Source organism: Pithys albifrons, chromosome Z (genome assembly GCF_047495875.1).
Source record: "Pithys albifrons albifrons isolate INPA30051 chromosome Z, PitAlb_v1, whole genome shotgun sequence".
In the NCBI taxonomy this organism is placed as follows: Eukaryota; Metazoa; Chordata; class Aves; order Passeriformes; family Thamnophilidae; genus Pithys; species Pithys albifrons.
Window position 1 is genome coordinate 55,553,834 of NC_092497.1, and position 144,179 is coordinate 55,698,012.

The following is a 144,179-nucleotide window of genomic DNA, read 5'->3' on the forward strand; positions in this document are numbered from 1 at the left end:
GCTCATTCAGTGTGATGAGCCCTACTCCTGGAATTTTCTGTCCCTGCCTTTACATGGTAGAGTCAGAAGGACAATTTCTGGAAACAAAAGTCAGATGAACAAAAGTTTGAGGAATATCAAACTTGGCCTGTTGGAGCACACATGTCACTAGATTAAGCAACATCTTGGGGTGTGTCACTAGTTTTTTGTCTGTTTATACGTGTTACCTATTAACAACTGTTCTATAGTACCTTTTTCATGACACTGCTTTAAACTTGCTGCAGTAGAAGAAAGTTAAAAGCATTGTAATTTTCATATTGGGAAACTGAGGCATAGAGTGATAACAGATGTTTCCTGAGTAGTATGGAATGACAGCAGCAGAACTGGAGGAATACAGTCCTCAAGTCTCTCAGTGAAGCTTTTTACCCCTACATTTGCCTCTACATGTGTGTGGATGCTAGTGTGCGTATTTAGAACACAAAGTCCTGCAGTCCCAATAGAAAGAAATGACTTTCTAATGTGGTTGGAGCTTGTTAACACATCATAGAATCTGAAACAAGACTTGAGATTCCCAGTTTCCACCTTCAAAGAGTTGTAACGCAAAGCTTAGATGAATGACTGTTTTTTAAAGAGACAAAAGGACCATATATATACACAGAGGAAATGAAATTATAACAACAAAATTCCAATCAAAAAAATAGACTTCAGTCTCCAAATCTAGCAACATTCTTGAACTTTCAGCAGTTGCAAACTCAGAACTCAGTTCAAGAATTATTACTCACTAAGAGAATAAAAGTCACCTCTAAATTGAAGCCAGTGTGCATTTTTGCAGATATTAGCACAGCCCATCTAGTGCAGCTGTTAATTCACTCTCCCACTATATCTCCTTTTATATATAAAAAAGTGTATATATGTATATATATATATATATATATATATATATATATATGTATGTATGTATGTCTGTGGAAAATGAAGGCAGTCAGCTCTATTCAGACAGAAGGTCTGTCTGGCAGAGGAGATGCTCTTCATGATGCAATCTTTGATGGTCTATCTGTGACAGACATCAATAACTCTTCTATAGATGTCCCTCCAGAAGAAAGTGAAATGAAAACTCACCATCCCTGCCATGTGTTCTGGGGGCCACTGTCAACAGAAGAATGAATAAAACCTGAATTCCTCCTTAAAATTCCCCCCTAACTGAAGGCAAAAAAAAAGCCTTTCACAAAGGGAATCATCTTGCTGTGTGCTTTTGTTGCAAGCAGTCATGAAGAACCTATGGGTTTCCATCTCAGCAAAACTTTGCAGTTCACAGGTCTCCATCTCACTAGCTCACTGTTTACAACACAACACTGTCCAAATCCATGTTGAAAACAAATTTTTACCTTGCTGTTCTTGTGTGGTGGTTAAATTGTGCATTTCTGATGTGGTGAAAGACAAAGGAGAACATGTTTAAGTCAGCAGAAGGAAACTTCATTATTTATAGCCTTTTTTATAGTGCCCATCAGCCTTTGTCTCTGAACATTTCCCAGAGGTCAGTCGCGAGTAATGTCCTCATTGCTGAGACCCTGAGCAAAGGCCACAGGGCCAAACCTCAGCTGGAAATAGGAACAGATCCCCAGACCTTTGGAACTCCTCTCCCTTGTACTATGCAGCCGACTGGTCTTCTTTACCCTCCCACTCCCACCCCTGCTTCTCCAAGTGTCTTACATGTCAATCCCACAAAAACTGACAACATCCTCAATTTTAACAAGCATGTGCCATCAAGCACAATAAGATCATTCACAGTGCTTGGAGCGAAGCAGGTGGGTGAGCCTTTCTGGGTTGACTATGTCATTTGGCATGAGCTCTTTGTTGCTTCATAGAGCTGAAACAAGATGTGTGAGGAAGGGTGACTTGTTTACAGCACCTCAATAATTAATAACCACACTGGAAATTGTTTCTAGATGTACACATACCGAGTCCCAAAGCATGACATGCACTTTGATTCATGTGCGACATGCGCTCTCTGATACATAAAATTCTCAGTGGCCTGGAGTTTGTCAGCCTGTTGATTCTGCTGAAACATATGTTGGTCTATTGAGGGAGCTGCATGATGAGCAATTTCAAAAATGTCCCAATTTGGAAATGTAGCTGCAGACAGTGTTTTAGAGGAAGTGCTGTGTGATTGAAAGCTGAAGCTGCACCATGCAGTTCAAATTAGACTTGGACATTGTGTGCACTGTCAGTTTGGAGAACTCTTCAAATCCTTGCCAGAGATTTATAGAAAATATGGGTATGAGCCACAGGCAACATCTAGTCCTCCAGTTTCTGTTTAGTTTTAATCAGGCAAACCCCTTCAAACACAAAAGAGAAGGAACCTTAAATTTCAACAAGAAGACGGAAAAGAGCAGGGCTGGAAGGGATGAGAGAACAACTTATTCCTGCATAATCCTTGCTCTTCACATGATCCTCAGCCTGCTGATCTCAGTTCTAGGGAAAGCAGAAACCAAAGCTAGCAGCCTGCAGGTTGTTTGGAGGAGAGAAATAAAACAATCAGTTTGGAATCAGCTACTTTCTCATAACCTCATTTGTTTCATTCACCAGCTGTTTTTCTGAAAGGTGGTGAAGCAATAAAACACACCCTTGATTACCCTCTCTCTCCTACTCAAATCTTTTCAATCCTTTTTTTTGAAGTTGCAGAAGTGTGAGAAAACCCAGTTGCATTCAGGGTCTGGTCCAGCACCCACCGTCCTCAGCAGGCTTTGAACAGCATCCATGGGCCTGGGTTTGCAGAAGTCTGGATTCCAAAGAGCACTTAATCACATTAGCTGAAATCCTGCTGATTTCACTGCAAACTTTTTCCACCATGCTTGTTAAAGATGAGGGTGCTGTAAGCAATTTTCCCTTCACTGCGTACATTTGAGTTCAGCACAGCAAAGAAAGCTCAAGCTGAGCTGGGGCCCAGTTGATTCCAATGGGATTAAGCATTTATTTACAGGCAGGCATGTGTGTAAGCACTTTCCTGGATTACAGCCTCACATTGACTCAGGTTGAAATGACTGTGCTTGTGCTGTGCTGAAACAGGACTTTATTGTCCTTTGAACTGAAGGCTGTATGTCTTGGTGTCTTACTCCCTCTGCTTTGGTGGTTGCACTGAAGGACATTGTGGGTTCCTGCAGTAAAAGTGGCTCCATGAAAGTCACAACTAATTTTTCCCATGGAGTTAAAGTTCACCTTCTCCTCCACAGGACCATGGAAGAATTTAGGGTTGACTAGCATGATTGTGACAAATTATATATATTACTTAAAAAACCACAGATCATTGAGATCCAAATCTCCATTTGATATAAAGGAGAACAGATCCTTTCACCTTTTTTGTTTTCTCTCTCTGTGTGTGTGTGTGTGTGTGTGTGTGTGTGTGTGCGTGTGTGTGTGTGTGTGTGAGCAACTACTTTTTGATAAGGGAATTCTAATCAGAAGTATGTATCAATTGTATTCATGACTACATTGGCCTACTAATTATATGTAAATTATGAAATTACATATAAGTCATGGAATATAGTAGCATTTATCATGATGCAAACATGTTCCACAGCCCACTGTTCTGGCAGAGCACAGTGGTGCTAAAGCAAATCAAAAAAAGACAAAGCAAAGAAAAAACCTCAAAGGTTGTAATAATAATCATAAAAATAACAATGAAATTTAACACCAGAATAAGAAGTATTTATTTGTAGACTGACACAATGCAGACTGGGTTCAGCGAGATTCCATCTGCTGATTTCAGGGGGAAGAGGATTAGGTTGTTCTTTCCTATGCATGGAAACCAGACAACTGAGGCTGTTCTCAGAAACAGCCTGTTTTGTTTGTTCTCAGAAACTTAATCTAATTTACTAAAATCAAAATTTTACATCTTTTTTGTAAGACTTGGACTAGCAGACACTAAAAAAGTTTAGTCCTTCCTCAGCCTCTCAGTCTCAAATTAGCAGTAGCAAATGCAAACAGCTGGGTCAAAGTAGATAACTATTTCCCAAAGGAAAAAACAAGCAAAATAGTTACTCATGTATGTGAACACATCCTTCTGAGTGGAGAATACATATGACCAAAACACAGTGTCCAGTGAGGAAATCTGAGTGAAGCCGAGATCCTTTGACTGTCTGATAGTGGGAAGACTCTTGAGAGATGCCACAGAATGCATCTCCTCCAGGATTCTCCATGCAGGCAATGGGACAGCTGTCTCTTTTCTTCCTTGGGGCTCTCTGACCCCATCCCTTCATGGAGAGACCTTTGGGACAGGCATGGGGTCAGTTAAGAGCAGCACTATCTTCTGCAGCAATGTGATACCTCAACTAAGACGAGATGGGTACTGCATGAGAGTCTGGACATACACCCAGAAGAAAACAGGCCCACTGCTCAGTGTTTCAAGAAAAATGAAAGACAAGTGCAAAGCAGGTGGGCAGTAGAAACACATAGATTTAGGGCTGTGACTCATGCCTGAAGATGGATTTAGCTAAGGCAGCCGCTGCCTCAGCTGTTTGCCACAGCCCTCTGCCAAAGGTTATTCTGGGCCATCTGAAGGCATTGAGGACCCCCTTGTGTCATGTGTGGACTGAAGACATGCTGCAGGAGCTGATGCAGCTCAGGGGAAGGCTGATCTCCTGCTCAGTCTCTCGGTCCTCCCCACCTACCAAAGGAGAGTCAGGACCTCAAGTGACAGCACTACAGGAGGGCTGATGCCCAGAGTTGCAGATGTAAACCCTTGTAAAAGTTCTGTCAGGATAATCACATATGTCTGAAGAGAGATGGTGTTCAACAAGCACTTTATTCCTTTATTTAGAAGTCAGTAGCAAAATTTCTCTGAGGATTTTTGAAAGTAATGACTTTGGGAGATCATAGGTTTTGGTATCTTTCTCACAACACTCGAAGTGCTTCTATAAAATCAGTCAGATACTCAATAGCTTATGAAAATAAGGCATTGTAAGCTCAAAAAAGAGTATCAATATTTCCCTCAGCAGTAAGTGATGCTCCTGAACCTACAGACTGCTGCTTCTACATAATAACTGCATGGTCTACAAAAGAGTGGCACCAAAATGTGCCTCCCTGTGTATAAATTTTCACACTGTCTGTACCTAAGGGGTCGAAAGTGGTGGAGGAGGTTGGCCATTCTCTGTGCTCTGCCTCTGCCCCCTCATGTTTTGAGGTGATGCAGCATTTCCTTTTAGTAGGGCTTCCCGCTGGAGACACAGGTGAGGAGAGGTCTCCAGCTCATGTTGAGCAGTCCTGTTGGTGTCCAGCCATCCTCTGGAAAAGATGCTCTATGAAAACCAGCTGGTGCTCTGATTTTGTACTTCTGTGATGGCTCAGGTATTGCACTCAGGCTGGCCCCCAGGCTCCTGCACACCCTGTAGGCTCCCCAACAGACTCTCATGCTGGTTTTGGGTGTGCAGAGTTAGCAGCCTGCCAGCAGATAGCTTTAAAGCAAACATGTGTACATCTGTATCAGCCTGGAAACCGAGTGGTGGGTGACAGCAGGGTGGAGATACCTTGTAGCTGGCTAATTCAAATGCTTCATTATCTCAGGCCTTGGCAAGACTTTATTTAGAGCTTCCACTGCATTTTCCCTACCTAATCAAGCTGAAGGCTAGGCATAGACCTCACTGCCAAGGCAGAGTACCGAGTGTCCCAGACAATGGCTCCTTCTGGGCAACCCAGCCAGCTTTGCTAACAGGGACAGTCCGTTTTGGAGTGATGAATGCCATGTTATTGGCTGAAACTTGTCAGACACGCTGAATTCTCTCAACATGATCTCCTGACAGAAGAGAACAGAAAACAAGAAGGCTTGTATTTTCCCTGCTAAAGCATTTACGAAGAAACACAAAGCCCAAGAAAGTATGCCTGCTGGTTCCTCGCCTGTTTTGCCCACATTGAGCTCAGTGCTGACAGAGTTTGCTGAGATGTTGGGAAATAATGTGTTTTTGGAACACTAAAACTATCATTGCCTCTGATTAAAACAATCCAGCTCCCAGTTTGGTATAGTCATGATCACACACTGTTCTAAACATACATTCCAGCCTCTCTACTTACGTTCCCAGTTTCATATCTGAAACCCATGATTTCACAGAGGTCACTTATGCACCTTGAGTGAAGCAACATAAAATTACCTCCAATGTGGGTCTGGAAATAGCCTTCCCTGCTCTTTGCCTTTGCATCTTTGTGCAAGTGTGTGTTCACACGTGTGTATGTTCTTGAATTGACATTTATTAAAGACTGATCTCATTTGTGTCAAACATGCCACCTACAGGGAGCATTTTGGAGCAGTCAAGTTACAGGAGATAGATAAAAAAGAAGAAGAGGTAATGAATATGGAGTGTAAATGCCTTAGCAAAGTAATGGAGACATGTACTAACAGCAAGTGAAATTTGACCTTCTGGCTGAAAACCTGATAGCGAACCAATTGGAGAACTTTAGAAAATTGGATCAGCCTCAATGGGCACAGAGTAAACATTGGGAGTGCAATACAGTCTTATTAAACATAATGCACATTTAATGCATAATTTTATTGCAACCAATTTCATGCTACTGCCTTAAATGAGTCTGGGTCTACTTCCACTGTAGCAGTCCACTACCATTAGTGCCTCTTAAAAGAATTGCAAGGCCAGTAAACTATCACTGGTCTGATCTCTCCCTTAGCCCATACTTTCTGCTTCATAAACTCTCCCAGCTCCCACAGCTTGTAGCAAGATCTTGTCTTCGTCCAGTACGCGGCTTTTGAAACACTAAACTGTTTTGGCAAGTCTTCACAGATGGGAATGTTACAACATTTCCATTTTATGCTGGTGCAGTAAAGCAGTGAACCTTTGCAGCTATAGATCAGTCGACTGAATTCCAGCCTTACAACAGGAGTTCCTGGAACCTATACAATCAGACTGGTGCTGAAGATTTCTCAAGCACAGCAGGCAAAATCCTATTTTTCTAAGTGACAGCAATAGTGTTTGCCCTCTTATAGGAACAAGGAATAAGGAAAACAAATGATGCTGACTGCAAGAAAGTGAGTAGTCCCCTTACAGACTGATAGAGTATAGCTGGATTAGCACATAAGGAACTGCAAAGAAGGAACACAAAGTGTTTAATTTATACCATCAGAGTACAAAAAACCACACCCTGAGTTTACAGGTGCTGCTTTCTGAGGTCTTCACAGGCAGCAGAATTGTTACCTGCACCTTGTAGAAACACCAGCAAGTGAAGAGATGCTTCAACATCAGCCTGGGATTTTACAGTTGTAAAAGACATTCTGTGTATAGTCAAGCTTGGATTTTCAACACCCTTGAGTTCCACGGGTGTTTGAGCCCAGAAACCTGAGCTAAGCCTATCCCTAGATGGGAGATCAGTCCTTTATGTTTTGCCACAGTAAGCTGCCTAATAACATCTGCAGAACAGTGCTGCTGGAGCTCTCTGCAGGGGTCCTGTTTGCTAGGCACCGCACACGTGTACACAAGAGATATCTGTTGCCCTGACAAACTTTAGGATTTCAGCTAGTAGCAAGATGCAGTGCAGAGGTGATACACACAGAAGAGTGGAAGAGGCCATCACTGTTGTCATCAAGTGGTACAATGTTATGAATCAAGCCTTCAGTGATAGTGAAATAACACACTGGTTGCCTTTGATTCATATCCTGAATTTTCAAGCCCTTCCCTCCTGTGATCACAACAGCTAGGGCTCATTTCAACATCTTTAGCCACATGCAGCTATGGAGCTGGAGGTTTTCTGGAAGGAAAAAAAGGCCCAAACATTATGAAATTCTTCATTCATATTCTGAGTATGGTAACTGAAGAGCACCAGAAACTCACATGGAGTCCTGATACCAGGATCTCCTGGACCATACAGGCATGCATGAGTTCAGACCCAACATGTAGCATGCTTCTGTTGATGTTACACCACAAAGTGTAATCTCTGCTGTCCTGCTAACTTGGACAGTGAAATGGTCTTCTGGACCTAATATTTTGTGTTCCCATAGATTAGTCAGGCTGTCTTGTGGTTTTGTAGCACATTGAACTTGACTGCCCTGGCTGGACAGAGTAAACTGGGTGCCTTTTCTAAAACTCCATGCATATGTGAATTTGGAAGTTTATCTGGCCAGCCAGGTGGAACTGCAAACCTATGTGTGTAGCCTCAACAGTGGATGCACACTTTTAAGCATATATATGATCCAAATAAAAGGACACAAATTATATCACTAAACATAGGAGATGGTTTTCCACATTTATGAAATGATGAATTATTCAAAAATACTCTATAGATAATTCCCTTGCTGCCATTTCCTCTGAATCAGATTCTGAAGATATCTATCTGATTGTGAACATACTTGAAAACTGTTGGTGTTTAAAACAAGAAATGATACAAAAACTCTTATTAATCTCTAGCTCTAAATAGCATTTAATTAGCAACCCAGCAGTATTTACAGTGGTAACACATGAATAATTCTGGAGAGGAAAAATAAGAAAATAAAATACTTCAGCATCAGTCTCACCGGGATTTATAGACTGGGAGGAAAAATAAGCTGAAACAACTGAAAAGCCTTTTGATGCTGTCATGTCAGGTTGTGGGATTTACAGCTAGTGTGCTGGATGGAGCCTGTAACCTCATGTCACATGTCCATGCACATATTATTTTGAGGGGAGGAACAGGCAGGAGGTGGAAAGTATAACTCCAGACTTCTGTTGGGGGATGTGCAAATGGGAAGCCTACCAACAGCAGGACCAAAAAGATAGTTTGGCCTCCAGTGAAGGAAGGATTTCACTATTCCCGCTTGAAGTCAGCCTAAGTTTCAAGAAGATGAAAGGTGCACAGCTAGTCAAAGGCTGTCCTGTTTACACACTGCACATGTAAATGCATATACCCAAATTTACATGGATTTCCCCATAACATTCACACAGACAGATGCAGAGATGTAGGGAGACAGGCAAAGACAGGGCTCTGAACTTCTTGCCTTTCCTACATAGAAATGTTGGGAGTAAGGATGCTTGAAAGCTCTCCAAGGCTTCTCACAGGAAGAGAGGGTTCTACAGAACATGGGAAGTGCTACAAGGAAGTACAGACCTCTGGCTTTTAACTGTGGAGACTCAGCCAAAAATGAGGCTTGCTCAGGCACCTTCCCTGCTAGAGAGACTTACAACTGTTTGAGGCTGAACTACAGCACCTATGCCTGGATAATCTTGTCTATCTTTGTGGAAGATCTGGTGGAAAGCTGGAGCTAAGAAATGCTAATGGGCTTGATGTTACCCATCTCCAGTTGAAATGAAGTCTGGAAATTACCTAAGAAATGAAGTTTTTTTAAATAATGTTCCAGAAATATCAAACTGACCTTGCTGTAGAAAACATCTGCCAGTTGTAGTCATATGTTTAAATAGACAAGCCAGGTGCAGTTGGAAAAAAGTAGAAAATATTTCCACTCCTAAAACTTTTCTTTATGTTTGAAATACTTCAAAGCTTAGAATGACTTTTCTGAGCCAAATCAGATATGTCTTTGTTAGACCATCTCTGACAGAAAGTTAATTAGAAACTGTAAACTCTCTTTTGCTTATGTCCTGACACTACCAGAGCCCCAGGAAAGCTACCCCTCCTTATGGGAATGCTTTCTTGGTCTTATACCTTTGACCACTACAAAACCAGCTCATTTTTAAAAAAAATTTAATGACATCCTTCTAGTTGGTCACAGCAAAGTCTTCCCAATTGAAAACAATTCTAATGCAAAATCATCAACAGAACTTGTTGGTTTTGAAATTAAAGTTTAAATTATTATGTCAATATTCTATTGCTAATCTATTTCTTTTAACAATGGGTGGTTAAATCAGCTTCTACTAGTCCGTCCCATACTTGTAATTTAGTATATTCATTGTTATTTCTGTTACAGCTGTAGCTGGGGGCAGACATCTCCATTGGTTCAAAAAACTAAAAATAATAATAAAAAATTAAAAAACCCAAGCAAACAAAAACCCAAACCAAAACCAACAACACCACAAACAAACAACAACAAAAACAAAATAACAAACCCCAAAAACAAACAGAAAAAAAAAGGGGGAAAAAGTGTTTGTATACTTTTGTATTCTGTAATAGTGAGTTGCTGTGGCTTGCTTTATCCTGTAAACACAAATAAACACAAATCAATAGAAATCAGTGTTTCTCAAAGGAGAACACAGAGCAAACAGTCAAATGGCTGTATACTGTTTAAATCTTATGAAACTTGCCCATAGGATGTTAAAGAGGGAGGCATCTTTTCAAGGAAGACCTGCCTTCCATCCTTAGGGCAGAAGGGCATGGTGAGGATGATTACACCTCAGGCTTTCAGCCATGGTCCAGGTCTTTCTTTCCATGTTGTGGTTTCTCATGTGCAGGCAGTGATAATTCAGTATCACAAAAAAAACATAAATTGTCAGATAGACAATGATGAGATGAAAGGAACATTATCTTTTACAGCAGGCCAAGACTCTGAACTTTTATGACTTTCTACAAGGAGTAACCAGAAATGACATAACTGCTCTTGCACTTTTCTAATTTCTATTCCAATTTACTGTAAGCCTGGTGTGATAAGACCAAAAATGTATTTTAGCTGTGGGCAGGTTTTAAGACCTCATTGTTCTAAACCCCTGAAATTCGGGATTCTTGATAGAAACTGATAAACCACAAAGTCTGACTGTATTAGTAGGAGAAGCTATCATATAGAAAATTTAATAAAGATTTCAAATGTTCCTTCTGTGTCCTAAAGCCATTATTCACTGCTAAAGGACTGTAAATCATGAAAAGTCTCAGAAGGCTTTAATTTTAAATATATATATATATAAAATATATAGCTCCAAACCAATCAAGAAACTTAATACCAGAAACCAAATTCAGCTCTGTCTTTATCCCGTCCATTGCTTTAAAACACAAAACCCACTTAAATAAGAAAGGTAAATGCCCAAACACATCTGGCAGACTGGAGCAGTACATCAAGTTCTCTATGCAAAGGAAACTAGAGGGGCTGTCCATTAGAGAAGATATGGTCCAGTGACTCAATAAATAGATGCAGGAGGAGGAGGGCCTGTTCCCAGTCTCACAGCAAGCTCATGGAATAGTGCAGTGCACTAGCAAATTAATTTCTCTATTTTAAGCTCGTTTTTCTCCTTTCACTGTGCTGTGAACTCCTTTGGACAAGGATGTGCCTGGGCTCATCTGTGCAGGAAGATATTTAGCAGCTCTGTGGAACTGCTGGACTAGAAATGGGATATGTCTGCACTCACCTGCACCAGCCACTTCGATGCTTCTCTCCCATTGTGCATTTCCCCCCTCCTGCTCTGTTGGCTTCCTTGGAGCACCACAGTAAGCTGGTGGTGGTTTGGACATGAGGTATAACCACCTCTGGCTTGGAGACAGAAATTTCCAAGAGCAAAAGCCCCCAAAACTGGTGAATGGGATTCCTAGAGATTCATACTTAATGCTCTGAGATTTAAACTATAGGAACTGCCCTTGCTTGGGAAAAAGCCCTGCATGAAGTACGAGTCCTGCGGTGTCTGCAAAGGACAAAAGAGGAGGGGATTTCATCCTGGGAAATCTCCAGTGATGGATTGCAACCACATCACTGTGAAAACATGTGAAAATAACATGGGCACAAAGAAAATCAGGTGATATTAGCAGTCAGTCCTCAGGATAAGCACAGGACTATCCAAGTTCTCAGACTGTTTTCCTTCTTAGTGCAGAGGCAGCAGAAGCTGCCATCACCCAGGCAGTTGTGACAGCCTTGCCTGATGCTTCTCACACTGAACTGCACAAATAGCATCTGGGAAGGGGAAATGACCTCCAGCAGAGGTGAAACCCTCTGGCTCCAAGGACATGGCACTCTTTTCCACCCCAAAAGGATTTGGCTCACCCTACCCTGCGTGGAAGGAGAAACCAAAAACACGCATCTCTTGGATGGCTGGAGCTCAAGTCACCATTTGCCTGTCTGGAGTGGGATAATTTGTCAGACACCAGCTGCTACAAGCTCTGTCCTCTTGGGCACACTTGTTATTGTGTTACAGCCTGCCTGAAGAATGTGGGATGTTGCAGAAGGGAAAGCAATTGCAACCTTCCTTGCTCAAATAATCTGAGGACTTTTGTTTCTGTGAGAGCCTCTGCCATGCACAGGGTGCTCATAAGGCGATACCCACTGTTGGAAAGGGAAAGGGGGGTTGGGGGAAAGAAAAGGAGAGGGAGAAGAAGGAGAAGAAGAGGAAAAAGCCAGTCTGGCAATGCTGGGGAAGTGCTTTTGTGACCACACAAAGAGATTTAAGACCGGATGGAAGTGGTCCCCCCGCTCACTCGCTCCCTTGCCGCGTCTCCTCTGTCTCTGAAAGAGTTACTCAGGAGGATTTCAAGGGTAGGTTTCTAGAGCGACACCATGTCTAATTATGTACGAGACGGAATGAAAAGGTGTAGGCCTGTCTTTCCAGCTCAGAAAAAAATGTGGTGTCCTGCGAATAAGAAATGAACAGACTGACCTTTTCAGAGCTGCTGAAAGAGAAAACCAGATGTATTCCTCAAGAGTCACTATGACTGAAGGGTGATAAAGGCTTGCATTGTGCACTTGAATAAAAGGAAAGCTAACCAGAAAACAGCAGCTGATAATAGTCAGGCCAGGCTGTGCTATTGTCCAAGGCACAAATGTTCAGCATTGGCCTAGACCACACTGCTGGTATATACAGCACAGACTTGGGGGAGAAATTAAAAAGAGAGGGGGGAGGCAGCTTTTTTTATTCCTGCTACCTACAAGAGATTGTGTGAAACTGCTAGCAGTTATAAGGCCACAGAGGAAGAAAATGATCTGGGATCTTTCCCCCACCACAGACAAACACAAACATACGTACACCTAATTCTAGCATTATGTTCCTGTAAGATCTGAATCTAACCATCTGCCAGATGAATAGACAAAACCCAGCTTGTCTTCTAGGGTTCAGATGTAAGGGGGTGGATAAAGAGGAAGCATCATGCTGGTGAAGAGGCTGAAGCTTTCTGCAAAACAGGGGTCTCCAGAGCTCAGGTCCACCAGCTAGAAACAACAGTGGTTTTAATTAAGGACCAGAGGCTGGGTGGGGAGCACTTGGAAGGTATGATTATCCCCCACACCAGGCAAGTGTCTGACACCACCATAAAACCCAGACAAAAGGCAGTGATGGGGCGACAGAGAAGGGATTGGAAATGAGTGATTTGGGGCTGGGTCAGGGAAGAAAAGAAAAACCAGCATCCTTCAGCATCTCCTGGACTTGGGGAACAAACTGGTTTCTCTCTGGGCAGGAGCCACTTGCTTCAAGCCCTTCTGCCATGACCTCTCTGGATTATTCAGCATCAGAGACCTGCCAAAAAGTCTCTCAAACACTTTTGAATGTCATGCCACTGTTTGAGAACCAAGGCTGGGTCTGAGAGAACAGATCTTGCCCACTGGAGATTGTTATTTTTAGAGTGGGCATGATAAGCTTCTGCCAGACACCATCCACAGCCAGCCACTTCCATGCAGAAGTGTAAAGCAACCTCAGTGCTTGCTGGAAGAGCTTGCCTTTTCTTATTTAAATATGTTCTCTGAAATAACACTTTGAGCTATAATCTGTGAACGTGGTGGGAGAGGGGTTCCCTGCTCCTCTTTGCCCTTCCTGAAACAACAGACATGCAAAGGGCCTTTTTTTTTTTTCCCCACAGTGTTGGTTTTGTCCTTTATAAAATTAGTTCAAGGAGATTTATTGCTGGCAACAGGCACTGAGGGCTGGCCTGGTGCTTCTCTGCAGATGATGAGACAGGGCGTTCCCACCTCAAAGTGCCGCAGCTTGGCCATCAGAAGATGAGGTGGAGTTTGCTTCCTGGCTACTGCAGTGTGACCTTGGGTGCATCCCTTCACCTCTCCCTGCCTGCCCCCATTGTCTCCAGACAGTGCACTCCTAGGAAAGTCCTCCAGAGCTGGAGCTGGCTGTCATAGTGCTCACAGCTCCTAACACAGCAAAACACATTATTTAAATAGGATGGAGCAGCTGTTTGTATAAGGAATTAATTATACCCATTGCTACCAGATAGAAGTCCTCCACACATCAGCAAGGTAGAGAAACATGGGCTTAAAGAAGAAGCACCAGAGAGAAGACAGGTATTTGCCAGCTGTGAAGTCAAACAGGAGAGGGTCTGTCTCCTTCCACTCTGCCTTCCTGGTGTGTTTCAGCCCAAATTTGGGAAAACAACCCCAGGGAACAGGCTATTTTAAGGCTTCTGGGCTGTGACTTTTCTGATGTGATTACCCTGGAGGCATCTAATTAGTAGCAGTAGGGCTGCTTTTTCTTTCTGATCTCTGCAAGGAACCATACTGAGAAGCTACCAACTCATCTCACACTGTACCCACAAGACCTGTACAAGCTCCCTAGCCAGCTAGCTTTATTTCTCCCATGTCAATGAAAGTAGGAGAGATTTGGGGGGTGGAGTAGATGGACAAGAGGAGAGAGAAAGTGATTCACAGGGAAATAATGTATTCCTGCCATACATTCAGAGAATTAAACAGCACATGTATACACACATGCACACACTCATGAGGCTGAGGAAACAGTCTGAATAACTTTCAAAAGGCTTGCTGCATCTTACTCCATGACTGGGTAATGCTTGGATATTTCTAAGAGACAGACATTAAAATCCGCAGCACAGTCATTTAGAATTTCAAAGGATTCTTCTTCAGGGGGTGGAATACAAAAGACACCACAGTTATTCACATAATACAAGAAAGGTTGGGGAAACAGCAGTATGGCATTAGGTAAGACAGAGCAGAAAACCTTTCTGGAGAAACCTAAAATCTATTTATTCAAAGTAAAGAAGTGACCCTAAAAATTTCTTATATCATTTATCTGTGTAGATATGTGTAAATGTATGTGTACATATTTAGAGATATCTTTGTGTGGCTGTGTTTTATACCCCACTTGGAGAAGAGCTTGAGAGAGGATCTGAAATGTGTACTGTGGTGCAGACAAGAAAAGGAGGGGAAAAAATATATATTCAAAATACATCACACATCATCCACGCATCTACACAAACATGCTCATATTTCTTTCACTGTGAGCTTTGGGTGTCAATCAGCAGAGAACAAACAGCAAAATGAAAACCAGGAGCTCCTTCTGTTGAGGTTTTATGATAACGTCCTCCAACATTTCCCTGTTTTTGTTTTCAATGTGCTAAACTAACTGCATGGCTGGGGCGGCGAAGAATGCAAAGCTCACACATGTAAAGCATTGTGTCCTCTGACATACTATTACACAGAAGGCTCACAGTTCCCCCCTCTCCCTCCCCTTCCTGGTGTTGATGAATTACATGAGATGAATATCACAGATCTGGGTTTTTTAAACCGTGAGCTTAGGCAGAAACAACGACTGCAAAGCAGACACCGTTGTCTGAACCTCTATTGTTTCTATTTTGGGAGCACATTGAGTGATTAGTTTGGGTAACAGTAACATCACATTACCTTCTACAGGCTGGAAATGTCTTTTAAAACTGAGGCAATGCCGAAGCCATGTGATACAATACTGTAGACAGAGCCAAGTGGAATACATCAAAGAGTGCCTTGATGCAGATGTTTCATGCAGAAGAAAATTAGGTCAGAGACCACTTCAATTTCAGCTTCTGCCAGGCTTGTTTGAGAGCTTCCAGTGAATTCCTAATGAATAGCTTCTAGGGCACTTTTCTCTCATTCAGTCACAAACTGCCACAGCCAGATGAGCTTTCCATGTGGAATTTTTTCTCATTATTTAAAATACTAATACTTTGTGTTCACAGATTCCAGAATCTTCCTCACAACAATAGCAACAACTCCCCCTCCTTCATCACCCCCCACACCCCCAGTAAAATATGAGGGAAAAGGAAAAGGTGAGAAGAATAACCAATTGATACACAATATCTGCTACAGGGAGTGAGGGGGGGGAGTGGGGTGGGGAGTGGGGAAAAAAAAAAGCAGCCTTTTAGCTGTTTTACATGGTAAATAAATACTTGGTAAGTGTCCTTCATGAATGGATGCTTTTTTGTATATATATTTTGTATATATATATTTTTTTTTTTAAATGGCAAAGAGTGAGGAGCCTTAAAGATGTTTTTACAGCCTGTGCACATCTCAGCTGGCACTGTCTGCTGTAGCCATTGGCTGGTTGCACTTCCAAAGGGAGAGCAGAGGCTGCCTCAGACCTGCACACAATGAGCCTACACAAAGCCTTCTGAACTTCTGTTGAGCCACAACAGCCATCCTTCTCTCTCTTGAGCTCATCCCTCTTTCCTGAGTAGCTCTGTGTGCTACCTTTGAATGTCTCAACCAAAAAAGCAAGTGCTCACTAAGCAGTTTAGATCCAGCTCTTCTTTAAAGCTGACTATAAGCTGAGCAGAGCATCTCCTGATTCCATATTTGGCATTCACCAGAGACTGCAAGCTTATGGCCCTCAGAAATATAAACACTGGCCCAGCACCTTCCTCATTGGGAAGAAGACTCCAGAACTTGTCATGTGGGTGTTTTTAGTGTGGTTCCCCTTCACACTGGATTATAAAAGTAGTTTAGCAAGCTGTGAGCAAGTATCCAAGATTCCAGTCCAGGCTCCAGCCCTGCCAAATGTGACTTGTTGGATCTCTCATATGTCATTCCATCCATGCTATGCCTGAAATTTTCTTTGCCCTCCTATGGTGATCAGGGGGCCAAATCTGAAGGTGGATTGAAACCTGTAAGCACAGGGGTTATCTAAGGACCTAAGCAGGTGCTGGGCCATGACATATTCATAAGGCAAAGACATAAATCTGGCTGTTGAAATGAGAAAAATGTTCTTAAAATTGACACCCAGACATGCAGAGAGGAAAGACTTCACAAAGGAGTAAGGTCCTCTCTGAGGCAGAATAAGGATCATCTATGAATAGTTTTACCTTGAAGTCCTGTATCCTGTACTCCACCCACAGGGTGCACAGGATCATTCTGAGACCAGTGACTCAGACTGTCAACGGAGAGGATCCAGAAACTGACATCAGCCTCAACATGTCCAGCTGTTGTTGTTCACAGAGTCGCAGACTCATGACAGAACAGTGTGAACTCCCTTGTGTTCCCAGGGGCTTAGGTGGAATGAAAGCATAATATGAAATTGCAGCAGAACAGCCTCTGTTCTGCATCTCCCCTTTCCTGTGCAGAACTCAGTCCTCCAGAAGTTCACAGATGCCCTTTTGTCCACTCCAAACAGAACAGCTGAGATCTTTACCCATCAAAGCCAGCATTTCAGAAGTGACTTCTTGTTTACTCATATCACCATAATAAATCTCTGGGACCTGATTGTTTAGACATGGAGTCCTCAGCTGAATGACTCATGACAGGAACAGGACATTCCTGCTCATGTATATCCACCAATCTGGACACAGCATGACAATTTTGTGTTCCAGTGGTCACACCACAACCCACTCCATATATCTCTTTGGTGAACCCCTTAGCAAGGTCATAGTTAATGGTACTTCTCCAAAGGGACCAGCTGCCCACAAAATGCTCCACCTGGAAGCTTTCCTGCTCTGTTTGCTGACCCTGTAGCAGACCTGTGCTTCTCTTCAGAGGTTCCCACCTCTTCTGGTCCCAACATTAAGGGACTTTCAGGGGGGAACTCTCCTACAGTCAAATCCACCCAAGGAATTCTCAGACAGAGAAAATACAAGCAAGGACCATCTTCCCCTCACTCCAAAGTCTGTGTTCTTAATCCCTTCTATAACTGCATGATCTCTGCTTATCTGGAATGTCTGTGCTCTTCTCCATGAGATCATTCTCCCCACACCTGAATTCTTAGAGTCTGCTGCAAAGACACAATGGTTCATCTGAATGCAGCTAAATGCATTTCTCTTCCACCTTAAGTTCTCAGCCCTTGTAGCTCAATACTTCTTCAAGGCCTTCAAGATCTCACATGCTTTTTTAACCTTCAGCTTGTCTTAAAAGCGCCAGCAATCAAACACCACCACACAATTCTTACAGAAGGGAAAGCTTCATTAAATACATTGGAATTCAATTAATCATGTACAATTTTTTATTCATTCATCAGTAGCTGCTAATGTTCTTGGGGTACTGAGATGGAAAACTGTTCAAAAAATTTAAACACACCAAAATAATCGGCCTACAGAAGTTTAGTTTTCACCATAAACAATAAAAGCTGTCATACCTACCCTCTGTTTCACACAGGAGACCAAAGCAGGTGATCATTCTGGCAAAAAACAATGAAGTCCTTTCTTTTCTGACTACTAACCATGGAGATGAAAGCTTCCTTTCACAGCAGAGCAGATGCAGCTTGGCAGCAACCATGACCACTTTTCATCATCCTGCCTGCAGTTCCAGACATGGTTGCTCTCCTTACCCATGGAGACACTGGTATCTTTAGGGATGCTGTTAGCTTCTGGAAAGTGGGACTCTGTTGTGAATGGTGTTTGATCCAGACCTGGCCATCACATATATATTTTACACAGATAACTACACATCATAACAGATTTTTGTTATGCAGAAACAAAAATGTCTGCTGTTTCCTCAGCAGTTGCTTTTCTGTTCTTGGAGAAACTCAGTCTCTTGCCTGTATAACACCCTTGTTGCTCTGGGTACTCCTGGCCATCCACCAGCATCCTTGTATACCCTTGTATACAAAAGCAATAGCCAGACCATCTCTCACTACAGGCCTGGATGGATTAGGAGTGAGGGGAAGACCTTTCTTCCTTGTGATATTATCCATGCAGAAAGAAAACTAGAGCGAAAATGTTACTGACAAAGTTGTGGTCCTATAGCATCATAGAGTTCCATGGGGTTTAGCCCTCCATCACTCTGAGTGAAGATAAAGGAATCTGATATTTTTTAAACATTCAATGTTCAAAGTTTGTTTTGATCCACCTAATTGCCAAACAATCCCCTCTTTTCTATGAATGCTTACCCATACAATCTGATTCTCAGTACCAGAGCTCAGTTGACAAAAAAAGACTGTCTACCATGCCAGTTATTTCTAGGCATGGTTAAGTCAGTTTACACAAAAAAGGGAAGAATCTCAAAGATGGGAGGACGCATCATCCATCCCACCAGCAGCATGAATGGCAAAAGTTACATAGAATGAACTAATTCATCTGCACAACCCATCAAATTGGGAATGTTTTAAAATAGCCTCTTGACTGAGAGTTGATGTCTCATTATTCTAAAGTATATCACAGTGAGAGCCCTAGTAATGCCAGATAGGATAACTCTCCAAATTGCAGAGACTGAAGCAGAGATTTCACAATAAAGGACTTTACATTTAAGACTGCAACAGCTTCTGCTGTAAGAGTCTGAAGGGCTGGTGGACATGGTAACTCACCAGATTCACAAGGCATGGGCGTGCTGTGTAGGACTGGAATATCCTTTCTCAGAGGGATGTCACAGGAGCTGTGCACCTATGGATGAAATGTGGCCAGTGGTCAGAGATTGTTCCATATCTGACTGCAGATGTATTGTGGTTTGAGAAGGGGCTTTTCTCCCATTTTCAGCAGTGAGATGAACAGACGTAATACCAGTTCCCCTCCAAAGGCAGATGGGCATGGAAAAACAGAAGCTGTACTCAGAGGGTCCTAAGCAAAAACTGCCCATAAAGAAAAACAGCCATTCTCAGGCAGAGGTACACTAGAGCCTGGCAATAATTTGCAACTCTTACCTTTCTTTCTAATAATCATGCTCAGATGCTTTGTTTTTTCTAATAACCTACCTCCCCCACTTTCCTCTACACACACTAGCCTTGGTTGTCTGCAGAATTTCACTTGAGATCAGATGTTTTAAGTTAGGGGTAAGGTGGAGTTTCTGCCTCAGAAACTCACATTTAATTACACGCTGAAGCAGAACATTACCCCAAAATGCTTCATTATAGAAGAGTTGAATGAAAATATTTGGAGTTTTTCTCAGCTCTCTATTCCTTTTCTTGTCTTTGAAATAGCAGTGGGCTGGAGACATGAATCTGCTGATAATTTGAAGCTGCAATTTGACAAATAAATGAACTTACAAATGTTCCTGTAGCTTAAGGCTGTCTGAGTGGTGCTGGTTTCAAGGCCTGGTCATGAAATGTTTGGAGATTTAAGGCATCACAAGGGCTAACAGAACTAACTGAAATGCTGTGGGAAGAAGGAATAGTGGCAACAGCACAACTTCAAGAAACACAACAAACTCAGAGAAACATCTTTGCCAGCCAAGAACACTGCAGAAATGTCCCAGTGGCTGTGCAGGAGCCTGCTGACCATCATATGTGCTGTTTTGGAGCATTAGGCTTCTTACCCTCACAGCATGCTTAACCCTGCCTCCTTCTGCCACTCTTTCCCACCACCTGACAGGTGTTGGCAGCTCTTCCAGTCCCCCTTTCCAAACCACAGTGTCCTGGTCTTTCACATCCAGAAGGCCTCCCACCCACTCTGATTATGGAAAGGCCCCTTGGCATCAATCCCATTGTCATGGGAGACTGTCTCTGTGGCTTGTGAAAGGCATTGAAGACCTTGCTTGGAGCAGGGCTGGGAGTGGGCACTTATCAAGTCTAGGGACTAACTGTTTTTAAACAAAGTCCTTGATGGAGAATGCTATAGGAACTCCCAGTGTTGTGTGATACCAACACAAGGGAGAACTAACGCAGTTTCAATTAAGGTCTCAATGAGGCTTTTACCTGGTTTTTGCTCTAATCTTTTCTTCCCCTTTGTTTTCACAGGGACAGAGGCTACTCTTTAGTGTCTTTTTGTCCAGTGTCCAAGAGGTACTATTTTCATTATTTTCTACAAGTTTTAGCCCTTGTGGTGCTGGGATATGATCAAGTTTTCCAGGCACAGCTTGCTTGGGTGTTGCTGAAGGACATCTTGGCAGTCAGGTCTGAGTTTGAGTAATCTTTTGAGGACCTGGAAAAACTCAGATCAAAAGACATATCCTATATGGTCTGGAAGTCAGTGATCAAGAAAAATAGTACTAAGTCCTGCACCTGGGATGGGGCTACCCTGGATTTACAGACTGGGAAATGAGACACTGAAGAGCAGTGCTGTGGAAAGGGACGTGGGGATTCTGGTCAGTGGCCAGTTGGCCATGAATCATCAGTGCCCTGGCAGCCCGGAGGTCCAGTTGTGACCTTAGAGACATCAGGCACAGTATCACATCAGGGAGGGGATTGTCCCACTCTACTCTGCACTGGGATGGCCTTACCTGCAATATTGGGGCAGTTTTGGACACCACAATATAGGAAAGATATTAACGTCTTAGAGAGTGTCCAAAGGAGGGCAACAAAGATGGTGAAGGGCTTGAGGGGAAATGCGTGAGGAGCACTGAGGGCACCTGGTGTGTTCAGGTGGAGGAGACTGAGGGGAAACCTCACTGCAGTTCCAACTTCCTCGGGAGGGGCAGAGAAGTGACAGGCACTGATCTCTGCTCTATGAGGACCAGGGACAGGACAACAGGCAATGGCCTGGAGTTGTGCCAGGGGAGTTTTAGGTTGGATATTAGAAAAGGTTCTTCCCCCAGACAGTGGTTGGAACAGGATCCCCAGGGCAGTGGTCACAGCACTAAGGCTGACAGAGCTCAAGAGGCATTTGAGCAACACTCTCAAAAACAAGGTGAGACTCTTGGGGCTGTCCTGTACAGACCCAGGAGCTAGACTGGATGATCTTTGTAGATCCCTTCCAACTCAGGCCGTTCTACAACTTGATGTTTCTATGTCATGTCATTCGTAGGTAACTGTGCTCTGTTCACTGACATTTTAATATTGAGAAGGAACTGTTGAGTTCCTTGCCATTATCACAACTGAGAAGAACAACATAAAAATGTCAGAAGAAGAATTTTGACATTTCCCAAGGATGTAAAGGGGAGAAACATGTGTTCATCATCACAAAACATCTGATGTTATAACTTTTGAGACATAACTTTTGGAGAGTCAGAGAGGAAGACCTTTTCCTCTTACCAAGCAGCAATGGCTGAAGTGATTTCTTGGTCACTGACTATAGGTGAAAATCAAATCTTTGGCTGAAATTAGGAAGAGCAGTGAGGGGGACCAAACCAGCATTTTCAGAGGTTAATGAGCTTCCTATAGAGTTCAACAATCTTACCATCCTTTCCACAGAAAGCTTCTTCATACGCTGGTGAATTACCTTCCATAACTATTGACTGCCCTGTTTTATCTCTACAGACCCCTCATAGAGTGAAGTTTAAAAAGTCTACATAGCACATATAAAAGTCATGAGGGATGCCAACAATTTCATCATACTGTCAGTGCCAAGTACCCAAGGTCTAGCTGTAATGCAGATAACACTGTTTAAAACTCCCAATTAAATCATCTGTTCCAAAGACAGGACACATTCCCTCCAAGCCCTAACTCGTTGCTAGGAACTGCAAGTCAACAACTGACTTCCTGCCTTCCTCTTAAGCCATCTACCATCAAAACATGTCAGAATGGAGGAATATCAATTGTTGTCTGCTAAAGAGAAGGAGATTTTTCCTTATCCTTTGCTGCTGGTCATCTCCTTTGTGTCGGTTCCTCACTGTACTGTTATCAAACACACGTTGGATGACACTTTATAAGGGGAGGAATCCTAAATCAAAAAGTGGAGCTTAATCAGTTTTGAAAAAAACCTGTCAGACTAAAACAGGGATTCCAGAAATTCCTGCCTGATCTTGTTTTGAAATGGACAAAACCTGCTCCACATGTGCCCAGTGTTGATCCTTCAAGTACATGTGAAAAGAGCAGTAGCTTTAGTGTATAACCAAATTATTGTTACTAATTTGTCATCATCCTCTTGACAGCAATAAAGAGGCTGGAGCAATATTCTCTATGGTACAAGTCTAGTCTGTGCATAAGATCTTCCTTGCTGTTAGTGGGTCACTGAGAAGCAGGACATCATTGTCCTGGAAATTCAGGAACAATCTCACAGGAGAGAGTAGTTGAGTGAGGAAAGAGATGCAAATTTAGCAAGGACCCTTTTTTCTCTATGCATTTCATATTTAAAATATATCATTCCCTGGTTCTAAGCACTGCAGGTACTTTGGAGATAGTTTTATCAATGTCCTTATTATTGCAAGAAAAAAATGACCTTTTTTTCTTTATTCCCTTGAAGAAGATGCCAGCTGGGACCAAGAAATAGTTAAGAACTGTCTAAGTAGATGCTTCCAATTGACTTTAGAAGTCTATAAATAATCAGATCCTACAGATAGTTGGAAATAATTTTGTCATTATTGATAATCCAAGGCTTACAAAATGAACAATAGGACCTATGGGCAGTAATAGCAAGGACTGACCTGACAAAAATAACCAGCAGAAATTGATAAAAGTAACATTCAATCTCAGATGATACTATATGCCATCTGATTCAACTTAAGACTCCATTTGTCAGCCAGAATTTATTCTGTAGAAGGTAAATTGGCTGAGAGAGACCAACAAGTTGAGTTCTAGCAGTTTCTATGAGAACTTCTGCAGAAATGGAGCTAGGTGCAGCAGGACTGGGAAAAGGCTTACTTACAGTATTGGTAACATAATGCAAATGTCCATTAAAGACCTTAAAAGAACTAAAAACACAGACAGTCTAAGTTCCAGTTCTGTCTTCTGTATGTATTGGGGACCAGACACGTTTTTACAGTGCCCACAGAGAAGGAAGCTGAATAATATAGTGACAGTAAGCAGTTTGGTACAAACACCAAATTCTAGTTCCAGGTGTACACTTTTGAACTTGTACAAGCCTCTCAAAGGGTCTTAAAACTGTACCTTTTTTTAAAAATAATTTGATTTGTCCTTTGGAATATGAAGGTTTTGTTACTGAGGATTTCACATTCACCCAAGAAATCTGGCTTTCAGCTAATTTTGAAAGGGGCTAGTCAGGCTTGGTAGAATAAAAGTGAGAAATAACTCAGTCAGCCTCTGTGATTACCTGTGTGGATTGGTCCTGCTATGCTGGAGATGAAATGCCTGTTCACTTTGTTGCTTTGACACAGGTCTTGGTCGCAAAGTACCTTGTGAATCCAGGTTAACAAATGAGCCCTAGCACTGAAATAAGTCCAGCAGTAGCAATGCAGTAGCTTCAGGGTGTAGCCATGAACAGTGGCAGAACAATGTACAAAATATATTCTTTGATGACATTACAGTTAGAGGAAGTTGTGGGAGAAAGGTATCAAAAGCACTACTGAACATCCTTGGCCCACTCAACCACACAGCTGAAGAAGGTTTTTGAGTCCCACTGCCCAAGGGACTGATATGATGACAGTCATGTTTGCCTGCTTTTGACTCGAAAGGTGGAATTAGAGTGTTTGTATTGCAATTCAGAAAACTTCTCAGCATGAGACTGTAGCAAGGCTCAGTTTTGTGCCTCTGGACCCACACAAACATAGCCTTACTTGCACAACAAAATCGCTTATTAATTTTAAGCATTTAGATTCTTTCTTGGCATCTTTGCAGTCTGGAAGTCAGAAGGGATCTGAAGACCTCTCCCCTTGAAAGACACCAGGCTGACTTGCAAATCCCGCACCATATTGCCATCCTCTCTGCCAGAAGAGGTGAAATAAAAGGCCAAGTAGTGCTTCAACAAAGGGCTGCTTGGTAAGATCCCACAATAGGAAATGGTCAGATGTCTCATTTCATGGGATGCATGAAGTGTTGCCCTATAACACAGGGTAGCTTTCCTCTGCTCAACTCTAGACTCAGACTCTTCTGGTCTTTGAAAGCAGTGACTGTAGAGGGAAAAATACAGTTCGCCCCAACCAGCGTGTTCAAAGCAGCATGAGGCTGAAGAACCACAATAGGATTCTACAAAGACATTCATCTGAAGGTCTGAAGGAAATGAGTTTAAATCACTGCTCATTTATGGAAGTGTATTTGAAAGGAGATGTTATATATTTTTTATTATTATTTTGTAATTTTTTTATCCAAAGGGGCTTCCCTAAAATTTTATTTTCCTTTATATGTGTTCAGTTCTCAACAAAGCTGGTTCTTTCCCTGATACAGCCATTATTCCTCTTACACCTCAGGCTAGTGAGAATCTCATTTACTGTTTCCTTCACTCTTCCCCTGCAGTAATTGGTGGTATCATAAAGGGTTATTATATTGTTTGCTCTTACCTCTTTCTTCTCGGCTACCTAAATACATACCCTTCACTATGCAGGCCCCTCTCAGAGGTGAGCCAACTTTCTCCACTGCCACAGTTTTCAGATTCTATGACCTTATTCTTGACAATCTTCATATTGTAAACCACAACCTCCATGTGGATTATTCCCAGATTAACCACATTGATTGCTCTCTTCTCTCCAACCTTAAAAATGTGTCTCAGAACATTTCCTGAATATTCTGATATCATGTACAGTGCAGCCTCTCCAAACCCACTGCTGACAACACCCTGCCTTTTGAGGCCATAAGAAATATCCATCCTTGGATTCTACTTCTGCCTTACAAACCTATCCACTTACTTATTGTTTCATAGCTTTTCCCCCACCTGGCATAAGAGGCAGAACAACATCCATAAGAATTTAACTGTTTGCCTCTGTGTAGCTTTCCTGAAAGGAGCTAATGATGAAGTGATCCCAGCTTGCAAATAGTATTGGTGTCCCCAATGCGTATTCTATTGGCATTTGACCCAATTTGGAGTTGCAGCAGAGGTCTTGAAGCCCAAACACAAGGCAGATATAACACAGACCACTTGCACCTCTTCCAGTCCATGTTTTTTCTGGCAGTCTGTGACACCCCTGTACAGATGAGTACTCAGTTTAGGAGTCTGACAGCTTTATGGCTGTCTGTCTGGGCTGCTCCAGAGGTTGAAGTAGTTTAGCAGTGCGATGGAACTCCATCCTGACTGTCCTATCTTTCTTTTCCATTTTTCACTTTATTGTTTAAGTTTTCAAGTGATCCTTTGTACTTGGAATTTTCCTTTTGGTGGATCTAGAGCTTGTGAAACTGTTTCACATGTATCAAACTATTCATGGTTTGCAAAACATGACTTACTATTAGGTAGTCAAACATATCTAAAATTCCTGCACACATTTCAGTCTAGGATAATGGTGAATTGTGGCCTTCTACAACACATATGGACGATAAATATTCAACTCTTGCTATCTGTTCAAAAGCACTTGCAAGTTCAAAGCCCTGGGAAAAACAAACATCCCCTGCCAAGAGATGAAAAGCACATGTAAACCTATGGAGAACAGGCCATCCTACCAGCAAAGGAAGTGGAGACCATATTTTCCATAAGGCAGCTAAATAGCATCCCTGTGCCGTAGGTGCAATGAAGTTCTATAATTGGGCCTACAGTTAATGAAATTCCTGTAGGAGACTGTCAGAAGATTTAATTTCGCTGTTTACTGAATTATCAGCACGATAGTGAATCCCGTATGCCAGCTCTTTGTGCCAAAGAAGGAAAATTGCCAATCCAGAGAACTGGATTCATCCAGAGGGAGGACTACTGAAACATGGAGGATTCGGCTGTCGTCATACCCACAGCTTGTTGGAGCAAATATATCCCTGGTGGAACACCTTTAAGTTGCATGAAATCATCGTTCTCATCTCTAAATAGAGACAATAAGCAAAGCTGGGGATAATAGTCAGCCACAATATCAAGGGATGCTCTGTGGACCAGGCAAATCAGACTGTTCAGAGGAAAAAGCCACCATGTGCGTTTGAGGCCACAAGTTGTCTGCACTGCAAGGGGAATATGGAAAATTAAAATGTAGGCAGTGGGGGAGAGACATGAAATAACTGTTTGCATTTTATGAGGCTGATAAAGCAGCATCCTTCTGGAATGTGATAATGGCAGGACTGGGGCTCATGATAGAAGCAAATTTAATCTAATCATGTATTGTGTTTTATTTTAACATGTCTGTCCACTCTGATACCTCAGTAAAACACATGTACGTAAAGAAACTGTGCAACTACTATTCCCATTTGCTGTGCACCCACTGTTATCTACGCCTTTGCAAAATGAGTGCAAAAATGCCAGTGTGTCAGGATGGCAGTTTTCCACCTAATTTGTAAAGGCAGCTGATGAAAGGACCAAAAGAAATGCAGGTTACCTTTAAGCTCAAAGGTAAGAGAAATTAGACTACTGGGTTTTATTCATCAGCTTGCTTTATCTCATATTAAAATGTGCAGATGTCTTGCTTATTGACATTCTATTGAATAACTCTATGGAAAACAGAACTATTTGTGGAGGGAAAGTCAAAATTTTGTTTAGGAAGAAACATATAGTTGGCTATGTAAAGTAAAATTTCATGCAAAATTTCATCTGCATTTTTTCCCCCACAGTATTCTTTCTTTTTTAATTAAAAATAGGAAAATGTTTTACATCTTTGTTATTAATATTGCAGTTACTTGTATGTAGCTGTCATAAAAAAAGAGAAGAGAAAGGAAGAGAAGAGAAAGGAAGAGAAGAGAAGAGAGAGAAGAGAAGAGAAGAGAAGAGAAGAGAAGAGAAGAGAAGAGAAGAGAAGAGAAGAGAAGAGAAGAGAAGAGAAGAGAAGAGAAGAGAAGAGAAGAGAAGAGAAGAGAAGAGAAGAGAAGAGAAGAGAAGAGAAGAGAAGAGAAGAGAAGAGAAGAGAAGAAAAAAGAAAAGAAAAAAAATGAAAAGAAAAGGAAAAAATGAAAAGAAAAGAAAAGAAAAGAAAAGAAAAGAAAAGAAAAGAAAAGAAAAGAAAAGAAAAGAAAAGAAAAGAAAAGAAAAGAAAAGAAAAGAAAAGAAAAGAAAAGAAAAGAAAAGAAAAGAAAAGAAAAGAAAAAAAAAGAAAAGAAAAGAAAAGAAAAGAAAAGAAAAGAAAAGAAAAGAAAAGAAAAGAAAAGAAAAGAAAAGAAAAGAAAAGAAAAGGAAAGAAAAGAAAAGAAAAAAGAAAAGAAAAGAAAGAATAAAAGGAAAGAAGAAAAGGAAGGAAAGAAAGAAGAAAAGGAAAGGAAAGAAAAGAAAGAAAAGAGTATTTTCCCTAGGGGAAAAATAAAAAAGAACAAAACAATTCAAAGTGATAAATAGTCTTTGTTTTACTGGAACCTTTTATTTGCAAGCAAAAATACCAAATGCTAGATATAGTAATAAAAAAGGACATCTAGAAGATCTAGAAGACAGGATAAAATGTAAAATATTCCATTTTCTCCAGTCAATATACTGTCCCCACTGTTATTTTTAGCAAATATGCATTTTGAGCCAGTAACAGTTAACACAGAGAGAGATGATCCATGAACCCAGCAAAGGGTGGACTAGCACAGATGAGAAGTGGGCAGCATCCTCGTGGTGGGTTGAGTACCTCTAAGGAATGAAAATGGTGTGTTATGTTCCCCAGACTTCCGTTGTTCTGGCTAAGAAAGCTTGTCTTGGCTTTTATACAGCAGTGAGAGGCAAGACAAGCCCTCCCATATGGATTCCAAATGTTTTAGGTCAGATCTGAAAGCACATTGCTCAATTATGATCTCAAATTAGTGATGATAATATGTAATAAGAAATGATGTAATTCAGGTTTCAGAGGGCCACGGGAATTGTTAACCTGTGAAAGAGCATTAATGGGAAAATCAGAATCTTCCCTACTCCTTTCAAAGCAGAAAGAAAAATACCATATTTTCTGTAGTATAGTAAGAGCTCTGCCACCTGCTTCAATATATTTCAACCACTGAGCTTTTGCAACAGGGTATTTAATGTCAATCTGACATGTCCCCTATCTCAGAGGACATCTATATATATTCTTTCAAGAATTCTGAGTAGATAAGACATATGGAAATATTCAGTGATAACAATATTTTTAAAAATTGATAGACTATCTTCAGTAGAAAGCTCACTATGGATCGGTTTCACTGTTCAGTCCCTCTATGAGACTGTGTAGTACATAGCAGAGTAAAATTTTACCAAATTGTTAAACCTATTGTAAGCCATCACTGCTTACAGGTCTGCAGGTAATTGTGTTTTTATGGCTTTCATTCTCAGTATTTTTAAGGAAAAATATAAAGTAAAAATAAAGTCACATGAGCAGAAGAGCACTGCTTTTGTGCCTAATATTGCCTAGCTTTGAGACAAGGATGCTACAATGCTCTATAGTTACAGTTTTATTCCATATTTTCTCATTTCAGTGATGGTTTTTTCTCTAGTCCAAACTCCACGTACCATCTTCCACTATAAAATGATTTCCCCAAAGATAATAAGATAATGAATGCAAAGAAATTCTAAACAAAAAATAATGAAGAAAATTGCACTGAAACTGACAATCAAGAGGAAAATCAGCTTGGTTTAGGGGTGAAAGAATGAAGAACTGGCCTTCCAGCTGCAAGTGTTATTCAAGATACTTCCAGTTTCTAGAAAATAAGACCATCTTTTGGAATCAAAATATAATGAAATCATTATACAGTGCCAATATCAATAGAGTATCACAGCACTTAATAGGAAAATAAATTATGGAAGTCTTCTGTTCTGCTTTAGAAGGTCTAATTTCACTGCATCCAAAACCCTTTCAGGAGCTGGAACCCTGGATACAATGTCTAGAGCCTGGAAAATCTAACATTTTGACCACTAGACTTTAATGTAAACTAATACAGGTTTCCCCCTTCGTCTCTTTTCCCCTTCTACTTCTTTACACTTGGTAAAGCAAATCCATGAAAGTTGAGAGCATCCAGTGCAAACACTTTCCATAGCTGGCTTACAAAATAATCCAGGAATTTCATCAGTAACACCATCAGGAAGAACAGAACTTAAACAATTGAACATGCTTATTGCACAGTGATCTTGGCAACTGCATGTGAAGTGGCAAACCATGGGGCACATTTTCAGATGCAGAATACTTGGGGGTTTCTTTGATGGTTTGTGTGGGGGGGTTTTGTTTGTTTTTTTTTTTGGGGGGGGGTGTTGGTTTGTTTGTTTGTTTGATTGATTTTAACTCAGGATGCAGACTGTTTGGGGTATAAAGCATGAATAAATATGTCAATTTTTTTCCACACCGAAGATGAACTTGCAGTTGAGATGCAGGCATATTTCTTAACACACTTCTCTTCATCTGACTTAGATAACCCAGTGAGAAAAACACTAAAATTTAATGTCACAATTCTTTTGCTTGAGCAAATCTTGCAGTTACAGTTGTGCCTTCCATACCAAAGTGCTGTGCCCAAACTCTTAGAACATTTTACCCTGTGTAATTCACCTAAATAATATGTAGAAGTGAATTTTTTGGAAGGGAAAATTCCTAATAATTAATCAGAAGAAAAACCCATGAAAACTGGGCTCAGTTCTTTACCCATAGGACTAACTTTTGAAAGAGAACTGATTTTGGACAGCTGAACGTAAACAGTGAGAAATGAGACAGTAAGAATGTGGCTATCAATATACATTCAAAGATCAAATGAGCATAAATGAAAGCAGGGAAACACATTTTATATACACACAGATGCAAGTTCTTTGATAAACAGGCATTGAAGAAACTGAAAAACATTCAAATAATTGTGAAAGTGGGCTATCTCTTCCCATGGCTAAAAGAGAAAATAGGACTGGGCAGAATCCTGAGAGACTATTTAGTCCTCCTGCCTAACCTAAATCAGTCCTTTAACCACAACTAAATAATTTCCAAGAAGTTCCATTCAACCTCCAGTGAGAGACAACCTAGATACACATTTTAGGAAGTTAACAACTAGTCTTTTGGAAGTTCTCCCTGCCCCAAGGAGTGTTGGAACCAGATGATCTCTATGATCCCTTTCTAACCAAACCATTCTATGATTCTATAAGGAACACGATCATAAGTGGATCTGCCTGGATCCCACAATTTTGAAGAAAGACAGCATTATTTTAAACCTAACAAACCTGTTGGAGATAAAGCTGCTCAAATGTCAGCTGACATGCCTCAGTCTTGACAGGTTAGCTTAGACAGCAAGTTACTTGTGCTGAGCACTTTAAACACCCAGTGGGAAAAATTCAAATTCCATGGCTTAACTCTTGGAATCACAGCCTGCTAGGGAATTGTTTCAGCTGAAAAATGGTGCTTTTTTCAGTCTTAGCAGGTGTCCACAGCATTACAGACAGTATGATAATAGAGGCATAGACTCAGCAGGGACATGATCAGAAGCTAGGAGAGGTCAGAAAATGAACATAAGCAGAAAACATCAAGTTTAATCAAGAGAGAAAATGCAATCCAAGACAAAAGAGAAAAAAAAACAGGAAAAGGAAAAAGAGGATGAAGAAGAGAAGAAGGAGTTGTGGCACATTCTTTAATATCAAAGAATCAGGACTGTCAAGATAACTGTATGAGGACTACTGAATACAGCTTTTGTTTAAAACACAGAACACAATGATTGTTAAGAGCTTTACAGCAGACCCTGAAAGTGGCAGGGTAGGAACTGACTGAAGTCTACATTGCTATCTAGACCTTTCTGAGTAGCCCAAATTTACAACAACAAAAAAATCCTCATGGAGGTCAACAAAACAAACCTCATGTTTTACCATGTCCTTATGGTAAGATATCAATCCAGCAAGCAATCACCTTGCAATCAGATATACTGATGAGCAGCACACTGGGGCATACCATGTAAGACAGTATGTCTATTTGCATTCATAAAGCATGGCTTCACTGTGCTAATATACTTGAAAGAGACAATCCTCGCTCTAATGAACTTTCAAGATCAGCAGAAGCAAAAAACCCATCCAAGAGTAAAATCCAAATTATGTACATATGCCAGAGAAATTCCTTGCTGTCTTAATCAAGGGAGTTTCATCATGGTCTTCTTGAGTGAGGTATTTGTATGGAAAATGACTGTTAGTTCTCCATCTATATGCTTTGGAAGAACAGCTGAAGTAGTGCAAAGAAGTCAACCATATACCTTTATGGAACCTCTCTGGAGCAGACCACAGTCAGCTCAGTACAGAGACACTGTGATAACACGAGTTTCTGAAAGCACTAAAGCAAGGAGTGGGTGGCATGAAGATCCAGATTAACTTAATTTAGTATTTAATAGCAGAGAATTGTAGCAGTGAAATTTCTTTGCAGTGGGCAGTGTGAAGAAAAATGTCTAAAGTACAGTGGTATTCTAAAAATGAGTTAGATACTTATTTATCTAGATATATAATGAGTGGTGACGTATCATGAAAATAGGTGGACTGGAAAATCCTTTAAACTAGATGATTCTATAAACTTCAGATTCATCTGTAGAGCACCAAACTGCCTTCCTGTACTTAGAAAAGTGGGCTTAGACTCTCTGATCAAGTGTCTGGGACATCAGAGCAGGAGATTGCACTAGATGACCTCTTGAGATCCCTTTCAGCCCTTGATCCTGTGATCATCACAGAGTCCAAACTCCTCTATAACTGAAAGCAATCACTCTCTCAACAGCAAAACCAAGGGCAGATGATTTCTGTGAAATCCACATCAGACACCAACAGACCTGCTAGGCTGTTCCCAGAGTGCTCCCTTGAGCACCTCCTTGATCCAGCTGAACCACTGCCAAGGACATAGAGCTGACACCTCACCTGATGATCAGCCTCACCTCTGGTCAGCCAGACATTATGCCCTGACACTCTTTCCCTCACCTTTTAGCAGCCAGGAAAGCTGAAGGAGCTCCACAGACACAGTCTCAGAAATGCTGTTCCTGAGACCACCAAGCTATGTTTGTAGGGCCCTGCTGTGTTCACGAGAGAAGTCATTCTGGGAGGTAGAAGTGATTCAGACTAAGTCTGGCCAGCTTTTACTCCTCTTATTTGGGATGGTTTCCTTATGAAAGTATTAATCTTCTATTCATTTCTGCTGGTCCACTTTCAACATGTAAGATCAGCAGCACTGTAGTCAAATAAACAAAAATAATCTGTGAGCACAAATAGGAAAGTCCAGATGCTCTGCTGATAAATACAGTGTATATCTCAGTTAACTGTGCCTACCTACAACTAAGCAAGATTGAGTCACTAAGTTATTTTTTGGCTTCATTGACACTATTTTTTCTCATTCTGGTCACTTTAGTGCATCCAATTCACTTGTTTATGTATGTCCCTACAGAGTCCCCAAGTTCCAGTGATATTGTCTTGTAGATACAGTCCCTGGGGAAACATAAGAACATTGGAGAGTACAAGTTGTCTGACCTGAACACATTGTCCCTCTTATGCTGACAGTCTGCAGTGTGGACAGGATGCAGCAAATGTAGATATGAGGATTGTGCTGTCCCAGCCCAGCACAACATAATATCCCTTTACCTACATTTCAGTACCTGGTGTTCAAGTGATGCAGAGATTATTCATTGCTTTCCAGGTATTCTTCTGCTTAGCTTGGATTTGTTGTTTAGGGTTGGGGTTTATTTACCCTAAATCAGTGCATTCTGCCAAGTTTAGCCCAGGAGTAGGACAGGCAAGGAGAAAAATGAAGCAAAACCTGAAGCTGTGTTGTAAGAGTAGTTAAGTCAACAACAGCAGCAACACAAGTGGAGGAAAGAAGGTTTCTGTGACACAACATACTTCTGTAATGAGGCATTAGAAAGCACAGCACTCTGCTCTGCCCATTCCCAGACTTGGAAGAACTAACAAAATGGCCTGTTTCTAAAATAATACTGGAGTTCAAGCATTAATTCATCGCAGGAATTTCAAAATTGTGGGTTTGAGATTTTTTTCACATGCCTTCATTCCCAGATTACTGAGATACGGCAAAGGTTCTGTATCTTCTTCGGACTCTGGCACCAGGACAATCACACCAGCAAAATTCCCTGCAAAATTGGAGCCCCACTGAGGTACAAGTTTAGCATGGTGTATCTCCAAGAAAAATCAGTGCTAAGTTAGACAACTTTAAGCCAACACTATATCCTCAAAAATGGTGGTAGCAACACTGAGGTGGATGCAATTGTCCAAGTGGCTCTCATCAAGAGAAGCCTGCAAGTACAAACTCATGTATATCATCCCTTGCACCACAGATACAAGTTCCTTCAGTCAGACTGGTTAGAAGAGGAAACACATTCTGCGAGGTCCCACTGAAGCCCCTGAGAATTTCATCTTTGTTCCACAGAAGGGAAAAGGAAGGCAAGTGATGAGCACTTTGGAAAGTTCCCTCTTCTACAAAGACCTCAAATCTCCCTATATTTGGAAGCAATGCCTGGGAATGCACAGGTTTCAAAAATTCACAGAAGAAATTTAGTTTGTGTAGTAGATGTTCTTGAGAGCAATAATCATTGTTCGTAGTACCTACAAAGTAGGTGTTAGACCCATAAAATGTGGAAGGAAAAAAAAGATGTTTTTTCCCCAAAAGTGCTTACTGTTTCCATACAAGAAGAATGCACGACCTTTTAAATGATCTATTCTACATGGATCTCAGTGAACAACCCAAATAAAGCTGGAGATTTAACACCAATGTAATTCCATTGAAAATCAGAAGAATTACACCAGCATGAGATCAGAAAGGGGACATAGGCCCAGATTCTGCAGACACTCACAGAATGTAGGAAGAGGTATAGAAATCAATTTGTATGGGCAGTAACTGACTTCAGTGGAGGAAATGTGTGCTCAAACCAGTGAAAGGGAGCATACCAATGTGGTAACTGTAGCAGGCATCTATTTAATTATGTCTTATGTTTAACCATTCCCTTTTTAATTAAAATCACTGAATTTATCAGTAGAAGAGAAACCACGAAATCCTCATACTTTGAACACAAAGAAATAAATTATAATTTATTTAAGGGATTAGTGCTGTCTGTTTTGATTATAATAAAGATAACAAAGGAAAAACAAAGACATGGATCCATACAAACCCAGAAAATGAAGCACATGGTTTTTCTCTACTCAAACAATGGAAGAAATATATTAAACATACAGTAGGTGTTTAACAAATCAACATTTGTGTGTTTTGTAAAGGTTTTAAAAGGGATTTGAAGATTCATCTCACTACAGAATCCATACTTTACCTGCAAATTTTGAAGCGACTTCTGAATTACCTTTGATGGATTTTGCTGCATCATCTCCAAAGGAGACTCTTGACATATCAGACCATCAAACTTCCCTTTCAGTCTGTGGACTGCCTGCTTTTGGGTGATTGTTCAGGGAATTGGCAACTTCCTTCAAATGCAGGGAAGCCTACATTCTTCTAAGTGACAAAATGTAATTTAGAGAGCTATGATAGATGAATCCATGGTTCTGACACTGCAGCAGGCCACAGGGATTTGGTTCTACTGCTGGCTCTGCTGCATGTTTCTTGTGAAACAACCAGAAAATACCTGTGTAAACTTGTCACAAACAGAGTTTTAAAGGTGAAGATGAACCATCAAATATTTTCTACATTTGGTCTAAATCACTCCATTAAACCCTCTTTTGAAAAAGATGGAAATTACTGTTTTAATTTCTGAATTAGTCTCACTGTTAAAACCAGTACCCTTCGTTCTTCATTAAGAAGGGAAGGATGGGAATTGTATCCCAGAGAAAGAGTACAGAGAACACCAAACAAACCCCACAGAAATTCATGAAGACAACTACCAGCCAAGGCAAGGGGTGGGTAATATCCCATGGGTGAAAAGGTCACAGAAAAAAAGGAGACCAGACAATATTAACACCACAAGACAACCTTATTCCAAATTGAGGAGGAATAGAAAAAGCAAGAGAGGCAAACCTGCTTATATCACAACTGCTGCATTTTGCTGAAGAATAAGGGAAAAATTATGCTGCAGGCAAAGTAGGTCTAGTTGCAAAGACAAATACGAAAGAATATCATGAACACCCAGGACAAAAAAAATGCAAAAAAAAAGAAAAAAAGAGTGATGCAAATCAAGCAGAAGAATAACTAAAGTTTCACTGTAAAGAAAAAAAAACCTCAAACAAGACTCCTCCAAAATACCAACAAAGGGAGGTCTTGGTCTGCTGCTCAATGGGCAGAGAAAGACACTGGCAGATGATGCCAAAAAGGTAGAGCTATTTGATGTCATTTTACTTCACCCTTCTGTGAAGAGGTCAACTGCAACCAGGTGGCAAATCCAGTGAATGCCAACAACAAAGAGGTAGTGTCAGGCTCAGAAAGAAGAGTGTTAGAGAACCATCCAATAAGTTAGTCTTATCAGATCATCTCCACCTGATGAACTTTAGGCCCCAGTACTTAAAAGAACAGGATGAAAGAAATTTCAGAGCTGTTAGTGGTTTTCTCAGAGAAGTCAGAAGAAAGGGTTATGTCCTAGAAAACTGAGATAGAGCAAATACCGCATGTAGCTGTAAAAATGGGAAGAGGGAGCTGGAGCTGTAGGCCAGTCAGTTTAACCTCCATTCATGCTAGGTGTTGTGCCAGTATTTTGAGCACTTGTCTCAGATAAAATTATCCTTAAGCACTGCAGGGATAACAGATGAGCAGCAGGCAACATGGGTTTATTAAGACAAAATCATGACAAAACAACCTTATTTCTTTCTCTGGCAGAGAAACAGACCTTGTGAGAATGGAGATAGTAGGTATCATCTAACAAAAATTTAGTAAGGTTGTGACTTTATTTCAGAGGTCATTCTAATAAATAATCTAAGAATATCTAAATAAAACTGAATTACTCTAGGCAAAAAGTCATTGGAAGTTATACCTAAATAATAATTATCAATTACTTTTAAAATCTAAAGATTTTTTCAAGAGGATTCTGCTGTGTTCTGTCTCCAGAGGAATCTTTTTGTGCTAAGTCAAGTCCATTGTGTTGTCTCAGTAAAGGCAGGGGATGGAGAACCATGTGGTAGCAAAGGGAGAGAGTTATTGACATGTTAGAAACCATGGCAGTCCCTGGAAATGCTCATATGGGAATTAAGGATGTCCCTAGCAAAGAGTTGGCAGGATCAGTAGGTCAGCTGAATTGCACCTACACCAGTTCATGCAACAAACAAAAGGACCTGGAAGCCAACAGGTTTGACACTATATGCACAGAAATTAGGGAGAAAGCCAGCAAGATGGATGTCATTGTGAGAGTCTATTACAGACTGCCCAGCCAGGATGGAGAAGCAGATGAAATATCCATTAGCAGCTGGGAGCAGTCATTAGCCCTTGGGGGATTTCAACTGACCAGATGACTGCTGGAAATACAGCACAGCAGAGAGCAAACAGCCTAGGAGCTTCCTGGAGCGTGTGGCAGAAAAGTTTCTGTCACGGTGAGGCAATGAGGGAAAGTGCCTGCTGGGCAGGTTGTCTGGGGACATAGATGGACTGGTGGGTGGTGGAATGGTTGGAGGCCAATGGGTCTTGGGCTCAGTGATCATGAAAGATCAGTTTTGATTCCTAGAGAAGTAAAGATGGAGTTGAGCAGAACTGCTACCTTGGACTTCCAGGCTCTGGCCTGTTTAGGAGACTGGTTGAGAGAGTTCCTTAGGAGACCATCCTGAAGAACAAATGAATCTAGGAAAACCTGACTTCTTCGAGAGGGAAATTCCAAAGGTTCAAGTATAGGCTGTCCCCATGTACAAAAAGATGAGCCACTGGGAAAGACAGGCATGGATGAAAAGAGAGCTGTGTCTGAGACTAAGGAAATTAAAAAGAGAATATGTGACCTTTGGAAGAAGGGTCAGCCACTCAGAAGGACAACATGGATGTTAAGAGGTTATACAAGGAGAAATTAGAAGGACCAAAGCCCAAGTTCAACTTAATCCGGCTACTGGTGTAAAAGACAATAAAAATGTTTCTAAAAATACACCATCAGCAAAAGGTGGACTATGGAGAATCCCCATCCTTTATTGGATGCAGGGGGAAACAGTGACACAGGGTGAGGTAAAGGCTGAGGCACTTCATGCCTTCTTTGCATCAGTCTTTAGTAGCAAATTCAGCTGTTTTCCATGAGCTGGAATACAGGTGCCTGGAGCAGAATGAAGCCACCATAATCCAAGGGGAAGTGGTTATTGACCTGCTACCAGTTGGACACACACAAGCCTATGGGGCCAGATGGCAGCCAGCCAAAGGATTCCACTGAAGGAGCTGTTGGAAGAGCTTATGAAGACACTTTCAGTCATTTACCAACAGTCCTGGCAACACAAGAAGGTCCCAGGACTGGCAGCTGGTAAATGTGATACACATCTACAAGATGATCCAAAAGAAGGAATTGGGGAACTACAGAACTACAGAAATTGCAGGACTACCCTCAGTGCCAGGGAAGGTCATGGAGAAGATCATCTTGAATGCCATCACATGGCACATGTAGGACAACTGGGGGATCAGGCCAAGGTAGCCTGGGTTCAGGAAAGGCAGGTCCTGCTTGACTTCCCTGTCTTCTATGACAAGGTGACCTGCTTAGTGGATGAGGGAGTGGAAGTGTCTACCTGGACTTCAGAAAAGGCTTTGACACCATTTCCCACCACCTTGTCCTGGAGAAACTGGCTGCTCATGGCTTGGAAGAGTGCCCCATTCAGTGGGTAAAAAACTGCCTGGATGGCCCAGAGAGTGGTGGGGAATGGAGTGACATCCAGCTGGGGCTGCTCACCAGGGTGTGCACCAGGACTCAGAGTTGGGGCCAGTCCTGTTTAACACCTTTATCAGCAGCTGGGATGAGGAGATCAAGGGCACCCTCAGTCTGTTTGCTGATGACACCAAGCTGGGCAGGAGTGTTGATCTGCTGCAGAGCAGGAATGGTCTGCAGAAGGATCAGGACAGGCTGGATTGATGTGCTAAGGCCACTGTATGAGGTACAAGTTCAAGTGGTAGGTTCTGCCCTTGAGTCACAACAACCTTCTGCACCACTACAGGATGAGGGGAAAGTGGCTGAAAAGTACTCAGCAGAAAAGGACCTGGGAATGCTGGTCAGTAGCAGCTGAATATGAGCCCAGTGTGCCCAGGTGGACAAGAAGACCACTGCCACCCTGGCCTGTATCAGAAATGATGTGTCTGGCTTTGGACATTACACTTGCAGAGAGACATAAATCCCCTTGGAGAAATAGCAGCACAATTGAAAATCTTAAAAACATGTTTAAGACAGAAATAACAAATTAAGTAGATTGTTCTGAAAAGAGAAAACTTTGGAGACTCATGAAGGTAATCCTTCTATACAGCTGACTTGCTGCAGAAAGAAAAGATACAAATGCTTCTCCACACCCAAGGATTTAAAATACAGAAGGAAGATTTAGGTCAGGCAGACATCAAGGGAAGCTTTCTCATGGTAAGAACAGCTAAGGACTGGGGAGGATTGTCCATGGAGGTTGTGGATCTCCATCTGGCCAGTTTTTGATAAAACAGGTTAATGCAAATAAAGGTAGATACAAAGATAAAAGATTTCTTTTAAAATGTGTCCTTTTGTCTTTCATATCACCGTGATTCAAATGCAAAGTGAGAGCCATATTGCTTACCAACCTCATGGGGGCTTTCCAAGGACATTAATGAGTATTTTACAAGACACTGAATGTTGCACAGATACATACTCCAATGTAACAGATAAATCACAATCTTATGTCCAATGGTGAGAGAGAAAAAGTAATCAATGCCGTGTTCTTTCTAGTTTCATTGTCATGGATAATTGATTTAAAACTGTTACACGTTAGATGTGGAAACTGAGGCAGGGGACATAACATGTCCAAAGTTACACGGCAAATCACTGGCAAAGCTGGAGCAGACCCATGTATTTTGTGGACACTGAATCACAGCAGCAAATGCCTGGAGCATCAGAGGCCCTGCATCGTGACCCATAATGTGTGTTCTGGCACAAAGACAAGCCATGGTTAGATGTGTAAAATACTGTTGTCCTCTCTGGTTTCTGAATAAGAACATACCAGCCAGCCATCATTAAGGTCATAACGATGGTGCTTGCTGTGCTAAAATTTCTAAGAAATTCAGGTATATTCTTTAAACTTTATACTTCTACAAGGTAGCCAGATAGGTAGTCAGATTGATACAACTTTATTATGACTTTTCACTGCATGTCAGTGGGTTTCCCCTGAAGAAATGACTAATAACATCAGTTCACATTTCCCCAATTTTCAGCCAAATCACAAGGGCTTGGAGCAATATACATTCAACAGAGCAGTAATTAGAAGGACCCTTGGTTATCCTGGAAATGAGATTCAGATGGTAGAGATAAAGCTGGTAGATGCTAAAACACAGACCCCCTCTCTAAAGTTCTGGGAGATGAAATGGCCCTGCTGTATATCACATCGCACTGCAGTAAATTGTGGCTGATGAAGTATCGGACATGGGAACTCTGAACTACCGAGGTGCCTCTAAATGAGCTCCCTACCTCAGAGAGCAGAGCCCCCTCTTGCATGAAGGGTAGGCAGGAAAATGCATGCAAGCCTTTGTTCTGCCTCTTGCCACAGGAAAAACATGCTCTCCACAGCGAGGAAGCCTGTGAGGAAGCAAGACTCCATCCTGCAGGGTGCTGGAGACTCCCAAGTTGCTTTGCCCCTTCCCCTCCACAGATGGATTTTATTAGGAGGGCAGGACTCTCAGTGTCTGGAGAACTAGCAGCACAGCTCTGCTTTTCAGGCATGGTAAGTGCATGCAAAGAGATGGCCCCTCAAGGAGAAGGGACATTTCCAGTACAGCAGCTCAAGTTTTCCTCGTGACAGCAGGAGATGCTGTCGAGTCCTTATTTGCTGAATTTACTAGCTTCCATGCAGGCATGCTGCTGGGAGACCGCTTGCTGTTTGATGGGGGTCTGAAGTTTAAAACGGCTTCCACAGTTTTGTTGAGACAGACAGAATTCTGTCAACAGCACACCAGACAGAGAATTGTTAATAAGAACACACTTTGGGATGCTGCTGAGTGCATGCTCTCTTCCTGGTGGTTGCAGTTCTAAACTAATTAATTTCTGTGATCTGAACCGTTCTCTTTTATTAGTAGTACCAGCATGTGCAGTGCTGCATAGTTATAGATGATGTGCTCTCTCTGGGGATCCTATCAGCATGCTACTGTAGGTCTTCAGAACATGGAGGGAAATGTCTCCCATGCTTCTTCAGCAGTGTTAATTTTTTCCATGTTTTTATTTATTTCCCTTGAACTCTTACTGCTTTCTACCTCCTTGTGAGCTCTGTGTCTGCTTCTTATGGGTTTCAGTTTGGTCCTTGACTCTGACTGCTCAGAGTGACCTTTCTGATAATTCTTCTTTCATCCCTGGGGCTGAGATTTGTGGGTAAGGCAAACTCACAGTTTCCTTGGATAACCTGACTTCATTATTTTCATTGTCAGGGGAGTGTGAGGTTCTTTTGCTCCTTGGTGCACAGCCTTCAGGATGAGTGATACATGGGTTTCTTCTAGCTCATGATAGATAATCTTGACAAGGCTCTTCTTTCCTATTGCTTGTCTCACTAGATACAGCACACAAACACAAAACCACACACACACACACACACACTTATTCACACAATTCTGCTCTGTGTATGGGCCCGAATCAGCTGCATTGCAGTCTTGTGGGATTCTCACCCCTTACAGCTGAGGCAGGAATGTGTCAACCAAGGTTCCCCAAAGCTTCTGCTGAATTTGGATGCCCTCGCCATGCAACTTTCAAAGTGTCCTGATTTGCAGAAGGTGAAGGACAATTCAGTCACTAATCACTGGCCTCTTTTTGAAACCTAATATAGGTCGTAGGCACTGCTTCCAGAGAGTGCTCTACTAAGAGTTTTTGTAATTTCCTTCTTGGTTTGTTTTACTCCCAGCTCTGTTTTTTTCTTTTTTTACCTTCAGAAATGCATGAATTTCCATGTTTCACCTGCCCTTGGATGGAAGCTGGAGTGTGTTTTCCACTGAAGCACAGTGTTTGCTTGGCTGCAGGAGACACATAGTTGTGCATCAATATTGTGAACTCAAGTATCACCAGGATCTTCCTGTTTTCAAGCAAGGAAAAATGTCTTGATGTAGATTTTTGCTATTGCAATTGGAGTCCACTTCTACTTTGCTTACTCCTCATATACAACACCTCTGAATAAAGTCCTCTTCATCAGTGCTGGAGTGAAAAGCTCAGCTTACTGTTGGCCAGCTCTGGCCTCCCACACCTGGAGCACATCTGCTTAGCACATCACCTAGCCCTTGTATTGTCTTCCATTGGCATTTGCAACCTTTTTTATGTATTTTACTTGTTCTTTTCAACAACATTCATCTTTGTCACAACAGACTGGTATATTCTGAGTATAGATTTATCTGTGCAAATCCCATTCCAAATAACTATCTAAATAAAATGTAATATTTCTTCTCCACAGCCATGTCATTTGTTTTTCGCCTGGAAGCCTGAACATTTATTGATAAATCCATATTTGTGCTACAGCAGTCTCTCTAATAATTTCTTTAGTCATGTTCTGTGTGGTTTGTAATAGCGCATGAAAGTGGAAAGGGAAGTTATGCAAATATCAATAATAATTACATTCTCTGTATGCAGATTTCCTCAATATTTCTTGAAATTCATCTTCTAAATTACTTTTGCACAATTTAGGCAAATGTAAACATGCATTTTAATAATTGTTGGACCATTTAGAGTGCAATCTCTACTCGGTTAATCCTCTCAATTAAGGAAGTACTGTAAATAAAGATAATGTATATACCTAGAAATATGGTTGCCTTAATATTTACATGTTTTACAAGTAAATGGGTTGCTCTTCTAATTCAAAGTGACAGTTTCATTGTTAGGTTGGATTTAACTGTTTTAATAAAGTGCAGTATTGCCATAATCAATTTAAGAGAAGTTTCCAGAACTAAAGCCTAATGCTTTTGAATATGTAGAGCTCCTCAGTCACTGGCATTTGCCTACTGTCATCACATATTTTATATAATCATAACAGTAATGCAGTCCTAGATTTCCACCATTAGAAGCAGTATCTTACCACAGACTCTGCATTCAGGAGAGAAATGTGTTATCCATGCAGGTTCCTCCTTCCATTATTGAGTTTACAAAGGCTTCTGGTAGTCTTTGTGGCACCAAACCTGACCAGTGTGTCTTCCACTGCTTTGAAGTCACCAACACAGCCAACAGATGGTGCTCGAAACCCTGTCAGTGTTCTGGAGCTAAAATTCTGTCCATGGAGCCACCATTCCCAGTCCCTCAGCCTTTGGTACCACCGCTGGCCGTTCAACTCACCAAGGCATTTTTCTGCCCTCCCTTGCCTGGTGTTTCAAAAGACCACAGCTCTCAGAGAACATCTGAGATGTATCATGCTCCTTCCAGCCATCTGAGGGTACTACTGGGGATCCTTTACTCTGAGATGTTGGCGCTTTAAAGTGATTCACAGCAGCTGCAGGAATCTTCTGCTCTGCATGTGACCTCCTTGGAAGCAAATGAAACAACAGGCTGAAGACAAGTCTTGTAAGAGCTGTTGACACATCATCTGTTTCACTAAGGTTCAAACAGTCCACAGCAGGATGCAACAACAAAACTCACACCACCAAACAAAGATGCTTTCATATATGAGTCGATCCATGAGCCAGGAGAGAAAAGATGGATCTCACTCACTTTGGCCTCATCCCTAAGCAGTCTTACTGGGGAGGTATCTATAAATCACCCACAAAGTCATCTCCAGAAAGGGTCAATCCTTATGGTAAAACAACACTTGCAGAAAGCTGTAAATTTATAATGTGTAGAAAGAGATTGGCAAGTACTCTCCACCCAAAAAGAGCTGACAGCTGCCTGTACCCCACCGAGCTACAGGGACCCTTTCAAAAAACAGTTGCTTACTCAGAAACAAGCTGCTTGTAGCTAGCATTCAATAAATCACCACTTTCAACTTTGGTTGCACATTCTCAGATGTGTAATCAGAACATAGATTCATAGATTTTGACACCAGAAGCAACTACTCTGATCATCCAGTCTGACTTCCTGCAAAACACAGGTCAGGGAACGTCACCCAGAGACTGCTGTCGTGGAGGGAATTACTGTGGCCCTCTCTTTCAGATGCTGCTCCTGCAATTGCTGTCAACCAGTGAAACATGCTTATCCCAAACAGAGCAGTGCACATCACCTTATTCTGGAAACCTTCCAAGACAGCAAGCTAGGCTCAGGTTATTCTTGTTTATAAGAAGAAGAAAGAGAGGAAATGATCCCCCCAGAGAAAAGCCAGTGCTGCCCACCACTGTGTGGGAAATATAGTGCTGTTGATGAGGCTCAGAATAACAAATAGCACATGGCATATCCCTGGTTGTTCCAGCACTTATGGCAGCAAGGTACTTCACTGAAACTAAAGAAAACCAGGGCAAAATAAAACCTCTGTTACAGAAAATAGGGATACACACACCATAAATACTCTCAGGGGACAAGAGATTTTGTATTCCCCATTTTATATAGAGAGGAAAGGTTTGTCAGAAGAGGCAATATCTTTTATTAGACCACTTGATAGATTTAGGGGATAAAAAGGGCAAGATATCATACATGCAAGCCCTTCTTCACATGTGAAATATAATTTTATTGATACTGGCCTTAGGATATCTCAAAGGGCCATGGAGTTTTTGCCTCATTTCTTCCAGAAGAAAACTTGTGTGCTGTCTGTCTTTCAGCCCCACCTAATTGCTTTTGAATCAGTCAATCGATTTCAATCACATTGTCAGGGGGAGGGGTAAAGGTTTTGCAGATATTACATTCTCTCACGTTTAAAGAAAATAGGTCACAAGGCAAAAGACAGACCCAGATGTGTGCCCCTACAAGTTAAAATTGCAGGTTGATCATAAGACAATCCACACAGATGAGAAAAATAGAAAAGCAGTTTTCATCAGTTTTATAGAATGTGGGACTATTTGTTTAAAAATCAAATTACCTCAAAAAATAATTCAGGTATTAAACCCAGCCTCTCTTAATTACCTTTCCCAGTTCACTGTCCAAATGGGCAAAGTCTGCTGTTTTCCACACAGTAATTGCAAGTACTTTTTTCTTACTCTGTATTGCAATGATGATAGCTCATGACTGTGGTTACTGAGAGCCCCAGACAAATTCCCTTCTCCAAACATCTAGCTGCTGACGGGTGAGCTTTGCACTGGAGCACAGATAGGAGCTATGAATCAACATCTGTGATGTTGCATAAGGTGTGGCAATGACAATCTCTATCTCATGAGACCCTTGCTGTTTACTGAGGAATGGGTTGAGATCTAGGTCTGGAGTTCCCTTGGGTAACAATCTGCAACTGGGGAAGCTCCTCAGGCTATGATTTGCTCTGAAAACCCTTTTTTTTCCACTCTGTCAGCCAAACCTTGACGAGAAGAGAAAAAGAGCACAAAAGGTGTTGAAGAGACAGAAGGTGTCAGAAAACAATGATCTGACAGCTCTTGCCTTGTGGGCAACTGTGCTGACACAGGGCTTTCTTCTCTTATCAAGGTGTTTTGTAGTTTTGTCTCATTCTGTGTGTCCAGTAGCCTTCCCTATTTAACTCCCCTAAAGACTGATTAAAATGCAATTTTTGTTCAGTTTCTCCTGTGGCTCCTTTTCCAACTTCCATCCTTCTCTCAACATGCAGAAGTCTTGGATTTCTTATGGCTCTTAACAATTCTCACTGCCAGTGTCTGCCCCCAAATTTGGAGTAATTCCTGATGAAAACAATGAGCTCATGCTCCTAGCTACAGACTGGGAATCACAATAGCTTGGTTCCACTCCCTGAAGAGCACAGGTCTTGGACAGGATCTCAAGGTGATCCCAGGAATACTGGGGCAGCACAAGAGCAAGGGAAACACAAGGTGTGCTGGTGGGACACGTTGCGAGGAGCTCTGGGGAGGACTGTTGTGAACATGGAGTTTAAGGCATCAGACCCAAAGAATAGCTTGGATATGCTTTCAGAAGTGCTGCTGTTGCATGTTCCTCCTCCACAGTCATTGAAACTAGAGCTTCCCCCACCTCCCTGCAGTCTGACTTCCTCTATATTTAGCTACTCTACCTACTTCTTTAAAAAGGAACAATAATTTCTCATTTATTAAAATTCAGGCATGTTAGACACAAAGAAACACATAGCACAATTAGTCCTTGGAAAGGTAATGCTATCTCCCAGAGTTCTGTTACACAATCATCTCACAACCCAAGTCTAGCCTTTAGCAAGCTCTCCAATGGAGCTACAAGTGCAAACTTCTGTGTTTGACCCATCAGGAGTGTGAAAAGATAATCCAGATTATCACCTCCATAAGAAGACAAATTAATACATATAACCAACACTCAAGTCCCAATACAGAGCTCTCAGACATACATATTAAAACAATTGGTTAATTAGGAATATGGATTTTCTGTCACATGCACAATCTCAGGCACCTTCAAAGTGTAGTAATAAAATGTTAGCAACTAAAGAACCTACTAGACTCATTTCAGCAAGCATTTTTTAAAAAGAGAACCTGTATTATAATCAAAAGAAGTGATACATTTATTTGATCTATTTTAAGAACTAAGTCAGCTCAAGGTCAATCGCTGATCAAGAACAATGGAGGAAAACTAGGTGAGATAATTTTAAAGCCATTTGAATTAAGACAGAGATACAACCTGTTTGAAAGGTAATTTATAAGAAATTATCTCCATTTACATAATTCAAGTGTTTTTACCCTGGTGCCTCAAAGAGTTGATCTACATATGAATTAGAAGATATTGTTACAGGTGATTTCTCCACAAAACTCCCCAAATCAGAACTCACACATGGAAAATACATGCTGTAGAAGAATGACCTAGCAGATAGGAAACTTCTGTTTCCAAGGGATTAGTTTCAGGCAATGCACAGTGTAGTCTTCAAAATGGCACCAGTTATCCCAAGCAAAAACTGAGATTCCTTTAGAGTGGAATTAGGCAGCCCAACACATTCTGGACTAGCTGAGCTCCTCTGGTTAATAACCAAAAGCCACCTGCAGAACCTCAGTAAGCACCCTTTTGTCCTCCTTTAACAAGCACACTCTCTCACGTATAGAACAGCAAGTTACTCTGAAGACAGCCACAGCTGTCTTCCCTTTCCCTGCAAATGAAAGGGTCTGCACTCCTGCTACAAAATGGTTATCAAATGCAGTGTCAAAGCAAGTGTTTCCCCTCCATTGTAAGAGGCAAGCTGAATACTTTGAGCACAGCTTTCAGTGTCTTCAGACACAACTGCAGCTGCACACACTCCAAACATTCTGCTGGCGGCTTCCTGTTTGCATTCCTGAGCTGGGGAGAAGGAGGACATTTCTTTCCAAGTCTGCTGCCTGCTCCTGGTTTTCCAGCTCTCTATGTCTTTCTGCCTCTCTCTTTGTTCTTCCTTTAGGAAATCTTTGAGATTCATAAGCATAACAAGAATCCCTTCCCTCTGAACTGTGCTCTTAAACTGGCTGGTTGTTTTAGAAAGGGGAGGGGGGTGACGGGGACATTGGTGGTGGTGGGTGTAGGGGGAGGGGAACCCCAACAAAACCCCCAGCCACTCTGGCAGTGTCAGTCTTCATTTGCACTAGCAGCATTCTGGTGCTAGAGTGAACTCTCTGTGCGTGTGTGTGTGCCTTGCACTGACACCAGCGAGTCCCGTCACATCCAAGGGTACAGATGCCACTGTGCCATTGCCTCCTGTCCATGCCAGTGAGGCAGGTTTTGCATTCACCACCACAGAGCTCACTCTTTCTGGGGCTTTGTACCCTCACCCACCTGTATCATTCAGGAGACCACACTCTGCCCTCCAGGAGGGCTTACTGGGAGTCAGACATGCACATCTGAGGTCCAAATTAATATCTGAATCAGTGCATGTGAATCAAGGATGTGGTATTGGGACTGACAGGCCCTGACCATCATTTCAACTCTCACTGCAGCTATGAATACTGATGCTTCTTCCTTGTGGTAATTTTCCTTGCCCATTTCTGCAACCACGAGGGAGCACCTCCTTTTCTCCCATCTCTTGTTCTTTCTTATCCAGGGAGTCCTTTTTTTGCTCTTCCACCAGCATTATCCTTCAATGTTTAAACCTTGTTATCTGCTTTAAAATGAGAAAATACCTTCAATCATTTTCTGAAAAGCTCAAGTTTCATGTTTGCCAATGATGCTGCAGGCAAATCTCCACCGGTGGGTTAATGTTTCTTTTATAAAGTGAAGACACCTGATTTCTGTCAGTCCTTGGGTTAAAAATGCACCATCAGCCACGGCTTCTTAAACAACCATATCAAATAGACAGAGAAAAGCAACCAAAACGGTAATCAGATTCCACTGAAGGGACACCAGCACAACACCTGCTGTCCCTGTCCTGCTTTCAGGAAAAGGACTTCTGCTGTGCAAAGAACTCTCTGGAGTATGTGAGGCAGATAGAATTACAGCAACTAGAGGGTTTTGTTTCAGCTGATGCTTGGGAAAAGGGTTGACCCAGGGAAGCTCTTTCAGGAGGTATGGAGGCTGGGGGTGAAGGCTAACTTGTGTGACTGGCACTTATTTCAGTGTGTGTTGCAGAATTGCACTTCAACAACAGAAGTGGTAGTATCTGACTACAACATAAATGGATGCACAAGTTCTCAGAGGTGGTCCTGCATGTGAAGGACTGTGGAGCACAAGTGTACAGACTCTGGCAGCTCCAAATGCTCTTCGTTGCTGCTCTGTAACAGAGGTTGTTGTGTCCTCTGCACCTTGGGAAAATGAGGGGAAAATAACATATTTGTGTAACTGCTGGCAGGCTTTGCCAAAGCAGCTGCCATAGTCTCTGTGTCAAAGCACCAGGGGAGCGCCTAATCCCCTTAGAAATTCAAAGGCATGTGAAACATTCTGTCATTACACTGTCTCTCTTCTACTCATCTCCTGCTCTTTGACTCTTCTGCATCCAGCTCCAGCTTCAGACAAGGGGAGTGCAGTTCAGTGGCAGCGTGATAAAATCACATTGTCGCCAAAAAAAGAAAAAAAAGGCCACTGTCAACAACTGGCTTTAATTGGATGGATGGGTCAAAGAGACAGTCTTTTCCCACTGCAGAAGGCTGGGACATGGGGCAAAGGAACACAAGGGTAGTCAGACGGTCCCTTACCCCTACCATGAACAAGCCGTGCTGTACATGTGCCACGTGTTACAAAGGAGGTCAGCTGTAAGAATTGCAGCAAGATCTCACTTTGAAAGTGTGTGGCCAGAACTCCAGGATATTCATGTAGTTGTCCAGCCACCACTGGATTCACCAGACACACTGGTTTATGCTAAGTTGCTTCAGTCTGCAGAGTTTTTCTACATTTCAGTGAATTACAAATAATAGAATCCAAGTAAACAAACACAACAGTTTTTACACATGGGAAAAAAAAATCTCCCATGATGTCAGAATGACGCAGCATCCGAATTTTCTCCTTTTTTGTCAAGACAAACCATTGGCAAGACAAATAATCTCCTTTAGTGAAAACTTTGAGTTCTCTTTAGGAGTATCCTGCTAATCCAAAAACTGTGTTAAACCCCATTTTTTCATCATCAGCATTGCACGTGAACATTTTTTGATAAGCCAGAAGAAAGCTAAACTCAATTCAATGAGTTGAGAGTAAGGTGCACACTGATCTGCTTCTGTAATCATGGTTCAGAGACAGCAATCTGATTTCCTGATGCTTTTGCATTTTGGAGGCAGTGAAGTGAGGCCCTCTGACAAAAATATCACCCAGTGTGTTTTTATTACCACAAAATCCATGCCTTTGCCACTTGTCCACATACCACTCTTTAATGCAAACCTCATGTCATCCTGCTCCTTTCAGGTCCTGATTAACTCTAAAATGCCCAGATTTATATAGCCAGTGGAGAAACAGATCTGTTCTAGTCAAGAATGTAGAAAGGGAGGGGAGAGGGGGGAGAGAAAGAGAGAGGAAGAAAGACCTCAAATTGCTTACTGCTTGGAACTCATAAAATTAAAAGCAAAAATATGGAAAAAATTGTGCTTCATTTGATGTCTTCTGTGCATGCAGATGGAACATCATTTGATATTATAAAGTACATCATATGAAAAGATATGAAGTACAGAATCAATCTGACAGTTTCCTATTGTTCTGGGCAGCCAATGGTGTCAGTAGTAAGTTTTTAAAAAATATTTTTCTACTATCTGGAGGATGGACAAGCAAGGGTTCTGCTGCCCCTTGTGTTTACTAGGCGAACACTGACAAATGCAGTTGACTTGTATTATCTTTAAATCACTGCTCGATCATGTAACTTCCTAGGAAACAGTCTGGTTTTTTTAATAAAAAAAAAACAAACACAGTAATCAGACAAGTGTTATTTCAGCTCATTCCAAAGTCACATAAAACAAAGCCCCTTCTTAACAAAAGATCATGAGACTAAGAATTGAGAAAGTTTATTTCATGGGACTCAATTGAATCACATTTTTATCTTGTTTATGGTAATAAACTTAGCAGAGAAAATTTTTCCTGAAAAATTTGTTTAGACCTATCTATTAGAAAATGCTTGGCATGACAAAAATCTGGAAGTTTGCCATTAAGTTGCAATACGTTTAGCAAGTAATGCTGATAGGATTTGAACATTAATTCACCAATGGAGAATGCCAGTGCATTTGTAGGATCATCAGTGTAATGGATTCTGGCATTCCCCTCTTACCATCTTTACAAATGTCACTTTCATTCTATTGTAAACTAACCCCAGTTTCTTCCAAAGCTCCAAAATGAGACTTCTTTGCAAGAAACCATCCCCATCTACCTTGCTACTGAGTATATTACAGCAGGAAAGATGTACAAACAATATATATACAAATCATTAAAGACAAATGTTGGAAATTCTCAAATGAATTCACAGACTTGATGAAGTATTACCTTAGATTTAATTTTCTGCCAGTGAGAAAGAGCAGCAGAAATCAAAAAGTATCCCAGTAAAAGGCAGCAGACATCTTCAGTTACTGATCTGGTTAACACAATATGTTGGATCTCGATTTGATGTAGATCAGCAAAGGGTCCTTAACGTGAAAGATGCAAAACCAGTGCACACCACTCATGGATCTGCCCTTAGCCCTGCCCATTTAATATTAGAGGATTTTATTGCTTACCAGAGTGTAGTCTCCCATCTCTTTATCAATTATTCATTCTGGAGAGCAACCTTCTCTATGCAGTAGCAAGAAAATCTGTAAGTTAGATCTAATTTACTCTTTTAACCAGTTTACTCCAGTATCAAGTATTTAAATTGGCCTCACTGTGCCTTCATACGTTACAGCCATATATCAAAGCAATTTGTGCAAATGCCAACTGAGCAGCCAGTTACATGTATCATGTATTCTGAGATTACACAGTTCCAAATGCCTTTGTAAAGCAAACCTTTCATGAATAAATCAGGAAATACCCTGATGCATGCTTTATGTAGAGCAAGGTATTCTATTTAGGTCACAGGAAGGTTCTGCCAGGTTTGCTAAAATGAACAAATCCCCAGTGTGTACTCTCACTCCAACACATTTCATAACACAAGCAAACATCTCCCACTCAGTCATGCTGTACATTTGTGACTGCTGATGACCCTGCACTTGCTGAGGATTGGCTTGATCACTTGAAGCCCCAATCACTTGAAAGTCAGAAGGCAAACTTCTCTGGTGGCTATGGCTGATCTGTCCCATGCAAGGATTGACAGCTGTAAAAAGAACATTTCCAAATTAAAGCTGTGCATTTTTCCTGCAGGAAAAAACCTAGAACATGCACTTTTCCCAGAGGTCTTAAAGAGGAGTAGGCAGCACATAAGTCAGAGAGCATAACACGTGACGCAAACTTCTCAGTGCAGTTTGTGGTTCTTGTCCAAGGACATGACAGATAGATGAGAATCAGCACACTGAGTGCTGAATACCTAAACAGCAAAACCAAGCTATGCAGTCATCCATTTCCTCTGCCTTGAATTCAAGATGCTGTTGTTGGTCTGATCACTCTTCCTGCAGTGGAAATGTCTATGATAAAGTTCCAAGCATAACGATTTCCAAATTTCCAGACAGGCTGAAATGATAAGTTATCTAGAGCAGAGGAACAAGAAACTAAATGCAGTGCTTACTCTTCCTTTGAAAGGTCTGGCAGTAGACAGGGCAAACAGTTAAGAAAAACGTAAAAAGAAATACAGAAAGAAGAAGAAACAAAAAGAAACCAACCCCAACTAGCTCAGTTAAGGGGAAACAAATCACATCCTACCAAAACTACCAAACACAGAGGTTTTGTTTCTTCAAAGACATGGTTTGAGAGTAAGAAAACAAACTCTCATGGCAATAGATTGAAGGTTTTCCACAGAACATTTCCATCAGTGTTTGCTGAAACTTTTGCAACCACCAATGAAACTTGCTCAGATGAGGACAAAGACTGGACCTTTTGCATGATGTTGCACCCACTATCCCTCCTACTTCAGTTACTGCCCAGTTGGCTCATGAAAAAACCCCGACATATTTCAACATGTCACACCCCTCTTCTGGGCATCCTTTGTGAGGGTTTGCTCTCCTCTTTTTCCCTTCCCCTTCCTTCCCTCTCCTCTCTACCATATTTCTGTTTGCACAATATTCTGGGAGTCCATCCAACTACTCTCACCCTTTCACACTGTGGTGCAGCAGACATCAGCAGGATGGGACTGCAATGACCTTCAGCAAAGTGAGATACTTCTCTGTGCCTCAGTTTCCTCCCTGTGGAAAAAAAAACCAAACAAACCTGGTCATGTTCACTTTCTGTAAAGCAAATCAAAAATCTGCTGATGAAAGAGGCCACTCTGTCCAAGCATCACAATAAGCCCCCAGCCCCCTTTGAGGACTTTCCCTTCTTCAAGTTCCCATGAGGCCTCTTCTCTCCCCCCAGAAAGGATTTTGCTCTTTGGCAAGCAGCTGTCTTACTACAGTCAGTCGACCTTATTATTAGAGTCCAGCCCTGAAAGAAGGTACTGGAGTAACACAGGCTGCTTTGTGTAAGTTCAGTACTCTGCTTTCAGCATTATTTGCCAAAGCTTTCTGGTTGTTTGGAAATTTGTTGGCCTGTCTATGTAAGAAGTATTGAAATAGATTAGTTACTAAAACAGCGTGGTGGCCTGGGGAACATCTCCCTTCAACTAATGGGAAATCTTCAACCAGTGACACTTACAGCAGAGCATAAATAAGTCCAGGACACTTCCTTAACTATTCCAGGCTCTTTTTGAATCACAGTGGAAAACAGCAACAGAAATCTCCTCTCTGTACTACTGATGTCTGTTTCATGCCTTTCATGCTTTTCCTTGATGTAAATTCAACCTGTACCAAGTCTGAAGACATCACCAAGACTGAAGAAAAATTAAAAGCAAGTGAGAGCAGAAACAATGTGAAGAAAAAGTAAACACCAACAATATTAAGAAAGAGGTGCAAGTATGAAATTTGAGGCTGTTAAAAATAAACCAGGGCAAAAAGTTTAACAAAACAGATACAACTAGAGGGACAGTACCAGCCTAGCCATACCTATGATGTTAAAATCTGTTTACTTTTATCTTTTTTCCCTCAGAACCACCAGGGAGTTCCTACCGTGGAGTTCCTATCCCACTCCAAGACATAGTTTTGTTCAATGCAAGACATGCAAATCATGGGGAGGAAGGAAAAAAAAATCTTGCAGAATCCTTGTTTTTCTTCTTAATTAACTTGTTTTAAGGTCTTTTTCTTTGCCTTTCTATGTCTCCAGAGCATACTTGGGGAATGTTTCCCAGCCTCACTGTTACAGTAGATGCTAAAATCTTGCCTGTTTCAAAACACAAGCCAAGATGCTCGGGTTTCCAGGAAGTGGATCTTGACAAGAAACACCAAATATCAGGAGACTCATGATAAAATCACTAGTGCCAACAATGCTGCACATTAAGATTTTTTAAAATTAATATTACCTCAGGGATTAGCAAACGGTCCCAAACTATGCACACTGCAACTGAAGAACACTCTTAACACATTAATCTTCTCACTAATGATTAGCAATCTGTATTCTAATGGGGCCTGGAGGACCCAGACAACATTGAGGTCCCGTTGTTCCAGGGCAGCGTGGGCACACAGTGGGGACATCCAGCAGGCTTATGGATAAACAAGGCAGACTGGGAGTCAGAAGGGAAACCAAGGCACACACAGCTGAACTGCTTGCCAGAGCTCACACAGCAGGCCTATATTCCAGTCTCATGGAGACCAAAAATAAATACATACAGCTCTTCAGGCTCACTGAAGATTTTTAATTACTATAAAACTAAACCAAGATAAAAAGAAATATAGGCTGAGTGTGTATATTTTTCACAGATAAGTTGAACACCAGCTGAGATGAGGAACAAAATTCTCTCGGGAATAATTTCTTGTTAATTGTACAACTTCAGGCACTTTCTTGGAAGCCCTTATAAATTGCAGACACGGAGGGCCACAGCTTCCTCTGAAGCATCAAGCACTGGTCAGTGGTGGAGGGTACAACAGGGGGGTATTGTCTATCCATTGGCACTCCAGAAAGATGTCAAAATGCCAATGGGAAGCTGCGTGGTGCTGCTGCAAGATCTGTCTCCTGCAGCAAGAGGCAAGTTGTGTTTGGGTAACAGGCTAAGTAACTGTGTTTTAGATCTTGCTCTTATTTTACACAGATGTAATCCCACTTTTGTAGTCCTGCCTGTGACCTACATGGGAGCGGGTGAAGGCCATACAGATGATGTTAATCAAGGAATAGTTGAATAATATATCAGCAGGTGATGCCACATACATTTTAAATAAATATATATCTGAATGTTTAAATAGCACATGCTCTGACATTCTCACAGTGATACACCTTTTTAGCAGGGCTTATAACACAGTCCCTGTTTCTAAGAAAGAGGATAAATTTCAGTGTATTTGAAAACACTGTTCTGCAATTTATATTCAGTCCTGCTCAAACCTTTGGAAAATTATATGGGACCAGTCATATAATCATAATTCTGAGACAGTTTTTAAGGAGTTTCTGGGAATTGCATCTTTCAATTTGTTCAAGTCTTTTCAAGGATTCTTCTGCCTACAGCTTACCTGGCCACTTATTTGCAGCGTGCATTCCTAGTTGTGCAATTCCAGTTTAACAGTGGAAATGAAAATCTCTCCTTGTTCCTAAGCACTCATCTTGAACAACTCTACCAGAAAAGTCATGCTCCCTGGCCTGGCTGGACAGAAATAAGTGAAGCATACCCCAGCTGGGAGTCACTCTTTGTTGACACAGGAGCATTCAGCCAGTAGTCCAGTCTGATTCTTGAAGGACATAAATCCTCCTCAGCTGTCCTGAAGTCAGCACTGCACCAGTTAAGGCTGGTTGAGACCTTTGCCTGTTTCCTTCATATGCACTGTCCTGATATGGTCCAGGCTGCTGTGGAGGGTGGGTGAGCCAGAGGACTGTCCTTTGCTTCATCTTTCATATGGTAGAAAACAGTATATGCATTCTTGTCCCACAGCAAGGCCAAAACTACCATCAGGTGCAAACTGGACAAGAAACTGCTGGCTTGGGTTGTTAGATCTTTAGCAGATGTAAAAAGTCTTCACCAGCTTCTATAGAGTTATTTTGATTTAGGGCATAAAGTATAGAATTTCTCCTGCTAGATACATGTCACTTTATTACTACTAGCTCAAATTCAAATAAAATTCTGTGTCCCCATAATCTTTGTGGTCCAAATCCATACCACTACAATTGAAATAAGAGTTTTTCTGTGGTCTTTCTGAAGGAATTGTTGAGTTCTATGTAAATTACAATCTATCTTGCCCTGGGTGATTTGCCTTTCAAGGACGGGGCAAAATGTTTGGAATAGGCACCATCTGCAGAATGAAGAGGGACAGAGGCATGTAAAACAACTCACTGCAGGTACAAACAAACAGCAGCATTTCCCATGTGTTTTTAATGTGCTTTTTAAAGACACTTGTCCTTAAATACATGATTATTCTCCTTTAATATATGCACAAGCTACTTATTTTTACAAAACTGATGGATGCCCAGTAGGTGCAAAATTATGCCTTAGCCTTGTATGTTTGTCTTGTGACTACTGAAGTGAGGTGGAGTTTGGGACTGCAGTCCCTGTACCTGCTCTGTCCTATCACAGGTGTTGGGTGGCACCTTATTTATAGATGGGATATTTAATAATTGCAGATGCTAATGTTAGATAAACACAAGAATGCTATAGGAATGGCAAAGGAGCTTTAAGGTTTTTCTGAAATGGGGACCTCCTGTGAAGAACCTTGTCTGCCAAATCTTCCTTCACTTTGATGTTGAACTACCACACTGCATGGACAGGAGAGAGGTCCTGAGTGCCACGGGGAGCAAACACACTTTCATCCCACATGGACTGGTTTTCTGGTGAGCTAAGGGCTGGTTTCTCAAGCGAAAATGCAGTAGCTGGACACAGGTATTTTCAACAGCTTGGGCTGGACTGAGCTTCGTGAGAGGCAGGTGGGCTCTGACTCTGCCTGCCCGTGTGCATGTGAGTAAATCCCCCCTTACACTCCTGTCCCTTTCATCTAAAACAAAACCACTGGCTCCAGTGGGCACTGATCAGGCCCTGCATGAGCCAAACGTCAGCTTTCCTGCTTTCATTCCTTCCTGTGCCACAGGCAGGAGTGCGGAGCAGAGCTCAGAACAATCCCCGCAGGGCTCCTGCTGTGCCTTTCTGCTTTAAAACAGGAGATCTAGATGTTTTGGGCAGATTGTTTCACCTCACGTAGGAGAGCAGCAGAAGGACTTTCAATGAAAAAAGAAGAACTTTGGCTTGTTCTAACTGGTACCTCAAATTTTATTTTTCCTTCGGCTGACAGTAGCTGCAGTGGAAAGTGTCAAGTACCCCTAACAAGCGATTAAGATGGGCAATCCTGAACTTCACAAAGAGACTGCCTAACAAGTCTTTCCCATCAACACAGACTACAGAATCAGCATTCAAATGACCAGGGAAGCTGACTCTATTGACATCTGGCTCCTGTTTCAGCACATTAATTATCCTCTTGGGTTCTCCCATCTTCATCTGCTTCCACACAGATGCCATCTCATCATTTATCTGCTCCAACATTTTCTCCCCATTCTGAACAACTGAACTCCTTTCTTCTTGCATGGCATTCCTGCTTCAGCAGGTGCGTTAACACTGCAAAGCAAGCCTCCCCTATCAGTGTCTGTCTCAGCAATGTCTTGAGAGTTCACCGAGCTGATAATGAACAACACACTGTTTTGTTAACACGTGGATTTCAGGGTGCAGCTGCATCACAGTAGGTTCTATCCAGAATGATAAAGGAATCACTAAGAAAGAATGCCCATCATCAGCAACTTCAAAAGAATAATGGGGCATAGCTTACCCTGTCGGATAGAAAGCTCTTTATGGCTTTAGGACAGACAGAGGCTGTGAGAAGACTTGCAAATGCAACATATCCCGAGAGGCATTTGGGTCCAGCAGGGCTTAAAAGAGGATCTGACACTCACCAAGGTAGAGTGCGTGAAAGAAACTAGGGATTTTACATGAAAATATCCTGAGAAATCACAAACAAGAAGGTGAGGCAGGATGGTGGGAATGAAATATAAATCGGGATCCCTAGTACCCTGTGGTGTCTGACCTGGCCTGGCTCTGCTGTCTCATTAGAGCAGGGAGCTGCAGAAAACTCCAAAAAAACATTTTAGAGTGTTGTTGCTGTGACTTTGGAAACCTAAGTGGTGTCTCCTTCACTGATAGTGGACTCTTTTGGATTTTGATGGAAGAGGGATAATGGCTGGAGTCTTTTATGGAGCTCAGGCATTCAAGTAAGTTGCTTGTGCCAACAAGCTCTCTACACCTCAGGATGAATAAGCCTAGTGAAATTCCTGGGCTTGGCAACAGCTCCATTATAATTGCAAAACGAACAGCTTTCATCAATAAATCAACCAAACAAGTAACATGTCTAGGACATCCCATCAAAGGTGCTTCTGATGATGCAGCAAGTTGTTTTCTTCACTGCACAGCTATTGAGCACACAACATAATACTACTGTTACATTGCATTAGCCATGTCCAAATGTCTTGGACACCAAAACATGCAGAACAATTCACAAGTGCTTAAGGAAATCACCAGTGGTAAATTGTTTCTCTTTATCATATTCACAAGATTTACTAGGTTAGCAGCCTGCAACACCTTTGCAAGGAAAAAAATGTTAGCCATATACTTCTTATTCTTTGAAGTGTCTAAATGTGGTGAAATGTTGACATAGGTCTCTCAGGCCCAAGATCAGAATTAAGATGAATTCAGGAAAATGCTTTGCAAAAGAAGCAACAAAGAAAAAGCTTCAACCTGTAGGCATCAACCTTCTGTATACCAGAACGGTCAAGGGACCAGAACTCCACTAACCTGAATCACTACTGATGCATCAGTCAGGCAACCTAGCATACAGACTTCATAATCATAAAGTAGCCTCTTATTTTATTGCTATATTACTTACAGCCTAGTTGTGGAATATTTAGCTGGTTATGTCCCATTTTCATGACGTTGATTCACAAATTCAATCTTGAAAAAAAAAGACTAATAACTAAGAGTTAACATTAGGCTTCTTGGATTACAAGTGGGAGGACATTCAGTCAGAGTGATTTTCAGAAATTCTGTCCATCAGTAGCTATCCATCAAAGCCTTCTTAATCTTCTTCTGCTACTTTAGATATTGCTCTTTTGGGGAGCTATTTTTAACCCAAAGAAGCCGAAAGTGTGACCATAACAGATACTCACTGCAACATTCTTGCCATTTCTTGCCATTAAAGTCTGGGAAGCCCTAAACCACTATACAATTATCTTAAAGCAAGACATTGGAGGAAATCTTTCCATTTCTATGAAAAAAAATATATCCACTCCTTCCTTTCACCTGTGATGTCTTTGCTGGAGAGAGCTCATTTAAACCGCCATACTTGATTTTTCCAGTGAGAAACTCTGGAAAAGTCAAGTCTTGCCCTCAGGGGAGGAGGATCAGGCTGGAGAATGTTTAAACAGTGAAAAATGTGGAACCTGGTGGCATGATACCCACAAGTACTGATGGAATAGACCAATGTAATTGTGAGGTCATCCATGATTATCTCTGAAAGGTGATGGAGATCAAGGGAAATTTCCAGGGGTGGTAAATAAGCAAATGTCACTGCTGTCTACACTAAGGGCAAGGTGGAGGATACATGGATTGGCAGATCAATCAGCCTTGGCTTAAACCCTGGGAAAACAATGGAGGAACTCCTAGTGGAAATTGTTTCCAAACACATTAAGGACATGAAGGAAGATGAGTAGCAGGCAGCAAGGATTTGTGAAGGGGAAACCAGGCCTGACCAACATCCAAAGAAGTGAATGGCTCAGCAGATGAAGGGAGAGCAGTTGATGTTGTTTATCTTGACTTTTATACGGCTTCCAGCTCTGTCTCCCATAATGTTGACATGGACAAACTCATGAAGTACAGGCTAGAAAACTGGCCAGGGAGATGAACCAAATGCTGGCTGAGCTGCTGTGCTGAGACGGATTTATTCAGGGGCACAAAATCCATCTGGAGGCCAGACACCAGTAGTTTATGCTGCAGACAATACTGTGTAGCATCTTAATTAATAATGAGTGGTGGAGCAGAGTGGGCTCTCAGCACGTTCACAAAGGGTACTAAACTGAGAGGAGTGGATGACACCCCAGAGAGAACTAGAACTGTTCCACCTGAAGAGAAGGTTCAGTGAGGATCTTGTCAATACACATAAATAACTCATCAGAGTCTGTCAAGAAGACAGAGCCTGTCTGTTCTCATGGCACCTCACAATTGGGCAAGAGGCAACAGGTCCAAATTGAAACACAAGAAATTCCATTTAAATGTCATAAAACCCCCTTTTTACTGGAAGAGCAGTGGTTTGCTCTACTTGGGCCTGCTCTGAGAAGGGGGTTGGCTAAACAGTGCCCACAGATGCCTTCAAATTCAGGTCTGCTGAGATTCAGTGGTTCTGACTATTACACATACTGTTCTTCTCACCTAGTTTTCCATTTGGGTAGGTGATGACATGAAGGGTTTCACAACAATTGCCAAAGACTGATTTCATTCTTTCCAGGGCTAGTTTATATAACAGAAGGAAATTATACATATTCTAAATTGCCAAAGATCTCAAAGGCTCAGCATTAAGATGGAGAAAGTGAGAAGGGAGAAGCCTGCTTTTAGGATATATCATTTCATGCATTTTACCACACAATTAAATATTACAATAAATATGAATGCTGAATACAAAGAGTTGCTCTACTCTGCAAAACACACAGTACTGCAAGTCCATCCCAACTCAGTCAAAGTTCAAGTGTATCAGGGTTCCTGAAGAATGCCAGCTTCAATTCATTATCTGCAGTCATCACCACAGGTTCAAAAGCTATTCCAGCTCATATCATAGCCATCATCCCCCTAGATCTGAGATGTCTTCCCAAGACCCAGGCACTTGCCCCCATTCAGCTAGATCATAAGAAAAAGACTTTTGTTCATTTGAGTCTTCTAGGAGCTGGGTTCTGTCACAGCCTTAAGGAGATTTCTGGGAGAAAACACTGGCAATCCTACATCCCATCTCAGCTGAGAATGAGAGGTGGGACCTCTCATGGCCCATGAGTTAAATAAGTTCAGATGAACACGGCTGTTCACTGCCTTCACATATGTCAGTAAAACTTTTGCAATGTTAGCAATACTAGTAACATTCCCCCGCACCCCCTAACTCTTGGACATTCAGTGGTTGACAGATTGGTCCCTCTGCCATTGTATTTGTTCATGTGGCCTTTGTTAACCTCAGCAATATCTTAAGGGTGTTCATGATGGATAATAGGCATCTTTTTTGTCCTTTCTTTTCCTTTCTTTTTAATTATTTACAACTGAAATATAATGTAAAATAGGCTATGCAATGGCTGTCCAGAAGTCATCATGTGGCTTCACGTTATGCTGTCTACAATTGCTACTTTCTTTGCATTTGTTTTTGTTCCATTTACAGGTTTATTTTGCCTTCATATATGGACATTCAGATTGCTGAAGATTTATTGAGCTCATCTACCATTATTCTTTCAGCTGAAGTACATTTATTTTGCAGTACATCTGAAGTTGCTTCCATATATTGATTAAGTTACAAGGCAGTGTAGCACATGTAGATCTGGAAAAAGCCCACTCACTTGTCTTGAGGTAGCACTTGTTCTCCTCTGGAGTTAGAGACAATGACAGAAGTCAGAGCCTAAAAATAATGAGTTATAAATTATCTAGTTATCCTCCCTGAACTCTTCTCTGCAATTTTAACAGTGAAATTCCCAGATTCACTTTCCTTTAGGCACTGTAATTGCAGCTGATGTAGCATGACCCATGTACATGTTATGATCCTGTCGAGGTCACAGTGTTTTTCAAAAGAAAGCAGTTATCTTCAGTATCTATAGTCTATTTTTGGAAGTATTCAGTGGCACCATGCATCAGTGCCTGCTTGCCCTGAATAGCTACAAAGAAGTGTATAGTAAGCATGCTTTACACAAAAATGGAGCATCCATATCACCTATCACAAACTCTGAAGTGCTACTACATGGAATAGATTGTAGTGGGAACAAAATTGATTGTTCTTGGTTGGATTTGTTGCTATAATTGTAGTCTTGAGGTTGAGGAATCAGCATTTTTCATCAGTAGCTCAGCACTCTCTTGTTTTATGCTTTAGAAGGTTACTCTGGAAACAGTCTGGATGAAAAGTAGGCTTCATCACCTATATATGTGCATACATATATTTACTTATTTTGAGTTTGAACAACTAAATCAACAAGGGTGACATCTCAAGTTGATGGAAATATGGGAACACTTTCATGGAAGCTTCCTACATCAAAGCAACAGGCATATTGGAAAGTGAAAAAACTCTGGTTTTGCTTCCTGACTTGCCCAGGTGTAGTAACACTCTCTGTGCAAGTCCTGTGGGGGCCAGGCACTATGCAATCACAATCCACAGACAGCTGGAATCAAGATGCTCTCTCATGCCAGCATGGGGAGCCCTGGCAGCTGTTGGGTGCTCCTGGAGCCTGTGCTCCTACCTGGTTAGGTAGGGCCCTCCCTGGGGACCTCCAAGACAGAATTCTCCTTGTAGGTACAATGGGGGAGCAATTTCAGCTGTACAGTGTTCAATGCAATGGCAAATCTCTATTGGGGCACCTGAGGCAGCCACTGAGCTGATGGGTTTTCTCCTCAGACTTTAAAGCCAAATGACTCTGCATGTTTCTGATGAAATTTGATCCCTTTTGAGCAGAGCTGTGCATATGGACTGATACTACTATGTTTTGCACAAAGAAATAGCTTGAACCACAGTTTTGGAAGTCAGTGAGAAAAAAAAAATGCTGTGAACACAGGCATTCAAGTTGATGATGGTTAGAGACCCTTAGCATCTCCTTGGTTATGTGATATAAGCTCAGGTCCTCCTTTCGCTTCCTACAAATCTCTCTGCTTTTTTGATTCCTTCCTTCCTTCCTTCTGTTTATTTGTGCATTCCCTTGCCACCTTCCTACAGTGCTCCAGCTTTTACTCATTAAGCTCCTCCTAATTCTGTGTAAGGGCCAATTTAGAAATGCAGGAAGGTCAAACAAATGGGTTTGCTCTTCCAGACAATGGGATCTGTTTCTCTCAGTTTCACATTTATCCAAACTGGTTTCCTCTATAAGCCATTCTGAAGCTCCTCTGTGGGTGCAGAGACAGCAACTTGTCTCATCTTCAAGAATTTTCTCCCTTCCAATGGCACAAGCTTCTTTGCATTTCTGGACAAATGTATGGATCTGTGGATTTGTGATAAAATCATATAAAACGGCCTCTTGTAAAAATAAACTTAATTGTATTTAAGGTTCTGAGCAAGATGAAAGCCTTACTTGACTTAGAGGTCAAGGTGCCCTGTGCTTCTGCCATTTATCCGATTAATTTACATTACATAAAAAATGTCAAACAACAAAGATCACGAGGACAGAGACGAAGTGTGATTTTCAGTCAAGCCCTTCACTCCACCTAATTTTCCCTCTTGTAAAAATAGTACTTCTGGATATCTTTGCAATCTCCAAAGAAAAAGTCTATGTGTTTTTTCTCCAGCTGCCGTGTGTTTCAGCGTCATGTTGTTGCATTCCGTGTCCTTTATCAGACTCCTTTGGGATGTGTAATGCACATCACAATAAGAAGATGAGGATGATACAAATAATTATAACATGTGATATGAACCCATTGTTATAAAGTCAATCTCTCAGCAAATTCATCAACTTGACACATGATGTACAGTACCAATTTTATGTAAATGACTTGTTTAATCCTGCTGGGCAAAATTATTCCCTGATGTAAACTAACTCTGTTAAATTCTGTGAAGTTACACTAAGAATTCATTCTTTTGCTCCTAAGATCTGAAAACACACTTTGTATATCTTGTTCCTCTGGAAACCATGGTAATAAGAAAATGAGTAAAATCATTTGATTCTGAGATTCAGAGGTATTAGCTTCTCTTTTGTTTAAAACAAAGGACTACCTTAAATATTACACATTATTATCATTTTATGAACATGAAATACTAACTTACAAAATTATATTGATTTATAAAATTCTAAAATGGCAATGAAACCTACAAAAGACAATGGATATTTTTCATTGACTCCTGCAACCTTTGGATCAAGAATTAAGAGAGGTTTAATAATTAGAACATAAAAGCTATTGGCATTATACATAGTTGTAGAAAAGACATTCAAATGGGACTGAAACAAGCACAAAAGGCACTTATAGTGACTTTTGTTAGGGTCACTTTTTAAAAGAGATGTAAAAGAAAACCCAAACCAAATCAACGTTCCACTTCCCCCACCAAAAAAAAAAAAATCCCTAAACAGTTAAAACCCTGTAACTCAACTAGATTACTCTAAGGTGGTAAAAAACCATGTCAGTTATCCTGAAGTTTAAAACCAAACATAAATAGTGCCACTCAGCTTTTATTTGCACAAATTATCTATTTTTAACACACTATAGTGCTACTATGTATGGAGTCTAAATTAAACCTGGACAAAAAATACTGTTTGGGAGGGTTCCAGATATATCCAAACCTTATAGCACAGGTCAGCCAGGATGCTAAATCGGAATGTCCTGGACTTTGGAGGTACTATACTTTTATGATATAGCAACTTGAGATGTTAGCAGTGATAGGTCCTACAAATTCCACACTTAGTTTTGTGTTGTCAAATCAAAGCCTGTCACCACCCATTTTCCTTTTTTATTATTTGTCAGAGTAAGAGAGGACTTACTTTTTACTTCACAGAGCGTATTCTGTCATGTGTCCCACTTGTTTGATGTTAGATTTCTGTCTATAGGGGGAAAAATGCCCTAAAACCCAATAAAAAACAAACCAATGCAAAACAAAACAACCCAACCCTTCCAAAATTTGAGCATCTAAATTCAGATTTCCTGATATAATGTTGAAGAACCATTCAAAATTGAAATCTCCTTATCAGAAAACAGATGCCATTGCTTTGATTCAGCTCACAGAGGTAAATGGGATAACCAGAATATTTTCAACAGCTTTCTCTGTCCATTCCCAATAATCAAAGTTCACATGAGTGGTGGGTGATGTTTCAGAAGGTCTCTTCAGCATGGCTACTACCCTGTCAACTACTGCTTTATGTGTAACAGCTAATTTTGGGGCACCCAGCTCCCCACTGCTGAGATTAATGGAAAGAGTATAAAACAATGAACCCTAATGCAATCTTTGCATTTTTTGGTATAGGTTTTAATCAAGTTTAAAGGTAGACCACTGAAAAAACAATAGCAGAATCAGGTTCAGCAAAACATGTGTAATGGCTTCTTTCATTTTAGGTAATGGTATTGAAAGGTACTTGCATGAAAGAAAGCAAAAAAACCAGCCATCGTATGCTAGGGCTTGGTAGAAAAAGTCATCCAAAAGCTTTGTGTACTGGAAACATACCTTTATTTCTTCTTCTCTTTTTTTTTTTTTTTTAATATCTTCTGCCCTCCAGATGGTCTACTGTGATGACATACACCTGTTCAGCGTCAGCTATTACCCACAGCGACATATGGCAACTCACATATTGCCTAGGCTGAGGGGATCTGGGATTCAGGTCACCTGGGGTCTGTTTTCAAGTGGTGTGATGGCAGCTGTGGGAAACATGATGACTGACAGAAAATTGCTGTTCGTCTCACCAGCAGGAAAAATTTAGATGTCTTTTAAAAAACCCCAGCAGCTGCATCTTAACTTCACCATGTAGGTGCAGACAACACAATGATCAGCTTCTTCAGCAAATAGCACAATGGAGATGCAGTGCTGTCACTTTACATATTTTTGGTGGTGGGAGTTGCTAAATGTGGAGAAACTGGGCTGTTACAATAACAAGTCTTGAAGGGTGCCTGGTTAGGTAGGGATGAACTGCCTCACAGCATAATGAATCTGTGGACCTCTGACCACTCCTAGAACAACATCTGAAATGAAGTCTCTGTAGGTACTGAAATGTGCGAGTGATTTATTTGTTGCTCTGGTATATCTCATTTGTGTGGGCTGCTGCAATACTTAGCACGAGGATACAACATAAGGTAGCTTAAGAGAGAAAGCATTTGGTGCTCTCTGGAAGCTGTACTGCTAGAACGGGGAGATATAGGAAGAAAAAAGAATTCATGGAATTTTTCATCTGGATTTTTCTATGTTTTTGTTTAAATAATTCGTCTACCTCTGGAAAATAGACTGTTTTCATAATCTCTCCAGGAGAAACAATGGAGGAAACTCATGGGTGATGCTGTGGTTTTGAGATGTTCTGCTAAATGTTGTTGAGTAAGAGTTTTAGATATGTTTCTGATGAGTAGCTGAATTTCTTGGAACTTCTCCAAGTCAAACAGAAAATGAGAACTTTTTAGAGGTCCAGCATACCTCCTGCATTTCTCAAGGAGATGAGACATGTCTATTTCATCCTTGCTGATTTTTTATTCTGCATTTGTGGCTGAGGAGGGAAACTGCAATGCAGCTGAAGAAAAATCTGAAACAGAACAGATTACTTTTGTAAAACCTTACTTTGGGCATGTCTAGCTCTGAATCCAGCCAGCCACTACATTTAATGAATTGTGGAGGAAATGCTTTGAAGTTTGAAAAGAGAAGGCCTGATTTTTTTCTGTCTTCCAATTTTCAGTGTCTTGTCACTATCTCAGGTCAACTTTGGCTCTTATAAAATAGGACTAATGTGGCTGTGGAACACATTTTTTGTTTTGGTTATGGTGGCCAAGATCTTTCCATTACAACAACAAACTCTGAAAAATTCTAAGAAAAACTTGCCCTGTGCTTCAGCTTTAATAAGCTATTTCCACATATACCGCACTTTAATAAAGAGGTTACTGTAAAGAAAGCAATAATATTATTCAAACAAATATAGTATTTTGTAACAGGGTACTCTCCTTTTATTTTGGAGGTCTATTTGTCCTAAATTCCTACTACTGTCTGCTAATGTCCTGCTACTTCTTACCTAAAAAAATAATTTGACAACCAACGCATCAGACTTATTCAAGTGATAGCTCATTGGAGTGAGAATAGTAAGACAGAACTAATCAAAGTTCTCAATCAAAAATTCGTTCTAAATGGCAAAGGATTGTTCTTTTTCAGTGGTGATTTTCATATTTTGTGGCTTTTAATGAGAAGAATCACCTTGCTGGACCCAGTAATGCAAAGGTTTCACCAGCAAGATCCCATATGTACTCTACATTCCCTTTGGGCTTTTTTGTGTGACTTAATGGTTCTGAAAGGAGGAAACAATGAGGAAGGCAGAGAAGAAAAAAAGCTGTGAAAATTGTGTCATTGAACTCACTTAGAAAGCACAAAGTGCATGTATATGATACTTAAACCATGCTCCTCCAACACCATGGCATTCTGGTCCCATCAGGATTATGTAAGATTTTGTTATTTGCTGTATTCAAACTAAACCCGCTGAAATTTGTAGAATTGATGTTTACCTGTAGTATGAAGAGAAAAACATAGGCCTGAAGATGAGAAAAATGAAAGTCATTTAAACTATCAGTGAACTATCTTCTAACACTCCATGTATTTTACCTTTTAATGGTGCTGAAAGAGTAAATTCAAAATGGGAGAAGAAAACCAATGGAACATCTTTGTAGCACCAGACAACTGAATAATTTCAGTTCTGGGTCATCCATTCAGTATCTTGAGGAGTACAGATGTTTTATTTTCCAGTGCTGGACAATAACCATGTGGTGAACGTCAATCGCTCCATGTTTATGAAATGGTATCTGGGTTTAATTTCTGCTGTCTGTCAATTGGAGCCTTTGATCTTGGCCTGGAATTATTTTTTCCACTTCACTCTAAGTGACTAGAGGCTACTGCTGTCACTGACTCTTCAATTTCTGATTTCACTTTGCCAAGATGTAAAAGATTTATTTACAGGAATTCTTCCAAATATGATCCTTAACTGCATTTTTTTCCTTCTTCCCTCAAGGTATTTTGTAGTGAGTTGTTGTAGGATTAACCTGAAGTAAAATACGCAGCACAAGGCAGAATGGAACAGAATCTATGTGAACAAACAGACGTATTTAAGTAAAGCAGTTCAGTTTTAATAACTAATTGCAGATGGGACTTTCATATACTCTTCTTTTTTGAATAAAACTGAAATTCTTGGCGATATGTGTTAAAAATTATGGTTTAAATTTCTGATGATCAAGTTACATAGATTAAAGTAATGGATACCAGACTCTGCATCAATGCAGTTGTAAATATGGATGAAATGAATGTACATTACACACTGTTATAAATCTGTATGTTCAAGGAAAAGCATAAATCTCCATCATCTTTTCCTCCTTGGGATATGAAGGGTATGGCTATTTTTACAATGTTTTCAATGAAATTACAAGTTAGAGTAATTTGCTTCTTCTTAAAGACTTCTGCATTTTTACAAGCACTCGAGTGGCATTTTATTTACACAGGCATATCATTTAAACACACAAGTAATGTGCACTGGGAAGAGCCATGTGACTTTCCAGACATGAACACAAGCAGGATGGTGCATTCAGAGACATTTATAAGTGTGCATGACATTTGTAGAAGTTTCTGCCCCTGTAGACATTTGCCAGGTGTGGCATAACCACATCTCTTTACACTGTTTCCTTTCAGTGCTTGTCAGTGTGCAGCCAAACAGTGGCAAATAAGAGGATGTGGTGAAGGCTTATGGTTAGAGAGAGAGGTCTGATTCTAATCTGTGATAAACCACTTGCTGGCTGTGTGATGCCGGGGAAAGCCCCAGAGCTCTTTCTTTTGGTTTGGTGCAGCCACAGGGACTTCAATGAATGTTGGGTTCCAGCTCTTTATCTCTGATCTTCAGCTGGTTTCTGGTGCTTTAGGAGATAGAGTTCTGTGTTTCTCCTACAAGTCACAGCACTCATCCTTCAGCCAGAAGGAATATGCCACCCTTCTCACTGGCTTTGAAGTACTCCCCTGTGAAGCACACATGGAGAATCTCCAGTCTATCTCCTCTCTTTGGGAAGGGTGTTCCTTGCCCTGCCACAGGCCCACTGACAGTCTCCTGTGGTCAGAGGAGGTGGCCTCAGGAGTGGCAGAAGTAGCATTTTCCTGCTATAATATACAATGAGTCCTTATCATGGTCTACCTTTCAGTCCCCATGTGGGGAGTCTAAATTCTGCAAGACACTCCAGGGAAGAGGCTTACAGGCTATTTCCATAATATGTCCTGGCTTTTGGATGACCTATTACTCATTGAGAGAGACAGCAATCTAGGATAATTGGAAACATCATGGGAAAAGGAGATGGTTTTGTTTTCTTTGTGAGTGATTTTGATCCTTCAACACAAGTAGGACTGCTTAAAGATAACAAGAACTCTCTCTAGTCAGGAGATTCTATGGAGAGCAATTAAGGAGCTTTTCTGATGCCTGGCAGCCAGCATGAAGCTCTCTTTCTCAACAAAGATGTATAAAATCATGCTCCAGCCATGAAAGCAATAACTGGCTAAAAACTGACCATGAGCTTGAGCCAAACTCCTATGAGGCAGTGAGATCCATGTGGCAGGCAAAATGAGATCTGTTGCCAGGAAGATGCCCATGCATTTCATTACATAAATCTTAATGGTGGACCTAATGCAAAGCTACATTGCAAAGTTAATTTGCTTTATATGTTCAGTGGGGTTTAATATGTTGTATTAGCTCAATGTCACATGTTTCAAGAAGTTTTCCTCACTGAGATGGATGCTAATCAAATGCATTTTTGCCCAAACTTGGATTTCTCTCTCAAAAACCTTCCTTCTGCTATTTTGCACTTCAGAAAAGTGAGGCTGCTTCACTGACAAACACCACACTTTCAAATACATGACAAAGTAATTTTTGGAGCTCAATGAACCCCTGTGTTCAGACTGCTCTGAGTGCAGCTCTTGCAGCAATACTCCAGCCTTCTTGGAAGTCTGAGCTGGTGTAGTAGTGGCCTGAATTTTGCTAACATCTACTGGGAACTAGCAATACACTCTGCAGTCAATGCACAGGTGAAATCAACTGAATATGCAGCCTTTAAATATGTTCCTGTAGCTGCAGAAATTAATGTAACACCATGAACTCAATGGGTGCATTACAAAATTCATAAATAAAAACTGAGAAAGTGCAGAAAGTAATTTTTACATTGGAAAACCTCTAACTTGGACACAGCTTCATCTTATGTGGCCTGTCTACTTGCTAGGCAAAAGGATGGTCCACAGCCAGAGGAAACACCAAGACTCAGAACAGGGGAAGTCAATAAAGATGAAAGCCATACCCAAAGTGTTAAACCAGCACTCTGCCTCAGTGGTTTGTGCCAGCTGAGGCAGACAGAAAGAAGCAAGGAGGTCCTGGAAGCTGGTGTACAGCAGGGCTGGACCAGACAAGTTGCCCATATGCTGGGTCCTGAGGGTACTTTTTCTAGGGCAGCTATAGCAAGGAGCCACACAGCAGCAGAACAGCTGCAGTCTCTGCCTCTTCATCATGATGGAGCCCTGCAAAACTTAAATCTGTGCTATTTATGCATGACCTTTCTTCTCCACAGAGATCTGAACTTCCCATGTCTCCTGTGGGATGGAACTGCATGGGTTTTGAGACCCAGGTTTGGACTGTCTGCCATTTCCCATCTTTAGTTGCCCTAGTGCTTTGTAGAAATCCTTGTCCCCTCCCATTCACTCTGAAATCTGTAGCCTCTCTCACACATCCCTGTCCTAAGTAATGCTTCCTTTGTCTCAGGCTAGTCCCCCACCCAGCCCTCACTAAATCAATGGGCAACCTTACAGTTCATTCCAGCAGGACTGGGTCAGCCCTAAGGCAGTGGGCTGAACCTCCTGCTGCACAGAACAGTCACCTGGCAGCCTTCCTAGTTCTCCAGCCATCAGGGGCTTGCCTCTTGTGGTTTGCATAGCTTTTGGAGACTGTCAGCCTTCAGTGCCCAGCCATAATAGCAGCTGAGGAGCAGAGACTTCTGCCTGAAGCCCAGATCACAGGTTCAGCCTAGGGTATTAAAGGAGATTAATAGAGGGCATGTATGCTAAACAATACACAAAAAAGACTGAAGTGTAGCTAGGCATCACTTTTCAGTCCCAGCGCTTAAACATCTAGTGGCATCCTCCTGCTTTACACCACAGCAGAACAGGAGTACAGCTTTTCCACATGCATCCAAGAATTTAATGGGCAATGTTCCTCAGAGCAGCAGTTTTGGCTTAAGAAGTTCTGTGTTGAAAATAAGGGAACCAACCCAGTCTTTTGGCAAAGTTTTTCACCTCGGTGGACCATCTAGAGAGAACAAGAGCCTGACTCATGTTGAAAGGCCAGTACTGCCTAGAAACCCAAACTGCCCATTAAGGTAGAGCTGGACTCTAGGCTCTGCAGATTCCCATCCTGCCCAAGGTGTTTCCAGACAGCCATAGGCTCAGGTGCAGTTGGAACTCAGAGGTTGCATGCAGTGGCAGCCCAGCTCTGAGAGACAGAACACCCAGAATGTTGGATTCTGGGAGAAATATCAGGTATGGTTGCCAGCAAAAGGAGTTATTTGTTGCATTATTTCAGTGCATTTAAAATGGAGTTATATATTGTAGCCACAGAAAGATGAAACCTTCTCAAATTATGTCTTATAAGGTACCAAAATCACAAGCAACATCTGTGCCACTTCTCCACGGGCTGACTTGCACAGCTGAAACACAAAGCAGCAGCTGTCCCTAACATGGATGTCAGAGTCTTATAGGATATCTGACTAGTCTTTGGACATGCCAGACTTTTTTCAAATGAGTATGGTGTCAGCCACCAGCCATAAAGAGAAATTTCATCACTGTTATTACTCTTCAGACTGATTCCTCAAAAGCAAGTAAGCTTTTCACTCTGAGAATCATGGTCAAACACTACGGCTATGCTGAAAGCAACTGCACAAGAAAAAATGAACAAAAAAATAGTTGTATATTCTTAGCTATTTTCTGGGGACTATGATGAACTTTTCCACTGAAAGGTGTGTGATCAGTCCTTTATCCTGTTGACAAGTTCTGTTTGGTCCTCAGTAAATAAAATCAGGAGGGTACATATGATTTTTACATCCATGCACTTTGTGCCTGAGTAGGAAGAAGACAGGTGACCCAGTACATGGTAATGCTGTACATGTGGCTGCCTTGCAATGTTCTGAGATCAATTTTTCAATGTGTCAGTGATTCCTCTTGCACCTCAAGTCTATTTCCTCAGCATAAGTTGTATTCACATGACGGCCAACAGATTGTATGACGTATCAGCAGGGCAGCAATGAAAGAATTCATGTCTTGAAAATGTTTTCATCAGAAAGACATGGTTTTTACCAAACTCTGATAAGATCTCCCATTCTTTGCAGAAACTGCCTCAGCTATGACAGTCTTATCTCAGACTTCTGCCACATGCCTGCAAGGCAGCAGAAGACATTGCTGCCCCTCTGCAGAGTTGCTGTCCAGTAAATCCCCAAAACTACAGAAGAGCTGATCTCTAGCACTGACCCTCCAGCCATCCTGTCCTTCCCTGTAATAGAGGACTTGTCGAAAAGCTAGGAAATTCTGAGTTAGCAAGTACTGCACCAGAAGCTGAGGCATGGCATGTTATCCATCCCAGCTATTTGCTTGGAGGAATTCAGCTCCATGGAGTCACAATCTAGTTCATTGTCTGCTGTTGGTGCAAGGAGGAATTCTGGCAAACCCCCATGGAGACAGCAGGTTTTAACATCCAATGGCCCAGAAAAAGTTCAGTCTGCTCTTATTCTGCACATATAATTTTCTATTCCTATTTTCTTGTTAAATATAAACCACTCTGTGTGATCACTTATGTATTAATGCATACTATAAAATATGCCTGAGTTAAGGGCTATGGGAGAAATCTTGTAACAACACTGCACAAGTGATAATTTTCTTCTTCAGTGTTTAAAAATAGTGAATCTAAATTCTTTATGTCAAGGGATATTTAAGTTGGCTGGAAGGATTAATTTATTTTTACTAGTATCCCAGGATATTTTGCACTGGAGGGACCCCTGTGGTCAACATTTTGATGTTGCCCAACAGAGTTTTTGTTTCTCTTCTAGCTGCTTTAAATCTACTCTGCAGCCAGTCTGCAGCCTAAGTTCTGTCAGAATTGTTGTATGAGATGCTTATTAATTGAGATTCCTTTAAAAAAATACTTGGCAATTCTATCACTACTTTCTCTTGTCTGTGAAGTCAGGCTATAACCAAGCAGACATTCACTCACTGCTGAGGAGGTTTGATTCAGACTGCCCACACCATGTCATCAGGGGAAAGCACAACTGGAACATAGTTATTTGGAGCATCTTTTCATCCTCTTTCCTGGGTCTGTGTTTCTTGGTCTGGCTAAGGCCAACCAAATTGCTTTCGTGAATACAGATTAGATTTTTGGATGAAAACATGGAAAGGGGTGGCATAAATTCTGTTCCCTTACTCTGTATGTGGTTTTCTACCCCATGCACATGTTACAAGTTTAGAAGCAATCAATTATCAAACAAAAATTAAGAGCCAAATATCCTGGATCAGCACCACTTTAAACCACCATATCTGACATACAGCCACCACCTTATCTCAGTTTGCAAGCTCTTCTGAACATTTGAGTAACATATGGACATCCACCCCTTCCTCCATAAGGATGTCCACGGTGATCCTTCCATGCCAGGATAGATAATGTTAAAGCAGCTGAGTTAGAAATCTGAATATTTTGAGTATCTGAAGGTTAAGGAGAGTTTGCAGGATGTCATCAAAAAATGTTAAGAGCCAGAAACTGGGAACAAGCCATTTCAGGCTGGATGCCCAGATAAAATTAGCCTTGCCTGGTCTTGCAGTCTGGTGAACACAAATATATAAGTACATGTCAGAAAGGTCTCAACAACAGGATGCCACCAAACAAGACAGCGTGATTTAACTTCTGCTCCTTTACTGTTTGCTGGGCCTGGTTCAAGATATCCTAGGAAATCTGCTATGCAGTAGCTCTCTGACCATCAGTTCCTCATTCAGAATTTATGTCTCAGAATGGAGAAAATCTGGTTTCGAATTTTCCTGTGCCTCAGTTTCTCATCTGTAAGATGGAAATCTCTGTGCTCAACAGTTTTTCAAAGCGGTTTTATACACAGAAAGCAAAGCACAGTTCCTAAGTAGCTGATGTGGTTATACAAACACACAGACACATTCACACATGCAGAGACAGCTGCTGATAGGAAAAAGGGGGGAAAATTCACATCAGACCCACCTTTCTATTTCAATCAGAGGTAAGTTGAGTGAACTCTGTTACATAGCAGTAATGAAACATCTTTTCAGCATGCCTAACAGGGCATATATTTTTGGACATGAAGTCACAATGATCTGTGCCAGCAGCAAGACTGAACCTATCAGAATGTAAAAGCATTGGTGGTGACCCGGGAGAGAAGAGCACTTACCATTGTAAGAGAACCAACAAAATTATTCTGCACAGTAATGTATAAAATAAGTAAGATTGTATCCAGCAAAATGGAAATTTAAACTAGAGTTGCATTCTAGGGACTAACAATAAAGGCATTAATCAAAGTATACCTGCATAAACATGAACCCATATTGAAGATCACAATGAATACAAGGGTTTCTTGCACTTACAAAGAAAGAAAAGGTTGTCATAAACACAAGAGACAGGGTTGTTAGGTAGTACATTACTGTTTATGTGGGGGGGGTTTATTGCATCCTTTCAAGTCCTTTACATGAAGCTCTTTTTCTACAAAGAATTCATAGCTCTCATGTATATGAAAATATCAGCAGGCCTGGGAGTCTGCAGCTGGATCCTGGAGAGCAGTCAAGACTTCCTGTTTTTTAAAAGTAAAGTCTACAGACATCCCACACTTATTCCTCACTATTGGTGGCATCTGGGTGAGAAACTACAGGGTCTTCTGCCAACTTAGTCAGCTGAGTCCTTCCTACAAAAAGATCTATCACCTGCTTTGAAAACTGCAAGAGAACAAGCATCACTTAAAAGGCATTTCCATGATCTGACCTCCTGTTGTTTTGCTACCCATGCCATAAACCCAAGTTCATTTCCTCTCCTGGATGCCAGACACTCAGAACAAGATGTTTTTCATCTTCTACTCCAGGCCTCTCAGGTGACTCCCAAAAGGCCAGCCCCACCACTCCTGGTCGATAACTGGAAGGTTATGAGCTGCTTCTGTAGGCTCTGCTGCCACTCAGAGGCAGCCACTTAATCTCTCTAAATGACCTGTTGACTTATTTGGTGACCACACATGAACAAAAAGTAGGTTGCGTCATGATCTGGTTGTCAGCAAGAGCAAGTGAGGCACGCAACCAGGAGGAAAACATGCTTGAAAGACTGGATGCAACCAAACAGGAAGGGGATGAACTGACAGCTGTCATTGTAAGAGGGCTGACAGAGGTGGGGACCAAGCTGTGACTTGAGCAGAAACACAAAAAAACAGTCTGGCAGGACACACTGTGTAAGTGTTCCCTCTCCTTGCTCCGTCAGTTACTGCCAGTCATCAACTCTTGGGTACTGGACTGTTCACTGCTAAGGATTCAGGATCTGTAGTCTCCCAGATGTAAATGATGTCCACTGCACTATTTGATATTTACTTATATTTAGTGTGTGAAATTTTCTTTTGTGTTCAGATACAACTTTCATTGCCCTCTATTAATACTTGGCATCTGAAGTTAAACCACTACCTAAATTCCCCGCTGTTAATTCAAATTCTACTATTAAGGACAGAAATATCTCAAGTAGTTTGGGGTTAGTGAATCCGTTCTCTTTTGAACCACGAAAACAGGGGAATCTCCTCCATTCTGACTCTGGCCAGAAAAGTCCTTTCAAAGACCATACAAGGCATTTTAGTGGCTTCTAGTAAGTGCTGACTGTCCAAGTCCAGCATCAATAACAGGAAATAGCAGGAAACAGAAGAACCACGTCAGCAGCACCAGCTAACCACATTTTGATAGTACATGCAGAAATAAAGGCCTCATACTGACTTAGATCACAGAGAACTAAATCTTTACCTTCACCTGAATATTTTGTGTGTATTTAACATCATGAGCATCATGCTTGGATTCCTTTAGACACACTGATTCATTAGATGGCCCATGACCTTAATAAATTTAAATTACCAGGAAGGGGTAGTTTATACCTGTCTCTTAGTCATAGAAATGACTCATGATATCCACCCACACTAACCTTTGTTTGGTCTCTCCAAGTATGCCAGGGCTTGTCAGCCTTTCACGAATGGAGTTCTTTGATTCCCTCAATGAGAGAAGGGCATCAAGGAAGTCTGATTGCAGGAACAAGCTCCCTCTGCAAGACACAGAACAATACCAGTGACCTTGAGAAGCTGAGGACTTGTTTTCTCCAAGAACATGATGTGCTGCTGGAGGGAAGTGCCTCATGTGACTTGAAGTGAGGTAAGAGTGCAGGAGGGAGGGAGAAGGGCTTGCTCTCTTCTCACAGGCTGCCAGACTGCCTCTTTGGGAAAATACTCTTAGAGGAGTTTCCACACACAGCAAGGGTCAGAGAGAATGTAGGGATTTTGTTCTAGTTCTGAGCATTTGCCCACATTCAAAGGGGAACAAAAGCACTGAAGCAAACATTAAAAGATGAATCCCAACCCACTACAAATTTTCTTTCCTGCCTACCCTAAGAACTCCTACCACGATTTAAAGCCATGGCAAGAGATATTTCAAACTTCCTTGGTAACTATTTCTGGAGACAAATGCTTAAGAGATACATAAAAAGCTATTTTAGTGGTGCATCCCTTCAGGCAGATAGACAAAAACACTCCAACCAGCCGTACCTTGAGTCTGACAAGAGCCTTGGAAACTGCATCCTGACACTCTTTCCAGATGACCAGGAAAGTCTGTGAAGGACTTTCCAAATTGTGATGTAGACCACGGACATACTGAAGCTCCGAGACATTAGTGAACAAGATAATCCCAAGTGAAAAAAACCTCAATTCCAGCTCCCTCTGCAAGACACAGAACAATGCCAGTGACCTTGAGTAACCGAGGACTTTTTTTCTTCAAGAACATGATGTGCTGCTGGAGGGAAGTGTCTCACTTGACCTGAAGTGAGGTAAGAGCGCAGGAGGGGGAAGCAGGGCTTGTTCTCAGAAGTACCTCTTTTCCTCTGCCCCTCTTATTATGTGCATATTTACTGCTTCAGATAATTTGCTGAAACCACTGTTAGCATCCCTGAATGCAGCCTTGGCAAGAGCTTTCCAGGTAGAAGAGTTTGCCTTGACATGTTATTCAGTCTCATTCTTTATCATATATATCCCAACCCAGCAAACAGCCAAGTCCTCTCCACAAGTTCCTTTTTTCAGGTAGGTCATGAAAGATTTGGGGTTTGGACAGCCTTAGAACAGTTCCTCTCTAAATCTGCAAACTGGGCAGAAGAAGGTGTAGCAAGAGCGTTAGAGGAAGATCTCAAACTTGACTTTAGAATCCTTGACTTTGGGATCAGTCAGTGTGAGCAGCTGGTCCTCCAAGGCTCCCCAAAATTCTGAAGGCACTGGCAAAGTTGTAATCTGAGCAGGGCTGTTGGAAGATGTTCTTTGGGAAAATCTGCATCTGAAAATATGCAAATATATTAATGTTTTAGTGTTCTGATTTTTTCAATTAAATCATTCATGCTAAAAAGTATTTCTCATCAATTGGAATCAATATTCACTTCCTTTCAAATCAGAAAAAATTAAAGTAAATATAATTTGTTTCCTTGTTTATCTCAGTCAAGAAGGGAGAAAAAGGAGTAGAAGAAAGGAGAGGAGAAAGCAACAAAAGTTAACTGTTTTCTATGCAGCTCTATTTTGTTTTGAATCAAGAAATATTTTTAAATTTCAAATAATTTCATTAAGTATCAGAAAATTACATGAAGTATTCTCAGCAAAATGAAAGCCTGGCATTTTGATCAAAAATTGGGAGAGGCACTACTATTTGTATGTTCTCAAAATCTTAATTTTGGAATTTTAACATATTTCAAGTTAAGATCTTTGTCATAAGGTGATCTAGTTCTTCACTTTCACCCAAATCATTACAAACTTCATCCTCCCTCATAGTCTCTGTATGAAAAGCTTTACCAAATCAAAAATAAGGTCTTTTAGTCCTAGTTGTCATGTAGTTTGTGCTACCCTTGTAAATTTTAGAGATCACTTTGCTCGAGATAAAATTACATGCTCAGGACTGCAACTCTCATTCTGCCACAGCAGACATTTCGTTTCTTGGAAATGATAGTTTATTTCACTGCCCTGAATATCACACATCTTGCCGCACACAGCAGAAGCACAAAGCAGAGTAACCCAGAATTCAGGGAAGCATCTCCAGAGGGGTGGAGCAGGGATCAGAACAAGCTCTTCAGGAACATTACACTATCTCTGTGACCTTGGTTAGCTCTGCAGACTTTGTTAAGTCACAAAATCCGATCTGCCTTTTCACCATTACACTGCTGCCAACTCAACAAATTTATTGTGTTTCTGGACATACATAGAGCTCTTCTGATGGCTACAACTTCTGACATGACATGGGGACTTGTGAGTCTCAGGTTTTGTTTGAAAAGGAAGGGGAGAGGAAGAGGGAAAAAGAGGGAATAAACAGAGAAGGAAGGAAGGAAGAGGAAGAAAGGAAGGAAGGGGAAAGGAAGGGGAAGCAAGTGGGAAGCAAGAGGGAAGCGAGAGGGAAGGAAGAGGGAAGGAAGGGGAAAGGAAGAGGGAAGGAAGAGGGAAGGAAGAGAGAAGGAAGAGAGAAGGAAGAGAGAAGGAAAAGGGAAGGAAAAGAGAAGGAAGGAAAAAGGAAGGAAGGAGAAAGGAAAGAAGGAAAAGGGAAGGAAGGAAAAGGGAATGGAGGAAGGAAAAGGGAAGGAAGGAGAAGAAGGGAAGAAATGCAAAAGAGGGAAGGAAGGAAAAGGGAAGGAAGGAAAAGGGAAGGAAGGAAAAGGGAAGGAAGGAAAAGGGAAGGGAGGAAGGAAAAGGGAAGGGAGGAGAAGAAGGGAAGAAATGCAAAAGAGGGAAGGAAGGAAGGAAAAGGGAAGGAAGGAAGGAAGGAAGGAAGGAAGGAAGGAAGGAAGGAAGGAAGGAAGGAAGGAAGGAAGGAAGGAAGGAAGGAAGGAAGGAAGGAAGGAAGGAAGGAAGGAAGGAAGGAAGGAAGGAAGGAAGGAAGGAAGGAAGGAAGGAAGGAAGGAAGGAAGGAAGGAAGGAAGGAAGGAAGGAAGGAAGGAAGGAAGGAAGGAAGGAAGGAAGGAAGGAAGGAAGGAAGGAAGGAAGGAAGGAAGGAAGGAAGGAAGGAAGGAAGGAAGGAAGGAAGGAAGGAAGGAAGGAAGGAAGGAAGGAAGGAAGGAAGGAAGGAAGGAAGGAAGGAAGGAAGGAAGGAAGGAAGGAAGGAAGGAAGGAAGGAAGGAAGGAAGGAAGGAAGGAAGGAAGGAAGGAAGGAAGGAAGGAAGGAAGGAAGGAAGGAAGGAAGGAAAGTGGAAGGAGGGAAAGGGGAAGGAAGGAAGGAAGGAATTGGAAGGAAGGAAGGAACGAAGAAATTGGAAGGAAGTAATTGGCAGGCAGGAAGGAAGGAATTGGAAGGAAGGAAGGAACTCGAAGGAAGGAAGGAATTGGAAGGAAGGAACTGGAAGGAAGAAAGGAAGGAATTTGAAGGAAGAGGCCTTTGCAAACTGTCTACAATTCCAGCTACATGCAACTTGCTCTGCTTGTATCTTTTGAATAACTTTTCATAAATGTTTAGCTTTCTCTATTGCCAGGGACTGGGACACAGAAGGAAATTCAGGACACTTGGAAATGGCCCTGTATTTTAGGCCTGTAACCCGCTAAATGGCTGTAAATGTCCTAACTTATTCCCACACACACACACACACACACACACACAAGCACGCACGCACACCCACACTCTCACAAAACCAGGTCAAATTATTTTGAAAGCAACCACAGGCTGCTGGGGGAGGGATCTTTTATTTTCTTTTGTAGAGGAGAGAGCTCGAAGAGAGGATTTTTGAACAATTGGAGCCAGTAAAGTTCATGTTTTCTCATAAGCTTGTCTAACACCTACCTGGTCATTGCCTTGACATTTGACTTACAAAATCACCAGGCTACTAGAGCCTGAAGATGATCTTTGAACAGCACAGAACTAGTGTGTTAAAGGGTATAGCTAATGTGTCTGATGGCCTTTTAGGGATCAAAACTGATAAACATGGATTTGGCATTCAAATTAAAAAAATGTTTAGAGCAGAACTACTTCTACAGAATTCAAACTTCTGGATTAAAAAGAACAACAAATAACAGTATGAACTGGAGATGAGAGATAAGATACAACAAGATATCTTGAAATAATTAACAGACAAGAAACAGAGACAAAACCAAACTAGTTAGAGACAGACCCATAGTAATTACCAAATCAAGCATGTGGCCTTTAGAATGAGTGGGATCATTCATGTGTTACACAAGATTAAATGAATCTAAGAGTGCTATAAAACCATGCACTGCAAGTGAAAGAATTCAGAGCAAGACAAAATTCAAACTCACAAACAGATGCTCAGTGAAATTTACTGTGTGTTCAGAGAGAAGCTCTGCTAAATCATTAAATAAAGATTTGGAATTCCTCAGTGCACAGTTTAAAGCAACGCAGAAGGAAGAGATACAATAAACCAGAACAAAGTGGAAGAGAATACTCAAAACTCAGCTTGGTTCTGGGGCTAGGCAGAGGTACCAGTTTGAATCTGCTCAAAGTCCCTGGGTGTTTGCATGTATTTGCAGAATAATAGGAAAGCTAGCTAACAAAGAGGGAGGGTAGGAGAGGGAAGGAACACTATGTCTGAGAGGGAGGAAAGAAGTAAAATGATGAAGGAAGAAGTGCATCCAAAGGGGACAAAGAGGAAAGAGAGACAAGAAAGAGACTGATATTTGAAAGAAACAGACAACCAATACCATAGCCAGCACAAATGATGACTCCTCCTGTTGGCACATCACCTCCCCTTGATCTATTCATTCTCCCTGCAGATCTTTCTCTCCGTCGAGGCAAGTGACTAATGTGACCAATAATGTGCCACTTCAGCCCCAGGCTCCCAGAACCATCCCTCTCATTGAACTCCTTGACTTTGGAGTTAAACAGTGTCTCTAGTGATTTGCATACGTGTGCTGTGTCAGACAGGCTGTTCTAACCTGTGCTGCAGTTTCTAATCTCTTTATGATCTCCTGATTCCCTATGAGACCTGCCAAACCTCCTGGGACTCTGTGCACACCTTTGACTGTTCCTCATCAGTTTTAGTTTCAAATATAGATGTTTACTTCATCAGGGAGACCAGAACGAACAGAAATGTGCTTCACAGCACATCCCTGTGCATAAACTGGATGCAACCACCTCTTCCCAATAAAATGAAAGCGCTTCAGGTTCTGGTGATAGAGGAGCAATAGCTCGTCAGTGAAATGCTGTGGTTCTTCTGCCACTGTCTAAACAAGATCATGAAGACTCTTTGACTTTATTAATGCTCCTTTCAGTGTACCACATTAGCTCCAGACAGTGATTCCTGGATGAAGTTATTCAGTACACAGGACTCCTCTGTGCCTTGTGCATTAAAGCAGCAGCATGTAGTGCATGGCTGGCATACACAGCTGCAGGAAGAATGCTGATCTAAGTCACTCGCGTTCACCCTCAGTTTACTTTATTCCACACACCCTGAGTTGTCTTCTCCTGCTGACAGTCAATAAACATAGAAAAATGCAAACACAGCCATTTTTAAAATCTCAATTTTACATTCACCAATATTTGCACAAAATATGGTGTGATAAATAAAAAGAGACCTACTACCTGCACAGTTCAGTAAAGATACAAAGTTTATAGGACAGAACATGACCTGACATTAATCGTTTTAAAATTATTAAACTCTATGACTGTTCATGTATGCTTGATGATGCTTACCTACTTTCCTTGTTGAAGTATAAAAGAACTGTGTTGTGTCCACTAGCACAAAACAAACTGCTGAAAGTTTAGTTTCCTTGCAAAATTACTTATAAGTATGGGATTAAACACTTTGATTTAAATAAGCTGGAAAAAAATGAAAATGTTTTCATTTTGTCTCATGCCACCATCACACTATGTATATGAGGAAATAGTATAATCATGATCAAAGTGTTCAGGTTTTAGACCTATTATCTTATGTGTGCTTATTAACAAATATATCAATATAGCACAGTATAGAAGTCCTAACCTTGACAGTCCTTTCTCAAGTCAAAGTAATCAAGTTACTCCCTGTAAATTTGTAATATCAAATTTTATTCATCCTACAGGGCGAGTAACTAGTTAAACTGTTAACTGACTACACAAATACCGCATGGCTTAAATTCAGATTCCTACAAAGGGAAGGTAGAGATGTTCTCAGTGTCAATAGGCCATGACTTCCACAAAGCTGGTGCACAGTAGCTGAGAGGGTGACCACCCACAGTGACACATTTTTACACTGAAGATGCAAGGAGGCCTACAGCAATGACCTCTCCTGGAGACCAGGAGAATAAGGCTCAGTAATTCAGGATTTAGCCATTCAGAGAAGGTTTTTTGGTCCCAGTTAATAAAGGGTCTCGCTAATCCAAAAGCTACAAACCTAACAAGACTCCTGATCCAGCAGCGACTGTGGTTCAGGGAGGAGTTGGGATTTTTGCTTCATTTGATGAGGAATTTTTGCTGCTTTGAGCACTGTTTGCCAAAGCCCTTGGTTACCACGGCTGTGCCTGCAGACACAGCATGCTCCAGGAGTGCACAGGAGCCACACAGTCCTCTCACAGCTCACCCACCTAAAGTAAAACTGCCAGGAGACAATAAAACTTCTCACCTGGCCAGCCTATTCACCCTCCTTCTGTGGCTGAGATGTGCACGTGTGCTGTAGCCCACTGGCAGCCACAAGCAGACGTTCACAGGCATCTCTTCTGCAGGAAGAATTATTGCCAAAAATACAACATGTTATGCAAACAACTTAGTCACCCAAAGAGCTTTATAAATGCGTAATAAGAAGATAAAATGGAGCAATAAAATATACTTTACTGAATCAGCAAGGAAACATATGGCCTCTCCATTCTGCCTTGAGTGCAGGAACAGAACAAGCCTAGTGAACCAGGTCAGCCAGTCCTACAGATTTTTGCATAAGAATTTCACACAACTATACTACCTAAACCATTTCCTAAGGACATCTTGTATTACTGAGGCCACCAAGCCAGAAAGCACAATAAAGCAGGGTGTTTCTTTTGGAATGGGGGGCCCCTGGGGAAGAGTAATTTAAAGCAGAGGAGGTTTTCTAATCTTCTGAGGAAACAGGAGAACACTCAGTGAGTGTGTAGCTTGGAGAAATAATAATATTGTAATTGGGATTCTAGGGCAGCTTTCAGACCAAGCGCCCTTTAACCTGATGAGGAACAGCACCGGTTGCCAAAAAATTCACATACATGTATATAATCATAGGCTCATAGAATGTCTTGAGTTGGAAGGGACCTTAGAGAAAATCTCACTTTCAAACTCCTGCCATAAACAAAGACACCTCCCACTAGCTCAGGTTGCTCAGAGCCCCATCCAACCTGGCCTTAAACACCTCCAGGTATGGAGCATCTACAGTTTCTCCGGGCACCCTGTGCCAGGGCCTCGCCACACTCTGTGTGTGTATATATGCATATAAAAATCAAATCTAATCCTAATCTTCCTACAACAAGTTATCCTCTCTAAACCGTGGAACATGCCTATATTTCTTCAAGGTTTAACTCAAGATCGTATCCACAGTTATAAAGCAATGAGAAAAAACAAGTACCAGCATTATTTGAGCCATCAGATATGACACAGTCATGGTTATTTAGAAGTAATCACACTTACAGCAATTTACAGATATTACCCCCTCCTTTTTTCAGTGGCATAGAGATAATAGCAAGCTGTATATTCTGAGACTGTGTGTGTGAGCAGGCATATGTCTTTTTCTGCATGTCTTGTCTACTCACCCTCAGTCAAAAAGAGGAGGTGCTGAACTGCAATTTCAGAGCAACAATGTTCCTTTACACCTTTACAGCATTTCCATTCTTCAATGGCCCATTAAAATGTCTCTCATTCTAAGCAATTTAATGAAATAACAAATAGAAAACCAGAGAGAAAAATGAGGGGAGGGGAAAAATCATCTTCAGCTTGAGAAAACAAGAGCAGCGCCAAAATTTCTCCAAGGCCACAATTACAGTTAAATAGGGCAAAATGAAAAACAGTGATGTCAAACTAACCCCCAGACTTTATGTGAACCACTTGTGTAACCAGGAAGCAACCAAGAGAGGAATCCTTGTCCACCCCAATGTACTACCAGTGAGAGTGTGAGCAAGTGAGTGAGAGTCTGACTGTTTATGTGTGTGTGAACTCACAGGAGCCTGTGTTTTTGTGCTGGAGCACACAAATGAAAAACTAGAGTAACAGCTAAAAACACCAAAGGCAATCCAAGGATACAAAAGGGGAATTAAGAGAATGGAAAAGAAATAATGGAAAACTCAATCAGAGATGGTATGGGGAGAAATGGAAGCGACTGAGACTTTTCAACTTGGCAAAACAGAAGATGAAGTAAAGAACAGAAGTGGGGAAACAGAAAATATGTATTATTTGGGAGAACATTACCAGTCATCTTCATTTTGTATTATTTGAATGGTTACCATCCTTTCAGAGATAAATCCAGGTATAATGATTCTTTCATATAAAATACCTTTTTCTCCGTCCTGATCCACAAGATTGTTTGCTTGCTATCACACCAATGTACATGCAAAGGAAGCTTCCTGAAATTGTTTCTCTGTTTCAAGTGAACACCTTATCACCAGAAACAGACTGCAGAGAGGCAAAAGCCTCACTCTGGAGGAGAACATCCTCTTATGTAGTAATATCAGTAGATCTAAATTCAAGTTATGTGACCTGAATCACAACTATAAGCTGCAAAGACAATCTTTGGGTCCAGAGTGATGGACATGAAAAATTCCAGATAGGCATTCTTTGATCCACCCTTAGAAAGCACTCTATAATATTCCTCTTTTCAAGCTGTGGTTGGATATTCCTCCCGAACCAGAACAACAATGCACCAGCTGAAAAGAAATCAACTAAAATAGAACCATGCTTTGAGCAGAGGAAGCGCTTTGGAAAAAAAAAGTAAAAAAAAAAAAAAGGTATTCAATCAAATCTCCTAGGCTAGGAGGAAGACAATTTATTGTTTCTTGAATTCAAACACACTGCATAAGTGTGCTTTCCCTCCAAATGTCTTTGGAGAGTGATTAACTCTTCTGGATTTCAGCCCCCCAGATTGAAAGAACTTCCAAAACATGCAGCTTTGGCTCTTCCCCAGCAACCAAATCCTCCACTCTCAATTAAATCTTGTATATAAAATCCAACTATAGGCGGCAAAATGGCTGATGTTCAAAGAAGCATAGCTGAGTTTGCATCTCAGGAAGTTGAACATTTTAATCAATTTTTTCCTAGGCTTTTTAAAAAAGTTTCCAAAGTCAGTCAATGCTTTGCACACCTCAGCTCAGCTGTGCTGACCTGGACCAGCTGAAGGAGACCAACTTGTAGGTACACAAAGGCACTGACAAGAGTATTAGACTTGTTGGAGTCTGACTTTTCACCATGATTTGACAGGTTTACCATTTCATTATCTCAAGTGAAGAGGCACTGTTATATCAGTAACTGGTTCCATGTTCACAAGTTGGCAGATATTTCTTCTAGTAAAATTGGTTATTGTTTTGTACTTGTAGAAGCATAATAAAGGAGAAATATTTTTGATCAGTATGATATCACAGGAAAATGTTATTGCAATATCTGTTTGTCAGATTGGGAAATACTATGTTGACCTGGCAGAGCAGAGCATAATATTTTGTTACAGCAATGTTTTATCTATAATTTCAGCACAGGTGATAGCTAAGTAGGAAGCAGATGAATATAAAGATGACTAATGCACATATATCTTATCTTAAACACAACCAAATAACACAAACATTAAAGTATTTTTTGCATAATCTCCTGTCTAGTAAAAGTTTTTGCAAATAGATCATAATAAGTGAAGAAGCAACACAAAAATTACATGTTCATCATTTATTCTTTGCTTCACTGACAACTCAAAATGAAGTTCTCGACTTGGTGTTATTTGAACAGTGAACAGGATTTTATTCCATCAGTAATATTGAAAACTATACACCCTAATGAAATCCAAATATTATACAGATGACTTTTACCAACTTTTAAATTCAAACCCATGAATTTCCACTGTTTATGATATCACATGATGATGAAAAATGACAATGAAGATTTCAGTTTAGTGCAAATGTAGATGTTAATTGTGATAAACTCTTGATGAAAGGACCCATGTGATAGATATGCTACAGCAAAATTCCTGAATACTTAGATACCTTCAGGAAAGGCTGCTTCTTCTAGAAGACGGCTTGAGATAACCTAGGAGGGTGTTCAGAGATCAGAACAGAGATCCAGTTTCTCTGAAGAACCAGAGAATATTGAAATGCCAATTACTTCTGAACAACATCAGTGTGGAAAGAAGTCATCCTGGGCATTAAAGCTGCTGTTCAACTATGCTTAATTATATCTTCATTTTTATTTCATGATTCTCTTCTCAATCACTGAAAGACATATGATAGTATTTAAGAATCTGACAGAGGATGTGAAAGGGTTAAAGGGGCTGTTTATGAGCAGCAAGGTGATGCACAACCACATCTATTGAAAGAAGAAGAATCTCATCACCACCCATCAGTGCAAACTCCTGCTGCTGTACTGTGGGTGAAAGTGCTCTGGTTTGGGAGATGAAAATTTAGAAGGGGGGCAGGGGAGGCAGATATAAGTAGCCAGGATGAGTGTTCCACCTGATATGAGCAGTTAGGAGAAGGAATGACAGTGAAAGGAGGAAATATATGCATCTTCCACAGCACTCGTCGCTTGTTATGGAAACCTTGTTAGCAGATGAAAGTGACAGGTGAAGTTTAGCACTGTGAAAAACCATCACAAACATGGTATGATAACTGCCAAGCAGGGGAATGGAGCAATCTGTGAACAGGCTTGGAATCCACAAATAAAACAGGTACTGTTTTGTTCCTAAAATCCAAAGACAAGCAGAAACATACCAGACCAGGAGGAAGGAAAAAGGAGGAAGGAAAAAGATATATACATTTAATTAATGTGTACTCCTAGGAGGAAAAAGAGGAAAGGGGAAAAAAAAAAGCCAGAAAGGAGAAGCAGCATAACATGTCACCATCCACTGTTTACATCGCTCACATTCATAGTAAATGACCTTTCACAAGAACAAAATGACTTTCAGACTGACCATGACTAATTTCTCATGTTGTTGTGATGTTAGCCTCAGCAGTACAGGGAAAACGGTCACAGCAGACACCAGTTCCAAGGAAGCAGGAACAGCTTTGCTTCGCCACTCTGACACTCTCATTTTCAAACCAGCCTGCAAATTATCTCAGATACTAAATTTATTTGGGGAAGTCCCAGCAATCCATTGCAGGAAGGAATAGTTCTATTAAAAAGACCAGTATAAAATCTATGAATATCTGCTGTTACTGTTGTACAGGAGATCTAGATTCATCCAAAAAGATCTCTTGCAGTGGCATAATCCAAATCAAAGTCATATGTTTGTCTGACACACAGCAAGAAGAAAGTAAGGTGTGCAAGACCAAAATTTAGTCCTTTACTTTTGCACCTCTCGATTCTTAATCCTTTTTCAAACTTGAAAATTAATTTGCATAATTTTCTGCTCCAGTGACTTTCAAGAATTAATTGTACTTCTGAAAGGCAGGAGCAGATTTGACATATATAGGAGGAAGGAAGGCAACTGTAAAGCCTGACTTCTGATGTCCTCCCATGACATACGTAGAAGCAGTATCCAGTGTGATCCACTGAGATGGCCAAAATCCACTTTATTTCACCTCCTGTCACCCTGAATACCGTGACTGCCTTCAAATATTCACATTTCACGTCATTCATGTTCAATCATTTGAGTTTGTTGCATATCAGGTTCCTTGGTTACCCTCTTGCTTCTACTCTGAGGGGAAACAGTATTTTTACATACTTGATTTTAATTGCATTGCCCTTAATAACTGCCAGTGAAAGACCACCATTAACCTGTGTATAGAGAAGTAACAGAGATTATCTCAGATACTCCTTAGTGAAAGGTAGTTAGGTTTTATTCAAGGTGGTCTGTTTTATCCAGATTCTTGATTATAATTATTTGGTATCACCTTCCAGCACAAGCAGAGCCATGGATACACAGGTGCCCAGCCCACTCTTTACATTAAACCCATGTACTTTTCTCCTCTCAAAAATCAGTCAAAAATGCTTAACAGAGAAATGCACAACCCTCACACTCTCCCACAGTCTGTCTGTTCCTCAGGCTTTTCACAGATCACTTTGTCCTTCTGTGCACTTTGTAATTTTTTTCAGTGGTTTTTTTTGGAAGAAGTAGGGGGAAAAAAACCAGAAGACACCAACAGACACCCAGCTATGACTTGGCAGCTGATCTAATTTAGGTGAAACTATGTTGATATCTGTCAGCTTAGGACCTGACCTCTCATTCAGTGTGGAGGTACCTAATCTGAAACCTTCTTGGTAGACATCAAGAGGCTGTATCCATAGCTGGCTCCAAAATGACACACCAATCAGCAGAATCAAAATAACAGGAATTTTTGATGATTACGTGAGATACAGATGATTATGATCAAACCTGCATTGCTACTCATGGTAATTATAAGGATTAACATACCATTATGATTACAGAGAAACAGTGTGGATGTCACATTACCAATATTACAGTTTTCCTCTGAGCAGAAAGATGAAAAGGATGACCTCTAATCAACAGGGATGCCAAAGAGTCTTAGTGTGCCACAGGAGAAAATAAGGTTGAGGTTTGAACTATTTCAAATCTGGGTTGCCCTTCAAATCTGTAAAACAAAGTAACAGGGACTCCTCTCCTCTCCTCTTCTCCTCTCTCCATCCTCTCTCTGTGAAGAATTATCTCCATCATTTCTTCCCATACAATATCCTCAGTGAAAGATATCTCACCTGAGACATACATACTTTGACAAAGTGCTGGTCTGCCCCTGAGTTTCCTTATTTCAGCAGGTGACTTCCCATCTCCTGCACTAAGAAACTGTCTCTGGACTTGCTCTTATTCCACACCAGGAGAAAGCTGGTTTAGCTTAGTACAGTCCACTATAAGACAAATTCTCCCAAAGTAATTGCCATGCTGATAGAGAAAATCCTGTTTTATCAGTTGTGACTTGTCTCTAACCCCTCACTGGTTGCCAAAGTGAGTACTATGAAAACTGCCAAGTAATCAGCCTGCAACTGAGCTGAGCTATGCCTACTCAGTGGGGAACTAGAAAACTAAAATATGTCATCATCTTTGAGGTATCCAAAATTCATGAGTAAGCCCACCTGAAGGCCTGAATAACTTTAAGTGCATTTTTTCATTCTTCATTTTCTTTCTGGTGTGAAGGCCTGAAGAGGTCAAATTTTTGAATTCCTTACAACCACTAGGACTAGAAACAGACTCTCTTTTTTCCTTTTCATTGGAAGCAGAGACAATCCTGTCTCCAATAGCTAAATCTTTGAATTTGCAATACTACAGCTTGCTTCATTGTCTATAGGACAGCCAGACACTGAAATATCATTAAAGGACACCTGCTTGTAATCAGGTGCAGAGAGACTTCCAGAAGGACTGAGAACATTCTTGTGTTTTCTGAAGAATGATAAAGGTACAAAGAAACCCACTCTGCTTTCATGGCAAGGTGAAACACACCACAGGTGCAGGAGAATGCTTATTTTGGATTGAATTTTTATTTTCATCCTTCTGAACATGTAAAGGGTCTTGCAGAAATGTTACTTTGCCTTAGGATGTTCATTTGGTATGAACATTGGCTTTTTTCACTAGAACACCACACAACTAGTGTATCTTTCATATCTTGTGTATTTGGTCAAGATCCACATCCCTGTAATCAGTGAGAAGTTAGATGGGAGGTTAGAAAGAGAGGAAAAGATCTGCTTTGGTTAACAGTAGCAAGCAGGAAATCTATGGGTTTGAAGAGGGCAACCTGATGTTTTCCAGGTGGGCCTTACTGAGAAGGCGCCTGGAGTGTTCACCAGAATTTATCAGTTGCCAGTTTTAGAAGTTAATTTTATTCAGAGAAAGAGAGACATGCCAAGGGGAACATATGGCACAATAAACTCCTAGTGGATGAAATGCATTTTTGGACTGAATGCCAGAAAAAGCCACAATCTGCCTAAGGGCTTGCAAAGCATTTTGGTGGGACCTGCTCTTCATATTGGTATTTTTATTTCTCCGGGCTGTAGCTCTAATGCTTTCCATCCCAGTTTATTTCCCCTGCAAAAAAATCTTGATTTGTTCCACTGAAAAGACAAGATTTTTAAACCACTCTCTTGGGTTTTTTGGCAGTGTAAAAACAGTTTTGCTAGATTAGACTGCAAATCCCACTGACTCAGTAGTGTGTCCATGAGAGGAAACAGTAGCAGTTGCCCAAGGCGGGATGGAAGAACAAAGAAATCATGTATTGACAATTTTCACACTGCACCTTCCCAGGTTCTTCACAAAGCTTACTCTGTGTGCTTCAGTAGCATTCCACAGTTGGATTTCTCTGCATGCACAGATAAGAGGGGACAGCTCAGGAACCAGAGCAACCAACCTGCTTCTGTTTATGGCTACTATTTGTTTCACCTTCAAGAGCCGAAGGGAAAACTTCTCAATAATAGTGGAAAGTTGCTTTGGGTTTATATAAACACTTGATATTTTCTGAATTTTATTAAACTGTTTATTTTTTGGTCATTCTCCATGGACTGTCCCCCTCAAGGATTTCATTCATCCCACCCTTGGGGGCTGTCATTAACTCTGACAGCACTAAGAGTCTATCGTTCCTCCAAAGCCTTTTCCCTTGTAGATTACATGTTGCACAAGTCCAAGGAAAACCAGAGGAGAGAAAGATGTTTAGAAATTTCTTTTAAGCTCTCAATGCTGGTGAGCAGCATGCTTGCTTTTACTGTCGTTTTTATTTCTGCTGCTTGCTGCAGAGCCCCTTAGACACAGCTTCCACAATACAAGTACTTCAGACTCTTTCACAGCTCTTAACACACGGTCTGCTAATTTAATTTAGGCTGTGCAGTACCTTAACGTTTGAGTAATCACATTGAAATCAAGGATGACAGAAACAAAGTGTCCTGGACCCGCACAACTTGTCACCCACTTAGGTCTTCCAGCTTTCATCCTTAATGCTTATGTGCAATTAGAGGTACAAACACTTAACAAACAGTACCAATTAGGTGATTGTCCCCCATCAAGATGTGAAGGAGATGTGCTTGGCAATGCCACCCAGTGCCACCCTTTTGTAAACTGCATATAATTGTTACATGTGTGTATTTGTTCAGCTTTCGCTGCTCTGGACACTACTCATTGTCTGAGCAAGGTGAGTTCATGGGAAATAGAAACAGCACTGAGTCCACATGATCTGCTGGCACCAGACCTACAGCTCAGACCAAACCAGGTAAGACCAGACCTCAGGTAACAAAAACTTGCTACACCTAACAGCGAAGTGGGAAATTCCACTTCTATTAGACGAGCCTGGGGAATAGAAATATATTTTTTTCTCACCCGAGTAATATAGAAACAAAAAAGAGGTAAACTTGCTTGAAACCAAAGAAATCTGCATTATGGTGTACAAAGCAGGTTACTTGTATGTAGCTTCAGCTGACACTGAACATTTATACCAATATATGCCCTTCACTGACAATGAAAAGAGAGCACAAACACTGGTTTATGCAATAGTCTACCAGATGTAACCATCGAAAATGCGTGACAGTGTCTCTGGTCCTAGGGGTAGTGATAATCATCCAAAGGAACATCTGCTATTTCACATTGGGGAGGGGAAAAAAAAAAAGAATCTGTATGCCCAGGCACTGCACTAAAATGTACATATTTGTTTCAAAAACCTGATTTACTGACTAAGCCAAATCTTCAGATGGTGTACACTGGCAGACATCTGCCAAAGTCAAAGGAGTTGTTCTGATTTATACTCACAAAGCACATAATCTGTTGAAGGGAAATACAGAAATATGGACAGAAGTCTCGTTCCTCTGTATCAGCTGCATGCTGTGGTGTTTATTGTCTGACAGACCATTCAGGGACATTCAGGCTACTGGAATGTCATTTCAGCTAAGGCATGCCAAGATCTCCAGGTTGGCAGAGACTTGCTGACAACCTACACCACACTTCAAACATTAGGGCTGTCCAGCACTGCTGCAGTCATGGGAATGTGTTCCCTTAAACCAGACAGAAGGAAGACCCAAGCTCATGAATGCTCTACAGCACAACACTCCAGCAACCACAGGTATTTCAAGTCATTACTGCAGGCCAACCACAACCCTGTTGAGTATCTCAAGGAAAAGCAGATGCAGGTTAACTACTGAGTCTTTTGAGATTGATAAAATACCTCTTTCATATGCACAAAACCAAAAAGCAAACAAGCAAACACCAAAATAAATACAACCAAGAAAAGGGGGGAGGTGAAGGGGGGGAGGGAGAAGAAAAAAAGAACCCCAGAAAACCATACCAGCTCTAGCTCTGGCCTTGGTAAATTGTGAAATGTCTTCTTATTATAATTACCAAGATCCCTGAGGGTACATATAATTGAATTAAGGGGAGTCTCCACTTGCATACTTAGTGGCTGTAGAGCTGTCTTCAGCTTCAGTCTGTGGTCCCGTAATCAGTGTCCAGAACATGCACAAGATGCCCTTTAATTCGGTTATAAGTAGCCCTTGGGGAACCATAGAATTAAACAGTATCATAAGGTTCTAAACATGGTCTGTACAAGGGCTAATTCCACGCTCCCACTCAATAAAGGATTTCTCAGCCTCATCAAAGTTTTATGCTAAAATTTTGGCTAATATTTTGAAAGCATGTTACTTCATTTGACCTAAATGACTTTTGCACATGTTCATTTCCATTTTACTCTATCAGCCTGTTTAACATAATAGCATATTAACAGTACATTTGAAAGAAGAGTCAGTGGTTTGGAGTCAGTCCAAAGCAGTCACAGCAGCAGGAAAGAGCAATAAGAGTTTTGAAGAAAGAAAATCAGACTTGAGTCCCCATTATTTCTTTACAAAATGCAAATATCCTTGTGCACAAGGGATGTTTTGGCATAGGAGCATAATGTTATTTGTAGCAGATTACCAGATTATTTCCAGAATGATGGTCCCTGAGAAGACTAGACTGCTACAAATGGTTTTTTACAACTGGAAAGTGCTGATAAAGCAAATACTTCAAATTATTATGTCTTTTAACATGTGTTTAAGTAGTATATTTTTATATGTTATTGTTATATACTATTCCATATATCCATTCAAGAGCATGTGTGGACATCCAGGAGACATGAGTAGTGGAACCCAATACCATTAAACTTGTGGTATTAAATCTTCATATTTATAACTTTGCCAAGCCTAACCCAATTATTTCATAATTTTCTTTGATGATTATCTGCCTCAATTTAATTTATTGGATTTTTATTCTTCATTTAATGCAAAATAGCTCAGTTATTCCAGAAGTAAGACTGTTAGACTTTTAGCCTAGATGCTGTGATTAGATTGAGAGTGTTGATACTCACCAAAATGTATAATTTGTGGGCTCATGACCAAAAAAAATAAAATAATGCTTCACCATTATGGTGATTATTTAAAAGACAATGTGCATTTACTTATGTGGGGTTAGTGGCTCATAAACTTAAAATGACAACATCCACCAGATTACCCAAGAAACAGAACAACTGAAGTGAATTTGGAATATCAGTAGACCTCTGAGACTTTGCTGACTAGCATCAGGTCGTAGAGCAAAACAAAAAAAAGAGGGTGAGTGTGAGTGTGCCCAAATGGAGACTACTAGCAACAGCAGTTGTGGAAAGCCTTACTTCCAGTAAAAAAGCCAAGATTAATAAAATTTTTCTGCAAAGGCCCTCTTGACAGACCAGCTTGAAAGCAACTCTGATGGCTAGGAAAAGCTGGTACTTTTAGTTGGGTGTATAGCAGATTACTCTCTGACCTCAGTGACTCATGTAAATCCTAAATAACACCACAAAATTGTGGTTCAACCAAGCAGCACATTTCTGCTGAAGGATTGTGCATGCAGGTCTTGCTTGTTCACTAAAAGCCCAGAAAGCCAACCATGTCCTGGCCTAAACCCCACAGAGAGGACAGCAGGCCCCCTCTGCCCCCTCAGAGGAGATCCCACCTGCAGAGCTGCCTCCAGCCCTGGAAGAGAGCACAGGAAGGACATGGAGCTGCTGGAGGGTCCAGAGGAGGCATCATGATGATCAAAGGGATGGAGCAGTTCTGCTGTGAGGAAAAGCTGAGAGCTGAGATTGTTCAGCCTGGAGAAGAGAATGTTTTGGGTTGACCTAATTACAGCCTTACAGTGCCTGAAGGGAGATGACCAGAAAGATGTAGAGACACTGTTTGCAAGAGTATGTAGTGACAGGACAAGAGATATTGGATTCAAACTGGAAGAAACTAGGTTTGGATCAGGTATTAGAAAAAAAAATCTTGACTGTGAGGGTGGTGAGTCCCTGGCACAGAGAAGTTGTGATTGTCCCATTCCTGGAAGTGTTAAAGGCCAGGCTGGATGGAGCGTGGAGCAACCTGGTCTAGTGGAAGGTATCCCTGCTCATGGCAGGGAGTTGGAACAAGATGATCTTTAAGGACTCTTCAAACACAAACCATTCTATGATTCTTTGACAGCTCAAGAGCAGCAGCCCAGTGCAGCATAATATGACACCAACAGGCCATGAACCCAGACAGAAACATATGTGTGTATTCAAGGGCACAACTGGTCTCTTCAGTTTTCTTCTTAACCAGCATGGTATGAAATAGGCAAGGCATCCTGAAGAGTCCATTCCAGAGCTCACAATTAAACCATAAAAGGTCAGAAGAACAGCACTCCAGGCTCCTCTGTGGATCACAGAACAACTCATGGCAGTCAAGAAACCCAAACCACCAGAAGTTACAGGTACAGGGATAGATGAGGGAGAAAAGAGAAAATGTCACTATTTTAGATAGAACTACAAGTAGGGAATTTATTAAGCATGATCCTCCATCTGGACCTAGAAAGCAATACAAACTGTACACTATGGGAAAAGGAAAATATTTTTCTGTCAAAGTCAACACAGAATCATAGAATCATAGGTCTAGAATCATAGACCTCTGAGACCATCAAGTCCAACCCTTGGTCCAACTCCAGTCCCTTTACCAGATCATGGCACTCAGTGTCACAGCCAACCTCAGCTGAAAAACCTCCAGGGATGGGGAGTCCACCCCCTCTCTGGGCAGCCCATTCCAATGCCTGAGCACTCTCTCTGCAAAGAATTTTTTTCTGCTCTCCAACTTCAATTTTCCCTGGCAGAGCTTAAGCCCGTGCCCCTTTGTCCTATTGCTGAGTGCCTGAGAGAAGAGGCCAACCCCCATCTTAGAGAATTACAAATCCCAAATATAAATTAGTAAAACAGCAAGATATACATCAAAACCAGAGAGACAGAACTTTCATTTGGTTTTTACTCTTTGCAAGAACATCAGAGTGGTCATATCAGTAAAATTCTATAGGGAGGTAGTTCGTGGGTAGAAAATAGCTGTGCTGTAATTATCACCTAATTCTGCAGTTACAAACATCCTCACCACATTAAAAGAACTATTGTTCTTTCATCGGATTGTTAGCCTTAATTTAGGCTTTAGTGCAGGCTTGGCAAGTAACACCTTATGTGAAGGAGAACCACGGGGTATAAGCATGTCCTTGGAACCACGGAGAAAACCCTGTGTGCAAGATATCCTTGCTGTGGAGTGGCACTCAGGACTACCTCAGCCTAATGATCTGCACAGCTCTGTTTATCAGGTTTCTAACCCATTTCTTTGTACAGGAATCAGAACTGTTCATGGGAACTTTGCAGATGGTTTCTCCCAAGGGAACAACTAATTGCAAATGAGGAATTGTTTTCATGTCAGGTTTATGACTTGAAATAATATGGGCAAACACACCAACCATCTTCCTTTGGTTGCTAAGAGATCTTAAATTCCAGGCAGTGAAATGGCATAGTGAGGTGTGTGGCTCTGTGGTGTATTGTGAGCAGTCCCATGTGTGGTGATGTTATACTGACTAAGCTCTAGAGCTGCTCAGACATTTTCTTTTGACACAACAATTTTTCCCCAGGAAATTCGAAATCATTGGCACAGAACCTGCTCAGAGATTACACTGACATCAGCACAAAAATATTCAAGAAATGTTCATGCTTTTAACTTCTGAACAAACCTTTGTGGAGGAAACTCACAGCTCCATGCCTCCTCTGTCTCCCTCTTTCCTCTGCAGCTGCTACATCAATAAACCAGCTGTGTAACATGGACTGCTTTGAAATGCATTCTCCCAGCCACCAGAAGTCAAGCTCTTAGATACTTTTGTTGAGGGGTTTTTTTGTTTGGGTTTGGGGTTTTTTTTGTGTCAGCACCAAAAGATAAACAGGGAGCTGAAGGTCCACCCTCCAATCCAAAGGCAGAGGTTCTGCCTCAGGCCATGGCAAATCGTTCACACAAGTGCAGCACATTTCCTCGTCTACATAAAAGCTGATTGCCCAGCAGCAGTCAAAGTAAGGAGCAACCTTAGACTCCAAGTGGGAGGGCTGGCTCCTACCTCAAGGCCAGTATCCATCTGCTCTCCTCAATTTCTTGTCTCCTTGGTGTGGGCAGACTGACACCTGGTTAGCCCAGAAAGGGGCAAAGAAATCACCAAACACATGCAAGAGAGCAACAAAGTCAAATGTAAGTGTGTGTGACAATTCTACATGACTTGAAGGGGGGTCAACACTCTCCATCAGCCATCAGGAAGGGCAGAGGTCACAGGCGAGATGCACTGCCAGGTGATGGCATTGTATTTCAAGGCCTGAGGAGCAGAAGGAGGAAAAAATATGGAGCATTTGCACCTAATTAAGCAATAAAAAGAATCAGAGATTGGGAAAATAAGAACAAACATCTCTAAAACAAGGAGCACCTCTCTGTCAATTTCCCTTCTTCACTTGGATGCCGCCACTTTCTTGAATCTTTGATGGAACACTGGTTAGAACACTGATCTCAAAACAGCCTAATGACCATTCCCATTGTTACACCTGTCAGCATTGGGCTCTGCCTACCCCAAAATACTAAAGGTTAAATAGTAGAGATGTGGGCAGCTGCTCCCACTCTTCTGGCTCAGGAGTTTTTTTCCTAAGGCTTTTTTGTGAATCAGAAGTAGCAGAGGCAGGAGAAATACATCACAGAGGGCTCTTTCAACATTAAATCTTCCAAGACCATATTGTTTCTGAAAATGTTTTCCTTGCAAAATGTATGCTTAACCGCACTAAAACTAACCAAAATCAGGAAAAAGGGAAAGATCTGTAGAGATGATTGTCATGAGCAGGTAAGCATAAAATAATTGTGCTGGCCTTCAGCATGGGGTATAGGGGCTAAGAGTGAAGCCCAGCATGAACTTTGCAGAAGATCTGTCTGACAGAACCAGAAATGCTGAACCTTGTTTTTCAGATGTAGAAGATTTCCTGGCTACAAAGGCCTCCAAAAACTATTGGAGCATGAAGGCTGTGCTTACTCTTACTATCACATTTTAAATTGCCACATTCAATGGTTTATAGCAATATATATACCAGTATAGCCTGTAACAGTGTAGAGAAATTGGGGAGCAACTTGCTGGCCACTCGACCTGAAGCATCCTTTTACATAGTACAGATCCTTCATTTCCATAAAGTACAGGAGAAGAGTTACTTTTCTGCATCATTTATTAATTAATGCAAAGAAAAAAATAGAAAGATAGTAGAAGAGAACTGTTGCTTGTTAGAAATGTTCATCATCTACATTTCTATCAGGAAGACTAATGGAGTAAAATAATCAGTTTATAACCTGATTTGGATCTGTTTTGTGAAACATAGTAGATAGCTCGAGCTTTTCCTAGGATTTCAGCACATCCATTGCCTAAAAGGCAACACACAAAAATAAATCCTCTGCTCCCTTACACCAGTGCAGCAACAGTAAGGTCACAGGTTGCAGGAACTCAGCTGAGCCCAGAATTTGACCAAAAGGCTGTCCAAATAAACTGGTTGATTGTCGCATATTGTACAAATGCCAAATCATTCCTGAACAGGCAGACACAAGCACTGGGGCTCTGGCTGGGAAATCTTTGAGCCAATTTTGGCTTGCACATGCCTCTGAGTATTGCAGACCCAATGCATTAAGCACACCTGTATCCTAAAAGCACAACACAGCTCTTGGCTTCCTAGCTCAGTCTCCTGTATCCTTGCCCAGTTTGGATGACTTCATTAGTCAATTGTCATGGATTAATATAAAACTATGGTTTAGATCCTCCACTCAAGCTGCTGTTATATCTGCCACTGTTTCCCCATATTACAACACAGCCTCTGCAGGGTCTGCAGTGCTTTCCATGTGTGCACCAGACGAAAACCACAGTGAAATTACTTTTCTAACTCAGAAGAAACTGAGATGGCAGCTGAGGAGAACTGTCCAGTGTTTTCAGTGAAACCTTTTCCAGTCACCATGAGGGATCTCCCCCAGATTTTACCAATGGAAGGAAATTTTTTGTGTGCTGTCTCCAGGTTTCATTTCACATCTAATCTGAAGATATGCAAATAACTAACAGAGAATGGTGCTGCACAATTTGCTTTAATATACTTGCAAAAAATGCAGTCAGCTGGTGACATTTCATCAGACAGATGTTCACCATTATACAGGGAGCACAACAGGAGTGTACACACACATTCACATGCATTTTTCCTACACATGGGCAAAAGATCCTGACCTCATAGTCAGACAAGCATAAAAACCTCAGACCTCAGTCTCAGCATATTATTAGGATTATAAATTATTATTACTTAAGGAACACCCTGAAAACTCTAGTAGATAAAATTCTCATGTGATGTTTTGTGACCCTTTTCTTTGCTCTGATAGTGGTTTTCTTCTCCCCTGCAGTTGCAGTTTCATTCTCTAAACCTCATAGCCCCACATTTCTCTTTTTAAAAACCAAATACTTGAATTTCCATGTCCTCTACAATTCATTACCGATCTTAGGAGAAATGTATTGAGCAAGGCATCTGGAATTTCATATTTAATTACCGAAAAAAAAATCTTCTTTATCAGTTAGTGAGAATTGAGTAATTCAGATCACACTGAGAAGCAGTGGAAGGAAGTGAGATCTCCAGCAGCACTTTTAACATCAAGAGGGGAAAACTTTTCAAGTCACAAGATATTCTTACGTATCTTTGATTTTTACTTGAATTGCAATCCAGGAATTTAAGAAAGTTTTTGAAAAATGCCCTTGATCTTAACCCTAGGCAGATATATAAATAGACTGACATGGATGGTAGGAGCATAACTAAAAGATTATGCTATTTCATGGACCTGCTAAGCCCTTTACATGTAAAAAACTTTCAAATTTTAAACGAACACCTTGAAAAATTAATTTCTTCACAGGTTTCTTCTGAAATTATATCTTTATTTCTTCTTTAAAAGAGCATTTTTTCCCCTTCCACAGAGAACATTTGTCTTGTATATCTCGCCCACCAAGTTCCTTTCATCCTTTTTTTCCTCAACAGAGAAGCTGTGGCTGCTCCATCCCTGGAAATGTCCAAGGCCAGGTTGAACGGGGCTTGGAACAACCTGGGATAGTGGAAGGTGTCCCTGCCCATGGCAGGGGGTGGCACAGGATGGGCTTTAAGGTCCTTTCCAACTCAAACCATTCTATAATTCTATTATATTGGGTCTATATGGGTATTTGTAACTCAGGAAATACTATTACGACTTCAGAGTTCTAGAAACCATAGCAGAGGTTCAGCAATTCCTTCCACCACTGCAGCTTCTGACTTACCTGTTTGGTAATGGTAAACAGAAAATTTGGTCTCTGGTGAGACAACTGTTTAAAAAACAATCATTTTAGACTTAGAAGAACCTGACTTATAATGCCATGGGAGCATCCAGTGCATGTATACAGTGAGTCTGAATCACACACTCCTTGCCCAGTTTTATGCAGCTCTACTTGTGGCAAGACCATCATTCCTGAATCAAACCAGTGAGGAAAAAGAAAAAGTTAGGGTCAAACATAATCTCTTGATTCCTGATTTCTTTAAATTTAAAGCTACTTATTTTTCTTAGCATACCTCTGAATGCCCCAGACCTAAGACTGTATTACTCAAAAATGTTCTATGTAGTTTGATTTGCAGACACTTGGTCTTGGGTGAAAAGCATCCAAGAGGGAATTGTTACAGTGCCATGAAACCATCTAACCAGCCAAACTCAGCTTGAAAATATTATTAGTATTTCATGCTTTCAATATTTTCCATAAATCCATGCTATAAAATATTCAATTTAAAATTACTTTGCATTGAAAACATGGGGCAAAACTGTGCACTGGTTGGTTTTTTGCACAAATGCCCAAAATCTGATTTTAGGAAGTGAATGGGAACATTCCATGAACATCATTGAATTAAAACTGACTTTTGAATTTCAATTAATACTCACAGACCTTTTTTTCCCATTTGCTCTGGTATGCACATACCACTCATTCTTGGCTCAGAACTGCAGAGCTGAACATATTAGACATGGTGACTACTAAGCATGGTTGGTCTTTGAATCTCTAAATTATAGCTCAGGCCACGAATAACCAAAAATTACTATAATTACATCAATGTTGAGATGTACCTCTTTAAGTGTTTATACCTTTGAAAAACATTTACTGAGAGAAACCCTGCATGCACATAGAAGAACAAACTGCCTACCATAGAATTTGACTTAAGTACATTTTAAGAACATTAAATCCCATTGTTCTCAATTCAAAATACACTTTAAGTGGTTTCCAGTCTAACTAGTAGTTTTCTGCACCAGTTAAAAAAGCAGACCACAAAATTTTTCATGTATATGCTGTGTACTGCTTCTCTGTGTACAAATGGTGGTAACACTTCACTAAGAAACCCTGATATCATACTTGATTTGTCAGTATACCAAAGCATTTCAATCTGTAGAGGACAGGGCTGTACAACAAGGTAAGTTTCTGAAGCAGCATTGTTCTGTCGTATAGATGCACATACAGACTTCTGAAGCCTTCCTCTTGTAGGAAGACTTAAGAACAATTTTGTCCCTCTCCCAGTAGCCAATGAAGAAGTCTGTGTTTACTGACTAACTTATTTCCTTTGGGTCTGCCAATGAGTTTCCAAGTAAAGTTTGAGCATTTGTAGAAATTGAGAGATTTCTGCATATGTACTTATTCTGTCTAGAAGGCTGATGTTTTATTGCAAACCTGTAATAATCAAAGTTTGAAAAAAGAAGGAACAGGTCATCATATCAACAATAGATAATGATAAAAATCATAACAATTTCTCTTTGAAGAACTGGAAGGACTCAATAGGATTGGTTTGGGCAAACATCACATTTCAGTATGTAATGGGAAATCTCACCTATTGCTTTCATTCCAATACTTAAATTCAGAAAAAGCAGCCATATACTCTGTCTTTGGATAAGGTTTGATTATAACAAATTTTGGGGCTTAATTTCATGACTACATCAAGGCAGTGAGTACTTTCCAATGAGAATATTTTTAAATCATTTTCCAGTGATATCTAAAAACTCCAAATTACTGTTCTTTTGCCTGTTCTATTGAAATATAAACTAAACGTGCCCTAGATATACATAAAGGTGTGAAGATAATGAGAGACAAGACAAGATGCTGCTGCCTCACTGTGAAGACAAATCCTTCTCTTGGTCACAAAGGTCCCCAAAAGAGCAGAGCTTCTGCCCATAGAAATCAAAACATCAAAGCCTTTATTCAAATGTCAGTTCCATTTTTCTGTTCAGGAAGTTTATGCACACTGAGGGCAGTAGGCTTTGCAAGGAGGACAAAGGGAAGCAAGACAGGAGCACCACGTGCACTGCAGCCCTGTCAGCACAGAGGACAAAAGATGTTGTGGCCTTCTTCAAGATTTGTCTGATAACTTGTCTCTGCATTAAGCCATAGCACCTTGACTCCATATCTCTTCTTTGTTCAGGATAACTTCTTCCTGCAGAGGGGCCTTTATAGTTTCAGGCAATCCAAGAAACAAAAACTTCTTGAAAGGGACCAGTTGGGACACTGATGACTATACCTACCACAGCAGCCCTGATGTCAGAGTGGGTTATCTTTCTGAAAGGTTTACCAGAATGAAATGCATGTTTTCCAGCCTCCACTTAGCTTTAGGAGTTTTGCGAGTCCTGAATTATTGGACCCTACTGACTTTCACAAATGATCAGTAAGACCATCCTTTTTGAAAATAGAGCTGTCAGGGATACAAAGTCATTACCTATCCTACCCCACTACCATAAAACTGGGTCAGGAAAACCAAAACTATTCCTATCAGAGGGTCATTAAGTCCTTTTTATAAGATCTTCCAGTGATGAAGACTCTCCAGGAGTTATAATCTATTCCTAGCAGTCCTCAGCAAGAGGGTGTTTTGTAAGACTCTGCAGGCATCCAAATAAAATACTAAAACAAAATTAAAATGAGTGTGTCAGAGTTGCAACCACACATTGTGAGTTTAACTCACCTTAGCTTCATAACTTACGTATCTGCCTCTGCTGTTGTGTGCATTAAAGTACACTGGGACTGGTTGAAAATTAAAAGTAATTTCTACAAGAGTGTTTAAAGCTGTTTTCACTTCAAAAGCTTTAAAATTATGATGTTTAAAACAAACAAGCAAAGAAATTATTTTATTTCTCTGTACATTTTATCATTGAGAACCACTGGAAAACATCGAAATAGGTTTTCAAAACTCAAAGAAAATTTTACGATGCAGGAAAATCACAAGGTTTCAGTAAATTGAAATTATAAGTAATTTCTTGGGTTTGATTAAAGCAGAAAATTGAGAGATGCAAATTTTTTCTATAAGAAATTGTCAATACTTTTTCCCAAGTCATTTAAACCACATTTACTAACAAAAAATGATGCAACCATAGCTCCTGTCATTAAGAACAGCCACCATCTGTTTTGTGTATTGAAAGGGGGTGACTCAAATGAAGAAGAACTGGTCACAGCAACAGTTCAACAGGTTTCATGCAAAAATGAGAAATATGTGGGTAGGATCCAAAAAGCTTTAAGGAAGAAACTGGCCTTGGTTTCTACCTCATCTGTACATGTGCAAGATGTATTTTTGCTGGTGTTGCTTTCTGTACCAATGGTCTACTCTGAAACTTTATCATGAACTAGTCTCCCTGCGTATTTTCATGGCCTTTGTGACCTGCTTGGAGAGGAAACTGCACTGCTATCTACAGGACTTGCCAAGAAGATGCTTCAAAGGCTACATTCAGTTTTTGTTCCAGTGTGAAAAGCAGTGACAAAATTTGGGGAAAAACTCTGGTGCATTGCCATTTTTATATTTTATTTATAATTTATTTTTTCATTTAAAATGCTTTTATCTATGTCTCTATGGGGTTGTTTGCATCCAGTGCTGCTTTTCTTTTGCTAACTGGGAATGAGCACAGCAGACCTAGAGCATGTCCCTGAACCAAGCCCATCACCGTCTGTTCATCTCTGTCCATGACTCCTGCTCCAGGGGGAATCCGTCAGGAGTTTCCTGCTCCAAGCTGCTGCATCCACATTATGCTTCAGGTAGAATTCTTCCTATTCAATCCTTGAAAACCCACCTAAATTCAACAGTAGGTTAACATCTTTCCCAGCAGCAAAGGCACCTGATTTGTTTTTCTGTGACAGGTTTGAGGTACTCATGACTCCATCTATTCGCTGTTCAAGTGCAACAGTGAGAGAAGAATGCAGGGGACAGCCAAGCTTCTTCTACCTCCCCATGCTCAAGACTTGTGAACGTCTCTAAAGAGGGAAAAATGTGACTGTGGTCATGTAGTCTCTGCACTGACAGGTGAGTTGAGCCAACTTTTTCTCTGGCTGTGCTGGTCTCAGGGTCTTCTGCAGAGAGACAGCAGCACCTTTTACTCTGTTTCTTTATTTGCATTTTATCACATGACCAAAATGCAGGTCTCCAGTCATATGACAAGGATTGTTCAAATGATGGGACAAGCACAGAGAAAAAACTGGAGTGTTATGGCTGGGCATAGGTCTATCATGATAGCAAACAGAAAGTCCTTACCATGGGATGGGCAAGCATAAAGAGGACTACTGGTCACACTTAGGGGTGCACATTCATCATGCAACACAGAATTGTTTCGATGATCTTCAGAGCAAGGCAGGAGTGAATCCACTAAAACCAATGAAAACAAAAACACTGATGAAAGAATTTTTATGAAGGAATTCAATGAGAAAAATAAAATCACATTATTTAATCCATTGTCCTTTAATCCTCTTCAGCACCAAAGTTATAAGGTGTTTTTGTCATTCTTCTGAAAATGAATTTATGCACAAGTTTGGGAATCAATTTTCATTTTAATAACCTTGCATCGGGATACACACATACCATATGTACCACGAGTTCAAGCAGAACTGCCAATGACCTGCAAGAACTGGAGGATTAGATTCCATATTACTAAGATTATATCAAGATATTGTTGGGATCCTGCTGAAAGTTTTGTGAGGTTATCAGTTTGAAGACTTGTCTTAAGATCTGTCAGGTTAAACTGATTAATCAACTCCTTATAGCTGCAAGAAGCATTATGGGCCACTGTTGGGGAAAGAACAGAGCTCACAGGAGAGAACATCAGCTTTGGAAAAGCTAAGGAGTTTTCTCAATGGAAAAATTGACAGAATACTTGAAAGATAAATTATATGCTGAATTATATGCTGTGTAGAATTTATCTGAAAGCACTTTTTCAACTACATCACTAAGAATGTTGCCTGTTTCCCAGAGTCAAGAGGTTTATAACTGATGTTTCACTCCTAGTCACCACTGGAAGTAGCATATGGAATGGAAATAAAAGCAACAAGGGCACTATACTTCTGTGGTATTCTGTTACCTATTGTGACCATGGGATAGGATTCATCAGGTGCATATTTATGGTTGAAATGATACTCTGAGGTCTGTCTGCATGATTCTCATTGATTTTCACAAAATGGCTGACGATTTAGAGTATTTGTGGCTTAGGAACAAATTGCACTTCTAAAGAGATGCAGACAATACTGTTCCTGATAGTGCAGTTTGAAAGACTCAATAGCACAATTCGAAGTTCATTTGTTCGTATTACTAAATCTTCATTGATTCATGGCATAGTAGGGCTGTCTTCTCTTTGAAAAAGCACAATAAAAATTTAAGTCGTTCACACAAGAGAGAACATTCCATGCTTCCCATCAGATTTGTTTTCTCCAGTACCATTTGTTTTGCAGGAAAGGTCTGAATTCTCTCCGCAGAAAACTTCAAGTTCAGTGGTGACAGGGCAAGTCCCAGGCAGAGTGAGGGCTACATGGAGTCCAGCTCATCTGCAGAAATGGCTGCCCTGCTCATGATGGGAAGAACAAAACACACTTCAAAGCCCTGAAAGTTTCAAGCCTGCCCTTAGTCAGAGGTCAGTGAAAACAATTCCATGGGTCTAGAGTGCCAAGGTAAAGCCACAACCTTGAAAACCCTGACTGGCTTGTTGCTCTGCACGTGCACAGCTCACCAAGGCTTGAGTGAAAATCTAACCAGCTAATGATTTCAAGAAAGGAGAAACATTCAAATAAGGAGAACAGACTCACTTCCTCTCTCTACAGTTCTGCCTTGCCAGCCAAGAGCAAATATTTCTTCTACAACAGAGACACATTCAGAGTGCTCAGTTAAAGGCAAGAGCATCATTTCCACGTAAGTCCATGCCACTGTACCACTCACAGCAGTAGGACACGTGGCCCACCACATTTCAGGGACTCAGTCTGGTTTTTCATCAGCAGGCTGAGGAGGAAGGGTGTTACACCAGCACTCTCTTTTAAGGTCCATACACACTGTCAAAGCAGAATGACTGAGCCACACTGCATTGAGTAACTAGAGATTGTGTGACAAACACCAGGCATTCAAGACATCCACTACTGGAGCATTAATACCCAAACTGGTTCTTAGGAGCAAGCATGAAAAATACCATAAGGGCAGCTAGGAAAATATCACTGAGTCAGATACAGGGAACTATGCCAAAAAAACAAGTGAACAAATTTGATTCTTGCAGCAGTGCTGTAAAGTAGCTGTTTTCCTGAAGTATCTGTTGCTTCTTTTCACACTTGCTTAGCACACTTCATATTCCAGGTTAGCAGCTTTGGTGTGCCTTTGATCTCAGTAGCAACAGGGGAATTGCCAGTTAAATTGTCACTTTCTCAAACTCCCTGTCAAAGACACATCTTCTCTCACATGCAAAATCAACAGCGCTTAGTCAGATTAAGTGTAGGATTAGTAAAAGGATAGGGATGTTTGTATTCATTGATTTTCTTTTTTCTTATTTAAAAAAAAATCCATAACTGTGATTATTAGAGTTAAGCATGTCTTTATCTCATGCAAGAGAGTAACCTAAATTCTTGTTGGTATCCACATTTTCACAAGTATTTGAGACTTACTTTTTCCAACATGAAAAATGGACTGAAAATCAGAGCGTGTTCTTTAAAAGTAAACTGCTGGGGTAGTGGTACTCAGTTCCCATTCAACTGTCCTAACAAGTAAGCTTTAAGAAATTATAAACCATAGGCCACATTCTGCTTTCATATACACACATTGTGATGTTGCTGTCACATGATGTCATGGAGAAGAAAGAGTAACGACACAAAAGGCCTGATAAAATTTTACTTGGGAACTGTAAAAGGCTCTGGTTTTGTTCTTGAGGTTGAATTATCTGGTCAGAGCTCTACTATCAGCTACTTTCTGTCATCATGGATGCAGTGGTTCTGTTGAGCAATTTGTTTCCTCATCTCCATGCTGTCAAGGATTGGAATCCCTAAGTGGGAATGGAAACTTAAAAAGCAGAAAAGCAGATACAACCATGCTGAGCAGTCCCTAATTGTGACAGAAGACTCCCTGAAATCAAATGGATTATGATCAGTAGAAGTTACACTTCAACTTTTTGAGGCTACTTAGCAGGTCTGTGTATTAGTTAGATGGTACCCACAACTAGCAACAACTTGGAAAGTCAGGAGTCTCCACACTCCATGGAGCATTGCCCACTAAATGCTCCATGAATGTAAAAGACCTAAACCGAGGAGAAAACTAGCATTTCTAAAGTGACTTCACATCCTCAAGGGGCTGTACAATGAAGCAAAAATATTATCTTGAGCAGGAGCTTTATGTTACAGGCTTGTTGTTATTAGCAGTTCTGATGGAAAGCGAAGGTGCCATTGGAAAAAACAAATCAGATCCAGGTGGTGAGTAAAAAAAATGGCAGTGCAGTGGAGGGGCATGTCTCTGAGCTGGCATGTGATGCCTAGAGCTGAGAAATGGCTATGTATGTAGCACAGTAGATGCCACCACATTTCCTCATCTGTCACTATCTACTTCTATTCATAAAGTGGGAAATCCTCTTCTCTGATTTTGGTTTATATCCAGGCTAAATGTGGCAGAGCTATAGAATCGTTTTCAACTTCCAATTACTATAAATGTAGCCCAGCACTGTCCGTACAAAGTAATGAGGTAAAGACTTGTAGGAAGCAAGAACTACTATCATTTAGCTGTCCAAATCAGTAAGAACCAAACCACACACAATCAATATGACACATGTAGCAAGAAAGATTTTTTAATGCATTTCTTCTAAATACTTAGGTACAGAAGACAGGAAACATTAAACTAGTCCTCCTAAAAAAAAAAAAAAAGACAGCTTTAGAGGCCCCAGACAAATGTGTTCGGACACTGTATGAAAAAGGAGAGGTGGGGCACTAAATTGTATCATAGGGCTGGATTATGGTTTTGTTTTAAACAGAAGTTCCAAACTACAACCAACAAATTTATGCCTAGTAACTCTTACTAACTCCCTATCACCATACTTCTAACTCTGCTCTAATATTACTAAGGGGGAAAAAACAAAGCAGATGTACTTTAGGCTGCTGGAGTTCTGCATTTGTTCTTTTCTCACCAAACTGGAGATGATAGTGTTGTACATCACACCTTCTTGCAAAGACATACACACATATGAGGGATCACTCACTATGGCACACCTGGAGAATGACAATTTTGATAGAAGGTACAGCAACAGTGCAAAACCTCAGGAGAGAGGGAAATAGCAACATTTTTCATGATGGTCTCCAGAAGGATGGAGAAAAGAGCAGCAGTCTGTCTCCCACCCCATTAAAAGCTTACCCACTGGTACTCTGCTTTCTTCCTTGCGTCACATACCTCTGAAGCAGCTAAAAGCAGATTCAGTAGCATGCTGTCACACAGCTTAGCACTGGCAAGAGCAGGTACACTTCTTTCAGCTTGACAAAGGAGGCCCATGAATTCCCTCTAAGAGATTCAAAGACTTTTCCAGGTAGTTACCTGTTCAAAGTATGTGGGGAGATAGCAGGGGAGGAGCATTGCCTTCCCCCATTATCTGGTATCAGGAAGTGAACAATGGAGATGAGTTCTTCCTAATGGAGCTTCAGGAAAGAAATCCATTGAGAGCTACAGCCCTGTACACAGCACACACAATGTGAGTGACCTCCTGGTGCCCAGCAGTTACCAGGAGGAAATGAGATACCCCAAAGTTTCTCTGTCTCTGAATATGGGAGCCACTGCCTGATACTGATGCCATAATGCATCAACTTTTGTGTGTGGCTTGGCTTCGAGAATGAAGATTTGGGAAGGGCTGTCCCCACGTGGGTGTGCCCTTCCAGCCTGCGCAGTGGATTTTAGGAGAGGCACAGCGTGTGCAGAACTGGCCCCACCATTTCAGTCCTGAGGTTCATCTGCCACGGCCGAGCAAGCTTGGACAGTGCCAGTGAAGTCCTCAGGACTAGAACCTACAGCACCCGGTATTTCCCAGGAGATCTCCCATCCAAGTACTAATCCGGGGCTGACCCTGCTTAGCTTCCGAGATCTGACGGGATCGGATGTCAGGGAGGCATTTAACTGCCTTTTTATCAACTTTTGTAAGTGCTGGCATTTTAGACGGTGGCTGGTTTTAGTGTTGACACTTCTTCAATCCTCAGTCAAATGTTCAGCCTCTAGTAATGCTTTTAGTGATTCTAGTGAGTTTAGTTTCCCATCCACCTTCATCAAGAGAAAACAACTACACAAGCCAGACAGGATTTGGAAACTGTCTCTAAACTCAGCTCTGTGCTGAGTAACTGAAATGAGAGACTGAACACAGTCTTTCTTCTAGGGATGCTGCGCTGGGTGAGGTGCAAAGGCTGCAGTCTCTGTAACAGGCAACCTGAGTGCCCAAAGCAAGCTTGTTTTTTGTGGGCAACTGTGTCTGTCCCCTGAATTTTAAAGGACAGTTTAAAGGTCGTATCTTGAAACCACTGTCATGGAGCAGCCAAAGCTGCTTACTGGAATTTGAGTGACAAGTGTAAGTCCACACCCTCCAATGTGTAAGGGTGTGGAGCTGTTCAGACTTGGCACCTGTGCCCAGCTGTTAATCACTGTTTCTGAGTGGCTTCTGCTCTGGACACTGACTGAGCACATGGATCAAATGACATCTCAGTTACCAGACACATCTCACCTGGTCTTCTGGAGTTGTGTTCACAGAAATAGAGCACTCTGATCACAGGGAAAGACTGGATTGGCCTGACCCACCACTACCAAAATTTCGCCTTTGCACCTTCTCTATGGACAGGTTTCTAATATCCTTGTACATATCTGCCAGCAACTCATCTCACAATTGGTTTCACCGAGTTCAGACCAGACATAAATGAAGTATTCACCAAAGTTTGTCAAGCTATTGGTGGAATAAGGCTCTGCATATGTATAACACAGGCATGCTTACATCAACAAACTATTTGTCTCGGATGCTCAAGAAGCAAAACTTTGCTCAAGAAGATTGATAAACTGTGTGCAAACCCCATAACACCTTATTGAATATCTCTTGATCACTCTATTTTCTCTTCATAGAACTCCTAAGTACAATGCTCCTCTTTTAGGCATATGCGATGCTTGTAACTGTACCCATTCAAACTCAAACGAGTTTTTCAGAAGTTGTGTACCACTGCCTAATTTTATTTCTTTCATTATCCAAAAACAAGTCTGTGTGATGTGATACAGGTAACACCCAAGCCCATACATATAGTTTAAAAGAAGAATACTGTATTTTGAATCATTCTTGAATATTGTCTAAAAAAAATGAAGTTTCTTCGCAAAGACTGACTAAAACAATAACTTTGAGAGACCCTTTAAAAGCAAGTATTAAAAATGTTTAGTCAAGTGCCTTAAACACTCTTTGAAATAGTAAAAGTGGAGTATATTTCCATGCTCTTGCTCATGCAGGAAAGGAAAGGATTTCTCAGAACAGAAAAAGGCTTTGGGTCCAAAACCTCCTTGTCTGAGGCATCCATAAAAATTGACCAAGCATGAATGATATTTTGTTGTATATATTAAGATATATCATGAGAAAATAAGTAAAATTACAATCTTATTAGTATCTATTTCAGATTCAGAAAAACAAATAAATCATGGCCAAATACAAATTTTTAGTTTTGTCTTCCATTTGTTATGATGAAGAATTTAACACATTTAATAAGAATTGCAACTCAGTGGGATAGACACAGATTTCTTCATCTTTAAGTGAAATGTAGATGGTATCATCTAATGATGAAGTAATTTAATACAGCTGTACAATGTAAATGTTATGAGCAGTATTTTTTTTCAATCTCTGAAGAGTTAATGAACTTAATTTCTTAATCTGCATTATACTCTTCTATTAAAGTCTTTGTGTTTCAGTAAATCTTGTTGTTCAAGAGAATAATTTTAAGTTTCATACCAAACATTTCTCTAAGACTTCCAGAAAAAAAAAAGAGTCAAATATCACCATATGTTAAACATTGATTTTTTTCCCTAACATCACTAGGTTACTGATCTGGAGTAATGTTGGTATGGCCACAATACAGCCTTGTACATTCCAATATGTAAATAGGTCCAAATTCTCCTCCAATTGTTTTACTCTGTAATGACTACTGTAATCAAACATTGTTAATAAGATTCATCTGTCTCTTGCATAAACAGAGCTACAGCAAATTGGACTTCACAAAGAAGATGAGCTTAGTTAAGAGAAGACTTATTTTTGCATAAAGTAAGCTTGGACCACCATACTTTAAGAACATATAAATAAGCACAGGATCTTGGTTTTAGTATTCAACATTCTGTTCTTAGATGATCTCTTTTGGAGAGCAGTTTGCAATAGCAAACTACAGCTTACAGTCATCCAGCAAACAGATAAGATGGCAGGAAAAGGAGACCTAAATTAGTGCCCGGAAAGTGCCTGATGCCTGATTGCTTCCTGTTCTCCCCTTGGCTGCAGAATGATCTGACCATGCTGACTTCCAAGATGTGAAAAATGAATGACTCTTAGAATTATACAACCATGGGAAGGTTTGGGTTGGAAGGAACCCTAACGATCACCTTGTTCCACTCCCCTGCCATGGGTTGGGCCACCTTCCACTGTCCCAGATTGCTCCATCCAGCCTGGCCTTGAACACTTCCAGGGATGGGGCATATACAGCTTATCTGGACAACCTGTGACAGCTTCTCACCACCCTCACAGTAGAGAATTTCTTTCCCCTTTCTGATCCAATCCTGCCCTCTTTCAATTTAAAGCAATTCCTCCTTGTCCTGTACCTACATTCCCTTCCTCAAAGGCCCTCTCCAGCTCTCTTGTAGCCCCTTTAGGTATTGGAAGGTGCTATAAGGTCTCCCCAGAGCTATGTCTTCTCCAGACTGAACAACCCCAATTCTTCCAGACTGTCTTCATAGGAGAGAAGTTCCACTCCTCTGTTCAATTTTGTGGCCTGCTCCAGCAGGTCCACATCCTTCTTATGCTGCATGCCCCAGAGCTGGAGGCAGCACTGCATGTGGAGTCTCACAAGAGCAGAGTAGAGAGGCAGAATCCCTCCCTTGATCTGCTACCCACACTGCTTTAGAAGCAGCCCAGTAGTGACCCCTGAGGGACCCCACCCATCACTGCTCTGCACCCAGACAAGACATTAACAGCAACTCTTTTAGTGCAACTAACCAGCCAATTCCATATCCGCTGAGTATTCCATCCACCAAATACTTCAAATTAGGGAGAAGTATGTAGTGTGGGATCATACTAAACATTTTGTGCAGGCCCAGGCAGACAGCATCAGTTGGTCTTCCCTCATCCACCAATGCTGCAACCCCTCCTTAATAGACCACCAAATTTTTCAGGCATGTTTTGTCCCTATTGAAGCCATGTTGGTTGTCACCAACCAGCTTCTTGTATTCCATATGTCTTAGCGTAGTTTCCAGGAGGTTAAGCTATGTGATCTTTTCAGGCACCAGGGTGAGATTGACTGGCCTTTGGTTCCTGGGGTCTTTCTTTTTACCTTTTTTATAAATTGCAGGTTTGCTTCCCCTTTTCTACTCAGTGGAAACATCACTACACTGCCACAGCTTCTTAAATATGATTGATAGTGTCTTAGACCCTTCATCTGGACTTTCCTCAGGTCTCATAGTTGTGTTTCATCAGATCCCATGGACTTGTGCACCTTCAGTCTTCTAGGTGTTCTCAGATTTGATCTTCTCTTACAGCAGATGGTTCTTCATTCTCCCACTCCCTGCCTTTGCACTCTGTGATATGGGCAGTGTGACTGGAGGACCTCCTAGTGAAGACCAAGACAAAGACGTCATTAAGTACCTCAGGCTTTTCCATATCTCCCATTTGCTTCTGGAGAGGACCAGTATTTTCCCTAGTCTTCCTTTTATCACTGATGTACCTATAGAAGCTTTTCTTGTTTCCCCTGACATCCCTGGATAGATTTAACTCTACCAGGGCTTTAGCTTTCCTAATTTGAAGTCTGGTTGCTCAGTCAATTTCTCTTCTCTTCCCAGGATATCTGTCCTTGCTTCCACTCTCTGCAGGCTTCCTTTTTGTGGTTGAGTTTTCCAGGAGCTTTGTGTTGATTCACACAGGCCTCCTGGAATTTTTGCTTGATTTCCTCTTTGTCAGAATGCATCAATGCTGAGCTCAGAGGAGGTGATCCTTGAATTTCAGCCAGTTTTTCTGTGCCCCTCTTTTCTCCAGGGCTTTATCCCAGGGGACTCTACCAAGTAAATCCCTGAAGAGGCCAAAGTCTGCTCTCCTGAAGTCCAGGGTAGCGACTTTGCTGTGCACCCTCTACACTGCCTTGAGGATCCTGAACTCCACCATTTGATGGCCACTGCAGCCAAGGCTGCCCTGGAGCTTCACATTCACCATGAGCCCCTCCTTGGTGAGAGCAAGATCCAGCAGAGCACCTCTCCATGTTATTTCATCTGCCAGTTGGAGAAGGAAATACTCATCAGCACATTCCAGGAACCTCCTGGATCACTTATGTCCTGTTTTGTTGCCCACCCAACAGATATCAGGGTAGCTGAAGTTCCTCATGAACATGAGTGTGAGGCTCCTGTTTGCGTTCAGTCTGCCTCATCTGCTTGGTCTTCCTGGTGGATTGACCTGTAGCAGACCCTCACTGCAATGTCACATCTCCCTCACCTCACACACACCACATCTGAGTCTTTTTTATATGTTCATGCCTTCAAGACTCTTGCAATGACTCCAGCTGAATGTCAAGTCTAACTGAGTAGAAGGCTAGTTGTATAATTACAGCACTGGACTGGGAGCTGGTTTGTGTCATGGCTTTTCTAATGGATTGCTATCCAAGCTGAGATAAGTCATTTTTACCTCCCAGTGACTCAGTTCCTTACCTGTAAATTGCATTTGACATTATTCTCTTCTTATATGACCTGCGACACATTTGGACCTCGGGCAATCCTATAATAAAAGCAACTGCAATCCCAGGACAGACCCCAAGAGCAATGCAAGCAGAATGATCATGTCATACGCATAAGAACTGCTGATACAAGCTGAAGAAAGTCGGCTAAAACCTCTTACACCCTCTGGCCTCCTCATGTAAGAGTTACAGGCAAATTAACAGGTTCAGAATTTCAAGAGAACACACAAGGAAAGCAAACTATTCAGTGGTGTCAACCAAACACTGTCAACCCATAAACCCTAGTATTGCTTGTAACTGGTCTTTCTTTCTGACCGTGTTCTGACTATGTTCTGACTATGACTTGGTATAACTTAGCTTTTGAAAAATTTGTGAGAAATAGATAGGCAAAATAAATTCATTCCAATATATTTCTTTTTATATTTATATACACATTTGTGTGTAAACAACTGCATTTTCCTCTCATGCTGATAAAGTTACGCAGACTGAGGAAGTTTTCCAGTCTCCTTTTTCATCTGCATCTAGCTTACAAGTTTATAGAAGGCCCACAGAGCAGACATTGGACCAAATTTACTTGCACATTGTATATTCTGATTTGTGTGACCATTTCAAGAGCTGTGTTATACAAAGTGTTTAAGACTGCAAGGTGAAACCCACAATGGTTAAGACAATCTAAGAATGGCTCTTACAAACACCTCAGCATAGAAGCCATTGAATATCTATTATGATGCCTACTTTAGCTTAGGAATCATAGACTGTTTTCTTCCACATGTCCCATCTTTGTGTATCTTGATCAGGCACCTCCCAGCTCTTCTCCCTCTCAAGTTTACTCAGTTAAGAGCAGACTTTTGAGTTGGGTTGTTTGGATTGGGTTTTGGTTTGGTTTGTTGTTTGGCAATTTTTGTTTGGTTGGTTTTCATTTGGTTCTGTTTTGGTTTGTGTTTGTTTTTTTGTTTGGTTTGGTTTGGGTTTTTTTTGTTGGTTCATTGTTAATTCCAGTTTTAGAAGGTTGTAGTAGTGATTGACAAGAAAGCTCAGCAACAGTGGTTGTAACTTGGTCAACCTCTTCTTGACAATGGTTTATGTGGTTAATGCCATCCATCTCTTAGTCCAACCCACAATGCTCAGAGAAACTTACTCATAAGTCAAGAAGTTTCTGTTGAGCACATAGAAACTGAGAAGAGCCTTTGGAGGAAGTTTTCATATGGGACCCCACTATAGGAAAGCAATCCTGGTAAATGAGAGAAACAGCTCCAAAACAAGGAGGAACAGGAAAACCATGAAAGCAATTGTAAAATATTTATTATGGATGTATTCTACCTGCTAACATTCCCAGAAACTCTTGCTTCCTTAAAAAGGAATTCTAAATGGCAAAGCCTTCTCTGAAACAAAACCAAGGAGGAAACATTGAAAATTTCAAGTCAAAAAATTCATGTTTGGCAAGGTTAAAAGTAACTGACAACAGACTACCAGGTAAGAAGAAAGTTAGATGATCAAAACTGGACCTTGCTACCTGAATGACCTCTAATTTAAAGCAAAGTTCTGATAAACACCCACCCCACTGCACAGAAGTGAGTTTTACATGCCTTGCAAACAGCATGAGAAGACTTGCAGAACTCCTTCACTTTGACATTTCATTTTCACTTTGGATAAAAAGATGTCACTTGGTGATGTGACAGCAGTGCCGTGTATTATATCTGCAGCATCACTGGCTTTGTCAAATCAACATGGATAATTCAGGGCTACTGCCTTTCCTTTCTAAAATACTGCTATGCCTGGGTTTAATTTTATTTCTTGCTTACAAAACTAATTCTGTATGGGAAAAGGGATGTTAGAGCTATTGCACCTCTCAGATTTCAGGAGATCCTTGGAGGAAATAGTAATTCACAAGGAAGAAAAACGTTTGTAGCTCAACTTTAATTTCTTGATTGCAAAGGAAATATTGCTGAGACACTGGAAAGATATTTTTTACCATCATCATCTTTCTGCACAGACATTAACTGTCATAGATCCTGTTACTTGTAATAAACTTGCTTTCGCCACTGCAAATCCAGATAATCAAGAACTTTCCCTGCATTTTTGTCTAAATACTGCTATGACTTGTAAGTGTACTACTTAGCAACTTTGAACCATAACAAAATATTAATGAATATTTATCAGCCTTGAGAGGGGTGTTGAAAATCAGTGAAATTAAGTGACTCTCTAATGGTCATGCAAGAGGACTGTGGTAGCTAAAACTGGGTACAGACCTTGAGTTCCTGCTCAAAGTATTCATGACAACATTATCTTTTCTAATTGTAATAACTTAAAGTAATGTATCTTTTTTTCTCTAAATGCATGTTCCTTATTTTTATTCCAGGAGGCCACAGGGTTTGCCAGACTGCAGACTAAGATTTTTTGTTGTAGGTTTTGGAGGATCAAAGGACATCACGTGATGAACCAATATGGTTTTAGGTAGAATGCCATTTTGATACACTGCAAGCGGTTTATATGGGGTCAAAGCTACGTGCTAATTTGCAATAGTAATTTTCACACCATAAAGCAATATTTCTTACTGGTTATATAACATATCTCACAAATCAAGTGTTTTGATAAAACATCCTAACGGTTCCCAGGTGAATCTCAAGAGTTCTGTGAGAAACTTTCAAGAATTCTAATGTGAAAGTCTAGGGAGTTGCTGGGAACTCCTGGGGAGTGATTTCTTCTTTACCACTCAGCAGCAGCTGTACCTTTGTTTATTCTTTGTTGGTAGCTGCTTCAATCTCACGGAGTCCATAGTCTGGGTTGCTCACATGGCCATTTTCTGTAAAAAATTCCTCTACAGTAGGTTCTGTCCAAACTCAGCATAAAAGTATATAAAAGTCTTAGAAAGCCAACTGATGATACCAGCCATAGTAGGGAAGAAGGAAGAAAGGATGGCAAGGTTCTATGGGGGAGGAAAAGAAAACAGCAGGGCCATGCCAGGCGGTGTGAGGAGAAGCCATCCACACAGACCAACCAGTGAGTTCTCACAACAGGGACCATATGACAAGACATACTCTGTTAAAAAAAAGTCTTTTGAGCAGGATTTGTGGTGGAGATGAGGCAAATGCTAATAGAGGCCTCATTTCAAATTTATGCAGCAGCACAGGGAAAGCACAAAGGTTCCTTTTTGGAGATGTAAAACACCAGAGGTGGAAGCTGGCATATTGGACTGATCAGAGGTGGGAGATGTTATCTTAATCAAGCATCTTACAGTGAATGAGTTAATAGGTAGAGCAGGTCTGAAGGGTCTTGCAAATGAAAGTAAGTGGGTTATATCCAAATGGCAAAGAAGGAAAAATAAGTGAACAGTACTAACTGAAGGGAGTTTCAGTCAAAATGACAGGTTGGAAAGATTTATGAGTGAGAAAAGATGGCATAAGTCTCTGAAAGACCAGAATGTTTGTGTTACAGCACAAGGTGGGAGGAGCCTGACTAGTCATAGATGATGTAGGTGAAGAAGACACAGCCATGTAATAATATATGATGGGAAAATAATGAGAAGTTAAAGTCATAACCTGGATTTAAGTTTGCAAAGAAAGTTTAAGACACTGCCCAGTGTGACTAGTGATTTTCCATTGTGATCAGCTAAACAGGTCATTGCAGAAGATCAGCAAATGACACATTGCAGGACTCTGATTTAGATGTGTACACATTGCTCCAAGGACTAGATACCCAGGTAGATTTCAGAAATAGGATTAGATCAGAGGGGTAAAGACAGGTCTGGGTGGCAGGGTTGACCACAGTAACCAGCATACAGATAGTAAGGAAGTTTGGAAAACGAAAGCACCAGCTCTTTATTTCATATGTAGCTGTATCTATGTGCATATATAAGGACATTATATAGCCATATGAGCCAGACCATCAGTATCTGTGTCTGACAATGGCCAGAAACACATATATAATTGGATATAAATTGGGTTCCCATTCTGGAGTTAAAGAGAACATTGAAATACAAGTCCAAAAGGGAGAACTTCCATAGTACTTCATGTTAATTTAGTTCTACACAGTCAATCTTTCTCCAATTTCAGCAAGAGCAGAGTTTCAGGATAGTCTATATTTTAAGCATCTTACTCAATGTGAAAGCAAATTGTGGGGAGGTAAAATGATAACAAGATATATCAATGGCTTGTTATATATTTAGGTGCACTGGTGTAAATCAGGCACAGAAGCAAGACAAGCGGAGTTATATAAACAAGTAAGAGAAGAATGCAATACAAAATTAATTAATCCATACCCTTCACTGTGGAACCTGCCTACCTTCCTGTGAAAATTTATGAAGAGGTTGTTTTGGAGTCACACTTAAAACTACTTTTCCCTCAGAAATTTCAGTTACTTCTCTGAGGTCTTCAGTACTTTATTAAAGAAAATTAGATTGAAATTTGCATGATCCTTCACCCCCCTCCAGTTTCCCTTTACTTCCCTTTCCCACAGAACAAAATCTCTGAGACTCCAATAAAGGAATACCCAGAAGCTGTTTGGACATTTTGATTTAAAGCACGTCAGGGCTCTCTGTATATTACACATACCAGACTTTAGGCGGGGAGCTGTGCTGAACAACAAAGGGCTGTAGCTGCCTCCAACAAGAGCTTCTTTTGTTTCCAGTCTGGTGAGTTGAACAGGAGACAACTGATGGTCACAGTCACCAAGGTGCACAGTACTGTGTTCTCTTAGTTGCTCAAACTGGCTATTGGCTTCTCAGGCTGACTATAAAATTTTATCATGGTGAACAACTTCATCCCTTAATGCCTGGCTGGGCAGTAGGAACATGTAAGGAGGAAGGTGCCAGCTACATCCAAAAACCTGTCCAATACATTTCATCAGTCATCACTGAGGTTTATACACTCTGCCAGCTCTCCCATATGGAATAGCAACTTACTCTGGTGGAAGCTGTGTGGAAACCATGAGAACACGTGATGAATCAGGTGTTCCTCATGATGACTAAAGGCCTGAGGAGTTGGCTGACTGTAAGGGAATTTTATATTATGCTACCTTGGATCGATGAGGCAGTCCTTTATGGAAGTCAGTAATTTCCACAAGGTTTGATGACAGCAGATTGGCGTTGCTAAACAACTGGACTCTGTTAGCTGTGACATAAGGTCTCCAGGACATTAAAGATCTCTTTATTGGCCAGTTGTTTTAGATAAAACATAAATCCAACATAAGCATTGAGAAGATTCCAGCACTCACCATACCAACATTAGAAAGAGCATTTATGACTGTTTTCACACAAACATACACAAAAAGAGATTAAAAGAAGAAGCTCAACCTCACTAACATTTAGTGATACAAAGCTTTCATATCCCTCATTCTTCTTTCCTTTGTGATTTCCACAAGATTTTCACTTCCAGAGATGCTATGCACTTGCTTTCAAAGGAATTAAATATTTTCATTCAGGAAAGTAATTTCTCAGCAAAGTAACAGAGAGAAACATCCTAGTATTCATTTTCAGAGCCAATCTTTCAAAGTGAGCTTGTGTCTGCAAGGAGCAGAGAAGACATGAAGAGGTATAAACCTTCCACAACTTGGTTCCCACAACCCTCCTCCTCTGCTCTTCTCTGAGCGCAGGCTGCAGGGGATGGATGCCTGTGCAGGGAAGCACATGAAAAGAAGTACATGGTGCCAGGAGAGCTCTGAGCTCCTGCAGGAGGCAGCGGGATGCACCCTAATGCACCAAGCCCCGCACCGAGTGAGGGCTCCATCTTTTCTTGTGTTGCGCTGAGTGTGATATCACCATACCCATCGCAATATTTCAGCCTATTTTCTCCTTGCTGTTCCTAAGAACTAAAGGAGTCTAAGGTGAAAAGAGATGAGATGACTTACTTCCTTGGATACTTCTGTGCAGATAAAAAGCTAATCCTGATAAAACCAACTCTGAAATCCTTCCAACCCACATTTAGTCAAGGTCACACATTATTAGACAAGTAAGGTTAAAGCCACACAATTTTCAGAACCAAGAGATGGCTGGGGGAGGGAGGGTAGAGGCGGGGGGGTTATAGGAAGCGGGGGAAGCATCTCTCTCCTCTACTCACGGTCTTTGATGTGTTTCAGGAAAAGAAAAAATTAGAAACCTTCCTGGTTTTTCATGAGAGGTCCAGGGTGTGCTGAGAACTAGGTGGACAAACAAGGCCCTGGCTACCCTTTTGTTTTGCAGAGCAGACATGATCCATAACCTTGAGGATGACAACAACATTTGTTCCTCACACAAAGATAAAGCTGGCCAGTGACTGCACTTCCCCCTCCCCTCGCCCAACCACAAGCAGAACAGGCAGGATGTCGAACAAAGAAGCAGCAGAAACAGCAATGAGCATTACGCTCAGATTAGAGGACATTCAGGGACTGTAAAAGGTCCATTAGAATAAGCACAGACCCACTTTCAATGAGGAAAGGGTCTTTTCTCTCTCCTCCTTTGGTTTATATTGTTAATCTTTCTTCCTGGATGACTCCTCACAAATGCTTTTTGTTTTCTTCTGTGGTTTTACGTGCCAGGACTATAAGGAGGAAGGGACTGAGGCCCTTTCTTGGCAAGCTTTCAAATCACTTCCATAGGAGACATAGACCCTATTGCCATCTCTCTAAGGGTATAAATTAAAGGAGTGGTGATGAGCAGTCCAGAGCAATTCAAATGCTGGTAAAAGCTTAGGTCCTTCTCCAGTCCCTCATCACAGTGAACACTGGCATCTGCTGCACAGGCTCAGCTGGAGAAATAAAGCTACACATGGGAAGAAGTGGATGAGCAGAAAGCCTGAATTTACATTGCATCACCCCATGAAGACACAGGAATAGCTAATTATAATACAGTGCGTAAGGGGAAAATAATTGCTGGCAATTCCCACAGCAGAAAGGCTACTTTTGGAATATATCTGTGCGCACACAAACACACATGTCTATTGGACATACTTTGAGTAAAGCTATCATTTCAGAGAGGCAGCTATTTTATGTTGTTTACAAACCTTTTGCCAGAGTGAACGTTACTGTGATGGTATTTTTCTTTCAATTTATCTGTCTTCCTCCCTTATACATATTTAGGCAAATAAAAATTATTCCTGACAGACGTAGCCCACATGCCAGCTTCATATTTTCTGCAGGTAACCTATTTTCATTCTGCTTAAAGTGAATCCTGTAATTTTTATTCAGGACTCCAGCCATTTACACCAAGTGAAAAGTTTTCAAGGTGCCTTATATAGTCTCAAACACTATCATAGGAAAACACAACCAAGCCACAAAATAGATGATATTTTCACAGTTCTTTCACCTCCTTTCCTATCCTTTTCTTCAGAGATTATACAGGTGGTGTATGTCTTGCAATTAAACATCTCCTAATAACATAAAGTTGAGCTCCTCATCCAGACTTGGACTGAATTTGTATAGGATGAGATTTGGATTCACAAACCCAGATGAGAACATCTTTTCTCCAGATGGATGTACAGGAAGTAACTGCCTCTTGAGTGTCAGACTGTGTCCAAGCCTGAACCACTGTGTGAAAGGGAATAAAGATGAAGGAAGTTTTTCTTCTCCCCAGAGGTCTAAGCCACACTGACAGTCAACCTGTTAACTTTCATGAGTTCCTGATGAAGCCCTTGATGGTGAAGACACTTTGCACTGCAGCCAGTGAGGAAGATGATCTACTGATAACTCTTCTCATTTTTTGCTGTGACAACTCCCTCCTTCACCTTTGTACTGAAGCCAACAGCAGATTCATATCCCATTCACTTAGACAGAAGCCAAAAACGGATTTTAACTGGTATTTTTACAGTTATCTTAATTAAAGCAAATTAGTTTGTCAGGTTGCCTCCAAATTAACCTCCACCCAGTGTTTCCATCAAAGTGCAGTCATGTCAGTATTGATAACTGGAAAAACTTTTTCAATAAAATAAAATAAATAATCCTGGAACAAGGAAACCCTTTTAACAAGAAGAATGAACAGGTTCCAGATATAATTTTTGCTCTTTGTAACAATTTTATCCACACACAAATACCTATATGCATTTATAATGAAGGGGAAACTGATTAAATAGTACAGAGTTTCAAAAATCAGTAGTGCTTTGGGGTAGCTAAATAAAAATACTTCCAAGTAGCCCTCCTCTTCTGAGAAACAGTAGAAAAGAGGCCAGAATGCTTTCTGAAAATCTGACTCCTAAAGCACAGCTCAAATTGACCACCTAAAAACTGAGGACCTCAGGGGGTTTCTTGCTTTTCTTTATTTTTAATCTTAATCACAGGATTTCAGCTGTCATCAGTGTACTCTCAAAACCAGATGTTAGATTCTTCTCATCATCATCAAAATCCACTTCCACTTACTTAAATGCTACTCCTATGCTTCCCTGGAAACATTCTGGCTCTGTGTTTCAGAACCATTGCCTTCCCAACATTTCATTTTTTTTTTTTATTTCTAGGTGGCTGCTGTTGTTTATCAGAGCTTTATGTGTGTTACAAAGCAGAAACAATTACATGGGGGAGGCCAGGAGCATGTTAGCTACAAAAAAAGACAGTTGTCATAAACACTCGGCATCTTAATGCACAGCTTCAGTCTTTACGTAAGATTAATTAAAGAGCAGATGTTCTGTCATACTTTGCATTAGGTGTGGTTATCTCTGAGATTCTGGGTCTTCCATTTGCTGTGTTTTAATTTGTGTTATTATGCATTTTGAGCCTGAGGCATGAGTAGTCAAGTGGTAAACATTAGATATACAGAACTACATTTCCAAAATGCACCTTCACTATTAGGCTGGCTAATATAATTCAATTCTATTTTAAGACAGATTCACTCCCCCTCCCTTTTTCATTTCCTTTTGACATGTTACATGGCAAGACAGACCAATGGGAAAAGACAGACAGACAGATATATTCTGTGTGAGTGCATGCATTTGTGCACATGAGCAACAGTAATATGAGGGGCTTTGTGTAAAGTGAACCATATGTAGAACATTAATTGCACTTATCAGCCAGTGCTGCTGAAATTCTTTATCTTACATATGAAAGAAGTTTCTACCGAATATCGTGCATTTTTCTGGAGGTTTGCATACCAGCTACATGAAGGCACTTTTACTTCTGCTGTTTTGAATCTGAGCCTCCAAACTGAATTCTCATTTTCTAAATGCAACTGCTGGAAATTGATGCCTGAAAACTTTTCAAGCAGTGATCAAAGTCTGATGTGAATTAATTTGTCATCATAACAGAGCACTGCTTACAAGTCATTTCAGGCAGGATTTCAGCAAAGGCAATAGATATCTAGGTTGACAATTTCATTTAAAAGGATAGAAAGCCTTACATTTTTCTTTCATTGGTATCTTGATTTAATGAACATACAAACACATCATCACCATATGTTCTAAATATCAGCTTCAGTGCTTGTTCTTAAGAAACATCTTGGAAAAATGCCAATGAGTGAAGCTTGGAAGAAGCTTGAAAAGGTTTTGAGACATATTGCTGCAGCTTGGGAAAGCAAATCCACTGGTGACTAATTACTCAAGAATTTAATTTGAATACCAATGTCAATAAATTGCCAATACATACTTAACAGATATATAATGACAGAATTCATGCTAAGCATAACAAAGCCAGTTGTATTACTGACTAGATTTCCAAATGCATATGAAACATTAATCTTACAGCAGGTCATAAATATGTGATGAAAATGCCAGGTTGCCTTCCTCACTATGAAACCCTCAGATAAGGTGTTATCACAAACAGGACAGAAGGTCACAGGGTTGTTGGAGTCCTGTTCTTACCACCAGATCAGCATGCTCCAATGAAATACCCCACTTTCCAACTTTCACCTGCTCTCTGATCCCATAACCAAGTACCCACACACCTGCACACAAGCATACACTTGCACACAGCCCTTCCCATTTTCCCCACCCTCAGGATTCCCACATCTTTGATTTTGCTTTTTCCTGCCCGTGAGTGCCCCTTATAGTATTTCTCATTGATTAGTGGCACTTATTTGTGTGAAGTGACTCATCAACCAAGGCCTCCACTGCTGGCTTTTCTAACAGGGAGCTTTTAAGCTCTGGCAGTTTTCTTTTTTTAGCCAGTTTTTTTTTTTTCTCCACAGCAGGAAACTCAGTGAGCTTGAAATAAGAAAAGTGCTGACAATGCTGTCAGAACTTCAACCCACCCCTAGGACAATATAGTCAAATAGTCAAGTGAGATGCAGTTTCATTTCCAAAGTACTGTTCCTATTCCTCAACTGAGACAATAATTATTGAACAACTCTTCAGGTTCACCCACATTCTGTGTTCACATGTTTTTTTATTTGGTTTTTTCTCAAACTGATGAGAGCCTGACTTTTCAGCTAACGATGTGATGGAGGTGATGGTAGAGCATTAATGATGGATTTCAGTGAAGTACTCTGTTCTGAACACTAAAATATATTTAGGTGTGCTCAGCAGCCCAAGGGATTGACAGCATGATACAAAGCTTTGTACCTCTGTGTGGTCAATTCACAGCCATGGCAGGTTAATAAGTAATAAAATCCACAACTGCTACATGGCTGCTTGTCAGATGACATGAAATGGCTTGGGGTTTTTTTGCACATTAGCCACTTGTGGGCAGGTTTAGCAAAACAAATCAAGATAGCTGATGTAATAACTGACTGCAGCAGCAAGGCAGCTGCCTAAACTGCCAAGGCATCTCCAATCTGTGCTTGCTCAAGGATAATCTCAGCATAATTTGGTGAAGTTAATAACAAGCTTTGGGCAGAAGAGGTGAAAGGTCATCCCATTTTCCAGCACCAACTCCACACTGACCTCCCAGCCTAAGCTGACCAAAAACATTCTTTCTTTTACTTTTCATCAACAAAAGTATCACCTTTTCATTGATTGGACTCGCAGGACTTAGAAATGCACAGGACTCTGTCAGCAACACCTGAGAATAAGAGTTGGAGAATAAGATATTTCAGCATTACAGTAACCACAGGGTTCCCCAAATGAGCCTATGATGCAGTCTGAGATCACAGCCACAAGAGAGCTTGCTATGTCTCTAGATGTTTCAAGATACTCCTTTTCCTTATGAGAAAGGCTCTCCAAGGTCACACTTCCTTCTATCCCCTGGAGATTAACTCATCCATCTAAGGAGAGCAAACAGTAAGCATATCTCTAGGACCAGAGGAGCCTTTGAATCTGGCCTCAAAAAAAGTTTAGAATAGTCTTTGCTCTTTTAGCTCCCACTTTTGGAAAAAATACATGAATAGAAGTCAGCCATCAGCAGCTGCAAAATCAGGCAGAGGCATAGCAAGAACCACCAGCAGTTTCTGGAATGGCTCTGAAAATGAATCTGGACAAGGTAGGAGAGAAGGAAAAGAGTAGTGATGGGGAGTTTATTTATATTTACCTTCCAGCATCTGACTGTCAATCAATTTACGATGATTAGAGTGTTTCTTGTCCAGGTCATACCCTAGGCAGCTTCTTTTCTGTTTTAATAAGCACAACTTCTTATACCAGAAGTCCAAGGCTCCTGAACTCAAGTTCTAAGCAAGCTCAGCCTTTCTAATTTAAAGGCAAAGAACATGACACCATTTTTTCCAGTCTGAGTGTGAATTACACTCTGTCTAGACACTGCATGTACTTTGCTCAGAGTTGAGCTGGGATCCTTTAAGATCTCAAACGCCAATGAGCCTGATTAGTACTTGCATGGGAGAACTACATGAAAGGCTGAGTAACTCAGCTAAGAGCACAAACAAATCAGCTGAAAATAAACTTAGTTTAGTCTTTCTTTCTGACTTAACAATGTGTTCTGCAGGTACACACTCAGGGCCATTCTTTGGGTTTCTCAGAGAATTACAAGAGCTATCTTAAAAAAAAATCATACTGAAATCTAATCCAAAAGCAAATATCAGCCCTGCACTCAGAGAGGTTTATCTCAAGGTACTTTTATAGCATGCCATAATCTCACTATTATTTAGAGTTTGCAAAGTGACAGTGCAGGCAACGAACTGACAACTGTTCATCCTTTTTGAGGGTATGTTTTATAGGGCAACAATAAGATAGAGAGAGGATGCATAGGTAAATGATGGCAGTGTTTCCCATTATCTGAGAGTCACAGAAAAGATATTGGGAGAGGAGAATTGTTCATATTCTCTCAAATTCAGTCACAGCAAAGCTGCGTTGATTCAGTGTCAGAAGGAAAAGATATCACCCTGTTACAGATTTGCTGAGGGAAAGGAGCATTCTGGCTTCCTTCATCCATTCACGGGGGGCTGAAATGGCTTGACTGCCACAGTTACACATGATATAGACCTCCTTCCAGCCAAACTCCCTTTCCAAAAGTACTATACCATGGTCTAATTGTACTACACATGGGGTTCCAATATACAGCAGGCAGGATGCTGGCTTTTTATCAGTTCAAGAGTGCACCATGCAAAGTAGTTCATTTCAAAAGTGGATGTCACTTCTTTGGTATCCATTGCATGCTGACTGTGTCACAGACCTTTTTTCTCCTCACAATCAGCTTTCAAAGTAATAGCTGCATCAGCTGGCAGATAAATACAGATATGCTTCTTTTTTCTTAAGTCACAACCATCTTATTCATCTTCCACTGCTCATGCAAGACATTTCTGAGAGATGGAGTGAAAAAAGACAGGGGATGAGACAGTCTCTGCAAAAAAGGCTTCTAATGAAAATGAGTAAAAGAGACAGAGGTTGGGAAAACAGTCATGCCATTGCTATTATATCTGGGTGGGGAGGAGATGCTTTCAGACAGGAAGGGTTTAAGCTCATGTCAGTACATCACGCACACAGATAGCTTTGAACAATCCATCTCAGAAATGCAGAGAAATGTGGCCATGTAAATGTGTGCTCACTCAAAGCAAACATGCTAATAGTTCCTCATATTCAGCAAATCAGCCAGGTGGTATCCATCCTTAAATGATTACACTCTTCTGGAAGCAAAGGTACTATCACCACCTACCACTGCCTTTGACAGGAAGACATAGCTGAGTGACAAACACTGGGAATGAAGAATATAGTAGATCTGAAAATTATGCCAGATCCCTCAAACCCCACTGTAACTCTTTCATCACAATATAATAATCCCTCTTAAATTATTTAAGCAGAGAGAAAACAATAAACCATGTTCAGAAGTTTCATGTGAGCCCTATGTACGAAAGGGCAGAAGGAAAAGATTGGTAAACGGACAAAGGCAAACATATCTGTCTTCTCAAAATGTTAGATGCACTATTACATTTTCAAGACCTCTTGATTGAGGTGGTAACTTACTATTCTCTGCAGTCATTACTGAAAGCTTGCACTATCAAATCTCCAATATTTCTCTAGTATCTATTATGTGTGTGCAAGAAATACTCTTAATGTGGAGGTAAAGGGAAGCTGTATTACCTTTCTGTTGGGGAGGTTTTATCCTTAGTGAGGATTGCATTAAACTGCAAGAAACACCAAAAAACCCTCCAGCACACTTGCTCTTCTTCACTACTCATCTCCTCAGCTTTCACAGCTCATTGCAGCTCTCTCTCTGGAAGATCAAGGGACCACTTGTAACAGGTACAACATTCAAGCTATGAGCAAATCCTCTAGATGAATCTATAGGCTGAGACCCTGGCCTGAGGGAGGTATTCCAGAAATAATTGCTGGCTTGAGCAGCAGCTGGACTGATTCTGGAAGGTACCAGTGCAGACAGAAGTGCAGTCAGTCCATACTGAAGGTGACAGGCATTGTTAATGAGGACTCTCACAGAACATCTTGACTCTCAGTAATCCCTGATATTTCAGAGACACCAGAGAAGTCCACTTGTCTATAGCTCAGATGTCTTGCCAAGATAATCTGGCCTGGCTATGCCATGTCCCTGAGCTCAGTTTCTTCTCCGCGGTCCTCATAAGAGAATTTACACCAGAGACACCCTTATATCAGTGACATCCATCTTCGAAGACTGTTCTGAGGGCAAGCAGGACTTGAAGAGGGTCAGATAACAAAAAGCCTTACTGGAGAACCAAGGACACAGCTCAGAAGTATCTTGATCAAATGCAGTATTCACAGGTCTGTGCTGCACTGAGGTTATCATGCCACTGGATGTAGCAGGCAGATCAAAATTAATGAGCACATGCAGGAGACTCAACACATGGGAAGAGAAGGGGGTATGGCACACTCCAGCTGTAGATGTGCAGACCAAGGTATTCAGGCTGGAAAAGCTTAATGCTGTCATTCAAGGCCACAGGGATGATGAGGGGTCTGGAGCATCCCTGTTATGAGGAGAGACTGTGGGAGCTGAGCCTGTTCAATCTGGAAAGGGGAAGACTGAGAGGGGATCTCATTATAAGGCGGGTAGATGGTGTCAGATCCCTCATAAGAATAGTGACAGACTCTTTTTGATGGTGCCCAGGGACAGTATGAGGAGCAATGGGACATGCTAAAACTCAAGAAGTTCCACTTCAACATAAGGAAGAACTTCTTTCCATGAGGCTGGCAGAGCACAGGAACAGGCTGCCCAGAGAAAGCATGTAGTGTCCTGGTCTGGAGATATTCCAAATCCACCTGGACATGTTCCTGTGTCACCTGTTCCAGGTGCCTTGCCATGGCAGAGAATTGGACTGAATAATCTCCAGAGGTCCCCTCCGACATTAAAAATTCTGTGATTCTGTTATTAAACACCAAGCAAGGCTGAAGGAAAGGAAGTGTTCAAGTACAACAGATACAAATAATACTGAATCTACTTCCTCCTTGGGTCTGGCTAAAAACATTAAGGAGTTAAAGTTGTAGAAAGCATGGAAGACAAATGAGTGCAAGATCCAAGTGGGCAGAACCTTAGAACAAGTGGCCTCATGGAGAAGGTCATGGGTGGATTCCCTAAGGAAGGAAGCGTGACCCTGGGAGTTTAAAAGACAGCCTCAGGAGAGTGGTGGGACACAGCAATAACAGGTTTGATACTCCAACAGAGGTGTAGCAGGGAGTAGGAATCCATAACCTTGTGCAAATCCACTGCTACTCATCACTATTCAATGTCACAAATCACACAGGAGTTCCATCAGGTCAGGTCCATGTTCTACAAGGTTTCTCCCAGCCATACACTCAGAAAGTTTTCAACCCCATTATTGCTGTACTGCTTGCCAGAGCCCTGTTTTTTGTCAGTGGACTCACAGTTTCCTGAATATTATGATCAAGAACTTCCAGTACATTGAGCGTCCTCCACTTTCTTTGGAGGCCAAAGGCAACCAGAAGCATTAATAAAACCTATTATAGCACTTTCTACCTGAAAAGGCTGTAACATTTCACTGAAAAAGGTAGCTACTGTTTTGCCAAAGTAAATCAAGGCAGATAGAGATGGTACAATATGCCTTAGGTAACACAGCAGTAAATAGATAAAGTCAGAAAGAGAACTCACATCTCCCCATAAATAATCCCATGTTCTATTTGTTTTTGCAGTGTTTCTGAGAACAAATACATGAATAAAAGAAAGAGCGCAGGGGCACTGCAAGAGTAAGTGACAAAGTAATTTTGTTCAATTACAAATGTATTAAAACCACAAGGCAGGGGACATTTCTCCCAACCTTGTCATCTTCAGTCAGCACGAGGTGTTTAGAATACTCCACACGGTGCTTCTCACAGTGATGCTCATCATACAGGCAACTTTTGGGTGAGCACTGGATGAGTCACAGACACCACTGCATGGCCAAAGCATTATTTGAAGCCTGAGCTTTGTCAGGGAGAAGGTCACAGTCCTGAGTTAACTGAGGGACCCCTTTTATCTCCTTTGTCAGTGCGCTACCACGTGGGACACTCCTGGGGAAATGTGGAAGTTCAGAAGGCTCTTATTACTTGCCTTGGTTTGGTTCTCCCAGTCTTAATGGTGCTTTATTTGTTACCTATGATTCATACCCTGGTAGCCTCATATTCCCTTGGTCTGAGGGCAAATCGGTAGTAGAGCTCTCTGGAAGATAACACAGCTAATCAAATCAACTGTTAGGTGATCCTGAAATTATACCCTTTATCAACAGAAGACAAAAAAGTGAATGCAAGTATAAACATGATACAGCATTGGGGCTACGGATTAGGAGTAAGAAGTTTCAGGATAACTGAAAATCTGTCTTCTATAATGCCTTTAAAGATAAATATTGCTGCATTATTCCACGCTGTGGAAAACCTTGGGCCTTTGCACTGCAAAGGATGGACAGAGCTGAGTGAATTTGGGATGCAAAGGAATATGGGATCTCTCAGACTGACTCTCCACTCCAGTGTCTCTCTTTTGATCACCTGAATGTGCAACACTGTTCCTGACTCAGCCAATAGTCACCCACCACACAGACAGGAGGACATACATACCTGCCTCTCCTGCTTCAGTGACTTTGTGCTCAAACCTCAACATTACAAATCCAGATTCGGCCATCAAATAATGAGTGGTATTATGGACAGGTAATGGAATTTTCTAGGCTTATCTAAGTCTTGTGGGTACACACAATTCCTGACATAGTTCAGATGAGTTTAATTTCCCCAAGACATTTCTCTCTATGTAAAAGAGGGGAAAAAATGAATGTCACTGCTGGATACTAGTCAGATGCACTGCATCTGAATTCATAAGCAAAGGAAAGTTTACAAAGTTCATCTTTCTGCAACTGTATACCAATGCATTTGCAAGCCCATGTATTTAAATGATCACAAAGTATTTAGGTGTATGGATGTCTCAGGGTGCTTACCTGTTGCCCACCATTAGCCACAAAAACATCCTTTTGCTTTGAAACGTGCAACCTTTTCATTTTACAGTTTGTTATTAAACATACAGCCTTTCCATTTTACAGTTTATTATTTAATTGTTGGCCAGCCTTTAGTATCTTGGCCTAGTGGGGGTACTCTTTTGCCACATCATCATCATCATCATCATCATGGCCAGGCTTCGCGAACGAAGATTTGAGAAGGGCAATACCCACGCTTGCTGCAAGCGTGCTGGTGGCTAAAAAGGCTGATATGGGATAGGCAGGTCTGATCACAAATGGCACAGCGGAACGTCTCCCTGGGTGACATTGGCAAGGAACGGTTCTTTCTGCGGTGTCTTTTCTCCTCAAGACTGACTCTCCGTGCATTCTCAAAGGAAGCAGCAGCGTCGTAAATGGTGTGTCTCCATGAATCCCGATTGGAGGCCAGAGTGGACCACTGGTGGCAGTCAATATGGCCAAGGCTGAGGTGTTGTTTCAGGGAGTCCTTGTATCTCTTCTTTGGGGCTCCTCTCTTGCGGCAGCCAGTGGCGAGTTCACCATAGAGCACAATCTTTGGGAGGTAGTGGGTGATCCTCCATCCTGGAGATGTGCCCTGCCCAACGCAGCTGCGTTCTCATCAGCATGGCCTCTATACTGCTGACCCCTGCCTGTTCAAGAACAGACACATTGGTCACGTAATCAGACCAGCGGATGTTTAGGATTGAATGGAGGCAGCGGTGATGGAAGTGTTCAAGAAGCCGCAGGTGGTGGCGGTAGATGACCCAGGATTCAGACCCATATAGAAGAGTAGACAGTACAATGGCTCTGTAGACACTGATCTTTGTACTTTTCTTCAGGTGTTTATTGGACCAGACTCTTTTATGGAGTTTTCCAAAGGCTCTGTATGCCTTTGTCAGCCTGTTGTCTATCTCTTTGTCAATCTTACTGTCTGAGGAAATGATACTTCCCAGATAGGTGAACTGCTGGACTGACTTAAGCTCTGAATTGCCTATGGTGATGTGAGGATGATGGAAGACTTCTTGAGGTGCAGGTTGGTAGAGAACTTCTGTCTTCTTCAGGCTGACTTCCAGCCCAAAAAGCTCAGCAGCCTCTGCAAAGCAGGATGTGAAGCGCTGCAGAGCTGCTTCTGTGTGAGCAATGAGGGCAGCATCATCAGCAAAAAGCAGCTCGCAGACAAGGTGATTCAGGGTCTTGGTGTGGGCCTTCAGTCGCCTTAGGTTGAATAGGCTTCCATCGGTACGATATCGGATGTAGATGTCGTTTTCTTCATCGAGGTCTGCTGTGGCTCTTTGGAGCATCATGCTGAAGAAGATTGTGAATAGACTTGGTGCAGGAACGCAACCTTGTTTCACACCGTTGGTTATTGGAAAGGGCTCAGAGAGTGCATTGCCATATCTGACTTGTCCACGCTGATCCTCATGTAGCAGGATGATCATTTTGAGGAACTTGGGGGGACATCCTAAACGTTCCAAGATCTGCCACAGGCCTTTTCTGCTCACAGTGTAGAAAGCTTTGGTGAGGTCAACGAAGGTTACATAGAGACCTTTGTTCTGTTCCCTACACTTCTCTTGCAGTTGTTTGAGAACAAACACCATGTCTGTGGTGCTCCTATTGGCTCTGAAACCACACTGACTTTCAGGTAGAAGATCTTCTGCAATAGTGGGTACTAATCTGTTCAGACGTATTCTTGCAAGGATTTTACCAGCAATGGAGAGCAAAGTAATACCTCGGTAATTTGAGCAGTCTGATTTTTCTCCTTTCTTCTTGTACAGGGTGATAATGACTGCGTCACGGAGATCTGGTGGTAGTTCCCCTTGTTCCCAGCAACGCACAAGCTCGTGGAATTTGGCATGGAGTGCTTGACCTCCATGCTTCCAGATTTCAGGTGGAATTCCATCAACCCCAGCTGCCTTGCCAGGTTTCACCTGTTTTATGGCCTTAAGTGTCTCTCCCATAGTAGGGGCTGCATCCAATTCATGTTTCACCAGTTGTTGTGTAATGTGCTGAATTGCTGAGCCTTGGACTACACAACTGGCACTGAAGTGAGTCTGAAAGTGCTCAGACCATCGGTTCAGGATGGAGGTTTTATCTGTTAGAAGCAGTTGACCATCTGCACTGAGTAGGGGGCTTTGAACCTGGTGTGTGGGTCCGTACACTGCTTTCAGGGCCTCATAGAATCCTCTTTGGTCACCCAAATCTGCGCATAGTTGTGTCTTTTCTGCTAGGTCGAGCCACCATTTGTTCTGGATGTCTCAAAGTTTCTGTTGGAGCTTGCTACATGCAAGACGAAAAGCGGCTTTTTTTATATGACAAGATGGCTGAGCAAGGTGTGCTTGGTGAGCAGTTCTCTTCTTCTTCAGCAATTCCTGGATCTCTTGATTGTTCTCATCAAACCAGTCTTTGTTTTTCTTGGAGGAGAACCCTAGGGACTCTTCAGAGGACTGCAGGATGCAACTTTTAATATGTTGCCAAAGCGCTCCAGGAGAGGGATCTATGGGATTATCTTTAAGTCTAGTTTGAAGGTTTCCCTGGAAGCTGTCTCTCACTGTGGCTGTTTGAAGATTGCTGACTTGGAGCCTCCTCCTTGGAATGCTGCCTCTCTTAGGTTTGGGCTTGAAGTGGAGGTTAAGTTTGCAGCGCACAAGGCGGTGGTCTGTTTGACATTCTGCACTCGGCATCACTGGAGTATGACGGCCATCACTGACATTTCTCTGTTGTACTAAGATATAGTCAATGAGGTGCCTGTGCTTGGATCAAGGATGCATCCAGGTTGTCTTCAGGCTGTCTTTCTGTTGAAAGATAGTGTTGGTGATGGTGAGCTGCCGTTCTGCGCAAAACTCTAGCAGGAGGCGTCCGTTGTCATTGCAATTTCCAATGCCATGCTTGCCCAGAACTCCTTTCCATGCTTCAGAATTCTTACCTAGTCTGGCGTTGAAGTCACCAAGGATTATGATCTTATCATCTGCAGGAACATTTTGGGTGAGGCGGCACAGGTCTGTGTAGAATTTGTCTTTTTCTGCTGGGTCAGCTTGGAGAGTTGGGGCATATACGCTAAAAAGAACAACATGTTGCTTGTTGTGTAGAGGGAGGCGTAAGGACATAATGAAATGACTTGTCGGCAGATTTTCAAGTTTGGAGGCAATGGAGTTTTAATCATGAAGCCAACTCCTTAAAGGTGTCTATCGGTTTTGGGTTTGCCTGACCAGTAGAGTGTGTAGCCAGAACCATGTTCTTTAAGGCTGCCTTCTTCATGAAGACGAACTTCACTGAGAGCAGCAATGTCAATGTTGAGCCGTGACAGTTCGTGGGCAATTAGAGCAGAATGACGCTCAAGACATCCACTATCCCCAGTATCAAGCATGGTTCTGATGTTCCAACATGCGAGTGTTAGTTTGAGCACACCTTTGCAGGCAGGTGTATGCCTTTGAAATTTCTTTGTTTTTGTTTGACCTCATGGAAGATGCCGGTTGGCCGCAGTTATCCAACCGGGTGTGGAGATGAGCTTTGTTTAGGCCACCTTTGCTAGGCCCCTCTCCATGTGGAGCAAGCAGTGCTGTCCCTAGAAAAGGCTGCTTGGTCATTCAGGATGCTGCCGCAAGAGACTGTCATCTCCGGGGTCAAGTCTCTAATGACCCATATCCTGAACCGCCTGCATGCAGGGTTGGGTCTGCGGCTTCCAGCTGCTTTCTATCACCTGCCGTTTTCGACCCTCGCCTGTCGCTACAGGGCTTGGCAATGTGGGTAAACCCTTCGAGCCTGCGCAATGGATTTTTTAGGTGAGGCACAGCGTGCGCAGAACTGGCCCCACCCTTTACTCCTAAGGTTCATCTGTCACGGCCTAGCGAGCTTGGACGGTGACAGCGAATACCTCAGGACGTAGGTTTGGTTAGAGTATCCTTCTCTTAGATGGATGGCCTTACAGGGCTAAACGAGCTCCATCTGCCCGGGTTTGGGGTTGGAGTTGTCCTTCTCCTAGGATGGTTGCCAGATGGCTAGCGAGCCCATCCTGCCCGTGGACACACTATGTCTGACCCTTCAGCTGAGACCTGTCTGGCATGGGAGACCCTACCGGCGGCACAAACCACCTCCAGCATAGCTCTCAGCCTCATGAGGGCACGCAAGCTTCTCCCCCGCGACAAGGGGGTGTCCCCGGAGAAGTCTTTTGCCACATATGCTGTGATATAATACAGAAACATGAATCAGACAAAGAAAGTACCTTTTTTAATTTAAAACAAACATCCTGATCTCTATTGATCCTATTATGTACCTTCATAGCAGATTAGCATGTCATTCAGCAACTGAACCAAAGAAATAAAGCAAAGTGTCATCCTCAACAAATGTCTGTACGACGGAAGAAGGCACCACCAGGTTACATACAAGGCAGTTTAATCAATTATGGACACGAAGTGTTTTCTTTACAGGAAAACACACACCATGCAGTAAAAGCAATTCCTTCAGCATCTCCATCTAAACTGTAAAGAAATATTCCCTCATAGAAGCAAGCCATGATGGATGGGAGAGTCAGTCAGTTTTTAACTACTGTAGCAATCCTGCAGTTATCTTGATCTACACCAGCTAAGGATCTGAACACAGTGATCTTCAGTGATCTGCCAAAAGCTCAAACTTCTTTTGTTCTTCCTTCAAAACATTTTTTTGTGAAAAAGAACGGCAGTTTCCAGGCATTTTGCCATGGTAATGGCAAGGGTCCACCAGGGAAAAATTCAGGATGTTGTCCTACGAGTACAATCACACTTTTTTCCTCTTTTTTTATTTCCTCTCTCTCTCTCTTTATTTTTTCCCCCTCCTTTCCTCTGACTGATTTTTTTTTCATGCAAGAACAGCCACAGTAAGCCCGGGATCAGTTTTGGGAACACACAAACATGTCAATCTTTGCATATGATTACTCACAGAGAAGGAATGTATTATATAACTCCTGTCTTTGTCTGAAATCAATCAGTCTTCTGATTATTTACTGAAGACTCTCAGATGTCCTTTCTCTTCTCCATTTTCAGTTTCTTTCACCCTTGCACTTCTCCAGTGCACTCATAGCTTTCCAGAGGGAGAGGAATAGAAAGATACTCTTTTGGAAGCTCTCAGTGTCTATTCCTGTAATAGATGGAGAGATTGCTCTTGAGCATAGAGAACTGATAGTCCTTGGCTGCAAGCTGAGAACCTTTTCCTAGAGCAAAATTCAGCAGAAAACAAATACAGGTAAAATCAGGTGGGGGAAAAAAAAGATATTCTCCTGAATGAGAACTCATATATATCAGCACTTATTTCTGAACTGCAGTTCACTGTGCACAAATTGTGTCTCCAAAAGGACCACCATCCATGTCATAGATCTATCCACAAGTATGGATTTCAACATGTATGTACAGTCAGAGGCTTGTTCTTTGTGCTATTCTTAACGTTACTGTAAATTAGCATATGATAATGCTATTTCTCCTATTAGACGCTTGGTATGTTTTGCCCTGTAGCTGTGATTAGGAAAAGAAAAGGAGGATGAGCTTAAAACCTGTTTTTTCCCCCAACTAGGTTAACACACAGACAGCCCAAGTTGCACTTTAAACCAAGCCATTTTAAAGCAGGCATAATATTCCATGCCTGTTATTAAAATACTCAAGCTCATGCTGAACAGATTAATAGGGCTGAATCAGCGAAAAAGAAATCTCATAATGCACTTCTTTGCAAGGATTCCACATCCACGTCGCATTCTTCATCAAGGCAGGTGTAGAAATTATTTTGCTACAATGCCTTTCTTAAAGTCCAGACCCGGGTCTGAATGGTGAGTCTTCAACATACACTTGTTTCAGGCTTCTGGACATACATGTACATATAAAGGGGCAACAACTGTTGCAACAATATGTGGTCACTTACCACATACTTGTACAAATATCATCTTCTCCCCAAACTGGCATCCTATTCATTACTGTAAATGCTGTGCAGATTGCTGGTGACTGACAGTTATCATCTTCCTCGGGCTGCTGGGTGGCAAACCCATCAATTCAGCTGACATGAGGCAGAGGGGAATATTTAACCCGCAGAGGCCAGGAACCCAGCATTCCTAAAAAGGCATCTTACATACCTGATATATTACCACCACAAGTGGAGCACATGTTTGTTGCTTCGGCAGGATATTTCTTTCTTTGTTCTGTGTCCAGGTCTTGGTACTGCTGCTATATTAGCAACTCGCATGATCACCCAAGACAGCACTAATAGATAGAACTTAATATCTTCTTGGGAAATTACTACAGAACTGTTATGCTCAGAATTAGGCACAATGATGCATTTCACATCAGAAGCACACAATCACAGGCAAAGACTTGTCAGCAAAGCAAATTTCAGGTGAAGCATACTAATACTGAGCTGGAAAAGGCCTTCTTACCGGCCATCATTCTGTGTGGGTAGTGAGATATTCCAGCCAGCCAGCCATACATCCTGAATATCAATTACCACACGGACACATGCAAACAGACACACACATGCACACACACAAACACTGAGCTGGTTTGCTAATTGTCTGATAAAATCTGGATAGTTCATAACTAAGTGATTTTAGAAGCTGCCAAAAAGAAAAGTCTTGCCATGGCAAGATATTTCAGCAGAAAACCACAGCTGGAATAAAAAAGAGGATTCAGTTCATAAATATGCAGTATCAAAGGTCCTTCCTTTGAAAGAAATCTGCAGTTTCCTAAAATTAAATCTACTCCTTAAGACTGCTGTTGGAGAGGTTGCACATCAAGCTTGAGTGAAGCAGAGAAGACAGAGAGACGTACCTCGACATGATTTGTTCTTAATATTCAGAGAACTTTCTCTTCCTGATACCCTGAAATAGGCATAAAGGTGACTCTGCCAGGCTCTTGCTATGCAGAATATATATAATTATATAAATATATTAAATATGTGTGTGGATAGATAATAGATAGATAGATAGATAGATAGATAGATAGATAGATAGATAGATAGATAGATAGATAATAGATAGATAGATAGATAAAGATATGTGTATATATGTACATATAGGTATATCTTGGAGTCCTACCAGATCTCTATGATGGCTGTGGCTATACTCTGAAGGCTCATTCAAAGACTGGAATACATGTTGGCAACTTGGTTGAGAGCCTCTCCACTAACTCAGGAGGATCTTGCTTGACTTGAATGTTATCATCAGACATGCCATTTTTCACACCAGATGGTGTGTGGGAATTTTTGTTCAGATTTGGGGGAGTACTGTGGGAGGAAGAGGATGAAGAAGACGGAGCTATTAAGCTGTGAGTGCTCTGTTGGTGGTTATAGCATGTGAAGCAGCACATCTGCATGGAGGCCTTAGAGCCAAGGGAAGATAACATCTCCATCCACCACTCCAAAATAGTACCAGCTCCAAATAGTTAACTACACCCTGAAGTAATGCTGGTGTCTCACGCTCCAAATCAGGCATTTGCAACATAAAACACCCAGCATAGATATCTCCCCAACCTAAGTGGAGTAATTAGTAATCTGAAAAAGAGATTATATTGTGCCTGACAGCTTTCCTTCCTGCCTATATGCGTGGAGATGTATGGAGTTCCCAGTTCTGTTTGCTCCTCTACATCTGTTTCTCTCCCCAGTGATTCAGATCAAGTGTCTCTTGCCTTCTGAAGCAGGAGAACACTGTACCATGTTCTCAAGGACATTTTTCTACTTGGTTTCATGCAGACAAACAAATTACTCCTTTTCAGATCTCTCCTTTACTACAGAGGTTGGCCTGACACTTTTTGTGTCTTTGAAAAGCAGTTTTTAAGAAATCTAAATAAGTCAGATTATAGAAGACAATGTCTCTTACACTTTCAGACTGACACATCATGCTCCACACTGCAATTCCCACGCAATTCCATCAGTCCACTTTACATCACCATTATCATGTAATGAGATGTGACTGATAAGAACAGATAAGAGGCTGGGAAATTTCCAAATTCAGGTGGTAATTTCTTTCCCTTTACAGAAAACCAACCAAACAAAAAACCCCCAAACAAACAAAGAAGCAAAAAAACCCCAACCAACCAACAAAACAAACAAACAACCTCTCCAACCAAAACTAATTTTTTAAAATGGTAGAAATTCGGGAAATATTACTTCAATTTCTGTAAACTTCATTTTAAAAAAAATAAATTCTTCATATTTTGGATGGTGATTCGACTTCTCTTCTTAGAACTGAAAACAGTAACACAATCCAGTATGAACTAAGTCATACCTCATGCAGCCTCCTTGTCTTACTTGGTACTACATGCATCAGAAGCAGAGCACTTGGGTTCTGCACTAGGTATTCCACAGGCTCATCCCGTTGGCTAGTTTAATCCTCATCAATACTGCTATCCTCCACGCTCCACCTCATCCTCTGAAAAGAAATGCAAATGAATGAGATTTATAGCCTGGGATGTTTTCAAGTTTTCAAACAAGGTGGGGCTTCCACTGCCCACCACGCTCAATGAGGAGCCTTGGGTTGCAAATTCCTTTGACTGAGCAACTGTGTGTGCGTGTCAGAAGCACTGCTCAAGAGTGCCAGTGTCCTCCACCCCCTCCTTTGCTGGCTTAGAAGCACATTTCAAAGCCTGCTTGGATTGCCTGGCCTCTTGCTGAGCGAACAAGCAGAGTAGGACACATCTGCAATCACACCAGATTCCTCTGTATACATTAACTTCAGCCTAGATGTAAAACAGTGAATATGTCCAAGGCACTGATCACCTCAAGTCAACTCCTGCCTGATCAGCAGTCCAGCCCCTGCTCAAGATTCTGAGATTCTTTCTTTTCAGCTGGGTTTCTGGGGTCCAGCAACACCAGTAACTCCCAGCTGGATGGCAAATGAGCACCATCATCACCACCCCCCAGCACATAACTCCAGGATGATCTTTTAATGTGAACCCTCTCATGAACCTAAAACAAAGTTTTCAGTGTGTTTCCAACACTCCTTGATTTTTTTGGTCTTCTTACCTTTCTTCCCAGATAACCCCAGGCAAACAGTGAATGCCACTGTCTGGCTAGACCAGAATGACACAGACCCTCAGACAGAAAGTGGACAGAAGCAAAACTCAGGCTTGTGGGGCTGGTTCACTGACAGTAGACTAAACACAGTCCTTTTCTGTGTGAAAACTAGCACAACTTGTGGGGCTGAGATGCCTGAAGTGGCTTGGTAATGTAACAAGAACTCAGACAGACTGTCTCAGGACAGCTACATGATTTTGTCCATCACAGTCATGATGAGGAATGGTCATTGCACAAAGTGAAATTCATGGTTTCCATCCTCTTGTAGTGGTCAGCTGTCCACATCACTAAAATAAGCTGTGCTAATTGGCACCTATCTCAGCAGAGAGTCCAATGATTAGAAAGATGTGGAGAGTGAACTCCAAGCTTGAGGTGATACCTCTAGGTCAGAGATGAGCAAAAATTGGCATAGCAAGAGAAATAGCCACTTCCTCTACCTGCGCTGTTGATGAATAAAGGACTTTATATTCCAGAACTGTCAATCTGGCTTTTTTTTCCCCCCCAGCAGCACAAGTTACCCTAACAAAAAGAAATTAAATTTGTTCAAAATTCAACCGGTAGGGAAAGGAGCTTGGCTCTATTTTAATGGCCTCTTTATAAAGGAGCAGGAGGAATAATGGATAGTCTCCGTGTTACTGTGTTAACAAGCTTCCATTGTTGATAATGGACACCCTAATACACTGTGGAGAACAAAGTGCATCAGGTCTGCACACACTGGGCAAGGAGAGGGCTGGCAATCTGAAACCTTCCACTTGCTTTGCATTCCCTCCTAACTATTTCTACCTGTGTTTTCAAGAAACTTTTTCAATGTCAGGAGGTGGAAATGGGAATTTATGTAGGGAGAGAAACGGAGCAGCATCAGACACTAATAAAAAGTATTGTGACAAACAAAGGAATTGTTGAATTCTTAGAGAGGAGCAAATGCAAGTTTCATGGATTGTGAAGAAAAATTAATCTATAGAAGTGGAATGAGTCTATAGGAGCAAGAATCATCTTAATGTCTGTTTGCCTCAAACAAAATTAAACCTTGAAGAAATCATGAAGAGCTGCTTCCTAAGAAATGGCATGCAGAAACTGGAAATGGGAAAGGGAAGACGGCAGCAGAAAATAAACAGCAATATATTTCCAGATGCAAGCAGTTCTCTTACTGTGCCATTTCCACTGCAAGATCTGCATCCATAACTTCTGACAGAGTGAAATACAGGGCAACAATATCACCTCTGAATCCTGTCTTTACTTTTGCTGCAAAATCCACACAGCACAGCTGGGAGTTTACAGGAGTCATAATCATAACCTGGCAGAGGAGGAATACAGGGACGTTCTGATCAGTGGAGAAAAGAAAACTACACAGAAAGTTTAAAGATACCTGTTGGTGCAGAGGACCCTTTTTAGTTGGCAATGTTGGAGAGAACGGCATCAGTGGAAAGAGGTTTGGAGATTGTCAATAATCAGCTGAAAATCAAATTTACAACACAACATAACCAAGGAGAAAGAACAGATTTGCATGAGATTGAGCACCAAGTGAATAAGGCCAACATTTTTCACTATCATTGGGCAGTGTCAAATCCTCCACCATTTGAAGTCTTTGACTGAAGGGCTGATGGCTGCATTGTGATGTGATTTCAGTCATTAGAAGTGCAGGCTGGGTGTTAAAAATTTGTGTTGACTACTGAATAGAAAAAGTTCAGTTGTGTAAATTGATGAAGCATCTGTAGCAGAGATACAGGAATGGGATCAAAATGCACTCCAGATACGGATAAAATAGCAATACCTTCCAATGCAGACCTATAGTGTGCATTTATAATATCCACAAAACAACACCTACTTCAATTTCTCCCCTTTCCCCAAGCTCTCAGGAGCAGTGATAGTCTTGCAGGGATCTCCTCCATAGCCTTTAGCAAAGACTTGCATCAAAAAACTGATCAGCAAAACCACTGTATCTATACACTTAATATCTAAAGTGAATTGACAGTGTTAGATTCTTCAACAAGTAAAAAAATCAATATTAAAACAGGCAATCTAAGCATAACCAGTTTGTATAAGGAGAATGTCTATATTGTTTACAAACTGACAGATCTCAAATTCTCTTTGTAGTCACATCATATTAAGAGCTAATTAAGAAAAGTTTGGTTCCCTAGAAGCATTTCTAAAGGTAAATTTCTCTTTACTCATATGAACATTTCCATTTAAATTTTTCTTTCAAAAAAATCCATGAAAACTTAAACTTTCCAGTGGCTGAACGAAAAAAAATCTTTCTTAGCTTCTAAAAAATTAAATAGAGAAATGTTGACATTTTAAAGAAGAAAATCAGACCAATTGAAATGTCAGTCTCTGGAAAAAAAATTCAATAAAAATATTTTGATCAGCAAAAATTGCATTCTGCTTAATCTATACATACTTCACTGTGCCATCTGTTTTATTGGGGTAACTCTTTGATAACCAATTGAGCCAAACAAACAAGAGTCACTGCAACTTATTCAGGAGAAAATTAGAGTAAGCTTCAGAGAAACATATTAGCTATCACCAAACAGCAGAGTAGTGCTTTGAGGTATGAAATTATACCCATCGCAGCACAGTAGGAAGAGAAGGTTTGCCCCTGGGGTGGATGCAAAGGAGATGGACCTCAATCTTTTTAACTCTGGATGACAAATACTGCTCAGTTTGCTGCTGCTGTGGCATGAGGGGAGTGGGAGCAGGGAAGAGAAGGAGGAAAGAAAAGGCTTAAAACTGAACATGAGTTAAAAATCCACTTCCTCACCAGTCTCCCTCTGCTGTCCAAGAAACCACTGATAAAAATGCCAAAAATGTGCTGTCCCCTGTCCTCACAGAAATTTTCGGGCCCTTGTGTTTCCACATTACTTTGCTGCTGCCTCCTTCACTCACCTGCTCCTCTCAGAGAGCTTCACAGGGCAGAGGGGCCCTGCTCTAACCATCTTGGAGACCAAAGGAGCTGCCTTTGGATGATTTAGTATGTTTTCTTCCTAAATTATTATTCTGTTCATCGTGCCACAAGGATGCCCCAGTTAGAAGAATGTGTCTGAAAAGATCAATGACCAGCTAGGACATTATGGTTAGTGCCTCACAATGCAGCCATTCAAAGCTTCTCAGTGACAGCAGAGAGCAAGCTTGGATTTTCTGATCTAAACACTCAAACTTCCCTGGGCTCAAGTAAAAGGAGAGCCTTCAGTGCCTGAGAGCTTTGAAGAGATGGGAACATGAGGAGGAACAGAGCTGTCTAAAAATTTCTTCCACTCATAACTTAAAATGATCTTCTGTGCTGGTGAGGCAGAGGCCAGACCCCGCAGGAGAGAGGAAAGGAGGTCTGCACTGAAGGCAATGATGTGATTGATATCAGAAGAAAACACCTGAGGATCTGGCCCAGAAATATATTTTAAAACCCTGTTTGTTCATTTGGGAGGATAACTTCTGGGCATCACAGCACAGACACCAAATTAATTGATGTTTTGGTCATCTGAAAGAAAGCCCAGAAGCATTTCCTGCCTCCCCCTGCCCATTCAGACTTGATCCAGTGGATTAACATTACAGACCTGCTTACTATTCCAAATTTGACAGAAGCAATTCCACTTCCTCCTAAGCATCCAATCCTTGAAGCATTTTATTGCTAAGAAAGCAGTTATACTATAATTTCATAATGATCACCACATTTCCAGAGGTAACACAAATTCTACTGCATTTGTGAGTAAGACAGTATTTTCATTACACATAACAGTAACTATGGGCTGTGGCTATTGGAGAAGTTACCTCTCTCAGATAGTATTTTAAGAGATCCAACTGTTTCTATCACACAACCATACACATTTTCCCAAAGCCATTGAGTGATTAGTGATTTGTTACATTAGAAGAGACCTTAAGCTGTGAGAATAATTTTTTTCTGTTTACTTTGAGGTTTTTATGGAAAACAAAAAAGCAACCATCAAGCTGGCTGAGTTTGTCAAGTTACTGGAGACCAGTTAACTGAATGAGAGTCACTGGAAACAGTTGAGTAAATATTTAAGAAGATCAAATGGAGGAACATTTGGTACAGCACAGCTTGCTGAAAGATTGCAAAGATACCAGCATGTTTCAGGAGAGGCAGGTCACGCCTCAGAAAATTGCTGGAATTCTTTGAATGTGCTGCATTGCCACCAAGACAGACAAGGGAAATAGAGCGGACTTCGTTTTTCAAAGTGTTTGACAAAGTTCCTTGCTTGAGGTTAATGACCTAAGGAGCCAAAGAAGAAGTACAGAAGAAAAGTTGCCAGAGTGAAAATTGACTTCAGGGCAAAAACCACAAGGAAACTGTAAATATAACTTGTGAGGTGGGAAGAAAGTTGCTGGTGTGTTAGCAGGTGAAAAAATATAGAGGTCTTTCTGGGAAATATTTGTAATAAAAGACTTCAAATCTTTTATTTTTGCTTGACTTCTTCATCCTCTTAGTTTAAGTAATTATTTAAGAGGTATTCAATTTGCAGCCTGAAGTTCTGTAGAACTATCCTTTCAGTCCACGGAACAGGTGAGACTGACACACCTGCAAAATGAGGTTACTTCCACACTCTGCCCTGGTGTGAGTGGGAGGATGGTTGAGGAGGCTGGCTCATTTCTCTTGCCTGCTCTGCCCTTGCCCTCCCTGCTCCATACACTGCCCAAGGTGGTGGTGCCAAGTCGTGGTTAACACGGACCCTGGAAGGACCAGCACAGCTGCCCTGCTCTGTCATGTTTTCCAGGGACTGGAGGTGATGCTGCTGGCGATCCAAAGTTAAAGATCTTTCATCTTGTCTCACAAGAGAGAAAAGAAGGTCCTTTAGGAAGACTCCCTGATTTATTTTTTTCCTTAAAATTTTCCAAACCAATACTTTTAAAAATTACAGTTAATAGTAGACAGTTGTTCCCAAGCAATTTGTTCCTTAAATCAAGGAAAAAAATACACTTTAACATTTTCACCACTCTTGTTGTAAGCAAATAAGCAGTTCACAGATGCTCTTTTTCAGTAAAAATGTTGAAGATATAAAAGAAAAAAAAAAAAAAAAAGAAAGGACCAGAGAAAAATTTCAGTAAATCCATTGAGGGATGTGTTGAATATTAGAGTGCCCATTTCTAAATAGCTTATAAGTGATGAATTAGACATTTTAATGACTTTAAGTAGAAGATGACTGGAAAGTCAGTTGTCACAGAAAGCTACTGGGCCCAATTTTGTGCTTATAAATGTAATTTCCAACACCACTTGCTGATAGAGTAATGATACTATCTATAATAGCTTGTTATTTGGGTCTGTAACATCATGTATTAATGATTTATTAACCCTCTGTAATGATATATAAATGGACTATGAATACAGTGGGTGCTTATTATGCATGAATTTAATAAAGTTGCATTCCTAGAGTCAGTTCCCTTTTCTGTCACTTCTCCACATTCTGTACTTTGAGACCTGAGACCTGACTCAGTGGCAAAACGAGGGACCTGGAGGTTGCAGAATGAGGTGTTTGGTAAAGAAACACATC